This window comes from Rutidosis leptorrhynchoides, chromosome 3 (genome assembly GCF_046630445.1).
Source record: "Rutidosis leptorrhynchoides isolate AG116_Rl617_1_P2 chromosome 3, CSIRO_AGI_Rlap_v1, whole genome shotgun sequence".
Lineage (NCBI taxonomy): Eukaryota > Viridiplantae > Streptophyta > Magnoliopsida > Asterales > Asteraceae > Rutidosis > Rutidosis leptorrhynchoides.
The window spans coordinates 386,463,170-386,607,348 of record NC_092335.1 but is presented as its reverse complement, the minus strand read 5'-3'; the positions used below and the strand labels follow the sequence as shown (position 1 = coordinate 386,607,348).

The 144,179-nt window shown below is 34.7% G+C and overlaps 1 protein-coding gene across 1 annotated transcript; it reads left to right on the top strand.

Moving 5' to 3' along the window:
- Positions 1 to 76,154: 76,154 nt before the first annotated feature.
- Positions 76,155 to 135,532, top strand: LOC139901323 (phospholipid-transporting ATPase 3-like). Its single transcript, XM_071884051.1, has 29 exons — positions 76,155 to 76,220; positions 76,313 to 76,317; positions 76,380 to 76,506; positions 76,696 to 76,779; positions 122,352 to 122,495; positions 123,694 to 123,759; positions 124,172 to 124,233; positions 125,124 to 125,205; positions 125,281 to 125,391; positions 125,659 to 125,736; positions 126,044 to 126,140; positions 126,262 to 126,368; positions 126,507 to 126,572; positions 126,658 to 126,779; positions 126,870 to 127,035; positions 127,559 to 127,810; positions 127,903 to 128,007; positions 128,292 to 128,434; positions 128,596 to 128,697; positions 128,776 to 128,839; positions 128,925 to 129,137; positions 129,739 to 129,904; positions 132,225 to 132,304; positions 132,380 to 132,619; positions 132,697 to 132,918; positions 132,995 to 133,162; positions 133,516 to 133,869; positions 133,956 to 134,059; positions 135,005 to 135,532. The coding sequence occupies exons 1-29, from the start codon at positions 76,155 to 76,157 to the stop codon at positions 135,309 to 135,311; spliced, it is 3,903 nt and encodes a 1,300-aa protein (XP_071740152.1). The 3' UTR covers positions 135,312 to 135,532.
- The last annotated feature ends 8,647 nt before the right edge of the window (positions 135,533 to 144,179 follow it).

Here is a 144,179-nt window from a genome sequence, read left to right as displayed (position 1 = left end):
ATGGTCTAAGGGATTTAGGTGACTTGCGATAGGTGCCTAGACTTAGACTTGTGTGTGCTTAAATTGTTGCGGGACTTGTAGGATTACGGGTCGGAATCAGTTTGGTTAGTGCCTTGGCTATAGGTTGACTAACGTTTATATTAGTAATGCGGATATTATTAACATGTTGTTGTGCTGTGATAATAATTCTCGCGTGTGTTTGTACTGCGTAGAATTTTGGTTGTGTTTGTGTATATCATCGAGCGAGACGGTCGTTGTACTAACGAGTCGATGCGGCATGTGTGCGTAATAAGAACTTGCAAACCTTATTACGGGTGCAAATCGTGTCTAACAAGTGATGTACGATGAGTGTTTAGCAAGATGGGGCTGTGTCGTGCGTACGGTTTTACACGTTCGTGGACTAATCGTTTTGCATTCTTTAGAATGACGACGCGAAACGAGACCGAGGCGAATGACGTGGAGTTTAACGCTAGAACTGCGGCCACCGTTGCGGAGCAAATGGGTGCGTTGGAAGAAAGAATGGATAAGAAGTATTCCGAATTTCGGGGTAGTAGTGAAATGGAGCGTTATCTTAAGAGCTTCATGAGGACTAAACCCCCGACGGAAAACCGGATCCTTTGATAAGCACAACTTGGATTTCAGACGTCGAAGGGTGTTTCCGTACTATTGATTGCCCTCCCGAGAAAAAGACGAGACTCGCTACGAGTTTGTTGCGGGGTAGGGCAAGGGATTGGTTGGATGGTAAGATTGATCTTGTCGGTGGCGAGACGTTTATGGCTTTATCGTGGGACGACTTTAAGGAGGAATTCTTCGAGGAGTTCCGGACTTCGGCCGATTTGTGGGAATTGCGTAATGAGTTGCGAAATTTGCGACAAGGATCTATGGATTTGAGTACTCTCAAGACGACCTTTATGGCGAAGGCTCGTTTTTGTCCGGAGTATTTGGGGAATGATCGTTTGTTGATAGGAGATTTCTATCGGACCTTGAATGATGACTTGAAAAGTAAAATTAGCCGGGGTCAAGCGAAATCGTTTTCGGAATTATTCGACTTGGCTAGAGGTTTCGAGTCGTATTCGCGATCGAAAAAGGGTGAACCTTCAAGTGAGCGAAGGGTCGTTTCTTATGGTGCTCCGAGTAAGAGGGCTAAGGGTCCGAGTGTGAGCACGGGTGGTACGCGAGCGGGTATGTCGGATTCTAGTGCGGCTAGATGTTACAATTGTGGCGTGAGGGGTCACAAGTCTTGGGAATGTTCGGTACCAAAGGGTGATGGTATGGTGTGCTTCAATTGCCAAAAAAAAAAGGGACATCGTAAGTCGGAATGTCCCAAGTTAGCAGGGACGGGTGCGGCCAGGAGACGTTAAGGTACGTTTAATTTTGATAAATATGTCTTTTGACTATTTATTAAATGCCGTTTGAGTTTGAGTTGCGTGCCTTTGTTGTGCATGTTATGCTATGGGTGACGTTCCTAATGGAAGTACCCTATGTTGATGATTGATTGACGGGCGAAGGGCGTAAGACTTGGTGCAACCAAGCATTCCTTAGTATTTGGGAAATGTTTCTACCAAGCCACGGAAATGGTTTTGGTGTTTGGTTGTTAAGCGCGTGTTCGCTTTGATGTTGAAGTGACGAATCATGAGGTTCGTCGGTTGGTTGGAACCCTTGAGATCGAATGTTTTAAATCTCGACGTGTGTTGGTAATGGAGTCTTTATGACGCGACATTAGGTGCCTCTTTTATACCTACTAGCGTGGTGTTCGACTTCGATTGTGTTGCGGTACACTTTTCGTACAAAGTGTTTAAGGGTTGGTTAAAATCCTTCGTGTGCTCAAGGTTGGAGCAAGATGTGGTAATGGGTCGTGTGAGCCCAATTGTTGGTAAAGTCTACATGTGGTAGCATTGTGCGGTTGTACGAGTTGTGGATATGGAACGTGGTTCTAAGTGGGGGAGTTACACTCCCGCACGAGGAAGTTTTTAGTGTGAGATTTCGGATGATGCTCATAGTGGATCTGAAATTTGTGTAGGGACCTAGATTTGGTCGGTTTGCGGTAGAGTACAATTTCGGTTAAAATTGTACTTATGATTTTGGACTTAAATTATCACCGAGGTGGTAATGTGGTAAATCTCGTTGAGAGGTAATGGACGTGTTTGACGAGCAAGGTGAAATCCCTCGGTTAAGGGATGTGTGTGTCGGATTCTCTTCTAGAGAATTATTGTTTTGTGCCTATGTGCGATATAGGTGGTTCTTGCTCGGTTGTGATGGCGATATTCGCGCGTGCGGATATTTTGTGTGCGGGAATTCCTTAATGTGTGGAATGATTCTAAGTATGTGCATATACTTAATTTGTTTATATGTATTGTGGCAAGTATTATCCAATTGCGAGGATTCACTTTTCGTTGGCCACGGTTGAGGTGTGATAAGTAGTAAGTGTTATCCGCTAGGATTCGCTTTTCGTCGGCTACTTATTGGTGTATGAATGCGTTTTCCGTTAGTAATCGTTTTTGTTTGGCCATGTGTGAGAAGAGGTAAGTGTGATCCGTGAGGATGCGCTTTTTGTCGGCTCTTGTTGCGTAGTGGTAAGCGGTTAACGTTTGACTTATCGCTTTTCGTCGGCCACGTACGCGTAAGGATGTGGGGCAAGTGGTATCCAATCGTGAGGATTCACTTTTCGTCGGCTCCGTTGTATTTGCTTGTTGGCCATGTTATTGTTGTGCGGTTACTTTAGCGATGTACATGATAAGGGTACGCTAAAGGGGTTACTAACTTGATACGAGGTATGGAACGTTAGCTTACTTATGTCATGCGGTCGAGGCATGAGTTTGTCCCGGTTTGGGGACGAAGCGAGACTTAGTACTCAGTTTGGTAGAATTGGTGAATCACGGAGGATGATTCTAAACAGAAAGGTAACTTTGTGTAAGGTCGCCTAAAGGATTTGTATGAAATCTTCGAATTTGGGGGAAATGTTGTGGACATCGAGTTTGGACGTATGTCGAAGGACCATGGATTTTGGTACTTGCTAATTTAAGTGACAAGGATCACGAGGACGTGATCGATTCTAAGTGGGGGAGAGTTGTAAGACCCAAATATTTATTGTACATAATGTATTTATGGTGTACGATGCGTATACGAAGTGTACGAAGCAGGTACGTGTTGCTTGCTCGAACGTCGAAGAAAACTGGACGTTGTTTGAGGTACAAAGTGTGTACGTATCTTTTCAACCCCAAATAAAGTTTGAGTTGATGTTTCAAAGCCTTACCATTGGAAAGAATATCTTATTACGTTTCCAACGATATTTGATTCATCGAAAACGGAGCTACGGTCAAAAAGTTATGGCCAAAACAAGTTTATGAAATCTGACCTGCAGGGTGGAGCGGCGCCCCACCATTTGGCGCGGCGCGCCGATTGGGTCTGATGCGTTTTTTTCAGCATTTTAAGTGTCTAAATGAAGGGTATTATGGTACTTTCGCATATGGACGGATTGGGGCCATAAAAACTGATCAAATCTGATCCAAGTCTCCTTATTTCATTTTATTTTCCATTTAATTCTCCATTTCTCTCCAAAATCTAAAAACACTCAAGATTCAAGTGAAGATTTGAGGCTCGAGGCTTGTGATTCGATCTTAGGAGCAAGGAGAAAGGTTGCTCTCCTCGTTCTTGGCTACACGGGAGTACAAACGGTAAGTGTTAACTCTAAAATCCGTTTTTTGGTTGATTTCTCATATGATTTAGGGTTTAATTGGTGCTAGTAATCTTGTTAATTAGTTTAAAGAACCCTACTAGTCATGAACATGAAGGTTTAAACTAGTGATGGTGGAATTGGTTGTTTATCTTGAGATTAGGGTTTGTTAATGTGATTAGTTGATTAAAGAACCTAATTAGAGTGTTTAATTCATCTAATGAATTATGATTGAAAGGATTTGATGAAAGAACTCTTGAATTGGAAAGTTTGACTAGTTTAGGTCATAAAATGGGTTTTTGAGTAAACGACCCTATAAATGGCGTTTAATGGCTAAAAGAGTTAAGATTAGCTATTTCGGGAACGCGGGAAATGATTTCATGAGTTTTGGACTTGTGAGTATCGTTTTATGCATATTAGGGTGTAAAACACACTTTAGGACCAAATGGGCGGGTCATGTGTTTAAATGAGTGATCGAATGACCAAACCATGTTCAAATGATGTTGTTGAGGCATAATCACAAGTCATTTGTGATTATGAAGGTTTTCGAGCGAAAAATGGTCTTTGGTCAAAGTTGGTCAATAGGATGTTCTAGAAGAACATAAGTGTTGTTTGAGTCGGATAAGCATTTCGTGTAGCTTATTTGCATTGAAACTTTGCGTAGGTGATTTGCGTGAAGTCGGTGGAAGAAGTAAGATCGCGGATACGTTCTTCAAGTGTTCAAGGTGAGTGGAATATTTATACGCTTATGTATATAATTTGGTTGCTTGCGTGCGATGTGGTAAGTGACATCCGTTAGGACTCACTTTTCGGGGACCACAATTGGGCTGGAAAATATAGTGAGTGATATCCGCGTGGATAGCTCTTCGTTGACTATATTTGTTTGGCGTATGTGGCGAGTGATAAACGTTTGACCTATCGCTCTTTGTCGGCCACGTGTGCATGTGTGTGTTTGGTTATGTGACGAGTGATTAATGCTTGACCTATCGCTCTTCGTCGGTCACATGTGTGTGTTCGGACATGTAGCGAGTGATTAACGTTTGACCTATCACTCTTCGTCGGCTACATGTGTATGTTTAGATATGTGGTGAGTGATTAATGTTTGACCTATCGCTCTTCGTCGGCCACATATGTGTGTTGGGGTAAGTGGTGAGTGTTATCCGTTTCGGGATCCGCTCTTCGCTGGCCACTTATCGTGGGATGGTAAGCGGTTCCGCTTTTCGTCGGCCATCCTTGTGATTGAGGTAAGTGTTAACGTTTCGGTTGCACTTTTCGTCGGCCTCATGGTGCGTAGTGGTGAGTAGTTAACGATTTTGACCTACTACTCTTCGTCGGCCACTTACGCGTGCGATGGGTGGTGAGTAGTTAACGATTTTGACCTACTACTCTTCGTCGGCCACCATCGAGTCGAATGTCGACATTGGGTATATTGGGATGTGTAATTTTATTAGCATTGTACGTATTCGTTTTTGGCATGTATTATTGTTGAGATCTCTATGCTAATGATGTTGACTTGTTGTACGTACGATTAATCGTTTATTTGTTATTGCGGTTTGCTAATGTTATTGTGTTGTTGTGTAGGTGTATGCAAGTAATTGGATTATGTATGTATGCATATAAGTATTGCATTCACTAAGCATTAGCTTACCCTCTCGTTGTTTACATTTTTAGGTTCGAAGGCGGACGTGGCAAGGGTATGCTCGGGATTAGATGATTTTCCCATTTTGATGCTTGCTTGGATTCGACCTAGGATTGGGTAGTTTATCCCCAACATCATGCTCGTAGTTTGTTGGAACTTAAACTCATTGGGTCGAAGTTGTATTTTGTATTAAAAGGGGTATTTTGGGCATGTGTGGGCCCCGCGATGTAAAACTCGTTTTACTTAATTAATCATGTTAGTTTTACTTATATTAATGTGTTGTAAAAAAGCGTTTCGTCTGAAAGTGTCGGGAACGAGTCTATCTTTTCGCATTTAAAAAGCCCGGGGACAGGCCGTTTTGGCGCGGCGCGCCAGATAGGGGGCGCGGCGCGCGGGGTCACTGTACAGCAAATTTTTTTTTTTTTTTTTGTATTTTCACGGGGTTTGGTCGAGGGTTGGTTTGGGTTGTTACAAACCGAAAGAAGAAGAGGTTCCGGAGGAAGAAATATTGATACCTACAGTAAATCGATTACATAAAAGAAAATCCTCAACCAACGGACCAAAGTTAGTAATGGTCAATGGTGTTTCCGCCGAGGAAGCAAAGTATTGGGAAGATTACCAATTTTTCGATGAATCGGATCCCGATGAGGATTTAGATGATGTTATAGAAATTACCTCGACCCAATTTAATAAAGCAAAAGAAAATAAAAAGGGAAAAGGTATAAAAATAGAGAAACCTGATTCCAACCCTGATGAACTTTATATGTATCGGCAACGTCCGTATTTCCTAAAATGTAACAATAACCTGGGAATCTCTAAACCACCAGGTTTTTCTAAACCATTATGGAAAATGACGGTTCGTATTAGAGGAACACCATATATCCCTAGAAAATTAGGAAAACGAACCAAGTCCGAAGAAGATGAAACCAGTGATTCAGATTAGAGGGTTGTAATCATGTTGTGTATTATATGTATTGTAGTGTGCTTGTACTTTTATGTTCTATGTAAAAATTGCTTGTATTGTTTGTTAATTATCCTTTACGAATCTAATCCTTGTCTATTTTACAGTATAAAAACAAAATGAACGTTAAGGGTAGACAACCGAATATTTTAGAAGACCTACCAGAAGATATGATTGAGGAAATCTTGTCTAGAGTCGGTCAGAATTCATCAGCACATTTAGTTATGAAGAAATTAACTTGTCAAACATTTGAAAGACTTTCCAGAAATGCCTTAGTTTATAAAAGGCTTTCCTTTGATAGGTGGGGTATATCACATTGGGGAGACCGTAAGTTACACCGTGTTTTCTTTAAAGCGTTAAATGCGGGGAACTCAAATACAATTTTACGCTACGGGTTAAGAACCTATTTTGACTCAACATATCCCAACATAGGATTTCGTGAGTTAGAAAGAGCTTCTAACATGCAACATAAAGAAGCATGTTATACTTACGGGTTAGTGATATTCATTTCTTACCAAAGTGAGAAAAAGAACATCGGATTACAACTTTTAAATAAAACCTTCCCACAAGTGACGGATTCAGTAGTTGGGGTGAGAGACAAGGTTTTTAGATTAATACGGGGCTGTTGGACATTACGAAACCCTCGTCCTTTTGACGACATTACAACATGTTGCCTAGCCAATGGTCATAACGGTTCCTTTCCACAAGACCAAGGATGGGAAGCCTTCTTAGTAAAACCAGAATGCATGACTTGTTTCTGGACTTATGAATTACGTGTCTTTATTTCTTTTGCTGAACAACTTGCGTATTAACTAGAATTGCCTTTATAGCTACCGAGTAGCAAAGTTATTATGTGCTATATTTCATCCTATATGTATAATAGCGGTATTGTAAGTTTGTAAAATTTTGTATAAAGTTTGAACGCGAAATATTATTGTAATAAGTTTTTCATATAGAAGCGTAGTAGTTGAGTTGTATAGTAGCTAGTAAGTATGAACTTAACGGGTAAGTACTACCGGAATTAAAACTATAAAATGCTAATATGAAGAAAAAGCTTTTATAAATAAGTTCATATAATGCTACAAAATACTATTGACTACTCCTAAATTCTATATGATTAACTCAATTCTTTTGACTATTTTTGAAGGAAATGGCACCGACGACTCGTCAGAACTTGAACATGAGTGAGGAAGATTTCCGTGTTTTCCTTGCTGTGAACATAGCCGCAGTACAGGCTGTAATGCAAAATAACAATAACTCTGGATCTAGCAGTGGAACTAATTCCACAAGAAATCGTGTAGGATTCTCCTACAAAGAATTCACTGCCTTCAAACCTTTGGAATTTGATGGAACCGAAGGACCAATTGGATTGAAATGGTGGACCGAGAAAGTCAAATCGGTGTTTGCCATAAGTAAATGTACTGAAGAGGACAAAGTTAAGTACGCTACGCATACCTTCACATGTACTACGTTAACGTGGTGGAACACCTATCTTGAACAGGTAGGACAAAATGCTGCTTACGCACTACCATGGTCGGCATTCAAGCAATTGATGAACAAGCAGTACCGTCCTAGAAACGAAGTCAATAAGCTCAAGGTAGAACTTAGGGAGTTACGAACACAAGGGTTCGACATTACCACATATGAACGACGATTTACAGATTTGTGCCTATTGTGTTCGGGAGCGTTAGAAGATGAAGAAGAGAAGATCGACGCGTTTGTAAAAGGGTTACCAGTAAGGATTCAAGAAGATGTGAGTTCACACGAGCCTACTTCCATACAAAAGGCAAGTCGAATGGCTCATAAACTCATAAATCAGATTGAGGGAAGAATTAAAGAGCAGGTGGTCGAAGAAGCCAACACGAAACAACTCAAGAGAAAGTAGAAAGAAACCAGTGACAAGGGTCACCAATACAACAACAACAATCACAACCATAATCACAATAACAATCATAACAACCGCAACAACAATCGTAACAATAACTACAACAAACGTCCCAACAACAACAACAACTACAACAATCGTTTCAACAACAATAAAAATCCCAACAACAATCTCAACAATAACAATAGCAACAAAAACCAAAAATGCCAAAGGTGTGAAGAGTACCACCAGAATGAGTTCTGCACGACATTTTGCACCAAGTAATGCCGCCTTTGTTTGTTATGGATGTGGAAAACCGGGCCACATTATAAGTAATTGCCCGAATCAGGGGAATACTAATGGGCAGGGTTGCGGAAGTGTTTTCAATATTAATACGACAGAAGCGCAGGAAGACCTGGAGCTTGTTACTGGTACATTTCTTATTGACAATAAATCTGCTTATGTTTTATTTGATTCGGGTGCGGATAGAAGCTATATGAGTAGAGATTTTTGTGCTAAATTAAGTTACCCATTGACGCCTTTGGATAGTAAATTTTTACTCGAATTAGCTGTAGTGACCCGGAAAATTTCGACTAATTTTGAACCAAACTCTCGATACGATTTAATATCTTTGACACGATAAGCAAAGTCTGTTAGGTTGTGTCTCAAAAATTTTGAACTGTTTCATATATTCAATTGACCTTCGACTGCTCTAGACGATTCACAAATAATTAATTTTAAATAGATATGTGTGTATGTATATATAAATAATAATTTGAAATATAATTTGAAGTATTATATGTTATTGTTATTAAAAATTAATAAAATAAGAATAGGATATTATAATAATAATTATTTAAAATATATCTCTATATATAAATAAAGTATAGTAAAAATAAATATTAAATGATTGTAATACTTGTTTGATGTTCCGATAGATATTAAGCAAACTAAAATTCAAACTTATATGATTTTAAAATAAACGGTGATTCAAAAATGAGTTCTATAAATTTTAGGCATACTAAAAATGTATTTAGAACCTAGTTATTAAATTTTAACACTTTTTATATTTCACCTAGGACATATGCAATTAACATATCAAAATCTGCACAAAAGCTCTCCAACTGCTGCTGTCCAGGCCTTGGACTATAGGAAGCAAAAGAGGTGTTCTTAAGTTGATTTTGCAAGCTAAATTCAAGTGTAATTAAATCCTAACCAAAGGCTAGGTGTTGGTGCAAAAGTTTGGGGTATAATCACTTGAGGTTTCATTGTTTTGAAGCTCCATTCATCATCATCATCTTCACCATCTTCTTGCAACTAGGAAAACGACCCTCAACTAGCTTGAGGAGGTATTTATCTTCTCTACTTGCTATATTTGTAAGCATTTATCCAAGACTTGATATTACCATGGAATTTTACTTAATTGCTTAACATGTTAACATGAATCATAATGCTTCCGCTTGTTTTAACTCAATTTAATTTGTTTAATGATCAAGTTAACTATAAGAATATGTTATTTATGAAACTTGTTAAATTCCATCAATGGTATCTAGAGCCGAGGTCTATGGATTATGCTTCTTATATGATCTTTAAACCCACTAAATTTGCATTTTAAGTACATGCATGAAAATGGAATGAAAAAATTTTTGGGTTTGGGAGGGTTGTTAAAGTTGGCCGATTTCTAAGGGGTTCCAAAAGGGTTTGGAACTTGCAAATTGGTCATATTTGGTTGTATGTTGTTGTTCACAATCTAGCCAAGACCTTGTGTTTGAATGGATATTTGTTTGGTTGATTTATTATTTTGATATGGTTGTAATATTCATTCATTTTGGTTTGTAATATTAATTATTCAATTGGTTTGTAATATTATTCATTTAGTCATGTAATTTATTTTATATTTGGCATGTAAAATAGATTAGGATGTATTTTCATTTTTTAGAGAAAAATGTATTAGGATATATTTTGTAAAAATGAAGATACAAGAAGTTGACAATGAAGAACACAAGGAAGGATGCAAGATTAAGTGGGAGATTTGAAATCTCCTACTTTGTGTTATAACCCCTTTACCAGTGGCATTTGTTTTCGGCTAAACAAATGTCTACCAAATTGGCTTGATTGTGAACATATTGTTTTGCATGCTTGGTTGTTTATTGTATGATTGTGGATTGTATGTTTGTATGTGTGACGACTCCGTCAAAACACTTAACGGCTCCGTCACTTGGTCCCACAGCTTGATCGAAACTCTATATGAATTTAATAAAACAACCTTGCATTCTTTATTTAAAAATGATTTCCTATAAAGGAAATCTACTAAAATGTATAAGTTTAGAAAAACTATACAATAATACTTTAACCAAAAGTTGACCAAAATAAAGTCAACAAACAACCACTTTTTAATGTAACAAAATAGAATGCAAGTTAATGTTTAACAAAAGCTGCCATCATAAATATGCAGACTCTCTAAGCACAGCGGAAGCAATCAATCATGAACCTGAGAATAAAACATGCGAGTAACTGTCAACAAAAATGTTGAGTGAATTATAGGTTTAATATTGCAAACAATATTTAATTTAAACAATAAAAATTTATGTTTGAAAACATAAAACTCCTTTTAAACCACCAAATTATATGCTAGAAAACATATACTAAAACATTATTCCATTTTCCGTGAGCCACCTGGTAACCACTTAACCATTTATTTACCCTTGCCAAACACAATAAATAATATACACCGAACAAGTGTATCTACAACAAAATACGAAGTACTAAACATTCCGATTATAAATTGCTAGCGCGACTAGCTCGAAATGGGGTTGTCAAACCCGATAGATCTATCCATAGGATTCGCGTTCACCAGTAGAAACCAGTGATTACAGTTACCAGACTAGGGAATATTTTTGTTCAACTCACAATGAATAATTTAAATCAACTTCCACTTGTGTCCAAAATATAAAATAAATTGCATGTATTCTCATCCCAAAAGAGTTAAAATAGAAAAATGGGACTATAACTCACCTTAAATAGCAACTGAAGAAATCTCACAAACAAGCGAACAGCACGTAAAGTAAAGTGATCAAGAAAGATCACAACGCCGACCTATAAATAAAGCAGGTCGAAATAAATAACTAACTTAGGCCAAGTCTTAGTATGATAGCTATTGTACATGTTGCAAGTAGGCATAGAACATTACTCAGCAAGCATCGGTTTGATTGGAACAGCATAAGGACACACACTTTCTATTTTTAGAAAGTTTCTATTTTTAGCAGGTTTCCATTTTTGGAAAGTTTTCTATTTTAGGAAAGTTTCTATTTTTGGAAAGTTTCTATTTTTGGAAAGTTTCTATTTTTGGAAAGTTTCTATTTTTGGAAAGTTTCCAAATTTAGAAAGTTCTATTTTTAGAAAGTTTTGAAGTTAGGAAAGTTTCCTTATTTAGAAAGTCAACAGAAGTCAACTGAAAGTCAAAGTCAACCGAAAGTCAACTCAAAAGTCAACCTTAGTCAAACATAGTCAACATTAATTTTAAAAGTGTAAGTTATAATAATAACATAGGTTATAATGTTATTTAAAGTCAAAAGTGTATAATACTGTCTTAACATAAGTTTAATTAAATAAAATGAATTATTAAAGTTAATATAAGTTGAAATGTTATAATTAGTATAACATAAGTATTTAATTAATTAATTAAATATCAATCATAATATAAATATTATTAATTTATAATAAATTTTAAATCATATCATAAGTATTATTAATTAATAATGAATTATTAATCATATCATAAGTTTCTAATTAAAATTATTAAATCATAAGTATTTAATAATTAAATCATAATTAAATAATAATTAAGTCTTATAATAATTAAATAATTATTTAATCTTTATTATAAGTCTTATAATAATTTCTCATAATTAAATTTAATACTTATCATAAGTATTTTCCTTTAATAAAAAAAAGTATTACTAATCATAAGTTTAATTAAAATGTTAATTAAATTATAATTAATAATTAAATAATATAATAAATAATTATATTAAAAGTCTTAAAATAAAATAATTACTTCTTTAACATAAGTAATTTATTTAATAATGAAATCCATAAATTTTTATCATAAGTTAAATCATTAACCATAAGTATAAATTTAAAAGTTCGCCGGGTCGTATCTTGAGCCCCGGGTGTCAGTTTCGGGCAAGCCACATATGTAACTTCACCTACTCAAACCACCCGACACATTTATGAACTCAAGAACACTCCAAGAACAGTCCCTAAGTCGTGCATATCAGCCATGACTTCAATTGGGAAAATCATTTTACTCAAAACGGTAATTCGGGCACAACGGGTGAACCGTGGCTCGGATTTAGGTGACCCGAACATGAATATTCGTCCCACCATCAGTCCTAACCAAATGAGACACCCTAAAGACACCAAGGATGGTCACAAAGTCGGACCCAACCTTGTTCATGCCAAGAACACCTTTCAATCTTTAACAAAAACCAAATTAAGCGTATCTAGGGCTCCGGGAATCGAAACGACATGAATCCGGAGTCTAAAATTAATGTCTTGATGAGAGGAACTCATTTATGTACTTTATTTTAACATTCATATCAGTTATATAGTCAGAATATACGAATCAAACTGCTGTCCCAAAATTTACAAACCGAAAACATGAACAAACGAGTAATTCTACGCATTCCAACAACATTACAACAACCTATACATATCATACTAATCATATAACATATAAAATCAGTAATATAATTGAAAAATCAAATAGCTAGGGTTAGGGTTTATACCCTAATCGAGAAACAAAGTAGATGATCGCGTAGAGAACGGAGAGAGGAACACGATTATGCAAACGATTTAATGATCCAAGCTAGCTTTTTGATGAAGATGGTGGTTTATGGTGGTGATGGTGGCGGCACAAAGGAGAGGGGAGAGGAGAGGGTGAGAGCAAAAATTGGATTTTAGGTTTAGGTTTCTTAATTTGTGAAACAAAAATAAAACAAGAAAAATGGAAAAGCAAGGGAGTGCTCCCCCTCCCTAATTCAGCCGAATTCTTTAGTGGGGTGGGCCCCACTTGGTCCATCTCACTTAAATGTAATTTCCTGATGGCCCGAAAGCCCGAACGAAACCCGAAACGCGAAAACACGCTTACGCGATTAAAAATCCGGAAAGATAACAAACGCGCGACGAAAAATAAATATAAATACACCTATTAATAATATTACCTTAAAATATCATATTTAAAATATTTAGGATTTAAAAATCCAGAAAACTCGACCGTTGGTTTAAAAATCGAAAAGATTCGCCGGATAGAAATCCGCGACTCGTAGGAACGTATAATTTAAAATATGAATACAAATATTCATATAACACATAATAATTAATATATTATTACAAAAATAATAATATAGGTCATAGAAATGACGTGGCACGAATAACAATTAACGGTCGTTAAATAGTTAACGGTAAAAGATAACGGAAAAAGTAGGGTCGTTACAGTACCTTCCCGTTACGGAAATTTCGTCCCGAAATTTAAGCAGGTGCAGGGGTTTCCTCGGCATCTGGGAACAAATGCGGTTACTTCTGCTTCATCTGACCTTCACGCTCCCAAGTGAACTCGGGACCGCGTCCGGTGTTCCATCTAACTCGAACAATAGGAATTTTACTCTGCTTAAGAGTCTTTACCTCTCGGTCCATAATTTCAACAGGTTCTTCAATAAAATAAAGTTGCTTATCAACATGAAGTTCATCAAAAAGAATAGTTTCATTGGCCTCGGCCAAACACTTCTTTAAATTCGATACATGAAAAACGTCACGAATAGCACTGAGTTCTTGTGGCAATTTCAAACGATAAGCCACTGGTCCAACTCTCTCAATAATCCCAAAAGGTTCAACAAAATGAGGATTCAACTTTCCCCTTTTACCAAAACGTACCACACCCTTCCAAGGTGAAACTTTCAACATAACACGATCACCGACCTGAAATTCAATATCGTTTCTTCTTTTATTGGCATAGCTCTTTTGCCAACTTCTGGCGATTCTCAATCTTTCCTTAATCTGTGCAATCTTCTAGGTAGTCTCGTGAATGATCTCTGGTCATGTGAGTTGAGCATCCCCAACCTCATTCCAACAGACAGGAGACCTACACTTTCTACCATACAGAGCTTCAGATGGTGCGGCTTTAATACTTGCATGATAACAGCTGTTATAAGAAAACTCATCCAGCGACAAATATTTATCCCACCCATTTCCAAAATCAATAACACACGCTCTTAACATGTTTTCTATGTTTGAATGGTCCTTTCACTCTGACCATCCGTCTGTGGATGATAAGCGGTGCTCATATCCAATTTAGTTCCTAGAGCACCTTGTTAGGACTGCCTCAGTCCAACATAATCGATACGGGAACACCATGTCTCGAAATAATCTCCTTCAAATACAAACGAGTAAACTTCTTCATTGAATATGTTTCCTTAATTGGCAAGAAAAGAGTTGACTTAGCGAGTCGGTAACAATCACCCAAATGGTATCATAACCACCCACAACTCCCGGTAACTTCGTAATAAAGTCCATCTTAATACCTTCCCACTTCCACTCGGGAATTTCAGGTTGCACCAAAAGTCCAGACGGTTTCTGATGTTCAGCTTTAACCTTAGCGCAGGTCAAACACTTAGCCACATACGTAGCCACATCAGCTTTCACATTAGGCCACCAATACAGCTCCTTAAGATCATGATACATCTTTCCTGAACCAGGATGAATAGAGTACCTAGACTTATGAGTCTCATCTAAAACAAGTTTTCGTAGATCACCAAACTTCGGAACCCAAAGGCATCCCGCAAAATACCGAGTACCATCGGTTTGTACCTCTAACTGTTTACTCAAGCCTCGGACCTTCCCGTTACAAAATTTTCCTCCTTCAAGGCTTCTTATTGTGCCTCAAGGATCTGCCTAGCGAGGTTTGTTTGAATTGTCATATTCAAGGCCCTAAACCTGCGAGGTTCAGCCCTTTCTTTACGACTTAATGCATCAGCCACATCATTGGCCTTTCCCGGATGATATAAAAGTTCGCAATCATAATCATTTAACGTCTCAACCCATCTTCGTTGCCTCATATTTAACTGTTTCTGATCAAGAATATGTTGAAGACTTTTGTGATCAGTGTACAATGTACCTTTGACCCCATATAGATAATGTCTGCAAATCTTAAGCGCAAACACAATAGCTCTCAACTCTAAATCATGGGTTACGTAATTCTGATCGTGAATCTTCAACTGACGTGACGCGTACGCAATAACTTTCTTTTGTTGCATCAAAACACAACCAAAGTCTTGACACGAAGCATCACGATAGATAACAAAATCATCATTACCCTCAGGTAGTGATAATATCGGTGCAGAAGTTAACTTCTTCTTCAGAGTTTGGAAAGCAGACTCTTGTTCACTCTTCCACTCGTACTTCTTCCCCTTATGCGTTAAAGCAGTCAGAGGTTTCGCTACTCGTGAAAAATCTTGAATGAACCTTCTATATTAGCCTGCTAATCCTAGAAACTGGCGAATCTGAGTAGGAGTTTTCGGAATTTTCCACTTTTCAATTGCCTCAATCTTGGCGGGATCAACTAGTATTACTTGTTTACTAACAATATATCCAAGGAATTGAACTTCTCTTAATCAGAAATTACACTTAGAGAACTTAGCGTACAACTCTTCTTTTCTCAATAAATCGAGCACCAACTTCAAATATTCTTCGTGTTCTTCATCACTCTTAGAATAAATAAGGATGTCGTCGATAAAAACAATAACGAATATGTCCAGATAGGGTCTGCACACACGGTTCATGAGGTCCATAAACACAGCAGGTGCATTTGTCAATCCGAACGGCATAACAAGAAATTCAAAGTGACCATAACGGGTACAGAAAGCGGTTTTCGGAATATCAGTTTCTTTAGCGCGTAATTGGTGATAACCGGAACGAAGATGAATCTTAGAATAAACGGACGAACCTTGAAGTTGATCGAACAGATCATCAATTCTCGGAAGAGGGTAACGGTTTTTAACAGTAAGCTCGTTCAATTCACGATAATCAATACACAAACGAAATGAACCATCTTTCTTCTCAACGAACAAAACGGGAGCTCCCCAAGGGGACGAACTGGGCCGGATGAAATAAAGTTGCAATAATGAAGGAAGAAATAAATATGGAGTAGTCACATCGGTGGCATAGATATTTAAGGCAATTCTCTCAAAGGAGTTAACGAGGATCATGGACTCCAAAGTAAATTTTCATTATATTTCCGAAAGGAAGACGTATGGAAGGTGTGATAATTCAACAAGAGTGAACTTCCTTGTACAATGAGCGAGGAAGTCTAGGATTAATCCATATTCTTAAATTTATGTGCGGATGAAAAGAACGCGAATCATGGGTTATAAAGAATGGCCGACTCCAGGTGAGATGAATCTCCAAAAATAATTTCGTGCACCCTAAAGTATCGAATCCTGGGATTGATGTTTACGAGGGTGTTGCGGTTGACAGTGAAAATTGAGAGTAGAAACTCCTCAAACGGTCTAGAGTAATATATATCCATGATACCCATTATAACAACAGTTGGGGTAGAAACCCACCTAGCGCCTTTTCTACAATAAGGTGACCATCGAGTGTACCCCAGAAACTTGATTTATCGGTCTGCGTTTCGGCCATGTCCAACCATAAGAGGGAAAATTCTATGAGCGCAAAGACTTTTCAACAAATTTTATAAAACCGGCATCCAAACTGGTGTAAGAATTTCTATCAATGGACTTAATGGTAAATTTTCATCCTTAAACGGAGGATGAGAAGAAATGTGATCCAAACACTCTGTAGAGTAATGCGAAAATTCTAATATAATCAATCAAAGAAGTTTTGAAAAAGCTTTAAACGTCTAATGTAACCCCATAAATGGAACGAAGCTCTTAGTAAATTTAGAAGTATGTACAACGTGTACCATTTTACGTAAATCAATTTGAGTTAACTAGACAACTCAATAAGAGTGGTTTTAAAATAATTTTGAAGGTATAAATTAGTGTATACTAGCCAAAATATGTAAGGGTAAATTTGTCCATTTGAATTCATACGTACCTATATGATTTTATAAATAGTATACATGACAAAGTATTTCATTACTTCTATTCGCCCATAAATCTCGTGAGAACCGCCCAATTACACAAATGTGTAAAATTTTTAATGAAAAGCAGGGTATCCGCATCACAGAGGTTATGAGTTGAAGTAAGATCGTTAAAGCTCGGGTGATGGACTTGAATCGTCTCGCGACATCTCTTCAATAAATGCTACGAGGTCATGAAAACCAATGAGTTAAATAATGTCTTGACTTTTATCAGAACACAAGTCCTTGGGTCAAAACTATTCACGTGCGAAGCTGTCACTAACAAGCGAGTTATAAATGATAAAACATGGGGTAGGTAGTTCGGTTAAGATGAGTCTCTCGCATATCAACAAATAAGATAATGAGTATCTTCCTTACTCATGTAATAACGTTAGAATTTCCGAATGAGTGGTGTACAAATTTTCTTTGACTCGCTTTCTATTCCTCATGTCACAATATTGGGACTTCTTTATGAATTAACGTAATATAATCACGTTGGCCTGACGCCATTATATTTCACTAAGTCATAGTTCCATTCCAATAGCACTACATAAGGTCAGGACACGTGGTCAACCTCGAATTTCAACACAATTTCCCTAAAACAATTTCTTAACAATGTGCTAAGAATAGCACAAGAGACAAAGACATCGAAAGTAATGAATAGGAGTAACGATGACATAAAAATGTCTTCGAAGTACCAAGAATCTCTAAAAGTAAGAATGACGTTTTCCGTTTCAACAACCAAAGCACATAGGCACAATGGCACAAATGCACGTAATATAACAAAAATGTTATATACCTAAACATAATAGCTGACATTGAAATGCCGAGCATTTAGAAGTCAAGAATGACATCTCGCGTAATATAACTCAAACGTTATATACATAACCATAATAGATGACATAGAAATGCCAAGAATTCTAGAACACGTAATGTAACTTAAACGTTATATCAATAAACACTAATTATGACATAGAAATGTCGAGAATTCCAGAAGTCAAGAATGACACCCCCTCGGTTTCACTAACCGAGGTGTTCCTTTAAAAGATGAACTCACATGAGTCGGATAATACGTTTAAATCGGAATGGGAGTTCCTCCCGGATTCAGAACATAATAGAAATGTATGTATGATAACAATATACATACCAAAACGACACAAATAATCACATATAATAATATATAATAGGCCGGGCTGTAGACTAGACTCACTAATGCACCCTATTGACCCGGGTAACGACATCAATGCAGCCTAATTCCCTACAACCAGAGCTCTGATACCAACTGTGATAACATCACAGTTGAGGCAAAAACCCACCCAGTGCCTTTCCTGAGAACAGGGTGACCACTGAGCGTACCTCAGACACTGATTTTACAGCCTGCGTCTCCGCCAAACCGGCTAACCCTAGAAAGGGACCGCAAGGGGCAAGAGCCAATGCTTCGTCACAGGTAACACTGTGAGAACCCCCTCTACGATTAATCCGCTCAAAAACGGAATTAAACCAGCTCTGATACCAACTGTGACGACTCCGTCAAAACACTTAACGGCTCCGTCACTTGGTCCCACAGCTTGATCGAAACTCTATATGAATTTAATAAAACAACCTTGCATTCTTTATTTAAAAATGATTTCCTATAAAGGAAATCTACTAAAATGTATAAGTTTAGAAAAACTATACAATAATACTTTAACCAAAAGTTGACCAAAATAAAGTCAACAAACAACCACTTTTTAATGTAACAAAATAGAATGCAAGTTAATGTTTAACAAAAGCTGCCATCATAAATATGCAGACTCTCTAAGCACAGCGGAAGCAATCAATCATGAACCTGAGAATAAAACATGCGAGTAACTGTCAACAAAAATGTTGAGTGAATTATAGGTTTAATATTGCAAACAATATTTAATTTAAACAATAAAAATTTATGTTTGAAAACATAAAACTCCTTTTAAACCACCAAATTATATGCTAGAAAACATATACTAAAACATTATTCCATTTTCCGTGAGCCACCTGGTAACCACTTAACCATTTATTTACCCTTGCCAAACACAATAAATAATATACACCGAACAAGTGTATCTACAACAAAATACGAAGTACTAAACATTCCGATTATAAATTGCTAGCGCGACTAGCTCGAAATGGGGTTGTCAAACCCGATAGATCTATCCATAGGATTCGCGTTCACCAGTAGAAACCAGTGATTACAGTTACCAGACTAGGGAATATTTTTGTTCAACTCACAATGAATAATTTAAATCAACTTCCACTTGTGTCCAAAATATAAAATAAATTGCATGTATTCTCATCCCAAAAGAGTTAAAATAGAAAAATGGGACTATAACTCACCTTAAATAGCAACTGAAGAAATCTCACAAACAAGCGAACAGCACGTAAAGTAAAGTGATCAAGAAAGATCACAACGCCGACCTATAAATAAAGCAGGTCGAAATAAATAACTAACTTAGGCCAAGTCTTAGTATGATAGCTATTGTACATGTTGCAAGTAGGCATAGAACATTACTCAGCAAGCATCGGTTTGATTGGAACAGCATAAGGACACACACTTTCTATTTTTAGAAAGTTTCTATTTTTAGCAGGTTTCCATTTTTGGAAAGTTTTCTATTTTAGGAAAGTTTCTATTTTTGGAAAGTTTCTATTTTTGGAAAGTTTCTATTTTTGGAAAGTTTCTATTTTTGGAAAGTTTCCAAATTTAGAAAGTTCTATTTTTAGAAAGTTTTGAAGTTAGGAAAGTTTCCTTATTTAGAAAGTCAACAGAAGTCAACTGAAAGTCAAAGTCAACCGAAAGTCAACTCAAAAGTCAACCTTGGTCAAACATAGTCAACATTAATTTTAAAAGTGTAAGTTATAATAATAACATAGGTTATAATGTTATTTAAAGTCAAAAGTGTATAATACTGTCTTAACATAAGTTTAATTAAATAAAATGAATTATTAAAGTTAATATAAGTTGAAATGTTATAATTAGTATAACATAAGTATTTAATTAATTAATTAAATATCAATCATAATATAAATATTATTAATTTATAATAAATTTTAAATCATATCATAAGTATTATTAATTAATAATGAATTATTAATCATATCATAAGTTTCTAATTAAAATTATTAAATCATAAGTATTTAATAATTAAATCATAATTAAATAATAATTAAGTCTTATAATAATTAAATAATTATTTAATCTTTATTATAAGTCTTATAATAATTTCTCATAATTAAATTTAATACTTATCATAAGTATTTTCCTTTAATAAAAAAAAGTATTACTAATCATAAGTTTAATTAAAATGTTAATTAAATTATAATTAATAATTAAATAATATAATAAATAATTATATTAAAAGTCTTAAAATAAAATAATTACTTCTTTAACATAAGTAATTTATTTAATAATGAAATCCATAAATTTTTATCATAAGTTAAATCATTAACCATAAGTATAAATTTAAAAGTTCGCCGGGTCGTATCTTGAGCCCCGGGTGTCAGTTTCGGGCAAGCCACATATGTAACTTCACCTACTCAAACCACCCGACACATTTATGAACTCAAGAACACTCCAAGAACAGTCCCTAAGTCGTGCATATCAGCCATGACTTCAATTGGGAAAATCATTTTACTCAAAACGGTAATTCGGGCACAACGGGTGAACCGTGGCTCGGATTTAGGTGACCCGAACATGAATATTCGTCCCACCATCAGTCCTAACCAAATGAGACACCCTAAAGACACCAAGGATGGTCACAAAGTCGGACCCAACCTTGTTCATGCCAAGAACACCTTTCAATCTTTAACAAAAACCAAATTAAGCGTATCTAGGGCTCCGGGAATCGAAACGACATGAATCCGGAGTCTAAAATTAATGTCTTGATGAGAGGAACTCATTTATGTACTTTATTTTAACATTCATATCAGTTATATAGTCAGAATATACGAATCAAACTGCTGTCCCAAAATTTACAAACCGAAAACATGAACAAACGAGTAATTCTACGCATTCCAACAACATTACAACAACCTATACATATCATACTAATCATATAACATATAAAATCAGTAATATAATTGAAAAATCAAATAGCTAGGGTTAGGGTTTATACCCTAATCGAGAAACAAAGTAGATGATCGCGTAGAGAACGGAGAGAGGAACACGATTATGCAAACGATTTAATGATCCAAGCTAGCTTTTTGATGAAGATGGTGGTTTATGGTGGTGATGGTGGCGGCACAAAGGAGAGGGGAGAGGAGAGGGTGAGAGCAAAAATTGGATTTTAGGTTTAGGTTTCTTAATTTGTGAAACAAAAATAAAACAAGAAAAATGGAAAAGCAAGGGAGTGCTCCCCCTCCCTAATTCAGCCGAATTCTTTAGTGGGGTGGGCCCCACTTGGTCCATCTCACTTAAATGTAATTTCCTGATGGCCCGAAAGCCCGAACGAAACCCGAAACGCGAAAACACGCTTACGCGATTAAAAATCCGGAAAGATAACAAACGCGCGACGAAAAATAAATATAAATACACCTATTAATAATATGACCTTAAAATATCATATTTAAAATATTTAGGATTTAAAAATCCAGAAAACTCGACCGTTGGTTTAAAAATCGAAAAGATTCGCCGGATAGAAATCCGCGACTCGTAGGAACGTATAATTTAAAATATGAATACAAATATTCATATAACACATAATAATTAATATATTATTACAAAAATAATAATATAGGTCATAGAAATGACGTGGCACGAATAACAATTAACGGTCGTTAAATAGTTAACGGTAAAAGATAACGGAAAAAGTAGGGTCGTTACAGTATGCTACAAGTTAATCACACAATTTAACAACAAACAAAATGGAAATTTAATTGGTTAAATTAGACATTAGTAACGACATGCAAAACGACGATTTAATTCGTTAAATTAAAAGTGGCAAAAGGACATTAATAAATGGTTATTAAGAACACTAAAAGGATTATAATAAATGGTTATTGAATCACATATATAAAATGGTTTATATCAAGTAATTGGCTAAATTACAAGACATGAAAATGGTTTTTCATAAGTACCATACACTAAATGCATGTTGGTGTATGGTATAAAAGTTTTCTTAAACTAGAAATAATGGAAACTTAAAATTCCTTCAATTAACAAGGTAAACAAGTTAAACGCCATCCTTTTGTGCAACACTTAAAAATATTAGGGAACTCATAATGGGATAAAGGTCACCTAACCGTTATGAGCAAACTAATATGATTGAGGTAAATTTCGCACACTTGTGGGATAAAGGTCACCTAACCACTTGTATGTTAAATTTACACGTTTACACAAGTAGGACGACTTGATTTGGGAATCATGAACTTAGGGTCACCGAAGCATGAGAAACAAATAGGCGTTGATGGGATAAATATGCCATGCAAAAGGATTGCATGATCCCATAACTTAGAAGTTGCAAAAGGATTGCAATTGTCATATAATTACTACCTAGCTAAATCAAATAACGGAATAAAGGTCACCTAACCGAAATTTGGTTTACCGTTGGATTCTAAAATTTAATATATATCAATTGGATTTAAAGGGTATTGATTGTTAAATTAAAATTAATACTTAAACGACTTTATTAAATTTTGTAGATGGCCGCCAATAACAACAACATTCCAAACGCACCAATCAATTTTAACAACCTATCGTTGAGGTCAATCCTCGAAAAGGAAAAACTCAACCATACGAACTTCATGGATTGGTTTTGCAATCTAAGAATTGTCCTCAAACTAGAGGATAGGGCGTAAGTGTTGGAAGACCCCATTCTCGATCAACCAGATGAGGATGATACGAAAGGCATGGCTTATTGGGAGAAATATTGTACCGATTCGGTGCAAGTTTCTTGCCTCATGCTTGGGACTATGATACCAGAACTCCAAAAGGATTTTGAGCATCATAGTGCATATGACATGATCACACAATTGAAGGAGATGTTCCTTCAACAAGCTCGTGTCGAGCGCTTCGAAACGGTTCGAGCGCTTCATGCATGTCGGATGGACGACTCCCAATCCGTTTCATCTTATGTCCTTAAGATGAAAAGCCTAATTGATCGAGTGAACCGTCTAAACTGCAACGTGTCTAATGAATTAGCCACAGACCTTATCCTTAATTCTTTGTCAAAGAGGTTTGACACATTTGTAATGAATTACAACATGAATGGATGAGATAAGAGCATTGGCGAATTACATGCCATGCTTAAGATGGCCGAAGCAAGCATGGGTAAAAGGGCTTCACCCATGTTTATGATCAATGAAGGCAGGTCCAAAAACAATAACACTTCTAAGCCGAAGGAAGCTAAGAGGAAAGGACCCGCCTACCAAGGCAAGGGCAAGGGAAAGGGGAAGATGATTACCCCAACCAACAATAACAAGAAGCAAAAGGTTGCCGGTAAAGCTAACCCCAAGGAAGATCCGTGCTTTGGTTGCGGTGAAATGGGTCACTAGAAACGCAACTGCCCGGTCTACCTCAAGGAGTTGAAAGAAAAGAGGGATGCAGGGCAAACCTCAGGTAATGTATATATGGTATACGTTGAGCTAAGTATTACTTCTTCTAATACATGGGTATTAGACACAGGATGTGGAACTCATATTTGCAATTCTTTGCAGGGGTTCAAAAGAAGTAATCAAGATGCGGGAACAACAAGTCTCTTCATGGGAAATGGAGCAAGGGTGCAAGTGAAAGCTCAAGGAGACTTTGTTTTAAAACTTCCAAGTGGTTTGGAGCTTATTTTGAAAAATGTTTTGTATGCACCCGATTTATCACGAAACATTATTTCTGTATCTCGTTTAAAACAATATGGTTTTAATCTTAATTTCATTAATGATGATATCCATGTTTATTTAGATAATGTGTTCTATTTTAAGGCTTCGCCTTTGAATGGTATTTATGAATTGGTTCATCATGACACATCATTCAATAGCTCAATGTTCCATGCAAACACTAAGAAACTCAAAAGGGATTTGAGTGATTCTTACTTATGGCATTGTCGCCTTGGTCACATAAACAAGAATCGAATGCATACACTTCAAAAGAATGGACTTTTGAAATCAAATGAACTAGACTCATTTGATGTATGTGAATCTTGTATACAAGGCAAAATGACTAAAGCACCTTTCAAAGGGACCTATGAAAGGGCTAAGGACTTATTGGGATTAATACATTCGGATGTATGTGGACCCTTTAAGCCCGTGACTAGAAAAGGTGAAAGATACTTCGTCACTTTCATTGATGACTTCAGTCGTTTCGGATATGTCTACTTGTTAAGACACAATGACGAAACTTTTGAAGCATTCAAAGAGTATCAAAACGAAGTACAAAATCAACTCAACAAGACAATCAAGGTACTTCGTACCGATAGAGGAGGTGAATACCTAATCGATGCTTTCCAAGATCATCATAAACATTGTGGGATTATCTCGCAACTTACTCCTCCTGGAACACCCTAACTTAATAGAGTATCCGAAAGGAGGAACCGAACCCTAATGGATATGGTTCGATCTATGATAGCTAGGAGCTCGTTACCTCTATCATTTTGGGGTTATTGTCTATGCTTCGTGGCTTGTATTCTAAATATGGCCCCAACCAAGAAAGTGGAACGAACTCCTCATGAGATGTGGTTTGGAAAACCTCCATCTCTATCATACTTAAAGGTATGGGGATGTGAAGCTTATCCTAAGCATTACGTCCTTAATAAGTTGAATGCTTGATCCACGAAGTGTATCTTCATAGGATATCCCAAGGATGATATGGGATACTATTTCTATGATCCAACCGAGCAAAATGTATTTGTTGATCGAAAGGCTGAATTCCTTGAAACTAAGTTCCTAATGGAAGGAAATAGTGAAAGGAAGATAGATCTTGAAGAGGTTCAAGATCAAGTATATGATACACAATTGGTTGACACTAGCACTCAACATGAAAATGTTGAGAATGATCAAATGGATGATCAAAATACACAAGACGTTCGCAGATCTGGTAGGATTAGTAATCCTCCTGAGAGATATGGGTTTCTCATGGATGGCTGCTATGTGGTTGATTTGGATGAACCAACAAACTACCAAGATGCTTTATCAAGGATTGATAAGGATAAATGGCAGGAAGCCATGAACGCTGAGATGCAATCCATGTATGACAACCAAGTTTGGGAACTTGTTGAACAACCTACTGGCTCAAGGCTAGTTGATTGTAAATGGCTTTTCAAAATGAAAACCGACATACATGGAAACTTGGATACATATAAAGCTAGACTTGTAGCAAAAGGTTTCACTTAAACTCAAGGGGTTGACTATGATGAAACTTTTTCGCCAGTGGCAATGCTAAAGTCTATTAGGATATTACTTGCCATTGCTGCTCATTATGATTATGAAATATAGCAAATGGATGTCAAGACCGCTTTCCTAAATGGATATCTTGAGGAAGATGTCTATATGCTTCAGCCTGAAGGTTTTGTTGATCCGAAATATCCTAAAAAGGTATGCAAGTTAAAGAAGTCAATCTACGGATTGAAACAAGCGTCTACAATGTGGAATCATCGTTTTAATGAGGAGGCCAAGAATTTTGGCTTCATTAAAAATGGTGATGAAGCTTGTGTATACAAGAAAGCTAGTGGGAGCACTATCATGTTCCTTGTATTATATGTGGATGATATATTATTATTTGGGAACGATATTCCGGCAATGCAAGGTGTTAAAACTTGGCTAAGTAAATGCTTCTCCATTAAGGATCTTGGAGAAGCACAATACATTTTGGGGATTGGGATCTACAGGGATAGATCTAAGAAACTGATAGGTTTGAATCAAAGTGCATACATTGAAAAGATCTTGAAAAGGTTCAAGATGGAGAACTCTAAGAAAGGTTTGGTACCTATTCAAAAGGGAATACTTCTCAGTTCATCTCAGTGCCCCACCACGAAAGATGAACAGGAGAGAATGAAGAAAGTCCCATATGCATCTTCCATTGGGTCAATCATGTATGCAATGATATGCACGAGATTGGATGTGTCATGCGCTCTAAGCCTGACAAGTAGATACCAGAATAACCCAGGAAACAGTCATTGGATTGCTGTCAAAAGTATATTGAAATACCTTAGAAGGACTAAGGATATGTTTCTAATATATGGGTCTGGTGAGGAGGAACTCGCTGTAAAAGGTTACGTGGACGCGAGTTTCCAAACTGATCGAGATGATTCTCGATCACAATCCGGTTATGTCTTCACGTTAAATGGAGGTGCGGTCTCTTGGAAGAGTTCAAAATAGGATGTTGTTGCATTATCCACTACAGAGTCAGAGTACATTGCCGCCTCATTGGCAGCTCAGGAAGCTGCATGGATGAAGAAATTCATCGACGACTTAGGAGTAGTCCCTTCCATTCAGGACCCTCTTGAGATCTTTTGTGATAATGAGGGTGCGATTGCTCAAATCAAGGAACCTCGTGCTCACCAAAAGACCCGTCACATTGAGCGGAGATTCAACTACATAAGGGATATGAAGTTGAAAAGGGAAAGATATGTATTCGTAAAGTTCACACAGATCTTAACATAGCGGATCCTCTCACGAAGCTCTTACATGGAGCAAAACATACAGGACATGTTTGTGCATTAGGGCTTCGATATTCTAGTGATTGGTCATGTTCTGTTTTAAGTATTGTAACGAAACGAAATTGTTCAAACTCAATTATATAATTATGGTATTAATTTATTTTGAGTCATGTTCCTATTTTGCATATTTTATCCATGAATAAGAAATTATTCTAAATTCCGTAGTCGATCACATTTGTGGGAACAAGGGTGAGGTTTAGACTATTATGAACTTGGATTGGTATGCATTCACGGGATGAATGTGGGGCAAGGTTGCAATCAAGGTTCATAGATATTTGTGGGATACAAATATTGGAATACCCGCCCTCAAGATTCACTAAATGGAGCCTTTGTGGTTGATCACATGTAATCTTGAGTAAAGGCGAATATCATTGTATCCTCTGACCTGAGATACATATTGGGTTCGGATATTTACTAAGTATTGTGCCTTGATTCTTTCCTTCGCTATTCTGAAACATGGTAGTTCATAAGGAAGAACTCAGGTGTGATACAAAGTATATATCTAAGACGTATGTAGTCAAGATGGAATTTATCCCTCTTATTCGTTGAGAGTCAGATGTCTAAGGCCTGATAAAGTTAAATCTATAAGAGAGTGATCACTCTGTATCTCTTGGATTTAACATGACATCTAGGACAAAAGGATGTAATGAAATATTCACCTATTCATGTTCGAGTTGGGATCTCGAAAGGGATGATGTTATTGAATGGCACAAAGTCATAACATATTGGGGGTGATGGACGGTCGTTAGGTGGTATCCGTCGCTTGCTTTAATTTCTTATGTTTCTCGTGCAAGTGGGAGATTGAAGGTTTTTCGTATGCCCGAGAGACATATTTAATTAATGTGGCTAAAATGTTATGATCCAAGTCGGGTCATACCCAATAACAAGCTTACCAACACTTTAAATGTATTTAATCTTAGCGATTTAATCGTTAAATAAATACGCGACACTTGGATTTTAGAAAATCGGTTTTCTAAAATATTATCATTTGAGATAAATTATTTGGATAATTTACACAATGAGGATTTAATTATTTATAGGTATAAATAATTATAATGTGTTATATTTTATAAATGGTTTTATAAAATATGCAAGTAACAAAATAAATACATGGATTTATATAAATTGTTTTATAAACAATCCAGTTATATAAAAAAATAACCCATGATGGGTGGCAGAATTTTGTGTCTCCAAGGGAGCATCTCATGCTACTATTTTGTTGCTTTTGAGTGCACAACTCCTCATACATATGCTAGTCTCTAAAACCAAGCAATTGACTCAAGTGAGAGTGTAATACATATGCAATTAACATATCAAAATCTGCACAAAAACTCTCCAACTGCTGCTGTCCAGGCCGTGGACTGTAGGGAGCAAAAGAGGTGTTCTTGAGTTGATTTTACAAGCCAAATTCAAGTGTAATTAAATCCTAACCAAAGGCTAGGTGTTGGTGCAAAAGTTTGGGGTATAATCACTTGAGGTTTCATTGTTTTGAAGCTCCATTCATCATCATCATCATCTTTACCATCTTCTTGCAACTAGGAAAACGACCCTCAACTAGCTTGAGGAGGTATTTATCTTCTCTACTTGCTATATTTGTAAGCATTTATCCAAGACTTGATATTACCATGGAATTTAACTTAATTGCTTAACATTTTAACATGAATCATAATGCTTCTACTTGTTTTAACTCAATTTAATTTATTTAATGATCAAGTTAACTATAAGAATATGTTGTTTATGAAACTTGTTAAATTCCATCACAAAGAAACATACACCCACATACACGATCACCACAACCCACTTTGATCACTAACCCATACCACCACCGTAAACCACCACACCATCGTGAACAACCAACCACCACCTTTCTACATTTTTTTCTTTCTTTCTGTTGATCGTTATTAATCACAAAACCAAACCGCTGTAACTCTTTTCCTGTTTCTTATATATATTTTTTTTCTGTTTCGATTCAACTGCAAACATAAACCTCAAACCCACCTTATCATCATTAACTTGTACCTAGCACTACTACTATTATGTTTCGAAGCTTAACTCCCTTGCTAGTTCCTGCTTATGATCAAACCAAACCCAAACACCATCTCTCTCTATCTTTCACTCTCTCTCCCTCCCTTAATATTGGTAACCAAAGTCACCTTGCAACCACCATCGACACTCTAAGATCACATCATCAAAACAGACCCATAAACCACCATGAACACCAATTTATTTTTGTTCCCTGCTACTAATACTTTTCTGTTCAATATATCATCATCACCCCAAAAACTATCGACCTGCAACTATGAGTATTACATGATGATTGTGATATACTGTGAAAACAATGATGAAAGGATGGTGAAGATGATGATACGCTATTGATGACAAATCGAAACCCAAGCACAACACCACTTCAGTTTACTGCTACTGCTACATTTCTGTTACAGTCACATTGAGGATGATTATTGAACGTGAAAAGGGTAATGATAATGTTGGATGAAGAATGGTGAGCTGTACAGCACATAAGAGATCCTTTTTATTTTATATTACCGAATTATTACTTCCTATAAAATCCTGATCGACGAAACAGGCTTATCTAATTTAGTCTTGTTGGGCCGTGACCCTTGAGCCCCATATAACATGTAGTTGGGCCGTGTTATGTTCTTGGTCATGCTATTGGACTGAAATGAAGTTGCGTCAATAAGCCAACTAACTTGCTAGGTGGGCTTCAAATCCAACCGGACCTTAAACTAAGAATTGATTAGTGAGCTTGTGCATCGGGTCTTAGTTGGGCTCGTGATTATGCTTATTATCCAAAAACACTCATATTTGTTGTATGTAACGATGACAATTTGATAATTAGATTAGGATGACGAGGTGATGATGACAAAGATTGATGATGATAATTAAGATGAATAGATAAATTGTGTGAAGAAGAAGATATATGAAACAGAATAACGGGTTATATATTTTGGGGTGGTAATAATTTCAGAAATATACGAACAGAGGGATGGTTAAGGGTGTGAGCGAGAGGTCGCGGGTTCGAATCCCGTCTGAGGCGTTTATTTTTAGAAACACCTTGAGGTAGTTTCTTGTTCTTTTAAAAATCATTATTATTATTGTTATTTTTATGTTATTAATTACTGATTACTATTATTATTATTTGTTATTATTGTTAGTATTATTATTATTATTAGTGTTATTACTTATGATAAACTTTATTATTATTAGTCATTGTTATTATTACTAAAATTACAATTATTATCATTATTCGTAATATCACTAAATATTATTATTATTATTATTATTATTATTATTATTATTATTATTATTATTATTATTATTATTATTATTATTATTATTATTATCGTTATTATTGATTTTATAAGACTACTACTAATATAAGTATTACTATTATTAATATGATTAGGATTAGGATTATTATTATTGTTATTATAAAAACCATACAAATTATTATTATTTTTCACTAATATTAGTATTAATATCATTTTTTTGTAATTATTAGTTTTACTATTACTATTATTAACATAAGTATTGATTTTAATGAATATAGTTATTATTATTAGTATTATCAATCTTATTAACATTAAAATTATTATGAAAATAAAAGTTTTAAAGATATTATTAAGGTTATAAGTATGTACTAATCATATTAACAATTTTATATAAATATTCATAAATAACAAATTAAGTATTTTTAATATATTACAAATCAGATATATATATTAATATAACTATATAGATATTAATCATTTTGAATATATACACAAATTAAATATATAATATATAAATTAAGATATAATAAATAAAGTTGTTCGATTACGATTATGTGTGTTAATAAATATACAAATGATATAGGTTCGTGAATCCGAGGCCAACCCTGCATTGTTCAATATTGTTATATGTATTTTTACTACAAAATACATTATGGTGAGTTTCATTTGCTCCCTTTTTAATTGCTTTTGCAATAAATATTTTTGGGCTGAGAATACATGCGCTGCTTTTATAAATGCTTTACGAAATAGAGACAAGTGATCAAAAATGATAATTCTGCGGATTGATGTGCTAGGTAATTTAGTTACATGTTATAAGAGCAAGTGAGCGCGAATCCTAAAGATAGATCTATCGGGCTTAACACCCCCATCCTGTAGGCTGCACTAGACATAAGAGCTAGCGGGCAGATGTTTAGTACTTCGAGGATTATTTATACACTTGCGAGTGTACATATCCATCTTTGCAAATATGACTTATTATATTATTGTTAAGGTTGGTTACTGAGGCCTCAACATAAGCAGAACGGTTTTATACACTTGTGATGTGTGAGCGAGGGGGTACGAAATAGTATTATTTTTACTGCGAAATACTACAAAATATGATACAAATTACACAAGTTTTATTTATTTATTTATGGAATATACCTAAACCTTGCTACAACACTTATAGGCAGTGTACCTAATCGTAGAGTAGTGTAGTTTTTAGTAAGTCCGGTTCATTCCACAGGGAGCTAGTGATACGTACTATATTTTTAACAACTATATTTGTATAAAATATATATAATTATATATAGTAATATTATTATAAAAGGGGGTTTTTACCGTTTAATGACCGGTTTGTCAATTTTATATTTTAAGCGTAAAGATAAATGATGATAATTAAAGTGCGTAAAATAAATAACAATATTTAAAGTTGCGATAATTAAAATTGCGATAAGAAATAAAATGACAATAAATAAAAGTACGATGAGATACGAAATAAAATAATTATGCTTATTTAAACTTCCATAATCATGATGTTTGACGTTTTGATTTTAATTTATTACTCTGAGTTAATTGTCCTTTGTCCTGGTTTATTTGATACGTCTATCTGGTTTTTGTCCATAATAGTCCATCAGTCATAAATATAAAGTGCGAGTGTCCTCGACAAATTACCCTTATACCCGAAGTCAAATATTCCAACTAATTAAGGATTTAAACTGTGACGCAGTTATCACTTCTGTCAACAATTACACCAATTATCACTGTATGTAATCCACCCCTGTTTTGATTAGATATGAATATTAATTTACCCACTTGATCAGAATGAATAATCAATTACCCAACCCGAATAATTAATTAAATGATCGTAAAAGATGTCGTATAAACGTCACTAAATATGAAAGGACCCGTTCATATACATTATAAACGATTCACAATAGTTGATTACATTGCGAGGTATTTGACCGCTATATGATACATTTTACAAACATTGCATTCGTTTTTAAAAGACAAACTTTCTTTACATCGAAAATTGACAGGCATGCATACCATTTCATAATATCCACTATCCAACTATAAATTGATTTAACAATAATCTTTGATGAACTCAATAACTCGAATGCAACGTTCTTTGAAATATGCTATGAAAGACTCCAAGTAATATCTTTAAAATGAGCAAATGCACAGCGGAAGATTTCTTTAACACCTGAGAATAAACATGCTTTAAAGTGTCAACCAAAAGGTTGGTGAGTTCATTAGTTTATCATAATCATTTATTTCCATCATTTTAATAGACCACAAGAATTTCATTTCCAGTTCTCATAAATATACGTCCCATGCATAGAGACAAAAATAATCATTCATATGGTGAACACCTGGTAACCGACATTAACTAGATATATATAAGAATATCCCCTATCATTCTGGGATCCTCCTTCGGACATGATATAAATTTCGAAGTACTAAAGCATCCGGTACTTTGTATGGGGTTTGTTAGGCCCAATAGATCTATCTTTAGGATTCGCGTCAATTAGGGTGTCTGTTCCCTAATTCTTAGATTACCAGACTTAATAAAAAGGGGCATATTCGATTTCGATAATTCAACCATAGAATGTAGTTTCACGTACTTGTGTCTATTTCGTAAAACATTTATAAAAGTTGCGCATGTATTCTCAGCCCAAAAATATAAAGGGTAAAAAGGCAAATGAAACTCACCATACTGTAGTTCGTAGTAAAAATACATATAACGTCATTGAACAAGTGCAAGGTTGGCCTCGGATTCACGAACCTAAATTAATTATATATATTTATGTATTGGTCAATATTTGTCTAACAAATTAGGTCAAGTCATAGTGTACCACAATCCTAATGCTCGAGACTAATATGCAAAAGTCAACAAAAGTAAATTTGACTCAAAATAATTTCCAAAAATCTATACATGATTAATATATAGTTTAAATATCGTCGTTTTATATTTTTAAATATTTTTAAAAGATTTATTAGAGTAAATAATATAATTTATGTATTAATAAATAAAATTTTATATTAAATTTATATAATAAAATATACTTTTATATATATTAAGTAATAAAATTTATAGGGTTAATTTAATATCGTAAAGATAATATGATAGGTATTATTAAAGTAAGTTATTACACGTAGTAAAATATGTTTGTATCACATATTTATTTGATAAAATAATATCTATAATGATAGTAAGTAAAAGTTGTATTATTTTGTAATAATAATTATTATTATTATAAAAATATCAATATTTATAATTACTAAGATGACATTATAATAAAACGATAATTCTAATTTTGATAACTTTAATATTTACGATAATTTTTAATATTATCTTTAAAATAATAATTCTATTTAAAATAATAATAATAATGATATTTTATAGCAACAATGACATTTCTATTTAAATGATAATTTTTGTTAAAATGATAGTTTTAATACTAACGATACTTTTAATAATAATAGTAATGATAAAAATAATAAGAACGATAATTTTATCTAAATCAATATCTTATAATATTTTAATTTCATCATGATACTCTTACTCATTATTTCCTAATCGTTTCGTTTAATAGCTTTTAATCATCTTTTATATCGTGTTCATAATAATGATAATAATAGTAATCAAAATAATTAGGTGTTACAAATATTTGTTTTAATTATACTAATATTAATAATGATAGTTACTATAACATTATTAACGATAATACTAATAATTATCTTAATGATAATATAGTAATAATAATAATAATAATAACAATAACCATTTTTAAATAATGATATATATATATTAATAATGATAATAATAATAATAATAATAATACTAATAATAATAATAATAATAATAATAATAATAATAATAATAATAATAATAATAATAATAATAATTGGATAATAATAATAATACTAATTATAACTTTAACGATAATAACGATAGTAATAATAAAAAAAAAATAACAATTTTTAATGATAAATCCCTTTTATTGATAAAGATAATAATAATGATAATAATAAGATAAAACTAGAACGACGATAAAAACTACGATAATAATAATAATCATTTTTAATAAAAATATCGAAAATTCAATTGATTATAACTTCTAATCCGTTCATCGAAACCATTCGATATCTAAAGGAAAAGTTCTTAATTTTTCGCTAGCTTTCCAAGGACATGCATATCTTATACCTTATCTCAACCGCAAGTGTAACTAATTCAAGATTCAACCTAACCTGTCTAAGGGCAATATCAAAAGTACAAGCATGCATAATCCTAAATACTCGAGCACTAGTCAGGGATACACTATTAATATGTAAAAGTTAAATTATGAGTACTCACGTATCAATATTGAGATTCAATATTGCAGGAAAGGTACGTAGACGCAACGGAAATGATAAACACTATATTGACCTCACAAGCATACCCATGAACCATACTCAATCACCTCCATAGCTATAACCCATAATTTCCTTAATCCTATCCTACTCGAAAAACAATTTCGAAATCACTCGGACAGCACTCCGTCGTAATATTTTATGTATACTAATAATATCTTGAAATAATACGGAGTAAATATATATATGTAAATCGATTGAGAGAGTTTAGAGAAAAATATTTTCAAGTTTCTATGAAATAATGAAACCTATTGAATTCTATTTATAATAGATTTTTGAATTATTAAAGTGAATTATTAAAGTATGAATTATTAAAGTGAATTATTAAAGTATGAATTATTAAAGTGAATTATTAAAGTATGAATTATTAAAGTATGAATTATTAAAGTGAATTATTAAAGTATGAATTATTAAAGTGAATTATTAAAGTTAAAGTAAAGTAAAAATAAAGTAAAGATACAGTTTAAGTATAGTAAAAGTATAAAACTGTGTACGTATAATACGCGTATAAATATATATAATATTAATTTAAATCGTTATATATATTTAATAAAATAAAATATAAATATCGTTATCTTTATCATACTAGTTAAGTAATGAGTTGTTAAAAGTGGTTCTAGATATTTATAAAAGTTATATACGTTTTAATAATAAAGTTCTTTTTAAACTGAAAACGTTTTTGTACGTTTGAAACTAAATAGATCAATCGAGTCTTTATGAGATTCAATCTTCCACTATCCTTTGTCTAGTTCTCAATGATTGACAATTTGTTCTTATTTATAAATCATTTTACCATTTTCTGAATATTGTTAAAATGGAAAGATTTCTCAAATCAACGTGGGCCTTTCAACAGAGACTTGTAATCATAATTCAATATATCTAATAATTCAATCATTTGATCTTATCTTCTAATTCCATTGATAAACATTTTGAAACAGATACAATCATATAAAGTATTTAATCTAATATTTTATTTACGTTTCAAGTTATAATATATATACACATATACATATATAATCATATTCGTTTAATGGTTCGTGAATCGTTGGAACTTGGTCGAGGTTGAATGAATGTATGAACATAGTTTAAAATTCTTAAAATTTAACTTAACAAATATTGCTTATCGTGTCGGAAACATATAAAGATTAAAGTTTAAATTTGGTTGGAAATTTCCGGGTTGTCACAAAATAGAACATACATAATCATTTTAATAATTATTAGATTAACTAATTTGAAGATAGGTTCGACAGATTCTAATGAGTTGTCATTCGATTAAACAATACCCCCTATCAATTAATAGTCAATAGTCCAATGTCCACAAGTGTCGGTCTTTTGTCCAAACCTTAATTATGGTACAAAATCTAATAACCCCGTATTAATATTTAGCCCAACATCACGATTACTTCAGCTCAAATAAGCATAATAATAACTTAGTTACGACACATTAATTTAAAAGGGAAGAACATAGCTTACAGTGATTATTTATCGCGTAGCGTTACCCGGACAGAGTTCCGGCTTTAAAACCCGTAAAATATTTCTTACAATAACCCAACTAAACCATAACTTTATTATTAAAATTAACTTAAATTAAAATTATAATATAAATATATATTACATTGATGAAGGAAAAGAAAAATATGGTGTAAGTAATTCGTCCGAAAAACTGACTTTTTATAGAACTTGGCCCGCTACAGTAACTCATGCGATTGCATGAGATTTTAGTGCAAATCTCATGCACTCGCATGGGCTCATGCACTCGCATGAGTTTTATGCCTATTTCCTATGCGATCGCATGGCCGTCAGATCCAGCTCACATATTTTTTGTTTGCTAGTTTGTCGACGTTATTTAATATAATATATAATATATAAATAATTTATATAATTATTTAAATATTATATTATATTCTTGTGCATAGTTGACTTGTAATTTTAGCTCCGCTGCGTCGCGCGTTGATAGTTGGCTCAGGTCCCGGTTCAGGTTTTTCGAACGTCCTTTCGTATAATTTAATATCTTGTACTTTGCGTTTTGCGGCTCTTACTCTTGTAATTTTGAGACGTTTTCTCATCAATAAATTGAACCACTTGAATTATATCTTGTACATTTGAGCTTTTTGGTCATTTGCGTCTTCAAATCGTCATTTTCTTCTTTTGTCTTCGCACTTATTTATTTAAACGAATATTACATAAAAATAGAACAATTGCAACTAAAAGCTTTACATATTGGAAGGATATTGATACTAAATATATGTTCCTTTTTAGCATTATCAACTTGCGAGTGTACATATATTTATAAATGGAAATCTTGTGGTCTATTAATATATTGAAATGATTGATATGATAAACCTATGAACTCACCAACCTTTTGGTTGACACTTTTAAGCATGTTGATTCTCATGTACGAATTAAGTCTTCCGCTGTGCATTTGCTCATTTTAAAGATATTACATGGAGTCGTTCAAGACATATACAGGTCTGTACCTCGCAATGGAACCAGTTGTTGAAGACTTCGTCCAGGTGGATTAGAACGAGTCATTACAGTTGGTATCAGAGTGGTGGTCTTAGTGAACCAGGTCTTACGTTAGTGTGTCTAACTGATAGATGTTTAGATGCATTAGTGGATCTGGACTTCGACCGTGTCTACATGTCAAAAGTTTTGCTTATCATTTCGTGTCAAGAATTACCTGCTTATCATTCTTAGGGAATCATTTGCTTATCATCTTAAGTCTAGACACGTCTTACCGCATTTAGTGCATCGATAGTGTATAGACAAAATTCATATCTTAGCATATTTGTTACTATAGACCTTTCCTGACAGCTTCCGTAGATTCCTCCGTAACTTATGGGATTTTAGTATTATATATGCGTATGTAAATTATGTATTGCAGGGTACTAATCTACATCCTATAATCTATTTTTTATCGAAAATCCTTCATCTGATCGTACGAGATGAATCCCTCAATCAGTTCGAGTCCCTCAGATTTCGATAGCTATTCCGATAGCTATTCCGACATGGATGTTCATCTAAGCTCCGAAGGCAGTGTCATCAGAATGAATCAACCAATCATCCATTCCCAATTCATCTGATGAGTTCGTAGTCGACTTAATCAATGGAGACGCGAAGAAGGCGATCCTTTCCACCAACCAAATTACCCTCTTGACGATGAACCTGAAGCACTTACTGGAAAATCTGTTCGAGACACCATTTTCTCTCTCATTTCCATAGTATCTCATCACAATTATATTCTATCCACAATTCTAAACCTTATTCATCCACTCGTTTCGACCAACAATCATCCCGGAGTAATACAAGAAGTCAACGAACTTCGTGCTCGAGTAATATTTTTGGAAAATATGGTGCAGAACTTACCAGCTTCAGCAACATCACCGACATCAACAGGACCACCAGCAATAGCACCCATACCATCAACAACACACGCCTCAGCATCCCATTCTGTACCTCGAATATAATCATCATTCTACATATCGTTCTACATCATTTATCTTCGTTCGACATGGCGATTATGTAATCTCTAATGTTTTAGAGATTATATATTCTTGTTCTAACGGTAAATGAGTTAATATCATATTAACTCATTAAATCCATGATTACATTGGAAGAAAATATATATGTAAGTATATTTTCATAAAGATTGTAATTAAAAATTCTTTTGTACAAACTGTTAATGGTGAAAATATTTTAACGGGTAGGTAATACCCGAGGAATATTCAGATTTCACATTAATAAGTTACACTGTACATTCTTCGAAGCTGATTCAACGGTCATTTACTATCCTACTCACATCCACGGCTATATGAATCCATTCACCACAGAGTAACCATTTTCATTAAATTTTATATTTGGATTTTGACCTATCAGAATCCAACAAGTGGCATAATGAAGAAAAACATTGGACAATAAAATTTGTTAGAAACAAACAATTTAACTATAAGGAGAATTTTGTTAAGAATCCACGCTAACTGTTCCTAGCTAACTGGTTACATTTTATTTATCGCAATTTAATTATCGCAATTTACATTCTCGCAATTTACATTCTCGCAATTTTATTTATCGTCATTTAATTTCTGTTATTTATTTTACGTACTTTAAATGTCGGAACACGTATACAAGGTTTTGACATATCATATCGACGCATCTATATATATTATTTGGAATAACCATAGACACTCTATATGCAGTAATGATCGAGTTCTTTATACAGGGTTGAGGTTGATTCTACAATAATATATATAGTTTGAGTTGTGATCGAGTCTGAGACATGTACACGGGTCACAATAGGTATTAATTAATTCGAATATTATATATTAAATTATATATGAATTATTGGACTGTTAACTGTGGATTATCGACTGTGGACTAATGACATTGGACAATTAAAATGAATTAAAATATTGATTATAATATATGAAACTAAATAATTCTTCAAGTTTGCCACTTGATTTCATCTTAAACCTCATTTGTATCTTGACGATTACCATCTGCGTTCAAACCTTTCATGATTCTGGAAAACACCTCAATTGAGAGGATGAACTGAAATGTCCCGTTCTTATTGATTAAAAACGTTCCATATTAATTGATTTCGTTGCGAGGTTTTGACCTCTATATGAGACGTTTTTCAAAGTCTGCATTTATTTTTAAAACAAACCATAACCTTTATTTCATAAATAAAGGTTTAAAAAGCTTTACGTAGATTATCAAATAATGATAATCTAAAATATACTGTTTACACACGACCATTACATAATGGTTTACAATACAAATATGTTACATCGAAATCAGTTTCTTGAATGCAGTTTTTACACAATATCATACAAACATGGACTCCAAATCTTGTCCTTATTTTAGTATGCAACAGCGGAAGCTCTTAGTATTCACCTGAGAATAAACATGCTTTAAACGTCAACAAAAATGTTGGTGAGTTATAGGTTTAACCTATATATATCAAATCGTAACAATAGACCACAAGATTTCATATTTCAATACACATCCCATACATAGAGATAAAAATCATTCATATGGTGAACACCTGGTAACCGACATTAACAAGATGCATATATAAGAATATCCCCATCATTCCGAGACACCCTTCGGAGATGATATAAATTTCGAAGTACTAAAGCATCCGGTACTTTGGATGGGGTTTGTTAGGCCCAATAGATCTATCTTTAGGATTCGCGTCAATTAGGGTGTCTGTTCCCTAATTCTTAGATTACCGGACTTAATAAAAAGGGGCATATTCGATTTCAATAATTCAACCATAGAATGTAGTTTCACGTACTTGTGTCTATTTTTTAAATCATTTATAAAACCTGCATGTATTCTCATCCCAAAAATATTAGATTTTAAAAGTGGGACTATAACTCACTTTCACATATTTTTACTTCATCGAAAAGTAAGACTTGGCCACTGGTTGATTCACGAACCTATAACAATATATACATATATATCAACGTATGTTCAAAATATATTTACAACACTTTTAATATATTTTGATGTTTTAAGTTTATTAAGTCAGCTGTCCTCGTTAGTAACCTACAATAGTTGTCCACAGTTAGATGTACAGAAATAAATCGATAAATATTATCTTGAATCAATCCACGACCCAGTGTATACGTATCTCAGTATTGATCACAACTCAAACTATATATATTTTGGAATCAACCTCAACCCTGTATAGCTAACTCCAACATTCACATATAGAGTGTCTATGGTTGTTCCGAAATATATATAGATGTGTCGACATGATAGGTCGAAATATTGTATACGTGTCTATGGTATCTCAAGATTACATAATATACAATACAAGTTGATTGAGTTATGGTTGGAATAGATTTGTTACCAATTTTCACGTAGCTAAAATGAGAAAAATTATCCAATCTTGTTTTACCCATAACTTCTTTATTTTAAATCCGTTTTGAGTGAATCAAATTGCTATGGTTTTATATTGAACTCTATTTTATGAATCTAAATAGAAAAAGTATAGGTTTATAGTCAGAAAAATAAGTTACAAGTAGTTTTTGTAAAGGTAGTCATTTCAGTCGAAAGAACGACGTCTAGATGACCATTTTAGAAAACATACTTTCACTTTGAGTTTAACCATAATTTTTGGATATAGTTTCATGTTCATAATAAAAATCATTTTCCCAGAATAACAACTTTTAAGTCAAAGTTTATCATAGTTTTTAATTAACTAACCCAAAACAGCCCGCGGTGTTACTACAACGGCGTAAATCCGATTTTACGGTGTTTTTCGTGTTTCCAGGTTTTAAATCATTAAGTTAGCATATCATATAGATATAGAACATGTGTTTAGTTGATTTTAAAAGTCAAGTTATTGTTGGGATTTAACAAGTTCATAATAAACTTAAACCATTTTAAGAATTAAGAAAGCGGAAGCATGTTAATTATCAATTTTAGACTTGTTAAACTTTAACCAATTAAAGTTAAATCCCAATTAGGATCAAGTTGTGATATATACTTACAAACTACAAGCAAGTAAAGAGATTATACCTACTCCAAGCTTGCTAGTAAATGATGAAGATGATGATGATGAATGGAGCTCCAAAAGTGTGAAACCTCAAGTTGTTATACCCCAAACTTGTGCACCAACACCCTAGCTTTGGTTAGGATTTATTGAAACTTGAATTTAGCTTCCAAAAACCAAATTAAGAACCCTTTGAATCCCCTTAAACCCCACGGTTTTGGCAGCAGAAATGGGAGGAGAAAATGCAGTTTTTTTGATTACTTTTGATGTGTAAATGCATGTGTTTTTTGGTCTCCAAGAGAGCCTTGGTTAATATGCATTTAGAATGGAAGTAACATGGTAAAAGACAAGTCAAAAGAGCATGCTTACTCCATACTCCCATGCCACTTCCAATTCTTTTAAATAAAATGGTTTGTTTTATAAAATTAGATTTTATAAAACACATTTTATAAAACTTCCATTTATTATATACATTTTATTATATAAAACCAATTTATATATAAAAATGTAACATAAATAAATTAATTATTTAACCAATAAATAATTAAATCCATAATATATAAATTATTCCATAATTTATATAATACACATCAAATAATATTTAAGAAAACCATTTTTCTTAAAGTTCAAGTGTCGCGTATTTGATCAATGAACCAATCGTTAAAATCAAATACAAATAAGGTGTCGGTAAGTTTGTTATTGGGTATGACCCGACTTGGATCATAACACGTCAGCCACATTAATTTAATATGTCTCTCGGGCATACGAAATACCTTCAATCTCCCACTTGCACGAGAAACATAAGGAATTAATGCAAGTGATGGATACAGCCTAACACACCGTCCATCACCCCTAATATGTTATGACTTTGTCCCATTCAATAACATCATCCCTTTCGAGTTCCCATCTCGAATATGATTAGGTGAATCTTTCATTATTTCCTTTCGTCCTAGATGTCATGTTAAATCCAAGAGATACAGAGTGATCACTCTCTTATAGATTTAACTTTTCAGGCCTTAGACATCTGACTCTCAACGAATAAGAGGGACAAATTCCATCTTGACTACATACGTCCTAGATATACACTTTGTAATATACCTGAGTTCTTCCTTATGTACTACCATGTTTCAGAATAGCGAAGGAAAGAATCAAGGCACAGTACTTGGTGAATATCCGAACCCAATATGTATCTCAGGTCAGAGGATACAATGATATTCGCCTTTACTCAAGATTACATGTGATCAACCACAAAGGCTCTATACAGTAATTCTTGAGAGCGGGTCTTCCAATATTTGTTTCCCACAAATATCTATGAACCTTGGTTGCAACCTTGCCCCACATTCAACCTATGAATGTATACCAATCCGAGTTCATAATAGTCTAAACCTCACACTTGTTCCCACAAATGTGATCGACTACGGAATTTAGAATAATAGTTTATTCATGGATAAAATATGCAAAATTGGAACATGACTCATAATTAAATTAATACCATAATTATATTAATGAGTTTGAACTAATTCGTTCCATTACAATACATAAAGTAGATCAATTCCAATCACTAGAATATCGAAGCCCTAACGCACAAACATGTCCCTCATGTTTTGGCCCATGTAAAAGCTTCGTGAGTGGATCCGCAACATTATGATCTGTGTGAACTTTGTGAATACATATCTTTCCCTTTTCAACCTCATCCCTGATGTAGTTGAATCTCCGCTCAATGTGACGAGTCTTTTGATGAGCACGAGGTTCCTTGATTTGAGCAATCGCACCCTCGTTGTCACAAAAGATCTCAAGAGGGTCCTGAATGGAAGGGACCACTCCTAAGTCGTCGATGAATTTCTTCATCCATGCAGCTTCCTGAGCTGCCAGTGAGGCGGCAATGTACTCTGACTCTGTAGTGGATAACGCAACAACCTCCTGTTTCGAACTCTTCCAAGAGACCGCACCACCATTTAACATGAAGACATAACCGGATTGTGATCGAGAGTCATCTCGATCAGTTTGGAAACTCGCGTCCACGTAACCTTTTACGGCAAGTTCCTCCTCACCAGACCCATATATTAGAAACATATCCTTAGTTCTCCTAAGGTATTTCAATATACTTTTAACAGCAATCCAATGACTGTTTCCTGGGTTATTCTGGTATCTACTTGTCAAGCATAGAGCGCATGACACATCCGGTCTAGTACATATCATCGCATACATGATAGACCCAATAGCAGATGCGTATGGGACTTTCTTCATTCTCTCTTGTTCATCTTTCGTGGTAGGACACTGAGATGAATTGAGAATGGTTCCTCTTTGAATAGGTACCAAACCTTTCTTAGAGTTTTCCATCTTGAACCTTTTCAAGATTTTATCAACGTATGTACTTTGACTTAAACCTATCAATCTCTTGGATCTATTCCTATAGATCCCTATCCCCAATATATATTGTGCGTCTCCAAGATCCTTAATGGAGAAGCAACTCTTTAGCCAAGTTTTGACTCCTTGCATTGTGGTAATATCATTCCCAAATAATAATATATCATCCACATATAGCACAAGGAACATTATAGAGCTCCCACTAGCCTTCTTGTACACACAAGCTTCATCACCATTTTTAATGAAGCCAAATTTCTTTGCCTCTTCATTAAAGCGATGATTCCACATTCTAGATGCTTGTTTCAATCCGTAGATTGACTTCTTTAACTTGCATACCCTTTTAGGATATTTTGGATCAACAAAACCTTCAGGCTGAACCATATAGACATCTTCCATAAGATATCCATTTAGGAAAGCGGTTTTGACATCCATTTGCCATATTTCATAGTCATAGTGAGCAGCAATGGCAAATAATATCCTAATAGACTTTAGCATTGCCACTGGCGAGAAAGTTTCATCATAATCAACCCCTTGAGTTTGAGTGAAACCTTTTGCTACAAGTCTAGCTTTATATGTATCCAAGTTTCCATGTATGTCGGTTTTCTTCTTGAAAAGCCACTTGCAATCAACTAGCTTAGAGCTAGGAGGTTGCTCAACAAGTTCCCACACTTGGTTTTCATACATGGATTGCATCTCGGCGTTCATGGCTTCCTGCCATTTATCTTTATCAATCCTTGATAAAGCATCTTTGTAGTTTGTCGGTTCATCCAAATCAACCGTATAGCAACCTTCCACGAGAAACCCATATCTCTCGGGAGGATTACTAATCCTACTAGATCTTCGAACGTCTTGTGTACCTTGATCATCCACTTGATCATTTTCAACATCCTCATGTTGAGTACTAGTGCCAACCAATTGTGTATCATCGGCTTGATCTTGTACCTCTACAAGATCTATCTTCCTTTCACCATCACCTTCCATAAGGAATTTGGTTTCAAGGAATTCCGCTTTCCGAGCAACAATTACGGTTTGCTCAGATGGATCATAGAAGTAATATCCCATGTCATCTTTGGGATATCCTATGAAGATACACTTTGTGGATCGAGCAAGTAGCTTATTTGCTACATAACGCTTAGGATAAGCTTCACATCCCCATACTTTCAAGTATGAAAGAGAAGGAGGTTTTCCAAACCACATCTCATGAGGAGTTCGTTCCACCTTCTTGGTTGGGGCCATATTTAAAATACGAGCCGCGGAGCTTAGACAATAACCCCAAAATGATAGAGGCAGCGAGCTTCTTGCCATCATAGATCGAACCATATCCATTAGGGTTCGGTTCCTCCTTTCGGAAACTCCATTAAGTTGGGGTGTTCCGGGTGGAGTAAGTTGTGAGATAATCCCACAACTCCTAAGATGATCTTGGAAGGCATCGCTTAGGTATTCACCTCCTCTATCGGTACGTAGTACCTTAATTGTCTTATTGAGTTGATTTTGTACTTCGTTTTGATATTCTTTGAATGCTTCAAACGTTTCGTCCTTGTGTCTTAATAAGTAGACATATCCGAAACGACTAAAGTCATCAATGAAAGTAACAAAGTATCTTTCACCTTTCCTAGTCATGGGTTTAAAGGGTCCACATACATCCGAATGTATTAATCCCAATAAATCTTTAGCCCTTTCATAGGTCCCTTTGAAAGGTGCTTTAGTCATCTTGCCTTGTAAACAAGATTCACATACTTCAAACGAATCCATTTCATTTGATTTCAAAAGTCCATTCTTTTGAAGTGTATGTATTCGGTTCTTGTTTATGTGACCAAGGCGACAATGCCATAAGTAGGAATCACTCAAATCCCTTTTGAGTTTCTTGGTGTTTGTATGGTACATTGAGCTACTAGATGATGTGTCATCATGAACCAATTCATAAATTTCATTTGAAGGCGAAGCCTTGAAATAGAATACATTATCTTTAGAAACATGAATATCATCATCAATAAAATTAACAACGTAACCACATTGTTTTAAGCGAGAAATAGAAATAATGTTTCTACACAAATCCGGAGCATACAAAACATTTTCTAAAATAAGTTCCAATCCACTTGGAAGCTTCAAAATAAAATCTCCTTGAGCTTTAACATGCACCTTTGCACCATTGCCCATATAGAGACTTGATGTTCCCGCCTTATGATCACTTCTTTTGAACCCCTGCAAAGAATTGCAAATATGAGTTCCACATCCAGTGTCTAATACCCATGTATTAGAAGAAGTAATACTTAGCTCTATATATACCATATATATATTACCTGAGGTTTGCCCTGCATCCCTCTTGTCCTTCAACTCCTTAAGGTAGACCGGACAGTTTCGTTTCCAATGACCCATCTCACCGCAACCGAAACATGGGTCTTCCTTGGGGTTTGCCTTCTCGGCTACCTTTTGCTTCTTAGCCTTGTTGATGGTTAGGGTAACCATCTTCCCCTTCCCTTTGCCTTGATAGGCGGGTCCTTTTCTCTTATCCACCTTTGGCTTAGAGGTGTTACCTTTGGACCCACCTTGATCGATTGCTAACACGGGTAAAGCCCTTTTACCCATGCTAGTTTCCGCCGTTCTAAGCATACCGTGAAGCTCACCTATGCTCTTATCCATCCCATTCATATTGTAATTAATTACAAATTGATCAAACCTTTTTGAAAGGGAATTAAGGATAAGATCGGTGGCTAACTCATTTGATATGTTTAGGTTAAGACGGTTAGCACGATCAATAAGGCTCTTCATTTTGAGGACATAAGAGGAGACGGATTGGGTGTCATCCATACGACATGCATGTAGCGCTCGAACCGTTTCGAAGCGCTCGACACGTGCTTGTTGAAGGAACATCTCCTTCAATTGCGTAATCATGTCATATGCACTATGATGTTCGAAATCCTTTTGGAGTTCGGGTATCATAGTCCCAAGCATTAGACAAGCGACTTGCACCGAATCGGCACAATACTTGTCATAATAAGCCATGCCCTCTATATCTTCATCATCCGGTTGGTCGGGAATAGGGTCCTCCAACACATACGCTTTGTCCTCAAGTTTGAGGACAATCCTAAGATTACGGAACCAATCCATAAAGTTCGTATGGTTGAGTTTGTCTTTCTCGAGGAGAGACCTTAATGATAGGTTGTTTAGGTTAAGTGGTGCATTTTGCATGTTGTTGTTATTTGCGGCCATCTACAAAATTTAACAAAGTCCTTTTAAGTATCGATTTTAAATTTAATAAACAATACCCTTTTATTTTTAATTGTTTTATTAAATCTTAGAATCCAACGGTAAATCAAATTTCGGTTAGGTGACCTTTATCCCGTTATTTGATTTAGCTAGGTAGTCATTTATGTGACAATTGCAATCCTTTTGCAACTTCTAAGTTATGGGATCATGCAATCCTTTTGCATGGCATATTTATCCCATCAACGCCTATTTGTTCCTCATGCTTCGGTGACCCTAAGTTCATGATTCCTAAATCAAGTCGTCCTACCTGTGTAAACATGTAGACTTAACATACAAGTGGTTAGGTGACCTTTATCCCACATGTATGCGAAGTGTACCTTATTCATATTAGTTCACTCATGACGGTTAGGTGACCTTTATCCCATCAAGAGATTCCTAATATGTCTAAGTGTTTCCACAAAAGGATGGCGTTTAACTTGTTTACCTTGTTTTAGTTAAGGGATTTTAAGTTTTCATAAATTCTAGTTTAAGAAAACATTTGCCATACACCAACATGCATTTGGTGTATAGTTCATTATGAAAAGCCAATTTCATGTCTATAAACCATTTTATATGATCCTTATCATTTTCTTAATAACCGATTATTAATGTCCTTTTAGCCGTTTTTAATTTAACCATTTAAATTGTCGTTTTGCATGTCGTTAATTAATGTATAATTTAACCAATTAAATTTCCATTTTGCTTGTTGTTAACTTGTGTGATTAACTTGTAGCATACAAACATACAATCCACAATCATACAATAAACAACCATGCATGCAAAACAAATATGTTCACAATCAAGCCATTTTGGTAGACATTTGTTTAGCCGAAAACAAATGCCACCGGATAAGGGGTAATTACATAAAGTAGGAGATTTCAAATCTCCCACTTAACCTTGCATCCAAATGCTTCTTCATGTGTTCTTCAAGTCTTCATCATTCTTCATCATTTTACAAAATATATCCTAATACATTTTGTCTAAAAAATGAAATTACAACCTAATCTATTTTACATACCAAATATAAAATAAATTACATAACCAAATGAATTATTACATGCCAAATGAATAAATATTATTACAAACCAATTGAATAAATATCAATCAACCATGCATGCAACCAAACACAAGGTCAAGGCTTAGATTGTGAACATCATCAACATAAGTGATAGGTAATACAGAATCACAAGTGATTGGAAACACAGAATCACAAGTGATCTGCAACACAGAATCACAAGTGATTGGCAGTACAGAATCACAAGTGATTTGCAGTACAGAATCACAAGTGATTGGCAGTACAGAATGCAGAATCACAAGTGATTTTGGCCAAAATGACAACCACCCAAAACCGAAAATTTTACATTCTACTTCATGCATGTTCATAGAATGCAAAATTATAGTGGGTTTAATAACCATCTCGAAGCATATTTCAACAACTTCGGCTCTAGATACCATTGTTGGGATTTAACAAGTTCATAATAAACTTAAACCATTTTAAGAATTAAGAAAGCGGAAGCATGTTAATTATCAATTTTAGACTTGTTAAACTTTAACCAATTAAAGTTAAATCCCAATTAGGATCAAGTTGTGATATATACTTACAAACTACAAGCAAGTAAAGAGATTATACCTACTCCAAGCTTGCTAGTAAATGATGAAGATGATGATGATGATGAATGGAGCTCCAAAAGTGTGAAACCTCAAGTTGTTATACCCCAAACTTGTGCACCAACACCCTAGCTTTGGTTAGGATTTATTGACACTTGAATTTAGCTTCCAAAAACCAAATTAAGAACCCTTTGAATCCCCTTAAACCCCACGGTTTTGGCAGCAGAAATGGGAGGAGAAAATGCAGTTTTTTTGATTACTTTTGATGTGTAAATGCATGTGTTTTTTGGTCTCCAAGAGAGCCTTGGTTAATATGCATTTAGAATGGAAGTAACATGGTAAAAGACAAGTCAAAAGAGCATGCTTACTCCATACTCCCATGCCACTTCCAATTCTTTTAAATAAAATGGTTTGTTTTATAAAATTAGATTTTATAAAACACATTTTATAAAACTTCCATTTATTATATACATTTTATTATATAAAACCAATTTATATATAAAAATGTAACATAAATAAATTAATTATTTAACCAATAAATAATTAAATCCATAATATATAAATTATTCCATAATTTATATAATACACATCAAATAATATTTAAGAAAACCATTTTTCTTAAAGTTCAAGTGTCGCGTATTTGATCAATGAACCAATCGTTAAAATCAAATACAAATAAGGTGTCGGTAAGTTTGTTATTGGGTATGACCCGACTTGGATCATAACACGTCAGCCACATTAATTTAATATGTCTCTCGGGCATACAAAATACCTTCAGTTATAAGGATTAACTTTTATTTGCGAACAAGTTTAGAATTAACTAAACTATGTTCTAGTGATTACAAGTTTAAACCTTCGAATAAGATAGCTTTATATGTATGAATTGAATGATGTTATGAACATCATTACTACCTCAAGTTCCTTGGATAAACCTACTGGAAATGAGAAAAATAGATCTAGCTTCAAAGGATCCTTGGATGGCTTGAAAGTTCTTGAAGCAGAATCATGACACGAAAACAATTTCAAGTAAGATTTCCACTCGAAATAAGATTGTTATAGTTATAGAAATTGAATTAAAGTTTGAATATGGTTATTACCTTGTATTAGAAAGATAACCTACTGTAAGTAACAAAGGTTTCTTGATCTTGGATGATTACTTGGAATGGATTTAGAAAACTTGGAAGTAAACTTGCAATCTTGGAAGTATTCTTGATTTTATGAAACTAGAACTTTTAGAATTTATGAAGAACACTTAGAACTTGAAGATAGAACTTGAGAGAGATCAATTAGATGAAGAAAATTGAAGAATGAAAGTGTTTGTAGGTGTTTTTGGTCGTTGGTGTATGGATTAGATATAAAGGATATGTAATTTTGTTTTCATGTAAATAAGTCATGAATGATTACTCATATTTTTGTAATTTTATGAGATATTTCATGCTAGTTGCCAAATTATGGTTCCCACATGTGTTAGGTGACTCACATGGGCTGCTAAGAGCTGATCATTGGAGTGTATATACCAATAGTACATACATCTAAAAGCTGTGTATTGTACGAGTACGAATACTGGTGCATACGAGTAGAATTGTTGATGAAACTGAACGAGGATGTAATTGTAAGCATTTTTGTTAAGTAGAAGTATTTTGATAAGTGTCTTGAAGTCTTTCAAAAGTGTATGAATACATATTAAAACACTACATGTATATACATTTCAACTGAGTCGTTAAGTCATCGTTAGTCGTTACATGTAAATGTTGTTTTGAAACCTTTAGATTAACGATCTTATTGAATGTTGTTAACCCATTATTTATTATAACAAATGAGATGTTAAATTGTTATATTATCATGATATTATGATATATAATATATCTTAGTATGATATATATACAGTTAAATGTCGTTACAACGATAATCGTTACATATATGTCTCGTTTCGAAATCATTAAGTTAGTAGTCTTATTTTTACATATGTATTTCATTGTTAATACACTTAATAATATATTTACTTATCATTTAACATAATTAACCAAGTGTATCAATATCTTAATACGATTCATATGTACCTAGTAAGACGTTGTTATAACGATAATCGTTATATATATCGTTTTCGAGTTTCTTAAATTAATAGTCTCATTTTTATGTATATAACTCATTGTTAAAATACCTAATGAGATACATACTTATAATAAAATCATGTTAACTATATATATAACCATATATATGTCATCGTATAGTTTTTACAAGTTTTAACGTTCGTGAATCACCGGTCAACTTGGGTGGTCAATTGTCTATTTGAAACCTATTTCAATTAATCAAGTCTTAACAAGTTTGATTGCTTAACATGTTGGAAACACTTAATCATGTAAATAACAATTTCATTTAATATATATATAAACATTGAAAAGTTCGGGTCACTACAGTACCTACCCGTTAAATAAATTTCGTCCCGAAATTTTAAGCAGTTGGAGGTGTTGACGTATCTTCTGGAAATAAATGTGGGTATTTCTTCTCCATTTGATCTTCACGCTCCCAGGTGAACTCGGGTCCTCTACGAGCATTCCATCGAACCTTAACAATCGGTATCTTATTTTGTTTAAGTCTCTTAACCTCACGATCCATTATTTCGACGGGTTCTTCAATGAATTGAAGTTTTTCATTGATTTGGATTTCGTCCAACGGAATAGTGAGATCTTCTTTAGCAAAACATTTCTTCAAATTTGAGATGTGGAAAGTGTTATGTATAGCCGCGAGTTATTGAGGTAGCTCCAGTTGGTAAGCTACTGGTCCGACACGATCTATAATCTTGAATGGTCCAATGTACCTTGGATTTAGTTTCCCCCGTTTACCAAATCGAACAACGCCTTTCCAAGGTGAAACCGTAAGCATGACCATTTCTCCAATTTCAAACTCTATATCTTTTCTTTTACTGTCCGCGTAGCTCTTTTGTCGACTCTGGGCGGTTTTCAATCTTTGTTGAATTTGGATGATTTTCTCGATAGTTTCTTGTATTATCTCCGGACCCGTAATCTGTCTATCCCCCACTTCACTCCAACAAATCGAAGACCTGCACTTTCTACCATAAAGTGCTTCAAACGGCGCCATCTCAATGCTTGAATGGTAGTTGTTGTTGTAGGAAAATTCTGCTAACGGTAGATGTCGATCCCAACTGTTTTCGAAATCAATAACACAAGCTCGTAGCATGTCTTCAAGCATTTGTATCGTCCTTTCGCTCTGCCCATCAGTTTGTGGATGATAGGCAGTACTCATGTCTAGACAAGTTCCCAATACTTGCTGTAATGTCTGCCAAAATCTTGAAATAAATCTGCCATCCCTATCAGAGATAATAGAGATTGGTATTCCATGTCTGGAGACGACTTCCTTCAAATACAGTCGTGCTAACTTCTCCATCTTGTCATCTTTTCTTATTGGCAGGAAGTGTGCTGACTTGGTGAGACGATCAACTATTACCCAAATAGTATCAAAACCACTTGCAGTCCTTGGCAATTTAGTGATGAAATCCATGGTAATGTTTTCCCATTTCCATTCCGGGATTTCAGGTTGTTGTAGTAGACCTGATGGTTTCTGATGTTCAGCCTTGACCTTAGAACACGTCAAACATTCTCCTACATATTTAGCAATATCGGCTTTCATACCTGGCCACCAAAAATGTTTCTTGAGATCCTTGTACATCTTCCCCGTTCCAGGATGTATTGAGTATCTGGTTTTATGAGCTTCTCTAAGTACCATTTCTCTCATATCTCCAAATTTTGGTACCCAAATCCTTTCAGCCCTATACCGGGTTCCGTCTTCCCGAATATTAAGATGCTTCTCCAATCCTTTGGGTATTTCATCCTTTAAATTTCCCTCTTTTAAAACTCCTTGTTGCGCCTCCTTTATTTGAGTAGTAAGGTTATTGTGAATCATTATATTCATAGATTTAACTCGAATGGGTTCTCTGTCCTTCCTGCTCAAGGCGTCGGCTACCACATTTGCCTTCCCCGGGTGGTAACGAATCTCAAAGTCGTAATCATTCAACAATTCAATCCACCTACGCTGCCTCATATTCAGTTGTTTCTGATTAAATATGTGTTGAAGACTTTTGTGGTCGGTATATATAATACTTTTAACCCCATATAAGTAGTGCCTCCAAGTCTTTAATGCAAAAACAACCGCGCCTAATTCCAAATCATGCGTCGTATAATTTTGCTCGTGAATCTTCAATTTTCTAGACGCATAAGCAATCACCTTCGTCCGTTGCATTAATACACAACCGAGACCTTGCTTTGATGCGTCACAATAAATCACAAAATCATGATTCCCTTCAAGCAATGACAATATAGGCGCCGTAGTTAGCTTTTTCTTCAATAATTGAAACGCCTTTTCTTGTTCATCCTTCCATTCAAATTTCTTCCCTTTATGCGTTAATGCAGTCAAGGGTTTTGCTATTTTGGAGAAATCTTGGATGAATCTTCTGTAGTAACCAGCCAATCCTAAAAATTGACGTATATGCTTCGGAGTTTTTGGGGTTTCCCACTTTTCAACGGTTTCGATCTTTTCCGGGTCCACCTGGATACCTTCTTTGTTCACTATGTGACCGAGGAATTGAACTTCTTCCAACCAAAATGCACACTTTGAAAACTTAGCGTACAGTTTTTCTTTCCTCAATACTTCTAGCATTTTTCTCAAATATTCTTCGTGCTCTTGATCATTCTTTGAGTAAATAAGTATGTCATCGATGAAAACAATGACAAACTTGTCAAGATATGGCCCACACACTCGGTTCATAAGGTCCATGAACACAGCTGGTGCGTTAGTCAATCCAAACGGCATAACCATAAACTCGTAATGACCATAACGCGTCCTAAAAGCAGTTTTTGGAATATCATCCTCCTTTACTCGCATTTGATGATATCCAGAACGTAAATCGATCTTCGAATAAACAGACGAGCCTTGTAGTTGATCAAATAAGTCGTCAATTCTCGGCAGTGGATAACGGTTTTTGATGGTAAGTTTGTTCAACTCTCTGTAGTCAATACACAACCTAAATGTACCATCCTTCTTCTTGACAAACAAAATAGGAGCTCCCCATGGTGATGTGCTTGGTCGAATGAAACCACGTTCTAATAGTTCTTGCAGTTGGCTTTGCATTTCTTTCATCTCGCTGGGTGCGAGTCTATAAGGAGCACGAGCTATTGGTGCAGCTCCTGGTACAAGATCTATTTGAAATTCAACAGATCGATGTGGAGGTAGTCCCGGTAATTCTTTCAGAAATACATCGGGAAATTCTTTTGCGACGAAAACATCATTGATGCTCTTTTCTTCAGTTTGTACTTTCTCGACGTGTGCTAGAACAGCATAGCAACCGTTTCTTATTAGTTTTTGTGCCTTCAAATTACTAATAAGATGTAGCTTCGTGTTGCCCTTTTCTCCGTACACCATTAAGGGTTCTCCTTCTTCTCGTACAATGCGAATTGCATTTTTATAACATACGATCTCTGCTTTCACCTTCTTCAGCCAGTCCATGCCAACTATTACATCAAAACTCCCTAACTCTACTGGTATCAAATCAATCTTAAATATTTCGCTACCTAGTTTAATTTGTCGATTCCGGCATATATTATCTGCTGAAATTAATTTAGCGTTTGCTAATTCGAGTAAAAATTTACTATCCAACGGCGTCAATGGACAACTTAATTTAGCACAAAAATCTCTACTCATATAGCTTCTATCCGCACCCGAATCAAATAAAATGTAAGCAGATTTATTGTCAATAAGAAACGTACCCGTAACAAGCTCCGGGTCTTCCTGTGCCTCTGCCGCATTAATATTGAAAACTCTTCCGCGGCCTTGTCCATTCGTGTTCTCCTGGTTCAGGAAATTTCTAAAAATGTGGCCCGATTTTCCACATTTATAACAAACTACATTGGCATAACTTGCTCCGACACTACTTGCTCCGCCATTACTCGTTCTGACACCATTTGTTCCTTTCGTTCTGTTAACCCCTGGTCCGTAGACCTCACACTTCACCGCGCTATGACCATTTCTTTTACACTTGTTGCAAAATTTGGTGCAGAACCCCGAGTGATACTTTTCACACCTTTGGCATAGCTGCTTCTTATTGTTGTTGTTGTTGCGGTTGTTATTATTGTTGGGATGATTGTTGTAGTTGCTGTTGTTGTTGTTGTTGTTGTTGTTGGGCCGTTTGTTGTAGTTGCGATTGATGTTGCGATTGTTGGGATAATTGTTGCGATTATTATTGTAATTGCTGTTGTTGTTGTATTGGTGATTCTTATCACCGTTTTCCTCCCACTTTCTTTTGACTTGCTTCACATTGGCCTCTTCAGCCGTCTGTTCTTTAATTCTTTCCTCAATCTGGTTTACTAGTTTATGAGCCATTCTACATGCCTGTTGTATGGAGGCGGGCTCGTGTGAACTTATATCTTCTTGGATTCTTTCCGGTAATCCTTTCACAAACGCGTCGATCTTCTCTTCCTCATCTTCGAACGCTCCCGGACACAATAGGCACAATTCTGTGAATCGTCTTTCGTACGTGGTAATATCAAATCCTTGGGTTCGTAACCCTCTAAGTTCTGTCTTGAGCTTATTTACCTCGGTTCTGGGATGGTACTTCTCGTTCATCGAGTGCTTGAATGCTGACCACGGTAGTGCGTACGCATCATCTTGTCCCACTTGCTCTATATAGGTATTCCACCATGTTAACGCAGAACCTGTGAAGGTATGCGTAGCGTACTTCACTTTGTCCTCTTCAGTACACTTACTTATGGCAAACACCGATTTGACCTTCTCGGTCCACCGTTTCAATCCAATCGGTCCTTCGGTTCCATCAAATTCCAAAGGTTTGCAGGCAGTGAATTCTTTGTAGGTGCATCCTACACGATTTCCTGTACTGCTAGATCCAAGGTTATTGTTGGTATGTAGCGCAGCCTGTACTGCGGCTATGTTTGAAGTTAGAAAAGTACGGAATTCCTCTTCATTCATATTCAAGGTGTGTCGAGTAGTCGGTGCCATTTCCTTCAAAATAGTCAAATGGAACAAGTTAATCATACAGAATATAAAGAGTAGTTAATAGTATTTCATAGCATAATATGAACTCATTTATAAAAGCTTTTTCTTCATATTAGCGTTTTATAAGTTTAAATTCGGGTAGTACCTACCCGTTAAGTTCATACTTAGTAGCTAATATACAATTCAACAACTACAATTCTATATGAAAAACTGATTATAATAATATTTCGTGTTCAAACTTTTATACAATATTTTATAAACTTACAATACAGCTTATTTTACCTCTTCAGTACACTTACTTATGGCAAACATCGATTTGACCTTCTCGGTCCACCGTTTCAATCCAATCGGTCCTTCGGTTCCATCAAATTCCAAAGGTTTGCAGGTAGTGAATTCTTTGTAGGTGCATCCTACACGATTTCCTGTACTGCTAGATCCAAGGTTATTGTTGGTATGTAGCGCAGCCTGTACTGCGGCTATGTTTGAAGCTAGAAAAGTACGGAATTCCTCTTCATTCATATTCAAGGTGTGTCGAGTAGTCGGTGCCATTTCCTTCAAAATAGTCAAATGGAACAAGTTAATCATACAGAATATAAAGAGTAGTTAATAGTATTTCATAGCATAATATGAACTCATTTATAAAAGCTTTTTCTTCATATTAGCGTTTTATAAGTTTAAATTCGGGTAGTACCTACCCGTTAAGTTCATACTTAGTAGCTAATATACAATTCAACAACTACAATTCTATATGAAAAACTGATTATAATAATATTTCGTGTTCAAACTTTTATACAATATTTTATAAACTTACAATACAGCTTATTTTACATAAAGCATGAAATATAGCACACAATAACTTTGATACAAGATAGTTGTCAAGATAATTCTAGCTACTACACAAGTCGTTCAGCAAAGGTAATAAAGACACGTAATTCATACATCCAGAAACAAGTCATGCATTCTGGTTTTACTAGGACTACTTCCCATCCTTGGTCTTGTGGAACATAACTGTTATGGCCGTTGATAAGACAGCGTGTTGTAACGTCGTCAAAGGGACGAGGGTTACGTAATGACCAACAGTCTCGTAATAACCTAAAAACCTCATTTCTTACCCCAATTACCGACTCCGTTACTTGTGGGAACATTTTGTTTAATAGTTGTAGCCCGATGTTCTTGTTCTCACTTTGGTGAGAAGCGAACATTACTAACCCGTAAGCATAGCATGCTTCTTTATGTTGCATGTTAGCCGCTTTTTCTAAATCATGAAGTCCTATATTCGGATACATTGAGTCAAAATAATTTCTTAACTCGTTGCATAAAATAGCATTTGGGTTCCCCGCAATATATGCGTCAAAGTAAACACATCGTAACTTATGGGTTTCCCAATGTGATATCCCCCATCTTTCAGACGAAAGTCTCTTATAAACCAAGATATTCTTGGAACGTTCTTCGAATGTCTTACAAACTGATTTCGCCTTAAATAGTTGTGCCGAGGAATTCTAACCGACTCTAGACAAGATTTCATCAATCATGTCTCCGGGTAGGTCTCTTAAAATATTAGGTTGTCTATCCATTTTGTGTTTTTAAACTGTAAAATAGACAAGAGTTAGATTCATAAAAAAAAAATACTTATTAATACAAGCAATTTTTACATATACCATAAAGCATAAGCACACTATATTACATATATTACACCACACGAATACAACTATCTTATTCTGACTCGCTCGTTTCTTCTTCTTCGGTTTTGGTTCGTTTTGCCAAGTTTCTAGGGATATATGATGTTCCCCTAATACGAGCTATCGTTTTCCACAACGGTTTAGAAAAACCTGGTGGTTGAGAGGTTCCCGGGTCATTGTTACAACTTAAGGGCTTCGGGGGTTGACGATACATATAAAGTTCATCGGGGTTGGAATTAGATTTCTCTATTTTTATGCCCTTTCCCTTATTATTTTCTTTTGCCTTTTTAAATTCATTTGGGGTAATTTCTATAACATCATCGGAATTCTCGTCGGAATCCGATTCATCAGAGAATTGGTAATCCTCCCAATATTTTGCTTCCTTGGCGAAAACACCATTGACCATAATTAACCTTGGTCGGTTGGTTGAGGATTTTCTTTTACTTAACCGTTTTATTATTTCCCCCACCGGTTCTATTTCCTCCTCCGGTTCCTCCTCTTCCGGTTCTAATTCTTCTTCCGGTTCTGATTCTTCTTCCGATTCTTCTTCGGGAACTTGTGAATCAGTCCAATATTTATTCGACTCTTCGTTATTATTAGGTGAGTCAATGAGATTTGTGCTAGAGGTAGACATCTATCACACAATATCAAACATGTTAAGAGATTAATATATCACATAATATATACATGTTAATAATATATAGTTTCCAACAAAAATGTTAAGCAATCATTTTTAAAGAAAACACGGTCGAAGTCCAGACTCACTAATGCATCCTAACAAACTCGATAAGACACACTAATGCAAATTTTCTAGTTCTCTAAGACCAACGCTCGGATACCAACTAAAATGTCCCGTTCTTATTGATTAAAAATGTTCCATATTAATTGATTTCGTTGCGAGGTTTTGACCTCTATATGAGACGTTTTTCAAAGACTGCATTTATTTTTAAAACAAACCATAACCTTTATTTCATAAATAAAGGTTTAAAAAGCTTTACGTAGATTATCAAATAATGATAATCTAAAATATCCTGTTTACACACGACCATTACATAATGGTTTACAATACAAATATGTTACATCGAAATCAGTTTCTTGAATGCGGTTTTTACACAATATCATACAAACATAGACTCCAAATCTTGTCCTTATTTTAGTATGCAACAGCGGAAGCTCTTAGTATTCACCTGAGAATAAACATGCTTTAAACGTCAACAAAAATGTTGGTGAGTTATAGGTTTAACCTATATATATCAAATCGTAACAATAGACCACAAGATTTCATATTTCAATACACATCCCATACATAGAGATAAAAATCATTCATATGGTGAACACCTGGTAACCGACATTAAAAAGATGCATATATAAGAATATCCCCATCATTCCGGGACACCCTTCGGAGATGATATAAATTTCGAAGTACTAAAGCATCCGGTACTTTGGATGGGGTTTGTTAAGCCCAATAGATCTATCTTTAGGATTCGCGTCAATTAGGGTGTCTGTTCCCTAATTCTTAGATTACCAGACTTAATAAAAAGGGGTATATTCGATTTCAATAATTCAACCATAGAATGTAGTTTCACGTACTTGTGTCTATTTTGTAAATCATTTATAAAACCTGCATGTATTCTCATCCCAAAAATATTAGATTTTAAAAGTGGGACTATAACTCACTTTCACAGATTTTTACTTCGTTGGGAAGTAAGACTTGGCCACTGGTTGATTCACGAACCTATAACAATATATACATATATATCAAAGTATGTTCAAAATATATTTACAACACTTTTAATATATTTTGATGTTTTAAGTTTATTAAGTCAGCTGTCCTCGTTAGTAACCTACAACTAGTTGTCCACAGTTAGATGTACAGAAATAAATCGATAAATATTATCTTGAATCAATCCACGACCCAGTGTATACGTATCTCAGTATTGATCACAACTCAAACTATATATATTTTGGAATCAACCTCAACCCTGTATAGCTAACTCCAACATTCACATATAGAGTGTCTATGGTTGTTCCGAAATATATATAGATGTGTCGACATGATAGGTCGAAACATTGTATACGTGTCTATGGTATCTCAAGATTACATAATATATAATACAAATTGATTAAGTTATGGTTGGAATAGATTTGTTACCAATTTTCACGTAGCTAAAATGAGAAAAATTATTCAATCTTGTTTTACCCATAACTTCTTCATTTTAAATCCGTTTTGAGTGAATAAAATTGCTATGGTTTCATATTGAACTCTATTTTATGAATCTAAACAGAAAAAGTATAGGTTTATAGTCGGAAAAATAAGTTACAAGTCGTTTTTGTAAAGGTAGTCATTTCAGTCGAAAGAACGACTTCTAGATGACCATTTTAGAAAACATACTTCCACTTTGAGTTTAACCATAATTTTTGGATATAGTTTCATGTTCATAATAAAAATCATTTTCCCAGAATAACAATTTTTAAATCAAAGTTTATCATATTTTTTAATTAACTAACCCAAAACAGCCCGCGGTGTTACTACGACGGCGTAAATCCGATTTTACGGTGTTTTTCGTGTTTCCAGGTTTTAAATCATTAAGTTAGCATATCATATAGATATATAACATGTGTTTAGTTGATTTTAAAATTCAATTTAGAAGGATTAACTTTTATTTGTGAACAAGTTTAGAATTAACTAAACTATGTTCTAGTGATTACAAGTTTAAACCTTCGAATAAGATAGCTTTATATGTATGAATCGAATGATATTATGAGCATCATTACTACCTCAAGTTCCTTGGATAAACCTACTGGAAATGAGAAAAATAGATCTAGCTTCAAAGGATCCTTGGATGGCTTGAAAGTTCTTGAAGCAGAATCATGACACGAAAACAATTTCAAGTAAGATTTTCACTCGAAATAAGATTGTTATAGTTATAGAAATTGAATTAAAGTTTGAATATGATTATTACCTTGTATTAGAAATATAACCTACTGTAAGTAACAAAGGTTTCTTGATCTTGGATGATTACTTGGAATGGATTTAGAAAACTTGGAAGTAAACTTGCAATCTTGGAAGTATTCTTGATTTTATGAAACTAGAACTTTTGGAATTTATGAAGAACACTTAGAACTTGAAGATAGAACTTGAGAGAGATCAATAAGATGAAGAAAATTGAAGAATGAAAGTGTTTGTAGGTGTTTTTGGTCGTTGGTGTATGGATTAGATATAAAGGATATGTAATTTTGTTTTCAAGTAAATAAGTCATGAATGATTACTCATATTTTTGTAATTTTATGAGATATTTCATGCTAGTTTCCAAATGATGGTTACCACATGTGTTAGGTGACTCACATGGGCTGCTAAGAGCTGATCATTAGAGTGTATATACCAATAGTACATACATCTAAAAGCTGTGTATTGTACGAGTACGAATACGGGTGCATACGAGTAGAATTGTTGATGAAACTGAACGAGGATGTAATTGTAAGCATTTTTATTAAGTAGAAGTATTTTGATAAGTGTATTGAAGTCTTTCAAAAGTGTATGAATACATATTAAAACACTACATGTATATACATTTCAACTGAGTCGTTAAGTCATCGTTAGTCGTTACATGTAAATGTTGTTTTGAAACCTTTAGATTAACGATCTTGTTGAATGTTGTTAACCCATTGTTTATTATAACAAATGAGATGTTAAATTGTTATATTATCATGATATTATGATATATAATATATCTTAGTATGATATATATACAGTTAAATGTCGTTACAACGATAATCGTTACATATATGTCTCGTTTCGAAATCATTAAGTTAGTAGTCTTATTTTTACATATGTATTTCATTGTTAATACACTTAATAATATATTTAATTATCATTTAACATAATTAACCAAGTGTATCAATATCTTAATACGATTCATATGTACCTAGTAAGACGTTGTTATAACGGTAATCGTTATATATATCGTTTTCGAGTTTCTTAAATTAATAGTCTCATTTTTATGTATATAACTCATTGTTAAAATACCTAATGAGATACATATTTATAATAAAATCATGTTAACTATATATATAACCATATATATGTCATCGTATAGTTTTTACAAGTTTTAACGTTCGTGAATCACCGGTTAACTTGGGTGGTCAATTGTCTATATGAAACCTATTTCAATTAATCAAGTCTTAACAAGTTTGATTGCTTAACATGTTGGAAACACTTAATCATGTAAATAAAAATTTCATTTAATATATATATAAACATGGAAAAGTTCGGGTCACTACAGTACCTACCCGTTAAATAAATTTCGTCCCGAAATTTTAAGCAGTTGGAGGTGTTGACGTATCTTCTGGAAATAAATGCGGGTATTTCTTCTCCATTTGATCTTCACGCTCCGAGGTGAACTCGGGTCCTCTACGATCATTCCATAGAACCTTAACAATCGGTATCTTGTTTTGTTTAAGTCTCTTAACCTCACGATCCATTATTTCGATGGGTTCTTCAATGAATTGAAGTTTTTCATTGATTTGGATTTCGTCCAACGGAATAGTGAGATCTTTTTTAGCAAAACATTTCTTCAAATTTGAGACGTGGAAAGTGTTATGTACAGCCGCGAATTATTGAGGTAGCTCCAGTTGGTAAGCTACTGGTCCGACACGATCTATAATCTTGAATGGTCCAATGTATCTTGGATTTAGTTTCCCCCGTTTACCAAATCGAACAACGCCTTTCCAAGGTGAAACCGTAAGCATGACCATTTCTCTAATTTCAAACTCTATATCTTTTCTTTTACTGTCCGCGTAGCTCTTTTGTCGACTCTGGGCGGTTTTCAATCTTTGTTGAATTTGGATGATTTTCTCGGTAGTTTCTTGTATTATCTCCGGACCCGTAATCTGTCTATCCCCCACTTCACTCCAACAAATCGAAGACCTGCACTTTCTACCATAAAGTGCTTCAAACGGCGCCATCTCAATGCTTGAATGGTAGCTGTTGTTGTAGGAAAATTCTGCTAACGGTAGATGTCGATCCCAACTGTTTCCGAAATCAATAACACAAGCTCGTAGCATGTCTTCAAGCATTTGTATCGTCCTTTCGCTCTGCCCATCAGTTTGTGGAAGATAGGCAGTACTCATGTCTAGACGAGTTCCCAATGCTTGATGTAATGTCTGCCAGAATCTTGAAATAAATCTGCCATCCCTATCAGAGATAATAGAGATTGGTATTCCACGTCTGGAGATGACTTCCTTCAAATACAGTCGTGCTAACTTCTCCATCTTATCATCTTCTCTTATTGGCAGGAAGTGTGCTGACTTGGTGAGACGATCAACTATTACCCAAATAGTATCAAAACCACTTGCAGTCCTTGGCAATTTAGTGATGAAATCCATGGTAATGTTTTCCCATTTCCATTCCGAGATTTCAGGTTGTTGTAGTAGACCTGATGGTTTCTGATGTTCAGCCTTGACCTTAGAACACGTCAAACATTCTCCTATATATTTAGCAATATCGGCTTTCATACTTGGCCACCAAAAATGTTTCTTGAGATCCTTGTACATCTTCCCCGTTCCAGGATGTATTGAGTATCTGGTTTTATGAGCTTCTCTAAGTACCATTTCTCTCATATCTCCAAATTTTGGTACCCAAATCCTTTCAGCCCTATACCGGGTTCCGTCTTCCCGAATATTAAGATGCTTCTCCGATCCTTTGGATATTTCATCCTTTAAATTTCCCACTTTTAAAACTCCTTGTTGCGCCTCCTTTATTTGAGTAGTAAGGTTATTGTGAATCATTATATTCATAGATTTAACTCGAATGGGTTCTCTGTCCTTCCTGCTCAAGGCGTCGGCTACCACATTTGCCTTCCCCGGGTGGTAACGAATCTCAAAGTCGTAATCATTCAACAATTCAATCCACCTACGCTGCCTCATATTCAGTTGTTTCTAATTAAATATGTGTTGAAGACTTTTGTGGTCGGTATATATAATACTTTTGACCCCATATAAGTAGTGCCTCCAAGTCTTTAATGCAAAAACAACCGCGCCTAATTCCAAATCATGCGTCGTATAATTTTGCTCGTGAATCTTCAATTGTCTAGACGCATAAGCAATCACCTTCGTCCGTTGCATTAATACACAACCGAGACCTTGCTTTGATGCGTCACAATAAATCACAAAATCATGATTCCCTTCAGGCAATGACAATATAGGCGCCGTAGTTAGCTTTTTCTTCAATAATTGAAACGCCTTCTCTTGTTCATCCTTCCACTCAAATTTCTTCCCTTTATGTGTTAATGCAGTCAAGGGTTTTGCTATTTTGGAGAAATCTTGGATGAATCTTCTGTAGTAACCAGCCAATCCTAAAAATTGACGTATATGCTTCGGAGTTTTTGGGGTTTCCCACTTTTCAATGGTTTCGATCTTTGCCGGGTCCACCTGGATACCTTCTTTGTTCACTATGTGACCGAGGAATTGAACTTCTTCCAACCAAAATGCACACTTTTAAAACTTAGCGTACAGTTTTTCTTTCCTCAATACTTCTAGCATTTTTCTCAAATGTTCTTCGTGCTCTTGATCATTCTTTGAGTAAATAAGTATGTCATCGATGAAAACAATGACAAACTTGTCAAGATATGGCCCACACACTCGGTTCATAAGGTCCATGAACACAGCTGGTGCGTTAGTCAATCCAAACGGCATAACCATAAACTCGTAATGACCATAACGCGTCCTAAAAGCAGTTTTTGGAATATCATCCTCCTTTACTCGCATTTGATGATATCCAGAACGTAAATCGATCTTCGAATAAATCGACGAGCCTTGTAGTTGATCAAATAAGTCGTCAATTCTCGGCAGTGGATAACGGTTTTTGATGGTAAGTTTGTTCAACTCTCTGTAGTCAATACACAACCTAAATGTACCATCCTTCTTCTTGACAAACAAAACAGGAGCTCCCCATGGTGATGTGCTTGGTCGAATGAAACCACGTTCTAATAGTTCTTGCAGTTGGCTTTGCAGTTCTTTCATCTCGCTGAGTGCGAGTCTATAAGGAGCACGAGCTATTGGTGCAGCTCCTGGTACAAGATCTATTTGAAATTCAACAGATCGATGTGGAGGTAGTCCCGGTAATTCTTTCGGAAATACATCGGGAAATTCTTTTGCGACGGGAACATCATTGATGCTATTTTCTTCAGTTTGTACTTTCTCGACGTGTGCTAGAACAGCATAGCAACCTTTTCTTATTAGTTTTTGTGCCTTCAAATTACTAATAAGATGTAGCTTCGTGTTTCCCTTTTCTCCGTACACCATTAAGGGTTCTCCTTCTTCTCGTACAATGCGAATTGCATTTTTATAACATACGATCTCTGCTTTCACCTTCTTCAGCCAGTCCATGCCAACTATTACATCAAAACTCCCTAACTCTACTGGTATCAAATCAATCTTAAATATTTCGCTACCCAGTTTAATTTCTCGATTCCGGCATATATTATCTGCTGAAATTAATTTAGCGTTTGCTAATTCGAGTAAAAATTTACTATCCAACGGCGTCAATGGACAACTTAATTTAGCACAAAAATCTCTACTCATATAGCTTCTATATGCACCCGAATCAAATAAAACGTAAGCAGATTTATTGTCAATAAAAAACGTACCCGTAACAAGCTCCGGGTCTTCCTGTGCCTCTGCTGCATTAATATTGAAAACTCTTATGCGGCCTTGTCCATTCGTGTTCTCCTGGTTCGGGCAATTTCTAATAATGTGGCCCGATTTTCCACATTTATAACAAACTACATTGGCATAACTTGCTCCGACACTACTTGCTCCGCCATTACTCGTTCCGACACCATTTGTTCCTTTCGTTCTGTTAACCCCTGGTCCGTAGACCTCACACTTCACCGCACTATGACCATTTCTTTTACACTTGTTACAAAATTTGGTGCAGAACCCCAAGTGATACTTTTCACACCTTTGGCATAGCTGCTTCTGATTGTTGTTGTTGTTGCGGTTGTTATTGTTGTTGGGATGATTGTTGTAGTTGCTGTTATTATTGTTGTTGTTGTTGTTGGGCCGTTTGTTGTAGTTGCGATTGATGTTGCGATTGTTGGGATAATTGTTGCGATTATTATTGTAATTGCTGTTGTTGTTGTATTGGTGATTCTTATCACCATTTTCCTCCCACTTTCTTTTGACTTGCTTCACATTGGCCTCTTCAGCCGTCTGTTCTTTAATTCTTTCCTCAATCTGGTTCACTAGTTTATGAGCCATTCTACATGCCTGTTGTATGGAGGCGGGCTCGTGTGAACTTATATCTTCTTGGATTCTTTCCGGTAATCCTTTCACAAACGCGTCGATCTTCTCTTCCTCATCTTCGAATGCTCCCGGACATAATAGGCACAATTCTGTGAATCGTCTTTCGTACGTGGTAATATCAAATCCTTGGGTTCGTAACCCTCTAAGTTCTTTCTTGAGCTTATTGACCTCGGTTCTGGGACGGTACTTCTCGTTCATCAAGTGCTTGAATGCTGACCACGGTAGTGCGTACGCATCATCTTGTCCCACTTGCTCTAGATAGGTATTCCACCATGTTAACGCAGAACCTGTGAAGGTATGCGTAGCGTACTTCACTTTGTCCTCTTCAGTACACTTACTTATGGCAAACACCGATTCGACCTTCTCAGTCCACCGTTTCAATCCGATCAGTCCTTCGGTTCCATCAAATTCCAAAGGTTTGCAGGCAGTGAATTCTTTGTAGGTGCATCCTACACGATTTCCTGTACTGCTAGATCCAAGGTTATTGTTGGTATGTAGCGCAGCGTGTACTGCGGCTATGTTTGAAGCTAGAAAAGTACGGAATTCCTCTTCATTCATATTCAAGGTGTGTCGAGTAGTCGGTGCCATTTCCTTCAAAATAGTCAAATGGAACAAGTTAATAATACAGAATACTAAGAGTAGTTAATAGTATTTCGTAGCATAATATGAACTCATTTATAAAAGCTTTTTCTTCATATTAGCGTTTTATAAGTTTAAATTCGGGTAGTACCTACCCGTTAAGTTCATACTTAGTAGCTAATATACAATTCAACTACTACAATTCTATATGAAAAACTGATTATAATAATATTTCGCGTTCAAACTTTTATACAATATTTTACAAACTTACAATACCGCTTATTTTACATAAAGCATGAAATATAGCACACAATAACTTTGATACAAGATAGTTGTCAAGATAATTCTAGCTAGTACACAAGTCGTTCAGCAAAGGCAATAAAGACACATAATTCATACGTCCAGAAACAAGTCATGCATTCTGGTTTTACTAGGACTACTTCCCATCCTTGGTCTTGTGGAACATAACCGTTATGGCCGTTGATAAGACAGCGTGTTGTAACGTCGTCAAAGGGACAAGGGTTACGTAATGACCAACAGTCTCGTAATAACCTAAAAACCTCATTTCTTACCCCAATTACCGACTCCGTTACTTGTGGGAACGTTTTGTTTAATAGTTGTAGCCCGATGTTCTTGTTCTCACTTTGGTGAGAAGCGAACATTACTAACCCGTAAGCATAGCATGCTTCTTTATGTTGCATGTTAGCCGCTTTTTCTAAATCATGAAGTCCTATATTCGGATACATTGAGTCAAAATAATTTCTTAACCCGTTGCATAAAATAGCATTTGGGTTCCCGCAATATATGCGTCAAAGTAAACACATCGTTACTTATGGGTTTCCCAATGTGATATCCCCCATCTTTCAAACGAAAGTCTCTTATAAACCAAGATATTCTTGGAACGTTCTTCGAATGTCTTACAAACTAATTTCGCCTTAAATAGTTGTGCCGAGGAATTCTGACCGACTCTAGACAAGATTTTATCAATCATGTCTCCGGGTAGGTCTCTTAAAATATTGGGTTGTCTATCCATTTTGTGTTTTTAAACTTTAAAATAGACAAGAGTTAGATTCATAAAAAAAATACTTATTAATACAAGCAATTTTTACATATATCATAAAGCATAAGCACACTATATTACATATATTACACCACACGAATACAACTATGTTATTCTGACTCGCTCGTTTCTTCTTCTTCGGTTTTGGTTCGTTTTGCCAAGTTTCTAGGGATATATGATGTTCCCCTAATACGAGCTGTCGTTTTCCACAACGGTTTAGAAAAACCTGGTGGTTTAGAGGTTCCCGGGTCATTGTTACAACTTAAGGGCTTCGGGGGTTGACGATACATATAAAGTTCATTGGGGTTGGAATTAGATTTCTCTATTTTTATGCCCTTTCCCTTATTATTTTATTTTGCCTTTTTAAATTCAGTTGGGGTAATTTCTATAACATCATCGGAATTCTCGTCGGAATCCGATTCATCGGAGAATTGGTAATCCTCCCAATATTTTGCTTCCTTGGCGGAAACACCATTGACCATAATTAACCTTGGTCGGTTGGTTGAGGATTTTCTTTTACTTAACTGTTTTATTATTTCTCCCACCGGTTCTATTTCCTTCTCCGGTTCCTCCTCTTTCGGTTCTAATTCTTCTTCCGGTTCTGATTCTTCTTCCGGTTCTTCTTCGGGAACTTGTGAATCAGTCCAATATATATTCGACTCTTCGTTATTATTAGGTGAGTCAATAGAATTTGTGCTAGAGGTAGACATCTATCACACAATATCAAACATGTTAAGAGATTAATATATCACATAATATATACATGTTAATAATATATAGTTTCCAACAAAAATGTTAAGCAATCATTTTTAAAGAAAATACGGTCGAAGTCCAGACTCACTAATGTATCCTAACAAACTCGATAAGACACACTAATGCAAATTTTCTGGTTCTCTAAGACCGATGCTCGGATACCAACTGAAATGTCCCATTCTTATTGATTAAAAATGTTCCATATTAATTGATTTCGTTGCGAGGTTTTGACCTCTATATGAGACGTTTTTCAAAGACTGCATTTATTTTTAAAATAAACCATAACCTTTATTTCATAAATAAAGGTTTAAAAAGCTTTACGTAGATTATCAAATAATGATAATCTAAAATATCATGTTTACACATGACCATTACATAATGGTTTACAATACAAATATGTTACATCGAAATCAGTTTCTTGAATGCAGTTTTTACACAATATCATACAAACATGGACTCCAAATCTTGTCCTTATTTTAGTATGCAACAGCGGAAGCTCTTAGTATTCACCTGAGAATAAACATGCTTTAAACGTCAACAAAAATGTTGGTGAGTTATAGGTTTAACCTATATATATCAAATCGTAACAATAGACCACAAGATTTCATATTTCAATACACATCCCATACATAGAGATAAAAATCATTCATATGGTGAACACCTGGTAACCGACATTAACAAGATGCATATATAAGAATATCCCCATCATTCCGGGACACCCTTCGGAGATGATATAAATTTCGAAGTACTAAAGCATCCGGTACTTTGGATGGGGTTTGTTAGGCCCAATAGATCTATCTTTAGGATTCGCGTCAATTAGGGTGTCTGTTCCCTAATTCTTAGATTACCAGACTTAATAAAAAGGGGCATATTCGATTTCAATAATTCAACCATAGAATGTAGTTTCACGTACTTGTGTCTATTTTGTAAATCATTTATAAAACCTGCATGTATTCTCATCCCAAAAATATTAGATTTTAAAAGTGGGACTATAACTCACTTTCACATATTTTTACTTCGTCGGGAAGTAAGACTTGGCCACTGGTTGATTCACGAACCTATAACAATATATACATATATATATCAAAGTATGTTCAAAATATATTTACAACACTTTTAATATATTTTGATGTTTTAAGTTTATTAAGTCAGCTGTCCTCGTTAGTAACCTACAACTAGTTGTCCACAGTTAGATGTACAGAAATAAATCGATAAATATTATCTTGAATCAATCCACGACCCAGTGTATACGTATCTCAGTATTGATCACAACTCAAACTATATATATTTTGGAATCAACCTCAACCCTGTATAGCTAACTCCAACATTCACATATAAAGTGTCTATGGTTGTTCCGAAATATATATAGATGTGTCGACATGATAGGTCGAAACATTGTATACGTGTCTATGGTATCTCAAGATTACATAATATACAATACAAGTTGATTAAGTTATGGTTGGAATAGATTTGTTACCAATTTTCACGTAGCTAAAATGAGAAAAATTATCCAATCTTGTTTTACCCATAACTTCTTCATTTTAAATCCGTTTTGAGTGAATCAAATTGCTATGGTTTCATATTGAACTCTATTTTATGAATCTAAACAGAAAAAGTATAGGTTTATAGTCGGAAAAATAAGTTACAAGTCATTTTTGTAAAGGTAGTCATTTCAGTCAAAAGAACGACGTCTAGATGACCATTTTAGAAAACATACTTCCACTTTGAGTTTAACCATAATTTTTGGATATAGTTTCATGTTCATAATAAAAATCATTTTCCCAGAATAACAACTTTTAAATCAAAGTTTATCATAGTTTTTAATTAACTAACCCAAAACAGCCCGCGGTGTTACTACAACGGCGTAAATCCGATTTTACGGTGTTTTTCGTGTTTCCAGGTTTTAAATCATTAAGTTATCATATCATATAGATATATAACAAGTGTTTAGTTTATTTTAAAAGTCAAGTTAGAAGGATTAACTTTTATTTGCGAACAAGTTTAGAATTAACTAAACTATGTTCTAGTGATTACAAGTTTAAACCTTCGAATAAGATAGCTTTATATGTATGAATCGAATGATGTTATGAACATCATTACTACCTCAAGTTCCTTGGATAAACCTACTGGAAATAAGAAAAATAGATCTAGCTTCAAAGGATCCTTGAATGGCTTGAAAGTTCTTGAAGCAGAATCATGACACGAAAACAATTTCAAGTAAGATTTCCACTCGAAATAAGATTGTTATAGTTATAGAAATTGAATTAAAGTTTGAATATGATTATTACCTTGTATTAGAAAGATAACCTACTGTAAGTAACAGATGTTTCTTGATCTTGGATGATTACTTGGAATGGATTTAGAAAACTTGGAAGTAAACTTTCAATCTTGGAAGTATTCTTGATTTTATGAAACTAGAACTTTTGGAATTTATGAAGAACACTTAGAACTTGAAGATAGAACTTGAGAGAGATCAATTAGATGAAGAAAATTGAAGAATGAAAGTGTTTGTAGGTGTTTTTGGTCGTTGGTATATGGATTAGATATAAAGGATATGTAATTTTGTTTTCATGTAAATAAGTCATGAATGATTACTCATATTTTTGTAATTTTATGAGATATTTCATGCTAGTTGCCAAATGATGGTTCCCACATGTGTTAGGTGACTCACATGGGCTGCTAATAGCTGATCATTGGAGTGTATATACCAATAGTACATACATCTAAAAGCTATGTATTGTACGAGTACGAATACGGGTGCATACGAGTAGAATTGTTGATGAAACTGAACGAGGATGTAATTGTAAGCATTTTTGTTAAGTAGAAGTATTTTTATAAGTGTCTTGAAGTCTTTCAAAAGTGTATGAATACATATTAAAACACTACAAGTATATACATTTCAACTGAGTCGTTAAGTCATCGTTAGTCGTTACATGTAAATGTTGTTTTGAAACCTTTAGATTAACGATCTTGTTGAATGTTGTTAACCCATTGTTTATTATAACAAATGAGATGTTAAATTGTTATATTATAATGATAGTATGATATATAATATATCTTAGTATGATATATATACAGTTAAATGTCGTTACAACGATAATCGTTACATATATGTCTCGTTTCGAAATCATTAAGTTAGTAGTCTTATTTTTACATATGTATTTCATTGTCAATACACTTAATAATATATTTACTTATCATTTAACATAATTAACCAAGTGTATAAATATCTTAATACGATTCATATGTACCTAGTAAGACGTTGTTATAACGATAATCGTTATATATATCGTTTTCGAGTTTCTTAAATTAATAGTCTCATTTTTATGTATATAACTCATTGTTAAAATACCTAATGAGATACATACTTATAATAAAATCATGTTAACTATATATATAACCATATATATGTCATCGTATAGTTTTTACAAGTTTTAACGTTCGTGAATCACCGGTCAACTTGGGTGGTCAATTGTCTATATGTAACCTATTTCAATTAATCATGTCTTAACAAGTTTGATTGCTTAACATGTTGGAAACACTTAATCATGTAAATAACAATTTCATTTAATATATATATAAACATGGAAAAGTTCGGGTCACTACATGAACCAACTGCACTTCATCTACGAGAAGAAAGATTTATGCATATAGTTATGCACCTGAAAAGCTCTCGGAAACTGAGTAAACATTTAACACGTAGCTGTGCTAATTCCTTTAGTGTTATTATTACTGAAAATAACCTTGCAACTCCTGTTCGAGATAGCCAGTTTTGTCACAGCTCCAGCAAGACAACTTCGACTTTTCATTCGAATCAACCTTATTATAACTTTGATATATACGTTTGCCATTGTTATTGTTACCAGGAAACCTGTTATATTCTACAATATTACCAACAGACGTACCAACAACCTCGTTACTCCTCGGCTTATATCTCTCCAACAAATCACAATATTTATCTATTGAAGTCTTATCATGTACTCATCGACATCTTGTAGCGATAGTTGCCATACCAAATACCGGGAAGCATTAATCATTAATTCTCGAATTTCGCAGTGTTCCTACGTCAACAGTTATATATCTATATATTGTATATCTTCTGGACCGATAAATTTCAATTCGAAATCTCTGAATTCCTGAAAAGCACTCTAGCTTACGAATCAGATCTCTGAGTTCTGAAAATGCTAATGAAGCAGCAAAAGTTGTAGATGGTCTTAATGGCCAAAAGTTTGATGATAAAGAATGGATTGTTGGAAACACTTAATAGAAAATTGATACTGGAAAACGAATTGAGCAAACCATGAAGGAGACTGTGGACAAATCACAATGAGTAAACATGTACTTAACGAATCCAGACGATTCAGTACCTGACGAAATCTTTAGCGAATGTCTTGCTTCCTACTTATTTCAATTCTTTACAGAAAAATTTTCTGCATCATCCTTTAATTTCAGGTACTTTAGAAATCCTAAGATATCATCATATCTCCCGTTATAAATATCTTCGATAATTCTGAAGATACCTTCATAATTATTCTCGTCTGAAATCAATTATCTCCTAGTGCTATCTGTGTTACATCATAAAGGAAACTGTTTTAGTTTCTAAATTTCTGAAACCTTCGAGTTTAAATTATAAATGAGTTCCTAGAGAAGTGTTAGGAATTTAAGCATGAGTTAGTATAATATAATGACGTCAGGCCAACATGGTTATATTACAGTAAGTCATGCTGAATTTCTAATGGAACGTGATGATTCACAGACAATAACCTCATCATGTGCCATGTTACACGACTCTTTCATTCTACTTAATTTCTAAGCATAACACATAAATATTCCCATGATATTTCTATTATTCCGTAATTCCAACAGTTTGCTAATAAATCGTGCTATTACATTTTCTTTCTGATCAGAAGATTTCTATAAATCCCTTGAGTTCCGAAAATCAACCATGACTACGTCAAAAGTTAAGACGAAACTTTTCACTCTATTGTGATAGCTTCACTCGTACGCTTCACATGATCGAATCGTTTTATCTATATTAATCAATAATGATAAAACTCTATTTATCAACTCATATTCGTCATGAAAACATTTTTATTGTTAGCGATGACGACCACACTCAAATTTCGGGACGAAATTTCTTTAACGGGTAGGTACTGTAGTGACCCAGAAAATTTCGACTAATTTTGAACCAAACTCTCGATATGATTTAATATCTTTGACACGATAAGCAAAGTCTGTTAGGTTGTGTCTCAAAAATTTTGAACTGTTTCATATATTCAATTGACCTTCGACTGCTCTCGACGATTCACGAACAATTAATTTTAAATAGATATGTGTGTATGTATATATAAATAATAATTCGAAATATAATTTGAAGTATTATATGTTATTGTTATTAAAAATTAATAAAATAAGAATAGGATATTATAATAATAATTATTTAAAATATATCTCTATATATAAATAAAGTATAGTAAAAATAAATATTAAATGATTGTAATACTTGTTTGATGTTCCGATTGATATTAAGCAAACAAAAATTCAAATTTATATGATTTTAAAATAAACGGTGATTCAAAAATGAGTTCTATAAATTTTAGGCATACTAAAAATGTATTTAGAACCTAGTTATTAAATTTTAACACTTTTTATATTTCACCTAGGACTGGGAGTGGACAGTGATGTAATTTTTATTTAATAGTTAATAACCGAATTTTATACCATAATGACCAAAATAAATAAATATATTTAATCTAAAAATATGAGATTTTTCTATGGACTTTTTATCCACCACTAATTATCAACGGAGCTCAATTTAGTACTCCGTGAAGACTGTCGATATATATTAACAAACTGAGACTCTTGTTGGAACACGTTTCTTTTTAATTATAATTATTAGTATTATATTATTAATATTATTATTGTCTTCATCTGTGGTTGATTTAATCAATTACACAAGGCACTGTGTTTTCAGTTTCCAATTGCTTTCACCACTATATGAATCTAAAAATATTACTGTGTTTGTTATTTTATTATTTGGATTCCACTTTGCACGTTTCATTCTATCTATTATTAGTGCTATCTAAATATTATAGTATATATATACATATGCACTTGGGATATGAAAAACACATATCTATCACTCTATTTTCTGTTTGTTAAATCCCTACACCACCATTGATAATCACCACCATCGAACCGCCAAGTAACCATCGGTTGCTGTGATTTCTGTTTCCATTCGATCACTAAACCAACAACACCACTCGATTCAAAACCCACCAAAACTCTATAGTGATTAGCTATTGTGTGGTGATCGGCTAGCACCCTAAACCACCATTGATCACCACTTGTTACTTGTTGCTTTCGGTTGTAACCCACTCAAACAACCTCATCATCCTTAGCTCTTATGCTTCTATTTAATCGAACACCAAAGAAACATACACCCACATACACGATCACCACAACCCACTTTGATCACTAACCCATACCACCACCGTAAACCACCACACCATCGTGAACAACCAACCACCACCTTTCTACATTTTTTTCTTTCTTTCTGTTGATCGTTATTAATCACAAAACCAAACCGCTGTAACTCTTTTCCTGTTTCTTCTATATATATTTTTCTGTTTCGATTCAACTGCAAACATAAACCTCAAACCCACCTTATCATCATTAACTTGTACCTAGCACTACTACTATTATGTTTCGAAGTTTAACTCCCTTGCTAGTTCCTGCTTATGATCAAACCAAACCCAAACACCATCTCTCTCTATCTTTCACTCTCTCTCCCTCTCTTAATATTGGTAACCAAAGTCACCTTGCAACCACCATCGACACTCTAAGATCACATCATCAAAACAGACCCATAAACCACCATGAACACCAATTTATTTTTGTTCCCTGCTACTAATACTTTTCTATTTAATATATCATCATCACCCCAAAAACTATCGACCTGCAACTATGAGTATTACATGATGATTGTGATATACTGTGAAAACAATGATGAAAGGATGGTGAAGATGATGATACGCTATTGATGACAAATCGAAACCCAAGCACAACACCACTTCAGTTTACTACTACTGCTACGTTTCTGTTACAGTCACATTGAGGATGATTATGGAACGTGAAAAGGGTAATGATAATGTTGGATGAAAAATGGTGAGCTGTACATCACATAAGAGATCCTTTTTATTTTATATTACCGAATTATTACTTCCTATAAAATCCTGATCGACGAAACAGGCTTATCTAATTTAGTCTTGTTGGGCCGTGACCCTTGAGCCCCATATAACATGCAGTTGGGCCATGTTATGTTCTTGGTCATGCTATTGGACTGAAATGAAGTTGGGTCAATAAGCCAACTAACTTGCTAGGTGGGCTTCAAATCCAACCGGACCTTAAACTAAGAATTGATTAGTGAGCTTGTGCATCGGGTCCTAGTTGGGCTCGTGATTATGCTTATAGGCCGAAAACACTCATATTTGTTGTATGTAACGATGATAATTTGATAATTAGATTAGGATGACGAGGTGATGATGACAAAGATTGATGATGATAATTAAGATTAATAGATAAATTGTGTGAAGAAGAAGATATATGAAACATAATAACGGGTTATATATTTTGGGGTGGTAATGATTTCAGAAATACATGAACAGAGGGATGGTTAAGGGTGTTAGGGTGTGAGCGGGAGGTCGCGGGTTCGAGCCCGTCTGAGGCGTTTATTTTTAGAAAAACCTTGAGGTAGTTTCTTGTTCTTTTAAAAATCATTATTATTATTGTTATTTTTATGTTATTAATATTACTGATTACTATTATTATTATTTGTTATTATTGTTAGTATTATTATTATTATTAGTGTTATTACTTATGATAAACTTTATTATTATTAATCATTGTTATTTATCAATATAACTAATAGACAAAACACTGTTTCACTATTCATCAATAGTACCAGGGGTATTTTTGTCATTTCACTTTTTTTTGGGTTTAATTGTCTTTTCCTTTCTCTTCTATATTCTTCTGGATTCACATCCACCTTTTCCACCTTTCTAGGAGGTTCCAACGGCTCCACCGCCGCCGCCTACACCATCTCCACCGTCGTTACCATCGCCACCTACGCCACCGTCTTCACCTCCGATATTCTCTTTTCAACACCATCCACCATTACCTCTGCAGTATATATCAACGAATACTGTCGGCCTCCACCTTAAGCCGCCCAAAAAAACATGAGGGACGCAGTTGCAACCACCTCGCAACCAACGCCGGCCACTAAGGATCTGGAAATAAAACGAAGTATGGTGATGATTGTGGCGGGTCTTAGTGGTGATGGAGGCGGTCTATTGATGGTTTTTAACGACGGCGGAAACGGACAGGAAAAGTAAGGATAGCTGGCGGTGGTTGAATAATGGAGAAAGAATTTAGACTACATAAAGAAGTTTGGTTTTATATTGAAGTTTTGGTTGTGGCTGCTGTATTTTTGAAGAGATGGGTTTCTAGATCTAGAAATTTTCTCAAGTATGAAAATGACTTTAATTAAAATTATTTTAAATTTTGGTTTTATAGTGGAGGTGAGTAGGTTTTTTTTACTCCGTATTCCAGTATTGGCAAATGAGCCTTGGGATTGTTGTAGGCCTATTGCATTTTGGATAAGGCCACCATTGCTTCTTGTTGTACTTCTTGGCCCATCAATTATTAAATTACTTAGCCTAAGTCATGAAAGTTTAATTGGTGTTGCTGGAACAATCACACTTAAAGAAGTAAATTCATTTAACAAATAATAACATTGTCTTTATAATTTTATTTCACTCTCATTTAGTGTGGTTGAATGACATTTTTGGTATAGTTTCCCATGTATTTGTAAAACAAAATCTTTAAGTTATTGTATACGTATAATATCTTTAATTGTATCATAAAATTAGATCTGAAAACTTATGAATATTATGCAGGATAATTTCATTGGTGCACAGGTATTGGAGTACATATCAGATTATGGAAAATTTCTTTGGTTACGTATTGCTCTTAACTTGAAGGTATCAGCTACTAAATCATATGTAGCTAAGCCAAAAGAGTTAAAACTATGTATAGAGTTTAAGCTATCTATACATGTAATTATAAATAATCTCGACGATGGATGTTTAAAAGGCAAATTATCAACAATTCACAAACCCGACGCAACGCGAGGGTCGTACAACTAGTATATACTAATAGACAAAACACTATTTCACTATTCATCAATAGTAACCAGGGGTATTTTCGTTATTTCACCCTTTTTTATTGTCCCCAACGATAAAATAAGCAACTTTCGTAAAAGAACCAACCCTTCAATGTTACTATTCATCAGTGTTGTAAAAGTCGGCCGACTTGGCCGACGCGTCGGCCGATGCGTCATTTTTTTAAGTTCTCCGTCCCGTTTTTTCTGAAAACGACTCAAAAGACGGTTAAAGTTAAAAGTTCGGTCAAAGTCTATCAAAGACGGTCAAAGTTGGTCAAAAATGGTCAAAATCAGTCAAAATTTCGTCAAGATGTGATATGTTTTAAAATTAGGGTTTGTTTTCATTTTTAGGCCGTTTTTTTCTCTGTGTCCTTACTGATTATGTACTCGGTAACATTAATTGAGCTTAAAGTTTGATTTTATTTAAATTCAAGTTCTTATTTAAGAAATTTATAATACATAATCAACTATTTTATACATATATGAATATATATTTAAGAAATTATTAATAAAGTCAACGTTGGTCAACAACCGATGCGTCCCTGACGCGTCCCCGACTCGGCCGACGCGTCCTTTTTAGGTCTCGACTGATGCGTCCCCGACTCGCGACTTTTACAACCTTGCTATTCATCAATAGTAACCAGGGGTATTTTCGTCATTTCACATTTTTTTGTCCCCAACGATAAAATAAGCAACTTTCGTAAAAGAACCAACCCTTCAATGTTACCAAAAGATGTCGAAAAAAATTCTATTTTACAAAAAAATCAAGTAACTTTTTTTTTCTTTTTTTTTCTCTTCTCTCTTTTCTTCCTCAACGATAAAAGAGACAACTTTCATAAAATTAACAACCCTTCAATGCTACCAAAAGATGTCGAAAAACATTTTTTTTTTTTACAAAATAGATCAACCAACTTAAAAAAAACGAACGCTAAAAGAAGCAACTTTCACAAAAGGAACAACCCTTCAATGTTAGATGTCGAAAAAAATTCTTTTTTACAAAATAGATCAAGACTTTTTTTAACGCGCATTCAAAACGAAGCCCCCAGCGCGAAGCGAGGGCTCCACAACTAGTTATTACTAAAATTACAATTATTATCATTATTAGTAATATCACTAAATATAAGTATTACTATTATTAATATGATTAGGATTAGGATTATTATTATTGTTATTATAAAAACCATGCAAATTATTATTATTTTTCACTAATATTAGTATTAATATCATTTTTTTTGTAATTATTAGTTTTACTATTACTATTATTAACATAAGTATTGATTTTAACGAATATAGTTATTATTATTAGTATTATCAATCTTATTAACATTAAAATTATTATGAAAATAAAAGTTTTAAAGATATTATTAAGGTTATAAGTATGTACTAATCATATTAAAAATTTTATATAAATATTCATAAATAACAAATTAAGTATTTTTAATATATTACAAATCAGATATATATATATATTAATATAACTATATAGATATTAATCATTTTGAATATATACACAAATTAAATATATAATATATAAATTAAGATATAATAAATAAAGTTGTTCGATTACGATTATGTGTGTTAATAAATATACAAATGATATAGGTTCGTGAATCCAAGGCCAACCCTGCATTGTTCAATATTGTTATATGTATTTTTACTACAAAATACATTATGGTGAGTTTCATTTGCTCCCTTTTTAATTGCTTTTGCAATATATATTTTTGGGCTGAGAATACATGCGCTGCTTTTATAAATGCTTTACGAAATAGAGACAAGTGATCAAAAATGATAATTCTGCGGATTGATGTGCTAGGTAATTTAGTTACATGTTATAAGAGCATGTGAGCGCGAATCCTAAAGATAGATCTATCGGGCTTAACACCCCCATCCTGTAGGCTGCACTAGACATAATAGCTAGTGGGCGGATGTTTAGTACTTCGAGGATTATTTATACACTTGCGAGTGTACATATCCATCTTTGCAAATATGACTTATTATATTATTGTTAAGGTTGGTTACTGAGGCCTCAAGATAAGCAGAACGGTTTTATACACTTGCGAGTGTACATATATGTAACATCCCGCGTTTTTGCGTTAAATTTATTTTAACACCGTCTTTTTTTTTTAAATAATATCCTTCGTTATTTAAATTTGTATCGTTCGTTAACTAACGTTCATAATATCCTCGTTATTTAATTATAACGTCACCCGTTTACTCGAACGTCTTTAAAAATATTCGTTTCGTTAATTCCCGCACCCGCTTTGAAACTCGAGGGACCAAAGTTGCAAAGGGGCCTAACTAGTGACTAGGTCAACTAGTCAAACCCCATCTCATCCATTCATTATCACCACCCACCTTCATCCTTCCCTTTCTCTCTACTTCTCATTTTTGAACACAAACCCCAACTTCATAAAATCATCATCTAAATTCGGGATTGGAAGCAAACTTCAAAACAAATTACATTTTCGTGATCCTCTCTCCATCCTCTACATTTTGATACAAATTTCATCAAGTTTGGGTAACTTTCTAAAAACTCTAGATTTCTATAAATTCGTGTTTTTGACTTGAAATTGTGTTAGTTAGTGTCTATGGCTCGTGTCTAGCATGAATATATGTTTTGTTTGCTCGATTTGTTGATTTGAGTAACTAGTTTGAACTTTTGAAGTGGGTTAGCTTAATCTTTGATTTTGGATGATTAAAAGTTGTTTAATTGTTAAAGTTCATGTTTTAATTGTGTTACTAGTATCATTAGCTACATTTTGATGTGTAGGTTGATTAAGAAAACTTCAAAAACCCGATTAAGGATTTTGTGATGTTTGACTAGGGTTTGATAGTTCTTGACATGAACTTTTGATGCTTGAATGCCATGAAATGTTAATTGTTAGTGTTTAGTAGTAATGTATGCTTCATTACCTTCAAAACGGCATATCATATGTGTGAATTGGATTCCCGAAACTTAAAATGCGATTGATGAACTTGAAACTTTGAAAATGGACTTTTATTGATCACTTAATGAGATTTCGGCTATTGTAAATGAAGTTTGTGATTGATGAATTGTGTTTAGTTGTATTCCTTGTAAAAATACCTTTCCGATGATATAAGACACATGTTTTGGGTGTTTGCGGGTCAAGAATTGGGTTGGAAAGAGTTTTGGTTCGCGCATACTTTGAAAAACAGAAAAGGGTCTGCCCAGATGGTGGCGCGGCGCGCCCCATCCCCGCGCGGCGCGCGAACTGGCCTGGCCAGATTCTGCTCATTATGTCCCTTTTCACGTGAAAAGTTTGACTAGCTATCGACCTCCGATTCACATGAAACTTGTTCTAATATACTTGTATATGAATAACTAGCATAGAAAAATAGTCCGGGACCCGACCCGAACGTGTTGACTTTTTTCGTTGACTTTGACCAAGTTTGACTTTTAGTCAAACTTAACCAAACTTATATGCAATCGTTCTAACATGCTTTTATACGTGATTCTTGTATGAAACTTGACAAATTGATTCACATGCTATATTTAATCGAGTTGTAACGAGCCATAGGACTAATTGAACACATTTCACCCGACCTTGTATCGTAACCGGTTAATTGATACAACTTACTTGTTTAGGTCAAGGCTAAGCAACTTTCATGCACACATTTACTTTGTGAAGTACTTTTATACTCATGCACTCGAGGTGAGATCATAGTCCCACCTTTGCAAATACTTTTATACTTTAAATCGTGGGCTGAGAAACATATACTTTATATACATTTTATACGGTTTATACTTTCATACTTTGAACACAAATACGAATACAAGAGCAAAGAAACATACGAGTTAGAACAAAAATCCTCAAGTTCAATTACCATTAGTTACACTTGTAGGGTGTGAGCGAGAATTTATGTTGTGTGGCCATACGGGTTTGACGAACCCTCGTCTGACGGATGAAACGTATTTTCGGTGTATAGTGTAGGTTCTAACACTATTATGCAGAGGTAAGATTCAGTTAAGTTTTGGTAATTGGGTGCTCGTGATACAACAACATCTTTTGCGATGTATACGCTTGATATTCACTTTATACAAAATCTTATGGTTTACAAATAACATCTTTTGAGATGTATACTTTTTAATACAAACACATCTTTAGAGATGTATACGCTTGATACTAAACCTTGTGATTCAAAAACATACTTTTACAAATACATTTATGATCTCACCAACGTTTTTCGTTGACAGTTTTCTACATGTTTTCTCAAGTTCATACTTGGCTACTTGATACATGCTTCCGCACTCTTTGATTACTTGATTGGAGTCAACCATGCATGCATACGCTAGGGATAGCACTTTTGGATTCAAACTTTTGTTTACATACTTACGCTATTTATAGCAACTGTGTTTTTAAACTAATTATGTCGCAAGTTATTTCATTTATACTTTATGACTTTTGTAAACTTAGACTTGTTGTCGAACGGTTTTGTAAACTAAACTTGCAAGTCTTGTACCTTTCAAATGAATGCGACATAATTTTGGTCAAACGAGTCTCATATAGGGACTACGACCACGCAACGGGACCTAAGTTAACGGCGCCGTCAATAACGGTTTTGGTCGGGTCGTTACAATATATTTATAAATGGAAATCTTGTGGTCTATTAATATATTGAAATGATTGATATGATAAACCTATGAACTTACCAACCTTTTGATTGACACTTTTAAGCATGTTTATTCTCAGGTACGAATTAAGTCTTCCGTTGTGCATTTGCTCATTTTAAAAATATTATATGGAGTCGTTCAAGACATATAGAGGTCTGTACCTCGCAATGGAACCAGTTGTTGAAGACTTCATCCAGGTGAATTAGGATGGGTCATTACATTAGCAAACAGTAAATTAATTTCAGCAGATAATATATGTCGGGATAAAGAAATTAAACTGGGGGATGAAACGTTTAAAATTGATTTAATACCAGTCGAGTTAGGGAGTTTTGATGTAATAATTGGCATGGACTGGTTGAAAAAGAGCAGAGGTCGTTTGTTATAAAAATGCGATTCGCATTATGCGTGAAAAAGGAAAACCTTTAATGGTGTACGGAGAAAAGAACAATGTGAAATTAAATCTTATTAGTAGTTTGATGGCGCAAAAACTAATAAGAAAAGGTTGTTACATCATTCTAGCACACATCAAGGAAGTTAAACCTGAAGAAAAGAACATCAGTGATGTTCCCGTCGCAAAAGAATTTCCCGATGTATTTCCGAAAGAATTACCGGGATTACCCCCACATCGATCCGTTGAATTTCAAATACACCTTGTGCCAGGAGCTGCACCAATAGCTCGTGCTCCATACATACTCGTACCCAGCGAAATGAAAGAATTACAAAGTCAGTTACAGGAACTTTTAGAGCGTGGTTTCATTCGACCAAGCACATCACCGTGGGGAGCTCCTGTTTTGTTTGTCAAGAAGAAGGATGGTACATTTAGGTTGTGTATCGACTACTGAGAGTTGAACAAACTTACCATCAAGAACCGCTACCCACTACCCAGAATCGATGACTTATTTGATCAACTACAAGGCACGTCGGTTTATTCGAAGATTGATTTACGTTCTGGGTATCATCAAATGCGGGTGAAGGAGGACGATATTCCAAAGACTGCTTTTAGGACGCGTTACGGTCATTACGAGTTTATGGTTATGCCGTTTGGGTTGACTAACGCACCAGCTGTGTTCATGGACCTCATGAACCGAGTGTGTGGACCATACCTTGACAAGTTTGTCATGGTTTTCATCGATGACATACTTATTTACTCCAAGAATGACCAAGAGCACGAAGAACATTTGAGAAAAGTGCTAGAGTTGTTAAGGAAAGAAAAACTGTACGCTAAGTTTTCAAAGTGTACATTCTGGTTAGAAGAAGTTCAATTCCTCGGTCATATAAGAAGGTATTCAGGTGGATCCAGCAAAGATTGAAACCACTGAAAAGTGGGAAACCCTGAAAACTCCGAAACACATACGCCAGTTTTTAGGACTAGCTGGTTACTACAGAAGGTTCATCCAAGACTTTTCCAGAATAGCAAAACCCTTGACTGCATTAACGCATAAAGGGAAGAAATTTGAATGGAATGATGAACAAGAGAAAGCGTTTCAGTTATTGAAGAAAAAGCTAACTACGGCACCTATATTGTCATTGCCTGAAGGGAATGATGATTTTGTGATTTATTGTGATGCATCAAAGCAAGGTCTCGGTTGTGTATTAATGCAACGAACGAAGGTGATTGCTTATGCGTCTAGACAATTGAAGATTCACGAACAAAATTATACGACGCATGATTTGGAATTAGGCGCGGTTGTTTTTGCATTAAAGACTTAGAGGCACTACTTATATGGGGTCAAAAGTATTATATATACCGACCATAAAAGTCTTCAACACATATTCAATCAGAAACAACTGAACATGAGGCAGCGCAAATGGATTGAATTGTTAAATGATTACGACTTTGAGATTCGTTACTACCCGAGGAAAGCAAATGTGGTAGCTGATGCCTTGAGCAGAAAGGACAGAGAACCCATTCGAGTAAAAGTTATGAATATAATGATTCACACTAACCTTACTACTCAAATAAAGGAGGTGCAACAAGGAGTTTTAAAAGAGGGAAACTTAAAGGATGAAATACCCAAAGGATCGGAGAAGCATCTTAATATTCGGGAAGATAGAACCCGGTATAGGGCTGAAAGAATTTGGGTACCAAAATTTGGAGATATGAGAGAAATGGTACTTAGAGAAGCTCATAAAACCAGATACTCAATACATCCTGGAATGGGAAAGATGTACAAGGATCTTAAGAAACATTTTTGGTGGCCGGGTATGAAAGCCGATGTTGCTAAATACGTAGGAGAATGTTTGACGTGTTCTAAGGTCAAAGCTGAGCATCAGAAACCATCAGGTCTACTTCAACAACTCGAAATCCCGGAATGGAAATGGGAAAACATTACCATGGATTTCATCACTAAATTGCCAAGGACTGCAAGTGGTTTTGATACTATTTGGGTAATAGTTGATCGTCTCACCAAATCAGCACACTTCCTGCCAATAAGAGAAGATGACAAGATGGAAAAGTTAGCACGACTGTATTTGAAGGAAGTCATCTCCAGACATGGAATACCAATCTCTATTATCTCTGATAGGGATGGTAGATTTATTTCAAGATTCTGGCAGACATTACAGCAAGCATTAGGAACTCGTCTAGATATGAGTACTGTCTATCATCCACAAACTGATGGGCAGAGTGAAAGGACGATACAAACGCTTGAAGACATGCTACGAGCATATGTTATTGATTTCAGAAACAGTTGGGATCGACACCTTCCGTTAGCAGAATTTTCCTACAACAATAGATACCATTCAAGCATTGAGATGGCGCCGTTTGAAGCACTTTATGGTAGAAAGTGCAGGTCTCCGATTTGTTAGAGTGAAGGGGGGGATAGACAGATTACGGGCCCGAAGATAATACAAGAAACTACTGAGAAGATCATCCAAATTCAACAACGGTTGAAAACCGCCCAAAGTCGACAAAAGAGCTACGCTGACATTAAAAGAAAAGATATAGAATTTGAAATTGAAGAGATGGTCATGCTTAAAGTTGCACCTTGGAAAGGTGTTGTTCGATTTGGTAAACGAGAGAAATTAAATCCAAGGTATATTGGACCATTCAAGATTATTGATCGTGTCGGACCAGTAGCTTACCGACTTGAGTTACCTCAACAACTCGTGGCTGTACATAACACTTACCACGTCTCGAATTTGAAGAAATGTTTTGCTAAAGAAGATCTCACTATTCCGTTAGACAAAATCCAAATCAACGAAAAACTTCAATTCATCGAAGAACCCGTCGAAATAATGGATCGTGAGGTTAAAAGACTTAAGCAAAACAAGATACCAATTGTTAAGGTTCGATGGAATGCTCGTAGAGGACCCGAGTTCACCTGGGAACGAGAAGATCAAATAAAGAAGAAATACCCGCACTTATTTCCAGAAGATACGTCAACACCTCCTACTGCTTAAAATTTCGAGACGAAATTTATTTAACGGGTAGGTACTGTAGTGACCCAAACTTTTCCATGTTTATATATATTAAATGAAATTGATATTTACATGATTAAGTGTTTCCAACATGTTAAGCAATCAAAATTGTTAAGACTTGATTAATTGAAATAGGTTTCATATAGACAATTGACCACCCAAGTTGACCGGTGATTCACGAACGTTAAAACTTGTAAAAACTATATGATGTCATATATATGGATATATATATATATATAGTTAACATGATATTATGATAATTAAACATATCATTAAGTATATTAACAATGAACTACATATGTAAAAACAAGACTACTAACTTAAGGATTTCGAAACGAGGCATATATGTAACGATTATCGTTGTAACAACATTTAAATGTATACATATCATATTAAGATATTTTAATACATCATAATATAATGATAATGTAATAATTTAACATCTCTTTAGATATAATAAACAATGGGTTAACAACATTTAACAATATCGTTAACCTAAAGGTTTCAAAACAACACTTACATGTAACGACTAACGATGACTTAACGACTCAGTTAAAATGTATATACATGTAGTGTTTTAATATGTATTCATACACTTTTGAAAGACTTCAAGACACTTATCAAAGTACTTCTACTTAACAAAAATGCTTACAATTACATCCTCATTCGTTTTCATCAACAATTTTACTCGTATACACCCGTATTCGTACTCATACAATACACAGCTTCTATATGTATGTACTATTGGTATATACACTCCAATGATCAGCTCTTAGCAGCCTATGTGAGTTACATAACCATGTGGGAACCATCATTTGGCAACTAGCATGAATGATTACACAAAATTACAAACTAATGGAGCCTATATGGTGACACCATACTTCACGTGAATGAACACACACACAAACACTTTCATTTTGCAACTTACATGCATCAAACTACTCTCTCTCAAGTGTTCTTCCATTGTTCTAAGTGTTCTTCATCATCTTCATCAAAATATAGCTCAATCTAGTTTATAAATCCATACATAAACCAAGTTATAAAACAACTACTCAAGAACACACCAACAACACTTCCAAGTTTGCTAACTTACTTCCAATCTTGTAAATCCACTTTGAGTGATCATCCAACCTCAAGAAATCTTTCTTATTTATAGTAATATATCTTTATAATATAAGGTAATACTCATATTCAAACTTTTATTCAATTTCTATAACTTTAACAATCTTATTTCGAGTGGAAATCTTACTTGAACTTGTTTTCGTGTCATGATTTTGCTTCAAGAACTTTCAAGCCATCCAAGGATCCTTTGAAGCTAGATCTATTTTTCTCATTTCCAGTAGATTTATAAACAAAACATGAGGTAGTAATGATGTTCATAACATCATTCAATTCATATATATAAAACTACCTTATTCGAAGGTTTAAACTTGTAATCACTATAACATAGTTTAGTTAATTCTAAACTTGTTCGCAAACAAAAGTTAATCCTTCTGACTTGACTTTTAAAATCTAGTACATGTACTATATCTATATGATATGCTAACTTAATGATTTAAAACCTGAAAACACGAAAAACATCGTAAAACCGGATATACGCCGTCGTAGTAGCACCACGGGCTGTTTTGGGTTAGTTAAATAAAAACTATGATAAACTTTGATTTAAAATTTGTTCTTCTGAGAAAATGATTTTTCTTATGAATATAAAACTATATCCAAAAATCATGGTTAAACTCAAAGTGGAAGTATGTTTTCCAAAATGGTCATCTAGACATCGTTCTTTCGACTGAAATGACTACCTTTACAAAAATAACTTGTAACCTGTATTTTCGACTATAAACTTATACTTTTTCTGTTTAGATTCATAAACTTAAGTTCAATATGAAACCATAGCAACTTGAATCACTCAAAAGGGATTTAAAACGAAGAAGTTATGAGTAAAACAAGATTGGATAATTTTGCTTGTTGTAGCTACGTGAAAATTGGTAACAAATCTATATTAATCATATCCTAGCTAACTCATCTTGTATTATACATATATTCTAATATATTATGTAATCTCGGGATACCATAGACACGAATACAATGTTTTGACATATCATATCGACCCATCTATATATATATTTTGGAACAACCATAGACACTCTATATGCAGTAATGTTGGAGTTAGCTATACAGGGTTGAGGTTGATTCCAAAATATTATATATACCTTGAGTTGTGATCTAGCCTGAGACTTGTATACACGAGGTCGTGGATTGATTCGAGATGATATATATTGCTTTATTTCTGTACATCTAACTGTGGACAACTAGTTGTAGGTTACTAGCGAGGACAGCTGACTTAATAAACTTAAAACTGCAAAACGTATTAAAAATGTTGTAAATATATTTTGAACATACTTTGTGAAATGTCCCGTTCTTATTGATTAAAAACGTTCCATATTAATTGATTTCGTTGCGAGGTTTTGACCTCTATATGAGACATTTTTCAAAGACTGCATTCATTTTTAAAACAAACCATAACCTTTATTTCATAAATAAAGGTTTAAAAAGCTTTACGTAGATTATCAAATAATGATGATCTAAAATATCCTGTTTACACACGACCATTACATAATGGTTTACAATACAAATATGTTACAACAAAATAAGTTTCTTGAATGCAGTTTTTACACAATATCATACAAGCATGGACTCCAAATCTCGTCCTTATTTAAGTATGCAACAGCGAAAGCTCTTAATAATCACCTGAGAATAAACATGCTTAAAACGTCAACAAAAAATGTTGGTGAGTTATAGGTTTAACCTATATATATCAAATCATAATAATAGACCACAAGATTTCATATTTCAATACACATCCCATACATAGAGATAAAAATCATTCATATGGTGAACACCTGGTAACTGACATTAACAAGATGCATATATAAGAATATCCCCATCATTCCGGGACACCCTTCGGATATGATATAAATTTCGAAGTACTAAAGCATCCGGTACTTTGGATGGGGTTTGTTAGGCCCAATAGATCTATCTTTAGGATTCGCGTCAATTAGGGTGTCTGTTCCCTAATTCTTAGATTACCAGACTTAATAAAAAGGGGCATATTCGATTTCGATAATTCAACCATAGAATGTAGTTTCACGTACTTGTGTCTATTTTGTAAATCATTTATAAAACCTGCATGTATTCTCATCCCAAAAATATTAGATTTTAAAAGTGGGACTATAACTCACTTTCACAGATTTTTACTTCGTCGGGAAGTAAGACTTGGCCACTGGTTGATTCACGAACCTATAACAATATATACATATATATCAAAGTATGTTCAAAATATATTTGCAACACTTTTAATATATTTTGATGTTTTAAGTTTATTAAGTCAGCTGTCCTCGTTAGTAACCTACAACTAGTTGTCCACAGTTAGATGTACATAAATAAATCGATAAATATTATCTTGAATCAATCCACGACCCAGTGTATACGTATCTCAGTATTGATCACAACTCAAACTATATATATTTTGGAATCAACCTCAACCCTGTATAGCTAACTCCAACATTCACATATAGAGTGTCTATGGTTGTTCCGAAATATATATAGATGTGTCGACATGATAGGTCGAAACATTGTATACGTGTCTATGGTATCTCAAGATTACATAATATACAATACAAGTTGATTAAGTTATGGTTGGAATATATTTGTTACCAATTTTCACGTAGCTAAAATGAGAAAATTTATCCAATCTTGTTTTACCCATAACTTCTTCATTTTAAATCCGTTTTGAGTGAATCAAATTGCTATGGTTTCATATTGAACTCTATTTTATGAATCTAAATAGAAAAATTATAGGTTTATAGTCGGAAAAATAAGTTACAAGTCGTTTTTGTAAAGGTAGTCATTTCAGTGGAAAGAACGACGTCTAGATGACCATTTTAGAAAACATACTTCCACTTTGAGTTTAACCATAATTTTTGGATACAGTTTCATGTTCATAATAAAAATCATTTTCCCAGAATAACAACTTTTAAATCAAAATTTATCATAGTTTTTAATTAACTAACCCAAAACAGCCCGCGGTGTTACTACGACGGCGTAAATTCGGTTTTACGATGTTTTTCTTGTTTCCAGGTTTTAAATCATTAAGTTAGCATATCATATAGATATAGAACATGTGTTTAGTTGATTTTAAAAGTCAAGTTAGAAGGATTAACTTTTGTTTGCGAACAAGTTTAGAATTAACTAAACTATGTTCTAGTGATTACAAGTTTAAACCTTCGAATAAGATAGCTTTATATGTATGAATTGAATGATGTTATGAACATCATTACTACCTTAAGTTTCTTGGATAAACCTACTGGAAAAGAGAAAAATGGATCTAGCTTCAACGGATCCTTGAATGGCTCGAAGTTCTTGAAGCAGAATCATGACACGAAAACAAGTTCAAGTAAGATCATCACTTGAAATAAGATTGTTATAGTTATAGAAATTGAACCAAAGTTTGAATATGATTATTACCTTGTATTAGAATGATAACCTACTGTAAGAAATAAAGATTTCTTGAGGTTGGATGATCACCTTACAAGATTGGAAGTGAGCTAGCAAACTTGAAAGTATTCTTGATTTTATGTAACTAGAACTTGTAGAATATATGAAGAACACTTAGAACTTGAAGATAGAACTTGAGAGAGATCAATTAGATGAAGAAAATTGAAGAATGAAAGTGTTTGTAGGTATTTTTGGTCGTTGGTGTATGGATTAGATATAAATGATATGTAATTTTGTTTTCATGTAAATAAGTCATGAATGATTACTCATATTTTTGTAATTTTATGAGATATTTCATGCTAGTTGCCAAATGATGGTTCCCACATGTGTTAGGTGACTCACATGGGCTGCTAAGAGCTGATCATTGGAGTGTATATACCAATAGTACATACATCTAAAAGCTGTGTATTGTACGAGTACGAATACGAGTGCATACGAGTAGAATTGTTGATGAAACTGAACGAGGATGTAATTGTAAGCATTTTTGTTAAGTAGAAGTATTTTGATAAGTGTATTGAAGTCTTTAAAAAGTGTATAAATACATATTAAAACACTACATGTATATACATTTTAACTGAGTCGTTAAGTCATCGTTAGTCGTTACATGTAAGTGTTGTTTTGAAACCTTTAGGTTAACGATCTTGTTAAATGTTGTTAACCCAACGTTTATAATATCAAATGAGATTTTAAATTATTATATTATCATGATATTATCATGTATGAATATCTCTTAATATGATATATATACATTAAATGTCTTTACAACGATAATCGTTACATATATGTCTCGTTTAAAAATCATTAAGTTAGTAGTCTTGTTTTTACATATGTAGTTCATTGTTAATATACTTAATGATATGTTTACTTATCATAGTATCATGTTAACTATATATATATCCATATATATGTCATCATATAGTTTTTACAAGTTTTAACGTTCGTGAATCACCGGTCAACTTGGGTGGTCAATTGTCTATATGAAACATATTTCAATTAATCAAGTCTTAACAAGTTTGATTGCTTAACATGTTGGAAACATTTAATCATGTAAATATAAATCTCAATTAATATATATAAACATGGAAAAGTTCGGGTCACTACAGTACCTACCCGTTAAATAAATTTCGTCCTGAAATTTTAAGCTGTTTAAGGTGTTGACGAATCTTCTGGAAATAGATGCGGGTATTTCTTCTTCATCTGATCTTCACGCTCCCAGGTGAACTCGGGTCCTCTACGAGCATTCCATCGAACCTTAACAATTGGTATCTTGTTTTGCTTAAGTCTTTTAACCTCACGGTCCATTATTTCGACGGGTTCTTCGATGAATTGAAGTTTTTCGTTGATTTGGATTTCATCTAACGGAATAGTGAGATCTTCTTTAGCAAAACATTTCTTCAAAATCGAGACGTGGAAAGTGTTATGTACAGCCGCGAGTTGTTGAGGTAACTCAAGTCGGTAAGCTACTGGTCCGACACGATCAATAATCTTGAATGGTCCAATATACCTTGGATTTAATTTCCCTCGTTTACCAAATCGAACAACGCCTTTCCAAGGTGCAACTTTAAGCATGACCATCTCTCCAATTTCAAATCCTATATCTTTTCTTTTAATGTCAGCGTAGCTCTTTTGTCGACTTTGGGCGGTTTTCAACCGTTGTTGAATTTGGATGATCTTCTCGGTAGTTTCTTGTATAATCTCCGGACCCGTAATCTGTCTATCCCCCACTTCACTCCAACAAATCGGAGACCTGCACTTTCTACCATAAAGTGCTTCAAACGGCGCCATCTCAATGCTTGAATGGTAGCTGTTGTTGTAGGAAAATTCTGCTAACGGTAGATGTCGATCCCAACTGTTTCCGAAATCAATAACACATGCTCGTAGCATGTCTTCAAGCGTTTGTATCGTCCTTTCGCTCTGCCCATCAGTTTGTGGATGATAGGCAGTACTCATGTCTAGATGAGTTCCTAATGCTTGCTGTAATGTCAGCCAGAATCTTGAAATAAATCTACCATCCCTATCAGAGATAATAGAGATTGGTATTCCATGTCTGGAGACGACTTCCTTCAAATACAGTCGTGCTAACTTCTCCATCTTGTCATCTTCTCTTATTGGCAGGAAGTGTGCTGATTTGGTGAGACGATCAACTATTACCCAAATAGTATCAAAACCACTTGCAGTCCTTGGCAATTTAGTGATGAAATCCATGGTAATGTTTTCCCATTTCCATTCCGGGATTTCGGGTTGTTGAAGTAGACCTGATGGTTTCTGATGCTCAGCTTTGACCTTAGAACACGTCAAACATTCTCCTACGTATTTAGCAACATCGGCTTTCATACCCGGCCACCAAAAATGTTTCTTGAGATCCTTGTACATCTTCCCCGTTCCAGGATGTATTGAGTATCTGGTTTTATGAGCTTCTCTAAGTACCATTTCTCTCATATCTCCAAATTTTGGTACCCAAATCCTTTCAGCCCTATACCGGGTTCCATCTTCCCGAATATTAAGATGCTTCTCCGATCCTTTGGGTATTTCATCCTTTAAATTTCCCTCTTTTAAAACTCCTTGTTGCGCCTCCTTTATTTGAGTAGTAAGGTTATTATGAATCATTATATTCATAGATTTTACTCGAATGGGTTCTCTGTCCTTCCTGCTCAAGGCATCAGCTACCACATTTGCCTTCCCCGGGTGGTAACGAATCTCAAAGTCGTAATCATTCAACAATTCAATCCACCTACGCTGCCTCATATTCAGTTGTTTCTGATTAAATATGTGTTGAAGACTTTTGTGGTCGGTATATATAATACTTTTGACCCCATATAAGTAGTGCCTCCAAGTCTTTAATGCAAAAACAACCGCGCCTAATTCCAAATCATGCGTCGTATAATTTTGCTCGTGAATCTTCAATTGTCTAGACGCATAAGCAATCACCTTCATTCGTTACATTAATACACAACTGATACCTTGCTTTGATGCGTCACAATAAATCACAAAATCATCATTCCCTTCAGGCAATGACAATATAGGTGCCGTAGTTAGCTTTTTCTTCAATAACTGAAACGCTTTCTCTTGTTCATCCTTCCATTCAAATTTCTTCCCTTTATGCGTTAATGCAGTCAAGGGTTTTGCTATTCTGGAAAAGTCTTGGATGAACCTTCTGTAGTAACCAGCTAGTCCTAAAAACTGGCGTATGTGTTTCGGAGTTTTCGGGGTTTCCCACTTTTCAACAGTTTCTATCTTTGCCGGATCCACCTTAATACCTTCTTTGTTCACTATGTGACCGAGAAATTAAACTTCTTCCAACCAAAATGCACACTTTGAAAACTTAGCATACAATTCTTCCTTCCTCAATACTTCTAACACTTTTCTCAAATGTTCACCGTGTTCTTGGTCATTCTTTGAGTAAATAAGTATGTCATCAATGAAAACAATGACAAACTTGTCAAGGTATGGTCCACACACTCGGTTCATAAGGTCCATGAACACAGCTGGTGCATTAGTTAAACCAAACGGCATGACCATAAACTCGTAATGACCGTAACGTGTTCTGAAAGCAGTCTTTGGAATATCATCTTCCTTCACCCGCATTTGATGATACCCGAAACGTAAGTCAATCTTTGAATAAACAGACGAGCCTTGTAGTTGATCAAATAAGTCGTCGATTCTCGGTAGTGGGTAGCGGTTCTTGATGGTAAGTTTGTTCAACTCTCGGTAGTCGATACACAACCTGAATGTACCATCTTTCTTCTTGACAAACAAAACAGGAGCTCCCCACGGTGATGTGCTTGGTCGAATGAAACCACGCTCTAAAAGTTCTTGTAATTGGCTTTGCAGTTCTTTCATCTCGCTAGGTGCAAGTCTGTAAGGAGCACGAGCTATTGGTGCAGATCCTGGTACAAGATCTATTTGAAATTCAACGGATCGATGTGGGGGTAATCCCGGTAATTCTTTCGGAAATACATCGGGAAATTCTTTTGCAATGGGAACATCATTGATGCTCTTTTCTTCAGTCTGTACTTTCTCGACGTGTGCTAGAACAGCATAGCAACCTTTTCTTATTAGTTTTTGTGCCTTCAAATTACTAATAAGATGTAGCTTCGTGTTGCCCTTTTCTCCGTACACCATTAAGGGTTTTCCTTTTTCCCGTATAATGCGAATTGCATTTTTGTAACAAACGATTTCTGCTTTCACTTCTTTCAACCAGTCCATACCGATTATCACATCAAAACTCCCTAACTCTACTGGTATCAAATCAATCTTAAATGTTTCGCTAACCAGTTTAATTTCTCGATTCCGACATATATTATCTGCTGAAATTAATTTATCATTTGCTAATTCGAGTAAAAATTTACTATCCAAAGGCGTCAATGGACAACTTAATTTAGCACAAAAATCTCTACTCATATAGCTTCTATCCGCACCCGAATCAAATAAAACCTAAGCAGATTTATTGTCAATAAGAAGCGTACCCGTAACAAGCTCCGGGTCTTCCTGTGCCTCTGCTGCATTAATATTGAAAACTCTTCCGCGGCCTTGTCCATTCGTGTTCTCCTGGTTCCGGCAATTTCTAATAATGTGGCCCGGTTTTCCACATTTATAACAAACTACATTGGCATAACTTGCTCCGACACTACTTGCTCCGCCATTACTCGTTTCGACACCATTTGTTCCTTTCGTTCTATTAACCCCGGGTCCGTAGACCTCACACTTCGCCGCGCTATGACCATTTCTTTTACACTTGTTGCAAAATTTGGTGCAGAACCCCGAGTGATACTTTTCACACCTTTGGCATAGCTGCTTCTGATTGTTGTTGTTGTTGCGGTTATTATTGTTGTTGGGATGATTGTTGTAGTTGCTGTTTTTGTTGTTGTTGTTGGGCCGTTTGTTGTAGTTGCGATTGATGTTGCGATTGTTGGGATAATTATTGCGATTATTGTTGTAATTGCTGTTGTTGTTGTATTGGTGATTCTTATCACCGTTTTCCTCCCACTTTCTTTTGACTTGCTTCACATTGGCCTCTTCAGCAGTCTGTTCTTTAATTCTTTCTTCAATCTGGTTCACTAGTTTGTGAGCCATTCTACATGCCTGTTGTATGGAGGCGGGCTCATGTGAACTTATATCTTCTTGGTTTCTTTCCGGTAATCCTTTTACAAACGCGTCGATCTTCTCTTCATCATCTTCGAATGCTCCCGGACACAATAGGCACAATTCTGTGAATCGTCTTTCGTACGTGGTAATATCAAATCCTTGGGTTCGTAACCCTCTAAGTTCTGTCTTGAGCTTATTGACCTCGGTTCTGGGACGGTATTTCTCGTTCATCAAGTGCTTGAATGCTGACCACGGTAGTGCGTACGCATCGTCTTGTCCCACTTGCTCTAGATAGGTATTCCACCATGTTAACGCAGAACCTGTGAAGGTATGTGTAGCGTACTTCACTTTGTCCTCTTCAGTACACTTACTTATGGCAAACACCGATTCGACCTTCTCGGTCCACCGTTTCAATCCGATCGGTCCTTCGGTTCCATCGAATTCCAAAGGTTTGCAGGCAGTGAATTCTTTGTAGGTGCATCCTACACGATTTCCTGTACTGCTAGATCCAAGGTTATTGTTGGTATGTAGCGCAGCCTGTACTGCGGCTATGTTTGAAGCTAGAAAAGTACGGAATTCCTCTTCATTCATATTCACGGTGTGTCGAGTAGTCGGTGCCATTTCCTTCAAAATAGTCAAATGGAACAAGTTAATCATACAGAATATTAAGAGTAGTTAATAGTATTTCGTAGCATAATATGAACTCATTTATAAAAGCTTTTTCTTCATATTAGCATTTTATAAGTTTAAATTCGGGTAGTACCTACCCGTTAAGTTCATACTTAGTAGCTAATATACAATTCAACTACTACAATTCTATATGAAAAACTGATTATAATAATATTTCGCGTTCAAACTTTTACACAATATTTTACAAACTTACAATACCGCTTATTTTACATATAGCATGAAATATAGCACACAATAAATTTGATACAAGATGGTTGTGAAGATAATTCTAGCTAGTACACAAGTCGTTCAGCAAAGGCAATAAAGACACGTAATTCATACGTCCAGAAACAAGTCATGCATTCTGGTTTTACTAGGATTACTTCCCATCCTTGGTCTTGTGGAACATAACCGTTATGGCCGTTGATAAGACAGCGTGTTGTAACGTCGTCAAAGGGACGAGGGTTACGTAATGTCCAACAGTCCCGTAACAATCTAAAAACCTCATTTCTTACCCCAATTACCGACTCCGTCACTTGTGGGAACGTTTTGTTTAATAGTTGTAGCCCGATGTTCTTGTTCTCACTTTGGTGAGAAGCGAACATTACTAATCCGTAAGCATAACATGCTTCTTTATGTTGCATGTTAGCCGCTTTTTCTAAATCACGAAGTCCAATATTCGGATATATTGAGTCAAAATAATTTCTTAACCCATTGCGTAAAATAGCATTTGGGTTCCCCGCAATATATGCGTCAAAGTAAACACATCGTAACTTATGGATTTCCCAATGTGATATCCCCCATCTTTCGAACGAAAGCCTTTTATAAACCAAGGCATTCTTGGAACGTTCTTCGAATGTCTTACAAACTGATCTCGCCTTAAATAGTTGTGCCGAAGAATTCTGATCGACTCTAGACAAGATTTCATCAATCATGTCTCCGGGTAGGTCTCTTAAAATATTTGGTTGTCTATCCATTTTGTGTTTTTATACTGTAAAATAGACAAGAGTTAGATTCATAAAAAAAAAATACTTATTAATACAAGCAATTTTTACATATATCATAAAGCATAAGCACACTATATTACATATATTACACCACACGAATACAACTATCTTATTCCGACTCGCTTGTTTCTTCTTCTTCGGTTTTGGTTCGTTTTGCCAAGTTTCTAGGGATATATGATGTTCCCCTAATACGAGCCGTCATTATCCACATTGGTTTAGAAAAACCTGGTGGTTTAGAGGTTCACGGGTCATTATTACAACTTAAGGACTTCGGGGGTTGACGATACATATAGAGTTCATCGGGGTTGGAATTAGATTTCTCTATTTTTATGCCCTTTCCCTTATTATTTTCTTTTGCCTTTTTAAATTCAGTTGGGGTAATTTCTATAACATCATCAGAATTCTCGTTGGAATCCGATTCATCGGAGAATTGGTAATCCTCCCAATATTTTGCTTAATTGGCGGAAACACCATTGACCATAATTAACCTTGGTCGGTTGGTTGAGGATTTTCTTTTACTTAACCGTTTTATTATTTCCCCCACCGGTTCTATTTCTTCATCCGGTTCCGATTCTTCTTCCGGTTCCGATTCTTCTTCCGGTTCCGACTCTTCTTCCGGTTCCTCTTCGGGAACTTGTGAATCAGTCCACGAATCATTCCAATTTACATTTGACTCTTCATTATTATTAGGTGAGTCAATGGGACTTGTTCTAGAGGTAGACATCTATCACATAATATCAAACGCGTTAAGAGATTAATATATCACATAATATTCACATGTTAAAAATATATAGTTTCCAAAAAAATTTGTTAAGCAATCATTTTTCAAGTAAACACGGTCGAAGTCCAGACTCACTAATGCATCCTAACAAACTCGATAAGACACACTAATGCAAAATTCTGGTTCTCTAAGACCAACGCTCGGATACCAACTGAAATGTCCCTTTCTTATTGATTAAAAACGTTCCATATTAATTGATTTCGTTGCGAGGTTTTGACCTCTATATGAGACATTTTTCAAAGACTGCATTCATTTTTAAAACAAACCATAACCTTTATTTCATAAATAAAGGTTTAAAAAGCTTTACGTAGATTATCAAATAATGATAATCTAAAATATCCTGTTTACACACGACCATTACATAATGGTTTACAATACAAATATGTTACAACAAAATAAGTTTCTTGAATGCAGTTTTTACACAATATCATACAAGCATGGACTCCAAATCTCGTCCTTATTTAAGTATGCGACAGCGGAAGCTCTTAATAATCACCTGAGAATAAACATGCTTAAAACGTCAACAAAAAATGTCGGTGAGTTATAGGTTTAACCTATATATATCAAATCATAATAATAGACCACAAGATTTCATATTTCAATACACATCCCATACATAGAGATAAAAATCATTCATATGGTGAACACCTGGTAACCGACATTAACAAGATGCATATATAAGAATATCCCCATCATTCCGGGACACCCTTCGGATATGATATAAATTTCGAAGTACTAAAGCATCTGGTACTTTGGATGGGGTTTGTTAGGCCCAATAGATCTATCTTTAGGATTCGCGTCAATTAGGGTGTCTGTTCCCTAATTCTTAGATTACCAGACTTAATAAAAAGGGGCATATTCGATTTCGATAATTCAACCATAGAATGTAGTTTCACGTACTTGTGTCTATTTTGTAAATCATTTATAAAACCTGCATGTATTCTCATCCCAAAAATATTAGATTTTAAAAGTGGGACTATAACTCACTTTCACAGATTTTTACTTCGTCGGGAAGTAAGACTTGGCCACTGGTTGATTCACGAACCTATAACAATATATACATATATATCAAAGTATGTTCAAAATATATTTACAACACTTTTAATATATTTTGATGTTTTAAGTTTATTAAGTCAGCTGTCCTCGTTAGTAACCTACAACTAGTTGTCCACAGTTAGATGTACAGAAATAAATCGATAAATATTATCTTGAATCAATCCACGACCCAGTGTATACTTATCTCAGTATTGATCACAACTCAAACTATATATATTTTGGAATCAACCTCAACCCTGTATAGCTAACTCCAACATTCACATATAGAGTGTCTATGGTTGTTCCGAAATATATATAGATGTGTCGACATGATAGGTCGAAACATTGTATACGTGTCTATGGTATCTCAAGATTACATAATATACAATACAAGTTGATTAAGTTATGGTTGGAATAGATTTGTTACCAATTTTCACGTAGCTAAAATGAGAAAATTTATCCAATCTTGTTTTACCCATAACTTCTTCATTTTAAATCCGTTTTGAGTGAATCAAATTGCTATGGTTTCATATTGAACTCTATTTTATGAATCTAAATAGAAAAATTATATGTTTATAGTCGGAAAAATAAGTTACAAGTCGTTTTTGTAAAGGTAGTCATTTCAGTCGAAAGAACGACGTCTAGATGACCATTTTAGAAAACATACTTCCACTTTGAGTTTAACCATAATTTTTGGATATAGTTTCATGTTCATAATAAAAATCATTTTCCCAGAATAACAACTTTTAAATCAAAATTTATCATAGTTTTTAATTAACTAACCCAAAACAGCCCGCGGTGTTACTACGACGGCGTAAATCCGATTTTACGATGTTTTTCGTGTTTTCAGGTTTTAAATCATTAAGTTAGCATATCATATAGATATAGAACATGTGATTAGTTGATTTTAAAAGTCAAGTTAGAAGGATTAACTTTTGTTTGCGAACAAGTTTAGAATTAACTAAACTATGTTCTAGTGATTACAAGTTTAAACCTTCGAATAAGATAGCTTTATATGTATGAATCGAATGATGTTATGAACATCATTACTACCTTAAGTTTCTTGGATAAACCTACTGGAAAAGAGAAAAATGGATCTAGCTTCAACGGATCCTTGGATGGCTCGAAGTTCTTGAAGCAGAATCATGACACGAAAACAAGTTCAAGTAAGATCATCACTTGAAATAAGATTGTTATAGTTATAGAAATTGAACCAAAGTTTGAATATGATTATTACCTTGTATTAGAATGATAACCTACTGTAAGAAACAAATATTTCTTGAGGTTGGATGATCACCTTACAAGATTGGAAGTGAGCTAGCAAACTTGAAAGTATTCTTGATTTTATGTAACTAGAACTTGTAGAATATATGAAGAACACTTAGAACTTGAAGATAGAACTAGAGAGAGATCAATTAGATGAAGAAAATTGAAGAATTAAAGTGTTTGTAGGTGTTTTTGGTCGTCGGTGTATGGATTAGATATAAAGGATATGTAATTTTGTTTTCATGTAAATAAGTCATGAATGATTACTCATATTTTTGTAATTTTATGAGATATTTCATGCTAGTTGCCAAATGATGGTTCCCACATGTGTTAGGTGACTCACATGGGCTGCTAAGAGATGATCATTAGAGTGTATATACCAATAGTACATACATCTAAAAGCTGTGTATTGTACGAGTACGAATACGGGTGCATACGAGTAGAATTGTTGATGAAACTGAACGAGGATGTAATTGTAAGCATTTTTGTTAAGTAGAAGTATTTTGATAAGTGTATTGAAGTCTTTCAAAAGTGTATAAATACATATTAAAACACTACATGTATATACATTTTAACTGAGTCGTTAAGTCATCGTTAGTCATTACATGTAAGTGTTGTTTTGAAACCTTTAGGTTAACGATCTTGGTAAATGTTGTTAACCCAATATTTATAATATCAAATGAGATTTTAAATTATTATATTATCATGATATTATCATGTATGAATATCTCTTAATATGATATATATACATTAAATGTCTTTACAACGATAATCGTTACATATATGTCTCGTTTAAAAATCATTAAGTTAGTAGTCTTGTTTTTACATATGTAGTTCATTGTTAATATACTTAATGATATGTTTACTTATCATAGTATCATGTTAACTATATATATATCCATATATATGTCATCATATAGTTTTTACAAGTTTTAACGTTCGTGAATCACCGGTCAACTTGGGTGGTCAATTGTCTATATGAAACATATTTCAATTAATCAAGTCTTAACAAGTTTGATTGCTTAACATATTGAAAACATTTAATCATGTAAATATCAATCTCAATTAATATATATAAACATGGAAAAGTTCGGGTCACTACACTTTGATGTATATGTACATATTTGTTATAGGTTCGTGAATCAACCAGTGGCCAAGTTTTACTTCCCGACGAAGTAAAAATCTGTGAAAGTGAGTTATAGTCCCACTTTTAAAATCTAATATTTTGGGATGAGAATACATGCAATTTTCTAAATGTTTTACGAAATAGACACAAGTAAATGAAACTACATTATATGGGTGAATGATCGAAGCCGAATATGCCCCTTTTTAGCTTGGTAGCTTACGAATTTGGGAACAGACCCCCAAATTGACGCGAATCCTAAAGATAGATCTATCGGGCCCAACAAGCCCCATTCTGGAATCTGGAATGCTTTAGTACTTCAAAATTATCATGTCCGATGGGTGTCCCAGAATGATGAGGATATTCTATATGCATCTTGTTAATGTCGGTTACCAGGTGTTCACCATATGAATGATTTTTATCTCTATGTATGGGATGTATATTGAAATATGAAATCTTGTGGTCTTTTATTACGATTTGATAAATATATAGGTTAAACCTATAACTCACCAACATTTTTGTTGACGTTTAAAGCATGTTTATTCTCAGGTTATTATTAAGAGCTTCCGCTGTTGCATGCTAAAATATGAACAAGATTTTGTGTCAGCATGTTTGTATAATATTGTTTAAAATTGCATTCGAGATTTACTTTGTTGTAACATATTAATATTGTAAACCAATATGTATTGGTAGTGTGTAAGTGTGATATTTTTAGATTATCATTTCTGGATAATCTAGGTGGAGTCCTTTTAACCTTGTCGATAAAATAAAGGTTATGGTTTGTTTTAAAAACGAATGCAGTCTTTGAAAAACATCTCATATAGAGGTCAAAACCTAGCAACGAAATCAATTAATATGGAACGTTTATAATCAATATGAACGGGACATTTCATGTTTCATCTCTTTGCCGTCCACGATGTCAGGCAGAAGTTTGTGGTGTTTGGTGGTTCTCGGCAGTCCACCACCCGGTTGGTGGTGCCTATTTAAGATGAACGATGCTTAACGGTGGTTTTCTGGTATTTTCAGTGATGTCCGGTGTTGGCGACGTTTTCCACCCAGGTGGTGGAGGCCGCCGCTGATGAGTGTTTGTTGATGGATAGGTGTCGTGGCTTTTATGGCAGTTTACGGTGGTCATCCATCTTGTTGGTGGTGACTACCGGAAGGCAGATGTAGATTGCGTGCGGTGGAGGTGGTTGGGGGACGGTGGGGGATAAGGTATCTTAGTGGTTTTGGGTGATTTCCAGCCGTGGTTTCAAGCGTTGGTCTTTTCCTTTCTGGGAATATTTTTGGGTCTGGACCAGGCGACGATCTCTCTGATGGAGATCTGGTTCCAGAATCGGAGTTGGATACGGTTTTTTGCGGATTGAGCTTTTTTCAGACGGTTGGGTTGTTTTTCTTGTTGCGGTGGCGGTTAGCGCTTCTCTCGAGTTATTGCCGTAGTTGTTTGTTTTATGGTATGTTTTGTTTGATGTGACGGTGATCGGTGTCAGGGGCGGTAATATTCAGGGGCAGAGGGGGGCAGCCGCCCCAGTGGATTTGCAATTTTTAGTGTAAAAATTTTAGATTTTTCGATTTTGCCCCCTGTGAATTTTTTATTTTGCCCATAACTCTCCATAATTTGCCCCAAAAGCCTCCATATTTTGTCCCAAAATCTTTAAATTTTGCCAAAAAAAAACACCAAGTTTTGCTAAAAAACGTTCAAATTTTGCTCAAAAATCTCCATATTTTGTTAAAAAAAAATTGTTACGCTTTAAAAAAAAAATTTCACCCCCGGTGTAAAAATTTCCTACTTCCACCACTGATCGATGTTATCCCGGTCGTCGTCTATAGTTATTTACTTCTTTTTAGTACATTTGTTTTTAGGTTATTTTCTATTGGCGAGTTTAGTCGATTTTCCCCCTAACAAAGTGTGTTTTTTTTCACCATGTTGATGTGATAGTACTAACAAAGTTTGTTTAGGGGCCGCTGTTATGTTGCTGGTAGTCTTGGTTGCTAGTCTTGGTTGCTGATAGTCCCGCTGTTATGTTATATGGTATTCGTTTTTTAGTCAAAGAAAAAAAAAGTTGTTTGTTATAATTTAGGAGTATTATAAGTACCTTTAGTGGCCTGATAATTGACAATATATTACTAATAAAGAGAAGAGGGGGTATATATTATATATATGAAATTGATATATGATATTGGTGCATCTCTTACACTTCCATTTGATGCATATTTATAGTGCATAAGATATACTGTACAATACCCATATTTTCAATATATAAATAGTAAAGAGATAAAGCTAACACAAATTGTCAGCCACTTGCTTGACTTTTTAATTTCATAACACTCCCCCTTGGATGGCAATTTGTTTTCATTAGAGATCAACTAGTACTGCCTCGTTAAAAACCTTGGCCAAAGAAAAACTCAGTGGGATAAAAACTTTAGCTAAGGGAAAAAGAGTGCAACATAGAGTTAACTCCCCCTCAAATAGACATCGCTGAGCTGTTACATCTTTTGAACATGCCTCATTCCAATATTGTTAACATATTTTCTGAAAATAGCAGTGGTAAGTGCTTTTGTGAAAAGATCAGCCGAGTTGTTGCTAGATTGAACATATCTCATATCGATCTGGTTGTCCTTAATGAGATTTTGAGTATATGAGAAGAATCTAGGAGGTATGTGTTTTGTTCGGTCACTTTTGATATACCCTTCTTTCATCTGTGCTATGCAAGCTGCATTATCTTCATAGATAGTTGTTGGACTTTTATTGCGTTCTAGTCCACAAGAATCAGTAATGAGTTGTGTCATTGATCTCAACCAAAAACATTCCCGAGTAGCTTCATGTAATGCAATCACTTCGGCATGATTTGATGATGTTGCAACAAGTGTTTGTTTTTGAGAACGCCATGATATTGTGGTACCTCCATTTAAGAATACATATCCAGTTTGAGATTTAACTTTATGTGAATCAGATAAATAACCTGCATCTGCATAACCAACCAAATCTTGTTTTGAATCGTTAGAATAAAATAATTCTAAATCAGTAGTTCCTCGAAGGTATCGAAATATGTGTTTGATCCCATTCCAGTGTCTTTTGGTAGGAGCTGAGCTGAACCTTGCCAACAAATTAACTGCAAAAGAAATATCAGGTCTTGTACAATTTGTAAGATACATAAGAGCTCCAATTGCACTAAGATATGGTACTTCTGGTCCCAGGATATCTTCATGATCTTCACAGGGACGAAATGGATCAGTGTCAATATTCAGTGATCTAACAACCATAGGAGTACTTAATGGTTTTGCCTTGTCCATATTGAAACGTTTTAAAATCTTTTCCGTATAAGTTGTTTGATGTACAAGTAAACCATTAGGAAACCAAGGTAATACTTGGTTTTTCTGAGATCTTTCATTTTAAATTCTTTCTTTAAAGTTGAATGGCTTCATGGATCTCTTTATTTGTACCTATGATATTTAGATCATCGACATAAACAGCTATGATCACATATCCGGATGTTGTTTTCTTAATGAATACACATGTGCAAATAATATTATTGGTATACCCTTTGCTTATCAAGTAATCACTTAATCGTTTATACCACATGCGACCCGATTGTTTCAACCCATATAAAGACCTTTGTAACTTGATTGAGTACATTTCTATATATATATATATATATATATATATATATATATATATATATATATATATATATATATATATATATATATATATAATCACTATCAAGTGATCCATATAGATAAGCAGTCACAACATTCATGAGATGCATTTCTAAATTTTTAGAAACTGCCAGGCTGATTAAGTATCTAAAAGTAATTGCATCCATAACAGGAGAATAAATTTTCTCATAATCAATTCCTGGTCTTTGAGAAAAACCTTGAGCTACAAGTCTAGCTTTATACCTTGTAACTTCATTTTTCTCATTTCTTTTTCGCACAAAAACTCATCTATATCCCACAGGTTTTACATCTTTAGGTGTGAGAATGATAGATCCGAAAACTTTTCTTTTATTGAGCAATTCAAATTCAGCTCGTATTGCTCCTTTCCAATGATCCCAATCATGTCTATTTTGACAATCCATGACAGATTTTGGTTCCGGATCATCATCATCATCATTCATGATGTCATATGCAACATTATATGAAAATATCTCATCAAGATTTTTCATTTCATTTCGGTTCCATAATATTTTTGAATGTGCATAATTGATTGAAAATTTCGTATTGACATCATCAATCTCCTCTGCAGAAGGAGTATTGATTTGTGGTTCTTCTTGAACACTTTCTTTTACCTCATTATCAGCTGATTTTCTTTTTCGAGGATTTTTATCTTTGGAACCAATTGGTCTCCCACGTTTCTGGCGTGGCAAAGACTCAAGAGTGACATTATTGTCAGCTTTTGGAATTTCAATTCGAGTTGGAGCATTTGCTGCTGGTATATATGATTTAGTCACTCTTTTTATATCTGTAAATGCATCAGGCAATTTATTTGCAAGTTCTTGCATATGTATTATTTTTTGAACTTCAGTCTCGCATTCTTTTGTGCGAGGATCAAGATACATTAATTTAGGTTCACACCATGAAACATCATTTTCTTTATTTTTTATTTCTCCCCCTAATCTAGGGAACAATGTTTCATTAAAGTGACAATCAGCAAAACGTGCTGTAAAAACATCACCCGTCATGGGTTCAATATATCTTATGATTGAAGATGTTTCATATCCAACATATATTCCCATCCTTCTTTAAGGACCCATTTTAGTGCGTTGTGGTGGTGTGACAGGAACATAAACCGCACAACCAAATGTTCTAAGGTGTGAAATATTTGGCTGATGGCCAAAAGCAAGTTGCAAGGGAGAATATGTATGACTTGCACTTGGTCTAATGCGAATTAACGATGCAGCATGTAAAATTGCATGACCTCATATAGATTCTGGGAGTTTTGTTCTCATTATCAATGGTCTAGCTATTAACTGCAATCGCTTGATTAGTGATTCGGCTAAATCATTTTTTGTATGCACATGAGCAACAGGATGTTCAACAACAATCCCAATAGACATGCAAAAATCATTAAATGCTTGAGATGTAAACTCACCAGCATTATCCAGTCTCACCCTTTTAATAGTATAATCAGGAAAATGTGCTCTCAATTTAATAATTTGAGCACGAAATTTTGCAAATGCAACATTTTGACTTGATAATAGACAAACATGAGACCATCTACTAGATGCTTCTATTAGGACCATGAAATATCTAAATGGTCCACATGGTAGATGAATTGGTCCACATATATCACCTTGAATTCTTTCAAGAAACATTGGTGATTCTTTTTCAACCTTAAGAGGTGATGGTCTTATTATCAATTTTCCAAGCGAGCATGATGTACATGGGATAAGTGCATCATGAGGGATCTTTTGATCCATCAATGAATGTCCATGTGTATTTTGAATTATTCTTTTCATCATTGTTGATCCTGGGTGGCCTAATCTTTCATGCCACAGATTGATCATTACAGGATCACATGTCTTTTCATTAACTACCATGTGTGCTTCTGATACATTTATATATGTATAATGTAAACCAGAACTAAGTCTTGGTAGTTTTTCAATCACATGATTCTTGTCAGTGATACTTAAGTATTTATCATTCTCTGTAGTCGCTGACTGATAATCATATCCATTTTGGTATATGTCAGAGAAGCTTAACAAATTTATTTTTGACATGGGAGAAAATAAGGCATTTTTTATCAGAAAATTTGTACCATTTGGTAACATGAATTTTGCCTTTTCCATTCCTTTTATTAAATCCGCAGGACCTGATATACTATGTACCGTTCCTTCTGTTGCTTTAAAATCAGTGAAATATTTTTTAGATTTGAGTATAGTGTGTGTGGTACCACTGTCTGCAATACAAAGATCCCCACCATTTGACTGATTTTGCACTCCAGTAGTGTACATCATGAACTTCAAAATGTGAGAAACAAATAATGAGTACATAATTCATCAATATATTACATTAAAATATGTTACAAACGATAGCACATAATAAGGAAACATGTAGTAAACTAGATATGGTGTAGATTGAAAATCTGCAACCATTTATTTGACAGGGACATATAATAGGATATATATATATATATATATATATATATATATATATATATATATATATATATATATATATATATATATATATTAGAAATTTATTCATTAAAGTAGTCACAAGTTGGCTCAGTGATTTTTGTATCAAGGTTATCCACAAGGTTTGCCTCTTTTCCTTTTCTTTTTAGGGATTCCTGATATTGATTAACAGAATATTGATTTGTTCGACAGTTTTTAGACCAATGGTCAATTTTACCACATCGATAACAAGAATCTTCAATATTCTTTGAAGAGCTTCCTTCAACACTATGATTTGTGGGATTGTATGGTGGTTGAATTTTATAATTTTGTGGATTATTATTTCTTTGTCCACGACTAGGACCACCGTAACTATTACGACCACGACCATTACCATAAGGATGATTTCGAACATAGTTATGATTTTTATTATTGTTATGGTAATTTCCATGATGATGGTTTTGGCCGATATGACCACGACCTCGCCCACGTCCTCGTCCAGGTGCATTTCTTTTTTTATTATTATTGTTGTTAATAGCATTAGCTTCAGGGAATGCTAGCGCACCCGTAGGACGAGATTCTTGATTCTTTATCAGTAATTCTTTATTCACTTCTGCAACTAGGAGATAAGTTTGAAGTTTGGAAAAAGTTTTGTAATTCTGCAATCTCAAATTTTCTTGTATAGTTATATTCGCAGAATGCATTGTGGAGAAAGTTTTCTCCATCATATCAGCATCACTTATTTCTTGACCACAGAATTGAAGCTTTGAACGGATCTTGAACATGGCCGAGCTGTATTCACTTACCTTTTTAAAATCTTGGAACCTTAGATTTCTCCATTCTTCCCTCGCAGCTGGGAGTAATATTTCCTTTTGATTATCGAATCTACTCTTGATACTTTCCCATAAAACATGTGGATCTTTGATTGTGAGATACATATGTTTTAAGGTGATATCAATATGTTTGCGAATAAAAGCAATTGATTTTAATTTATCTTGATCAGAACAAGTATTGTTTTCTTTTAAAGTTTCTAGAATACCCAATGATCCAAGATTTATTTCTACATCCATGACTCATGATGTGTAGTTTGTTCCCGATACGTCTAGGGCATCAAACTCAAGCTTTGATAAGTTTGACATTTTCTATTTTCAGAAAGATGAACAACATAAATCATAATCATAATCAATTTCTAATAACATGAAATTAGAATCATTTTAAATTCATAAGTAGTAAACAAAATGGTATGATTACAAATAATAAAATCACAAGGGCAGGATAGAATATAGGTTCACCCGGTGGTATATTAGCAACAATGATGATAGTTAATATGACCAATACAATAGGAAAAATCATCCTTGTGTGAATCATCTTTACAAAAACTTTTTAAGAGTGGTAATCTGAGAAAATGAAGATTGATTTGTGAACATGTGAAAACGGAGATGTTTATTTTATATTTGAAAAATATAGTCGTTGTAACGTCATCAGTTGACGTTAACAACCGTTATGTATATATGACCGTTGTAACGTCGTTAGTTGACGTTAACGACTGTTATGTACTCGTTATATTAATAATAATTTTAATAAAAGAATTTTATTAGTATAAATATGATTACTATAAAATACATTTAGTATAAATACGTTTAGTATAAATACGAAGATTAAGAGAATAAACATATTATGCATAAATAATAAATTTAAGAATAAACATTAGTATGCATGAAATAAATAATGATTAATTGAATATAAATGTTAGATGACATAAATATAAATGTTAGTGAAGTTAATAAGAGTTAGATTACAGAAATATAATTCAGACGGTATAACCGACCATATATAACTTAAATAACATAAATATAAATGTTAGTGAAGTTAATAAAAGTTAGATTACAGAAATATAATTCAGGCGGTATAACCGACCATATATAACTTAAATAACATAAATATAAATGTTAGTTATGATGATAATAATATTTACCTTACTAATAAATAATAGAAGATATCGTTAAAGAATTTTTTTACCTTGATTAGTGACTTGTGATTGCTTAGATAAAACCTTGATTATACGGAGCACTTCGTGCTGATAACGTGTTATAATTTAGGAGTATTATAAGTACCTTTAGTGGCCTGATAATTGACAATATATTACTAATAAAGAGAAGAGTGTAGTGACCCGAACTTTTCCATGTTTATATATATTAATTGAGATTTATATTTACATGATTAAATGTTTCCAACATGTTAAGCAATCAAACTTGTTAAGACTTGATTAATTGAAATATGTTTCATATAGACAATTGACCACCCAAGTTGGCCGGCGATTCACGAACGTTAAAACTTGTAAAAACGACATGACGATATATATATGGATATACATATGGTTAACATGAGATTATGATAAGTAAGTATCTCCATAAGTATATTAACAATGAGTTATATACATATAAACAAGACTACTAACTTAAGGATTTCGAAACGAGACATATATGTAACGATTATCGTTATAACGACAGTTAAATGTATATATATCATATTAAGATATATTAATATATCATAATATCATGATAATATAATAATTTAACATCTCATTAGATATAATAAACAATGGGTTAACAACATTAATTGAGATCGTTAACTTAAAGGTTTCAAAACAACACTTACATGTAACGACTAACGATGACTTAACGACTCAGTTAAAATGTATATACATGTAGTGTATTTAGATGTATTAAAATACTTTTGGAAGACTTCAAAACATATATCAAAACACTCATACTTAACGAAAATGGTTACAGTTACTTTCCCATTCTTTTCTTTCATCAAGAATTCTAGTCGTATTTTTACCCGTATTATACACAGCTTCAAAACGTACTTACTATGGGTATATACCAATAGGAACTAGCATGGGATTCCACTCTTGATTATGTCATGTATGACTAATCAATTTTAACTTCTACCATGAGCTAGTCAACTAACTAGAACTCCTTTTAACCCCACTCACCACTCACCAATTAACACTCATCATTCACTCCATTTCACTTCCAAATCTCTTTCTAATTCTCTCTCAACACACCCACACTATTATGAACGTATTTTTCCAGTAGTTAATCATCATCTTCATCAAAAATCACTTCAAGAATCAAGCTATAATCATCATAGGAAGAACACTTCAAGAATACTTCAAAAATCCCTTCAAGTTTACTAATTTACTTCCAAGCTTTCTAATCCATTCCAAGTAATCATCTAAGATCAAGAAACCTTTGTTATATACAGTAGGTTATCTTTCTTATTCAAGGTAATATTCATATTCAAACTTTGATTCAATTTCTATAACTATAAACTATCTTAATTCGAGCAAAAATCTTACTTGAACTTGTTTTTGTGTCATGATCCTACTTCAAGAACTTTCAAGCCATCCAAGATCCTTTGAAGCTAGATCATTTCTTGTCACTTCCAGTAGGTTTACCTACTAAACTTGAGGTAGTAATGATGTTCATAACATCATTCGATTCATATATATAAAACTATCTTATTCGAAGGTTTAAACTCGTAATCACTAGAACATAGTTTAGTTAATTCTAAACTTGTTCGCAAACAAAAGTTAATCCTTCTAACTTGACTTTTAAAATTAACTAAACACATGTTCTATATCTATATGATATGCTAACTTAATGATTTAAAACCTGGAAACACGAAAAACACCGTAAAACCGGATTTACGCCGTCGTAGTAACACCGCGGGCTGTTTTGGGTTAGTTAATTAAAAACTATGATAAACTTTGATTTAAAACTTGTTATTCTGAGAAAATGATTTTTATTATGAACATGAAACTATATCCAAAAATTATGGTTAAACTCAAAGTGGAAGTATGTTTTCTAAAATGGTCATCTAGACGTCGTTCTTTCGACTGAAATGACTACCTTTACAAAAACGACTTGTAACTTATTTTTCCGACTATAAACCTATACTTTTTCTGTGTAGATTCATAAAATACAGTTCAATATGAAACCATAGCAATTTGATTCATTCAAAACGGATTTAAAATGAAGAAGTTATGGGTAAAACAAGATTGGATAATTTTTATCATTTTAGCTACGTGAAAATTGGTAACAAATCTATTCCAACCATAACTTAATCAACTTGTATTGTATATTATGTAATCTTGAGATACCATAGACACGTATACAATGTTTCGACCTATCATGTCGACACATCTATATATATTTCGGAACAACCATAGACACTCTATATGTGAATGTTGGAGTTAGCTATACAGGGTTGAGGTTGATTCCAAAATATATATAGTTTGAGTTGTGATCAATACTGAGATACGTATACACTGGGTCGTGGATTGATTCAAGATAATATTTATCGATTTATTTCTGTACATCTAACTGTGGACAACTAGTTGTAGGTTACTAACGAGGACAGCTGACTTAATAAACTTAAAACATCAAAATATATTAAAAGTGTTGTAAATATATTTTGAACATACTTTGATATATATGTATATATTGTTATAGGTTCGTGAATCAACCAGTGGCCAAGTCTTACTTCCCGACGAAGTAAAAATCTGTGAAAGTGAGTTATAGTCCCACTTTTAAAATCTAATATTTTTGGGATGAGAATACATGCAGGTTTTATAAATGATTTACAAAATAGACACAAGTACGTGAAACTACATTCTATGGTTGAATTATCGAAATCGAATATGCCCCTTTTTATTAAGTCTGGTAATCTAAGAATTAGGGAACAGACACCCTAATTGACGCGAATCCTAAAGATAGATCTATTGGGCCTAACAAACCCCATCCAAAGTACCGGATGCTTTAGTACTTCGAAATTTATATCATATCCGAAGGGTGTCCTGGAATGATGGGGATATTCTTATATATGCATCTTGTTATTGTCGGTTACCAGGTGTTCACCATATGAATGATTTTTATCTCTATGTATGGGATGTGTATTGAAATATGAAATCTTGTGGTCTATTGTTACGATTTGATATATATAGGTTAAACCTATAACTCACCAACATTTTTGTTGACGTTTTAAGCATGTTTATTCTCAGGTGATTATTAAGAGCTTCCGCTGTCGCATACTTAAATAAGGACAAGATTTGGAGTCCATGCTTGTATGATATTGTGTAAAAACTGCATTCAAGAAACTTATTTTGTTGTAACATATTTGTATTGTAAACCATTATGTAATGGTCGTGTGTAAACAGGATATTTTAGATTATCATTATTTGATAATCTACGTAAAGCTTTTTAAACCTTTATTGATGAAATAAAGGTTATGGTTTGTTTTAAAATGAATGCAGTCTTTGAAAAACGTCTCATATAGAGGTCAAAACCTCGCAACGAAATCAATTAATATGGAACGTTTTTAATCAATAAGAACGGGACATTTCAGTTGGTATCAGAGCGTTGGTCTTAGAGAACCAGAAAATTTGCATTAGTGTGTCTTATCGAGTTTGTTAGGATGCATTAGTGAGTCTGGACTTCGACCGTGTTTACTTGAAAAATGATTGCTTAACAAATTTTGTTGGAAACTATATATTTTTAACATGTGAATATTATGTGATATATTAATCTCTTAACGCGTTTGATATTATGTGATAGATGTCTACCTCTAGAACAAGTCCCATTGACTCACCTAATAATAATGAAGAGTCAAATGTAAATTGGAATGATTCATGGACTGATTCACAAGTTCCCGAAGAGGAACCGGAAGAAGAGTCGGAACCGGAAGAAGAATCAGAACCAGAAGAGGAGGAACCGGATGAAGAAATAGAACCGGTGGGGGAAATAATAAAACGGTTAAGTAAAAGAAAATCCTCAACCAACCGACCAAAGTTAATTATGGTCAATGGTGTTTCCGCCAAGGAAGCAAAATATTGGGAGGATTACCAATTCTCCGATGAATCGGATTCCGACGAGAATTTCGATGATGTTATAGAAATTACCCCAACTGAATTTAAAAAGGCAAAAGAAAATAATAAGGGAAAGGGCATAAAAATAGAGAAATCTAATTCCAACCCCGATGAACTTTATATGTATCGTCAACCCCCGAAGTCCTTAAGTTGTAACAATGACCCGGGAACCTCTAAACCACCAGGTTTTTCTAAACCAATGTGGAAAATAACGGCTCGTATTAGGGGAACATCATATATCCCTAGAAACTTGGGAAAACGAACCAAAACCAAAGAAGAAGAAACAAGCGAGTCGGAATAAGATAGTTGTATTCGTGTGGTGTAATATATGTAATATAGTGTGCTTATGCTTTATGATATATGTAAAAATTGCTTGTATTAATAAGTATTTTTTTATGAATCTAACTCTTGTTTATTTTACAGTATAAAAACACAAAATGGATAGACAACCCAATATTTTAAGAGACCTACCCGGAGACATGATTGATGAAATCTTGTCTAGAGTCGGTCAGAATTCTTCGGCACAACTATTTAAGGCGAGATCAGCTTGTAAGACATTCGAAGAACGTTCCAAGAATGCCTTGGTTTATAAAAGGCTTTCGTTCGGAAGATGGGGGATATCACATTGGGAAATCCATAAGTTACGATGTGTTTACTTTGACGCATATATTGCGGGGAACCCAAATGCTATTTTACGCAATGGGTTAAGAAATTATTTTGACTCAGTATATCCAAATATAGGACTTCGTGATTTAGAAAAAGCCGCTAACATGCAACATAAAGAAGCATGTTATGCTTACGGGTTAGTAATGTTCGCTTCTCACCAAAGTGAGAACAAGAACATCGGGCTACAACTATTAAACAAAACATTCCCTCAAGTGACGGAGTCGGTAATTGGGGTAAGAAATGAGGTTTTTAGGTTATTACGAGACTGTTGGTCATTACGTAACCCTCATCCCTTTGATGACGTTACAACACGCTGTCTTATCAACGGCCATAACGGTTATGTTGCACAAGACCAAGGATGGGAAGTAGTCCTAGTAAAACCAGAATGCATGACTTGTTTCTGGACGTATGAATTACGTGTCTTTATTGCCTTTGCCGAACGACTTGTGTACTAGCTAGAATTGTCTTCACAACTATCTTGTATCAAAGTTATTGTGTGCTATATTTCATGCTTTATGTAAAATAAGCGGTATTGTAAGTTTGTAAAATATTGTATAAAAGTTTGAACGCGAAATATTATTACAATCAGTTTTTCATATAGAATTGTAGTAGTTGAATTGTATATTAGCTACTAAGTATGAACTTAACGGGTAGGTACTACCCGAATTTAAACTTATAAAACGCTAATATGAAGAAAAAGCTTTTATAAATGAGTTCATATTATGCTACGAAATACTATTAACTACTCTTAATATTCTGTATGATTAACTTGTTCCATTTAACTATTTTGAAGGAAATGGCACCGACTACTCGACACACTGTGAATATGAATGAAGAGGAATTCCGTACTTTTCTAGCTTCAAACATAGCTGCAGTACAGGCTGCGCTATATACCAACAATAACCTTGGATCTGGTAGTACAGGAAATCGTGTAGGATGCACCTACAAAGAATTCACTGCCTGTAAACCTTTGGAATTTGATGGAACCGAAGGACCGATCGGATTGAAACGGTGGACCGAGAAGGTCGAATCGGTGTTTGCCATAAGTAAGTGTACTGAAGAGGACAAAGTGAAGTACGCTACGCATACCTTTACAGGTTCTGCGTTAACATGGTGGAATACCTATCTAGAGCAAGTGGGACAAGATGATGCGTACGCACTACCGTGGTCAGCATTCAAGCACTTGATGAACGAGAAGTACCGTCCCAGAACCGAGGTCAATAAGCTCAAGACAGAACTTAGAGGGTTACGAACCCAAGGATTTGATATTACCACGTATGAAAGACGATTCACAGAATTGTGCCTATTGTGTCCGGGAGCATTCGAAGATGAGGAAGAGAAGATCGACGCGTTTGTGAAAGGATTACCAGAAAGAATCCAAGAAGATATAAGTTCACACGAGCCCGCCTCCATACAACAGGCATGTAGAATGGCTCACAAACTAGTGAACCAGATTGAAGAAAGAATTAAAGAACAGACTGCTGAAGAGGCCAATGTGAAGCAAGTCAAAAGAAAGTGGGAGGAAAACGGTGATAAGAATCACCAATACAATAACAACAGCAATTATAACAATAATCGCAACAACTATCCTAACAATCGCAACATCAATCGCAACTACAACAAACGGCCCAACAACAACAACAACAACAACAGCAACCACAACAATCATCTTAACAACAATAATAACCGCAACAACAACAACAATCAGAAGCAGCTATGCCAAAGGTGTGAAAAGAATCACTCGGGGTTCTGCACCAAATTTTGCAACAAGTGTAAAAGAAATGGTCATAGCGCGGCGAAGTGTGAGGTCTACGGACCAGGGGTTAATAGAACGAAAGGAACAAATGGTGTCGGAACGAGTAATGGTGGAGCAAGTAGTGTCGGAGCAAGTTATGCCAATGTAGTTTGTTATAAATGTGGAAAACCGGGCCACATTATTAGAAATTGCCCGAACCAGGAGAACACGAATGGACAAGGCCGTGGAAGAGTTTTCAATATTAATGCGGCAGAGGCACAGGAAGACCCGGAGCTTGTTACGGGTACGTTTCTTATTGACAATAAATCTGCTTACGTTTTATTTGATTCGGGTGCGGATAGAAGCTATATGAGTAGAGATTTTTGTGCTAAATTAAGTTGTCCATTGACGCCTTTGGATAGTAAATTTTTACTCGAATTAGCAAATGGTAAATTAATTTCAGCAGATAATATATGTCGGAATCGAGAAATTAAACTGGTTAGCGAAACATTTAAGATTGATTTGATACCAGTAGAGTTAGGGAGTTTTGATGTGATAATCGGTATGGACTGGTTGAAAGAAGTGAAAGCGGAGATCGTTTGTTACAAAAATGCAATTCGCATTATACGAGAAAAAGGAAAACCCTTAATGGTGTACGGAGAAAAGGGCAACACGAAGCTACATCTTATTAGTAATTTGAAGGCACAAAAACTAATAAGAAAAGGTTGCTATGCTGTTCTAGCACACGTCGAGAAAGTACAAACTGAAGAAAAGAGCATCAATGATGTTCCCATTGCAAAAGAATTTCCCGATGTATTTCCGAAAGAATTACCGGGATTACCCCCACATCGATCCGTTGAATTTCAAATAGATCTTGTACCAGGAGCTGCACCAATAGCTCGTGCTCCTTACAGACTTGCACCCAGCGAGATGAAAGAACTGCAAAGCCAATTACAAGAACTTTTAGAGCGTGGTTTCATTCGACCAAGCACATCACCGTGGGGAGCTCCTGTTTTGTTTGTCAAGAAGAAAGATGGTACATTCAGGTTGTGTATCGACTACCGAGAGTTGAACAAACTTACCATCAAGAACCGCTACCCACTACCGAGAATCGACGACTTATTTGATCAACTACAAGGCTCGTCTGTTTATTCAAAGATTGACTTACGTTCCGGGTATCATCAAATGCGGGTGAAAGAAGATGATATTCCAAAGACTGCTTTCAGAACACGTTACGGTCATTACGAGTTTATGGTCATGCCGTTTGGTTTAACTAATGCACCAGCTGTGTTCATGGACCTTATGAACCGAGTGTGTGGCCCATACCTTGACAAGTTTGTCATCGTTTTCATTGATGACATACTTATTTACTCAAAGAATGACCAAGAACACGGTGAACATTTGAGAAAGGTGTTAGAAGTATTGAGGAAGGAAGAATTGTACGCTAAGTTTTCAAAGTGTGCATTTTGGTTGGAAGAAGTTCAATTCCTCGGTCACATAGTGAACAAAGAAGGTATTAAGGTGGATCCAGCAAAGATAGAAACTGTTGAAAAGTGGGAAACCCCGAAAACTCCGAAACACATACGCCAGTTTTTAGGACTAGCTGGTTACTACAGAAGGTTCATCCAAGACTTTTCCAGAATAGCAAAACCCTTGACTGCATTAACGCATAAAGGGAAGAAATTTGAATGGAATGATGAACAAGAGAAAGCGTTTCAGTTATTGAAGAAAAAGCTAACTACGGCACCTATATTGTCATTGCCTGAAGGGAATGATGATTTTGTGATTTATTGTGATGCATCAAAGCAAGGTCTCGGTTGTGTATTAATGCAACGAACGAAGGTGATTGCTTATGCGTCTAGACAATTGAAGATTCACGAACAAAATTATACGACGCATGATTTGGAATTAGGCGCGGTTGTTTTTGCATTAAAGACTTGGAGGCATTACTTATATGGGGTCAAAAGTATTATATATACCGACCACAAAAGTCTTCAACACATATTTAATCAGAAACAACTGAATATGAGGCAGCGTAGGTGGATTGAATTATTGAATGATTACGACTTTGAGATTCGTTACCACCCGGGGAAGGCAAATGTGGTAGCCGATGCCTTGAGCAGGAAGGACAGAGAACCCATTCGAGTAAAATCTATGAATATAATGATTCATAATAACCTTACTACTCAAATAAAGGAGGCGCAACAAGGAGTTTTAAAAGAGGGAAATTTAAAGGATGAAATACCCAAAGGATCGGAGAAGCATCTTAATATTCGGGAAGACGGAACCCGGTATAGGGCTGAAAGGATTTGGGTACCAAAATTTGGAGATATGAGAGAAATGGTACTTAGAGAAGCTCATAAAACCAGATACTCAATACATCCTGGAACGGGGAAGATGTACAAGGATCTCAAGAAACATTTTTGGTGGCCGGGTATGAAAGCCGATGTTGCTAAATATGTAGGAGAATGTTTGACGTGTTCTAAGGTCAAAGCTGAGCATCAGAAACCATCAGGTCTACTTCAACAACCCGAAATCCCAGAATGGAAATGGGAAAACATTACCATGGATTTCATCACTAAATTGCCAAGGACTGCAAGTGGTTTTGATACTATTTGGGTAATAGTTGATCGTCTCACCAAATCAGCACACTTCCTTCCAATAAGAGAAGATGACAAGATGGAGAAGTTAGCACGACTGTATTTGAAGGAAGTCGTCTCCAGACATGGAATACCAATCTCTGTTATCTCTGATAGGGATGGCAGATTTATTTCAAGATTCTGGCAGACATTACAGCAAGCATTAGGAACTCGTCTAGACATGAGTACTGCCTATCATCCACAAACTGATGGGCAGAGCGAAAGGACGATACAAACGCTTGAAGACATGCTACGAGCATGTGTTATTGATTTCGGAAACAGTTGGGATCGACATCTACCATTAGCAGAATTTTCCTACAACAACAGCTACCATTCAAGCATTGAGATGGCGCCGTTTGAAGCACTTTATGGTAGAAAGTGCAGGTCTCCGATTTGTTGGAGTGAAGTGGGGGATAGACAGATTACGGGTCCGGAGATTATACAAGAAACTACCGAGAAGATCATCCAAATTCAACAACGGTTGAAAACCGCCCAAAGTCGACAAAAGAGCTACGCTGACATTAAAAGAAAAGATATAGAATTTGGAATTGGAGAGATGGTCATGCTTAAAGTTGCACCTTGGAAAGGCGTTGTTCGATTTGGTAAACGAGGGAAATTAAATCCAAGGTATATTGGACCATTCAAGATTATTGATCGTGTCGGACCAGTAGCTTACCGACTAGAGTTACCTCAACAACTCGCGGCTGTACATAACACTTTCCACGTCTCGAATTTAAAGAAATGTTTTGCTAAAGAAGATCTCACTATTCCATTAGATGAAATCCAAATCAACGAAAAACTTCAATTCATCGAAGAACCCGTCGAAATAATGGATCGTGAGGTTAAAAGGCTTAAGCAAAACAAGATACCAATTGTTAAGGTTCGATGGAATGCTCGTAGAGGACCCGAGTTCACCTGGGAGCGTGAAGATCAGATGAAGAAGAAATACCCGCATCTATTTCCAGAAGATTCGTCAACACCTTCAACAGCTTAAAATTTCGGGACGAAATTTATTTAACGGGTAGGTACTATAGTGACCCGAACTTTTCCATGTTTATATATATTAATTGAGATTTATATTTACATGATTAAATGTTTCCAACATGTTAAGCAATCAAACTTGTTAAGACTTGATTAATTGAAATATGTTTCATATAGACAATTGACCACCCAAGTTGGCCGGCGATTCACGAACGTTAAAACTTGTAAAAACGACATGACGATATATATATGGATATACATATGGTTAACATGAGATTATGATAAGTAAGTATCTCCATAAGTATATTAACAATGAGTTATATACATATAAACAAGACTACTAACTTAAGGATTTCGAAACGAGACATATATGTAACGATTATCGTTGTAACGACAGTTAAATGTATATATATCATATTAAGATATATTAATATATCATAATATCATGATAATATAATAATTTAACATCTCATTAGATATAATAAACAATGGGTTAACAACATTAATTGAGATCGTTAACTTAAAGGTTTCAAAACAACACTTACATGTAACGACTAACGATGACTTAACGACTCAGTTAAAATGTATATACATGTAGTGTATTTAGATGTATTAAAATACTTTTGGAAGACTTCAAAACATATATCAAAACACTCATACTTAACGAAAATGGTTACAGTTACTTTCCCATTCTTTTCTTTCATCAAGAATTCTAGTCGTATTTTTACCCGTATTATACACAGCTTCAAAACGTACTTACTATGGGTATATACCAATAGGAACTAGCATGGGATTCCACTCTTGATTATGTCATGTATGACTAATCAATTTTAACTTCTACCATGAGCTAGTCAACTAACTAGAACTCCTTTTAACCCCACTCACCACTCACCAATTAACACTCATCATTCACTCCATTTCACTTCCAAATCTCTTTCTAATTCTCTCTCAACACACCCACACTATTATGAACGTATTTTTCCAGTAGTTAATCATCATCTTCATCAAAAATCACTTCAAGAATCAAGCTATAATCATCATAGGAAGAACACTTCAAGAATACTTCAAAAATCCCTTCAAGTTTACTAATTTACTTCCAAGCTTTCTAATCCATTCCAAGTAATCATCTAAGATCAAGAAACCTTTGTTATATACAGTAGGTTATCTTTCTTATTCAAGGTAATATTCATATTCAAACTTTGATTCAATTTCTATAACTATAAACTATCTTAATTCGAGCAAAAATCTTACTTGAACTTGTTTTTGTGTCATGATCCTACTTCAAGAACTTTCAAGCCATCCAAGATCCTTTGAAGCTAGATCATTTCTTGTCACTTCCAGTAGGTTTACCTACTAAACTTGAGGTAGTAATGATGTTCATAACATCATTCGATTCATATATATAAAACTATCTTATTCGAAGGTTTAAACTCGTAATCACTAGAACATAGTTTAGTTAATTCTAAACTTGTTCGCAAACAAAAGTTAATCCTTCTAACTTGACTTTTAAAATTAACTAAACACATGTTCTATATCTATATGATATGCTAACTTAATGATTTAAAACCTGGAAACACGAAAAACACCGTAAAACCGGATTTACGCCGTCGTAGTAACACCGCGGGCTGTTTTGGGTTAGTTAATTAAAAACTATGATAAACTTTGATTTAAAACTTGTTATTCTGAGAAAATGATTTTTATTATGAACATGAAACTATATCCAAAAATTATGGTTAAACTCAAAGTGGAAGTATGTTTTCTAAAATGGTCATCTAGACGTCGTTCTTTCGACTGAAATGACTACCTTTACAAAAACGACTTGTAACTTATTTTTCCGACTATAAACCTATACTTTTTCTGTGTAGATTCATAAAATACAGTTCAATATGAAACCATAGCAATTTGATTCATTCAAAACGGATTTAAAATGAAGAAGTTATGGGTAAAACAAGATTGGATAATTTTTATCATTTTAGCTACGTGAAAATTGGTAACAAATCTATTCCAACCATAACTTAATCAACTTGTATTGTATATTATGTAATCTTGAGATACCATAGACACGTATACAATGTTTCGACCTATCATGTCGACACATCTATATATATTTCGGAACAACCATAGACACTCTATATGTGAATGTTGGAGTTAGCTATACAGGGTTGAGGTTGATTCCAAAATATATATAGTTTGAGTTGTGATCAATACTGAGATACGTATACACTGGGTCGTGGATTGATTCAAGATAATATTTATCGATTTATTTCTGTACATCTAACTGTGGACAACTAGTTGTAGGTTACTAACGAGGACAGCTGACTTAATAAACTTAAAACATCAAAATATATTAAAAGTGTTGTAAATATATTTTGAACATACTTTGATATATATGTATATATTGTTATAGGTTCGTGAATCAACCAGTGGCCAAGTCTTACTTCCCGACGAAGTAAAAATCTGTGAAAGTGAGTTATAGTCCCACTTTTAAAATCTAATATTTTTGGGATGAGAATACATGCAGGTTTTATAAATGATTTACAAAATAGACACAAGTACGTGAAACTACATTCTATGGTTGAATTATCGAAATCGAATATGCCCCTTTTTATTAAGTCTGGTAATCTAAGAATTAGGGAACAGACACCCTAATTGACGCGAATCCTAAAGATAGATCTATTGGGCCTAACAAACCCCATCCAAAGTACCGGATGCTTTAGTACTTCGAAATTTATATCATATCCGAAGGGTGTCCCGGAATGATGGGGATATTCTTATATATGCATCTTGTTATTGTCGGTTACCAGGTGTTCACCATATGAATGATTTTTATCTCTATGTATGGGATGTGTATTGAAATATGAAATCTTGTGGTCTATTGTTACGATTTGATATATATAGGTTAAACCTATAACTCACCAACATTTTTGTTGACGTTTTAAGCATGTTTATTCTCAGGTGATTATTAAGAGCTTCCGCTGTCGCATACTTAAATAAGGACAAGATTTGGAGTCCATGCTTGTATGATATTGTGTAAAAACTGCATTCAAGAAACTTATTTTGTTGTAACATATTTGTATTGTAAACCATTATGTAATGGTCGTGTGTAAACAGGATATTTTAGATTATCATTATTTGATAATCTACGTAAAGCTTTTTAAACCTTTATTGATGAAATAAAGGTTATGGTTTGTTTTAAAATGAATGCAGTCTTTGAAAAACGTCTCATATAGAGGTCAAAACCTCGCAACGAAATCAATTAATATGGAACGTTTTTAATCAATAAGAACGGGACATTTCAAAGAGGGAGTATATATTATATATATGAAATTGATATATGATATTGGTGCATCTCTTACACTTCCATTTGATGCATATGCATATTTATAGTGCATAAGATATACTGTACAATACCCATATTTTCAATATGTAAATAGTAAAGAGAAAGCTAACACAGTCGGCCACTACTTTTTAATTTCATAACACTGTTAACGTTATTAAAACTAAAAAATAATTAAAATTAAAATACTCGTAATACATACGCGCGGCTCGTAGTTAAGTTTTTCCGTTACGAAGCCTCGAAAACAATGACGACGTAAAAAGGGGGCAAATTCATAACTCACCGTCAAAAATCATTCCGTTTCTACAACAATTCAACTACATTTCTTCAATAATCCTTAAAATCGTAGCCATTCATCGTAATTGTTCGTGATTAATACACAATATTATTCAAAATTCTGTTTCTCAGCAAGGTTTTCGGTTGATTAAACGCCGGTTACGATCGGAAAAAGTGATGTCGGAACGGAAAACGACATCTAGGTCAAGAGTTTCCGGCCGAGTTGTCGCCGGTGGCTCACATACGGCTGTCGATAGTATATCATCATCAGGTTCCGTACAATTAGGTCGCATTCAACCACAATCGCCAAGTCATCGCACCGTTTTCTGTAACGATCGTGAATCAAACTATCTCGCTAAATACCTGGTGTGTTTATATTATAAATTCACAGATATATACAACAAAATATGAATCTACTGATTTGTTTTGTTATGTTAAAATTGGCGGTTAAATTATGAATCAAACTATCTAAGCTAAATACCTGGTATGTTTACATCATATGTATACATATATCGTGTGTATGTAATATATATACACACATTTATGTGAAATTACTGTTTTATCACTTCTGTTATGATAGGCGTTTAAAATGTGATTGCATATAGAAGAAGTGTGTACCTTATTAGCTGTTGAATTTTATTTATTTTCAATTAGGATATCACATTTTCTTACATGAAGTTAAGCAATTGTATTATGAAAACTAGTATGTAATTTTAACTGTATTTATGCTATTTATTGTCATTGCAGTCCTTGGAATATTATGTGTCTTGGAATTATTACAGATCATATATACTAATTAAGCAATTGTTGTTGTTGTTGTTGTTGTATATACTAATTAAAGTTAAATGTGACTTATTTACCTGTAATTCACTGTTTATTTTCTTATTATCCTGTTTTTCAGATTTACTAAATACAAAGTTTAACTCATTAATATGCGCCGCCAATGAAATACTATATATTTGTGTCGTACTAACTGGCATTTCGTGGTGTTTAATCTCAATTCTAGTGGAATTTCATCTATAGAACACTAGAGTATATTACAGGCTTGTTAAGATCAATAGCTTCTGAGGTAGAATTTGGTGACAAGAGGTGATTAGTACATTGATTACAACTTAGCATCCACATCCGATCCACTAATGATCCACATCCATATTCATATATGTTATCTATCACTTATGGGTGGATCGGGTGGATATCTAGTGGAGTAGGTAGTATGTGACATCCTGCTTAGAGTTACCATGTCTAAATGGGGTTTTTGATACTGCAAAGGATGTTTACCGCGATAAGATTATTTTGAAATGTGTTTAATAAGGTTTAATCTCAATTTATAAGATCTATGTGCCCAAAAGTGCCGATTAATCTGAAGTCTCAGTCTGTAGTCATATTGATTTTTGGAAGCTCATTGTTTCTCTCCAATGTACTTGGTAATTTTGTAAGCTGTACCGCTAATGGTTATATCATTTGGCATGATCAGGGAAATGGAGTATCCACTACAAAGTACAACCTTTTTACTTTTTTGCCTAAGGGGCTGTACGAACAGGTAAATTATATTAAGCATTCAACAAAGAAATTTGAAGCAGTCATAGAACACCATAAACTGTTCTCAGAGCTCTTAAAATTTGTCATACCTATGTTCACATTATCCACATCATTTGTATTTTGTGTCACGAAAATGAAAGTAATTTGGTTTATAATAGTTCATTATATGACTAAATTACTATTCCTTAATGTACAAATACACATGTAAACAATACAATGGTCTGTTCCATGCTTGGTTCTTTTAAGGTTCCACTGTGTTTCAATCTCATTTCACTCAGGTCTTCAAAACATAAAATTAACTTCGGCTACCTTTTACATTTTTCCTTTGTGTTATTCCAACATCACTACAGTTAACTGATTATCTGAACCTTTATCCTACATATTGACTTGGTATCTTTCTTTACGACTGACAGTTCAGGCGGGTGGCTAACCTATACTTTCTTACTATCTCATGCTTATCATTTACACCTGTCAGGTATGTTTTCTCAAAAAGAACCCCGTTATAGGAGAATGTACATTACGTTGTTGATGTGGTTACCCATCTTTACATGCTTAATTCTACTTTTCTGGAACATTGGTACAACTGAATATTTTTATTTTGGGTCAAATAGTTGCCGATCTATGTTGTCCTTTATTACTGAGAAATAATTAATGTGACTAGTTAAAAAAACGTGAATTCTTTGCTCATCGATTGATTTTTTTTATGTTCTGAAATCATAGCTCAACATTCAACATTAGTGATTATAATTTTGATTATGATTCTTACACCCGTATGCCACCAATATATCTAGGATTTGGTTGAATGTATAGCTAGACTCTCATAAAATGTTAGCTACCAGCAAAGAAATCAGTTATATTAACTGTTTCTTTATGACAATGCTTACAAATTCTTGAAGAATAGAGTAATACTGTCTGGAATAATTACCCAAAATAAAATCACCAAAAGTTTTCTATCTACTGTGACGATCACAAGAATAATGCTGTATAGACCTCTCACTGATAAACTCTATGAGCATGTGTTTTTTTGTTTTCATTTATACATATAAAAACATTAATGTTTCCCTTATAATTCTTATCACAAGTTTGCTACTTCGGTGGTATTTCTTGTCATCATCATTATTTTCGTATCGATACTTCACATATTGACTTGAACTCCAGGGCAATCATATTAGGCCTCCATCTCTAGGATTTAATTTTGAATTTTAGTTAAATGAGGGTAAACAACTTTATAATCTAATAAGAAGGACCTACGAGTTTGGAATTTATTTATGTGTAATGGATCATTGATAAATGTTAATTTTAAAATCCCTTATATTTGATTCTAATGATGTTATCAGCCCCTAACATGGTTAATTTCCTGTACAGTCCTGTTAGCCCAATTACAAATGTAATTCCTCTCAGTATTGTGCTTTTTGTCTCTCTTGTGAAGGAGGCATTTGAAGATTGGGTGAGGTTTATTTTCAACATTTTTATGTCTTTTCTTTTAGTTTCTATCTTCCTCACCAATTGACTATGATAACAGAAGCGGCTTCAAAATGATAAGACAATAAATAATTCTCCAGTTGACTTGCTTCAAGATCAAAAGTGGAAATCTGTACCCTGGAAGACACTGCAGGTTGGGGATATTGTTAGAGTAAGTACGCTGCAAATCCTTTTGACCTTTGACTGTTTATCTCAGGCCACTAGATTAAATTCTATGGTAGTTACTAGTTAATGGTTGAAAAGCCATGTTTTATATGCGTTTAATAACAAGATAGAATATGATTCACTTCTATATCCTGATAAGATCTTACTCCATTTACAAATCATTAAATGATATGACTTACTAGATGCTTATTGACACTGCTGTTATTTATAGTGTCACAGTCACTATTAGATCATAATGCTCATCTGGTTGCAGGTGAAGCAAGATGGGTTCTTTCCAGCGGATTTAGTATTTCTTGCAACTACAAATCCTGATGGTGTTTGCTATACTGAGGTATGTTCACTTTTTCATGTTTTGCTTTTGGATTCACAGAGGAAACCTCCCTAGTGACAACCTTGGGTCCCCACTAGCGAGTAAAACCCTGGGTGACGAGCCCCCGAGTGATGAAACCCGTAACCGGGTGAATTGCACACATTTGCATCCCCTCTAGTCAAGAGCTCAATGTATTTTGCATCTTTTTTCTGTGCACCTTTCACGTCTGTACCAGTATCTGCTTTCATGATTCTTTAGCAAAATAAATCAGTTATGTTATATGAATCGTATCGTTTATACAATTTCTTGTTCTGATTCACGATGATAGACTGCAAACCTGGATGGTGAAACAAATCTTAAAATCAGGAAAGCTTTGGAGAAAACGTGGGACTACGTAAACCCTGAGAGAGCCTCAGAGTTTAAAGGTTAAATCTTAAAGTTTATGAATAATTATTTATAGAATAGTATTCAAGGATAAAATCCCTTTATTACTTAAAGTTGTTTAGTGCGTTGAATTTACTATTGGTGATGATGGACCATTTGTAGGCGAAATGCAGTGTGAACAACCAAATAATTCACTCTATACCTTCACTGGGAACTTGGTACTACAAAACCAAACTTTACCCCTTGGCCCAAATCAGATTCTGTTGCGAGTAAGAACTATCAAATCATATATAATTTATATTTATATTATTGTCTAATTATACCTAACATTGATTGATGTATTTTATTTTATTTATTTATGTTTAAAAGAGGAACTAATCACTAACACTGCTGTTCATGAATTTCAGGGATGCAGTCTTCGTAATACAGAGTATGTCGTTGGGGCTGTAGTATTTACTGGACATGAGACTAAGGTTCTTAATGTTTTCTTCTATTTTTAATATTATTAATATAATATGTTTTTCATTCCGTCAAATGTGTATTATCATTGAAATACAGGTAATGATGAACGCCATGAATGTACCTTCGAAAAGGAGTACACTTGAGAAAAAACTTGACAAAGTAATTGCTACACTTTTTGGTGTTCTTCTTGCCATGTGTCTCATTGGGGCTATAGGAAGGTGATATAATATCATGCTCATAGTTATATTTCTTAAATGACTTTTTCATCCTTCTGTTACAATAATCCAATTTCTAAAATTATTTTGCAGTGCTACATTTGTAAATGTGAGGTATTACTACCTACAGCTTGGGGTTGATGAAGAATCTCAACAATTTAATCCCAGAAACAGGCTTTTGGTCTTTATTTTAAGCATTTTTACCCTGATCACTCTGTATTCACCGATTATTCCTATATCTCTTTATGTTTCTATTGAGGTAGGTTTATGAATGTCACTTGATACATACTCCCTCCTTTCCAAATTAGTGTCCACTAGAAAACTGGCACGCAATTTTACAAAAGTACAAATTTCCACAATTTAATAGTCAAAACTGAGATTCTACTTTTGGAAGTGGATATTATATTGTGGGATATCTAGTGCTGCATAACTTGATATCACTTGGCAAGTACTTGGTTTTTGCAACTTGGGGAGTACTAAGTCAAACTTGGTAAAAACTTGGTCAAACTCTGTATTACTCGGAAAATCAGTCAAAACTCGGCAAAAACTCGGTCAAAACTCAGAAAATTGGTCAAAATTCATTTAAAATCGGTCAAAGTCAAACTTGGTCAACATCCGAGTACTCCCTAAAAGGTCTCGACCGACTGAGTACTTCCCGAGTAGTGATTTTTGCTAACTTGGTGATATCCCAAAATGGTAATGTGGACACTTATTTGGGACAGAGGGTGTAAATTTTTCACAGTCTTACATTTTTTTCAGTGACTTGTTTCTTGTTTTGTCAGATGATCAAGTTTATTCAGTCAACTCAGTTCATCAATAATGACTTGCGTATGTACCATCCGCAAACCAATACCCCTGCATTGGCACGAACATCCAATCTAAATGAAGAACTTGGTCAAGTAGAGTACATATTTTCTGATAAAACTGGAACTCTAACGAGAAACCTAATGGAGTTTTTCAAGTGTTCAATTGGTGGAGAAACATACGGTACCGGTGTTACTGAGATAGAAGTGGGATTAGCAAACATGGAAGAGGTACAAAAACCATTAGCCAAAACAATAATTTAATTTGATGTGACATAATATGATGCATAAACTATATAAGTTACGTTGTAATAACTTCACAGGTACAGAAACCGTCCACCAAAACACGCGATATAGGTTTCAATTTTGACGATGCTAGGCTTATGTTGGGTGCCTGGAGGAATGAACCAAATCCTGATATGTGCAAGGTAATTACTTTCATAACAATGTTGAGCATGAACAGTAATAAGCTAGGCTTAATATAGTGTGAACAGTAGCCATCGATTCTTCTGTAATTATAAACTTGATGGAAAACTTTTTTCTCGTAATCTATTCACTATCCCAGAAGACGATATACATTTCGATATTTTGTGTACAGTACAGCACTACATTTTGATACAGATTTGGTGTAATTCATGGGACTTTACGATATTACAATTCAAAGACTGCTTGTTGTTTTCACTTAGTAAGACCACTTTCGTTGCTTGTTTAGGAATTTTTCAGATGCCTAGCTATATGTCATACTGTACTCCCTGAAGGTGAAGAGACCCCTGACAAACTTCGATATCAAGCTGCATCCCCCGATGAGGCTGCATTAGTCACTGCCGCAAAGAACTTTGGCTTCTTTTTCTATAGGTATTTTTTACTCCAATAGTACACTTAATATTACATTTTTTTATATAGCAAATTCTTACAAGCACCAAGTACAATTTGATTGACAGTACATGTAAGTATGGAGTATAGTTATATAGTTATATTATCCCATGTTATCATATAATTCACTTCAACTATTTCAGGCGTACGCCTACAATGGTATATGTGCGTGAAGCACATGTTGAAAAAATGGGGAAGGTTCAAGATGTTCCTTATGAAATCCTCAACGTCCTTGAGTTTAACAGGTATAACATTGTTTTACTTTTTACCTTCTTATCTAATGCTCTGAAGTTAGTTAATCCTAGTTGTTTTGGTTTTAATAGTACTAGAAAGCGCCAGTCGGTTGTATGTCGGTATAAAGATGGAAGGCTTCTATTATACTGCAAGGTAAAATATAGTAAGCCTCCATTATATCTTAAACTTCTTATCTATAATGTAAACTGATATTAGTCCGATCATCTGTTAATAACAGGGGGCTGATTCTGTAGTTTATGAGAGATTGAGGGATGGAAATGATGAAATAAAAAAACTTACAAGGGTACATATGGAACAATACGGAGAAGCTGGATTGAGAACTTTATGCTTGGCGTATAGAGATTTAAGTCCCGAAATGTATGAAGGTTGGAATGAGAAATTCATCCAGGCAAAATCTTGCTTACGAGATCGTGAGAAGAAATTAGAAGAGGTAAGTAGACTTGATAATATTTATAACATATAGCTTTTTTTAATAATATATAGGTTTTTATGATATTTTCTGTAATTATAATGTATTTTTAATTTATCTTTAAGAGATACTATGTAAGTCGGTGTTTTCCCAGCTAATTTTTAAATGGACTTGAGGATTCAATTTACACTAGAACTAGAATAAGGTCAAGGCCAGACAAAAAGTCAACTTTTGACCGACGTTAACCCAACTTGGACCCGACTTGGACATGACTATCTAGCGTTGACTGACTAATTAAACATTTTTGGGCAAAACGGGGCCGGGTAGTCACCTAACCGCCATAGGTCAACAGGGTCTAGCTGTCTAGTGGGTGAAAGTCACCCAAAGTCTGTTTTTAGGAGACAACCTTCTATATCGTTTTATTTCAAGATTTGGATCATCACTAAATATAAGTGTTAACTCATTTTGCAGTCATAATTAAATCATTTATTTTTCATAACGAAGAAGTGGTAATGGGTGAGCAGACTAGCCTGTTTTGACCAATTACCCAATCATCCCTGCTGCTCATTTTACCACTTTTTAATCTTATTAGTGTTTGAAAAACACGCGTAACTGAAAACAGGTAGCAGAACTGATAGAAACGGATCTTAATTTGATTGGATGTACTGCTATAGAAGACAAGCTTCAAGAAGGGGTGCCAGCCTGTATAGAAACTCTTTCTAATGCTGGATTAAAGATTTGGGTGCTTACAGGGGACAAAATCGAAACAGCAATAAATATAGCTTATGGTATGTCATGATTTTTTTTTTTAATTTTTTTTTTCGAAAGGCAACATTTAATAGCACGAGAAACAAAGGTACAACACGAGAATAGTACCCATTACAAAGCTTTGGGTACTATTAAGAACTCGAGAATAAATAATTGGGTTGCAAAGAAAGCAACTCAAAGGAACTACACAAATGATCCTAATCTATACAATATTGAAGTGGATTGGATAGCCATTGTATCCATTCAATCTTTATGTGCTTGCAACGCGAGGAGATCCAATCGAAAGAAAGCAATTGAATTTCCATTAAGCCACCCGGACCATTCCAACACGTATTTGTGAAAACTTTCCGATTTCGATTCTTCCATATTAAATAGCCACATGTCCACTCTAGAGCTTGCCAAATTTGTGATCCTACGAACGAAAGTGACCGATTGCTTTTTCCTCGGAAGGCCTCGTTAATGCTAAGATTTACCATCGAACCCATACCCCACCATTTATATACCCTCTCCCAAATATCCATCGAATGCCAACAAAATATCATTGAGTGCTCAATTGTTTCCACATCTCGTCACACAAAGGGCATCTAACTGTATCCAAGTCAATCCCTCTTTTATCAAGTTCGGTACGGACCGGGATACGGCGTTTCAATACCCTCCATATGAAGATTTCCACTTTTGAAGGAACTAAATTATTTTTTAGTGTAGCATCTCTCGAACCGTTGAGGGGAAGAAGCTTCTCGTCAATCAACGAAGTGAGTTTCTTTGTTGTGAATACTCCATTATTCGCTAGTCGCCATGCCCAAGTGTCTCTGATTTGATCCTTTTTTTGAAACACATCAAGTAATGCCTTTAACATCTCGAATTCGCCACGTGTTCTACCATTGATATCCCCAAGCCAATTCCATGTTGCCTCCCATCCATGTTCTGTCCAATTCAGCCTATCCCGTACGCAAACCTCCTGAAACTGCTCGAGTCTAAACAGCCGCACAAACTTGTCTTTTAAGGGAACCTCACAAAGCCAAGGTTCTGACCAAAACTGAGTGCTCGATCCGTCACCCACCTGCTTGTAAAATGAGTGCTCGAATTGTATTCCTGTCTTTTCAATATCTGTACCTGCACGTAAGATGTTAAGCCAAACACCACTCTTCCCTTTTGACCCGTGAAGGCCCAAGGGAAGAAGTAGCCCGTTAGCACCATGAATACTTTTAATAGTTATAACCCAAAGTGAGTTGGGCTCCAATTTAGCCCTCCAAAGCCATTTACCCAGCAAAGCAAGGTTTTTTGCCCGTAAGGATCTAATGTTCAGACCGACTTCACCATAGGGTAAAAATGAGTCTTCCCATTTGACCCATGAGATTTTCGAATTTTCACCCGACCCGCCGAAGTTTTTCCGAATGCACTCGAGGAATTTTATTACACTCAAAGGCGCACGAAAGAGAGAGAAGTAGTATAGCGGTAGACTATTGAGGCCCGATTTAATTAGCGTTAATCTTCCACCAAAATAAATCGTTTTTGCCTTCTAATTTGCAAGTCGTGAATTAAATTTCTCGATTACCGGCTTCCAATTTTCCACACGATTCATATTCCGGCCTATTGGTAAACCAAGATAGGTAAATGGGAGCTCACCAACTCTACATCCAACTCGGTGTGCCATAAGCTCTGTTTCGGATGATGAAACACCGAGTCCAAAGATTAGGCTTTTGTTGAAGTTTATTTTTAAATCCTATACCTTCTCAAAGCAATTTAATAACTTCATCAAGTTACAAAAGTTTTGCCTATTCCATTCACCGAGAAAAATGGTGTCATCCGCATATTGGAGATGCGAGATTACCACTTTATCCGAACCAATTTCTACACCTTTATGAAGACTAACACTAATCGCCTTATTCGTAAGCAAGTTCAAACCTTCCGCCGCAATGATAAAAAGAAACGGCGACAAGGGATCTCCTTGTCTAACCCCGCGTTCAATGTTGAATTCGCTAGTCGGAGATCCATTAACAAGAATAGAGATAGAGGCCGATTTAAGACAAGCGTGAATCCACTTTCTCCACCTTTCACCGAAACCCATCCGCCTCATAATTTCAAGTAAGAAATCCCAACTTAGGCTATCGAAGGCTTTCTCGAAATCTACTTTGAAAACAAGACTTTTTTTCTTGCACCTATTGAGATAGTCAATGGCCTCATTTGCTATAAGTGCACCGTCAAGGATATACCTACCCTTTATGAACGCGTTTTGCACCTATTGAGGTCATGATTTATACATGTTTAGAGGTTATGATGTCATAATTAGATACATACACCTTATATGCCTTACTCTTACGTATTTTCAAATTGTCCCAGCGTGCAAGTTGATCAACAATGAGATGAAACAGTTTATTATCAGCTCCGAAACTGATGATGTCAGAGAGGTTGAAAACAGTGTAAGCAATCCATTTGCTAATACCTGAATTTTTAAAAAAATTTTAGTTCAAACTCAATTTAAACATTTCGTATAGGGTGACCAAGTGGAGATTGCTCAGTTTTTAAAAGAAAAGGTTCAAAACGAACTGCAAAGCTACCAAAAAGAAGCACAAAGGATTCTTAGTGGACCATCTAGCCAAAAGTTAGCCCTTCTTATAGATGGAAAGTGTTTGATGTATGCGTTAGACCCAAGTTTGAGATCAACGTTGCTTAATTTGAGCTTGAATTGTAGCTCAGTTGTCTGTTGTCGTGTTTCTCCTTTACAAAAGGCACAAGTAATATATTATATACTTAGTCTTCTGGTTTTTTGATTTAAGTTAAGCCTTTTGTTTATCATAAAAAATTTGTGCAGGTGACAAGATTGGTGAGAAAAGGGGCAGATAAGATAACACTGAGTATCGGTGACGGTGCAAATGATGTCGGCATGATTCAAGCAGCAAACATTGGTGTCGGGATAAGTGGTCTTGAAGGGATGCAGGCAGTGATGGCCAGTGATTTTGCTATCGCGCAATTCCGTTTTCTTACGGATCTCCTTCTTGTACATGGACGATGGTCTTATCTTAGATTATGCAAGGTTATTGATGTTTGTGGCCTATAAACAAACTATTTTTCATTCTATGTTTGTTTCTTAATTTTTTTTCTTCGTGTAGGTCGTTTCTTATTTCTTTTACAAGAATCTTACATTCACGTTGACTCAATTTTGGTATACTTTCCAAACGGGGTTCTCCGGTCAAAGATTCTATGATGATTGGTGTCAGTCTCTGTACAATGTCATATTCACTGCTCTGCCTGTTGTGATCGTTGGATTACTTGACAAGGTATCATTATATTCCCGTTCATGGTTGTTGCAATACTGAAAAATGGGTGATAGGGTTAGATAAAAACATTCTAGCTAAAAACGAAATGAAACATAATGAAAGTAATCAAATGTGTATTTTTACTGATGATTATGTATGTATTCATATTTGACTTGCGAATTATCCATAAAAACTTAAAAGTTTGGACCCAAAGTGTTTTGGGTCCTATTTTAATCCACCTAGTACATAGAAAACTCTTGAAACCTTAATATGAAACTATAGAAGATTAATTTGGTAGCAATATATTAGTTTGACCCAAATGGTTAAAGTGTATATTTGGACCGAGGGAGTCTAATTCTGTATATCATTTGCAGGATGTTAGTGTAGAGCTTTCAAAGAAATATCCTCAATTGTACAAAGAGGGAGTAAATAATGTGTTCTTCAATTGGAAAGTTGTTGCTACTTTGGCTTTCTTTTCGGTTTATCAATCGATAATCGTATACAACTTTGCGGTCATTTCGAGCACGTCAGGTTTAACCACATCCGGATTAATGTTGGGCCAATGGGATGTTAGCACGTTAGCTTTCACATGTCTCGTGATTACTGTCAATTTTCGTCTTCTTATGATGTGTAGTACAGTTACAAGGTGGCATAGTATAAGCATCGGAGGAAGCGTTCTATTATGGTTCATCTTCATCTTTATATACGCTATCGTGTTTGTAGACAAGGTAAATTTTTATTCTTTTTCATTAAATATCTGGATGTTATGTAATTACAGTATATTTGCCTAAATTTGTCTGTGTTTGATTTTCAGGGAACCTATTTCACCATATATGTGCTAATGAGCACCATCTACTTCTATATGATGCTCATTCTTGTTCCAATGGCTGCACTTTTAGCCGACTTCATTTACCAAGGGTGATCATTAATTCTCTATATCTGAACATCTCGAAGACATTCTATATCTTAGTGTTGGCCACAACGAGTGGGTCGGTTAGAATGGGTAAATGGTCAAGATTGGTAATTTTTACAATTGGGTCAAACGGTTCAGGTTAGGCTGATCAAGCGACACTTCTTTATCCATTTTTTCCTAAGTTTTATCAACAAACAATGTCTTTAACTATAAAGTTCAGGCCATAGCGTTAACTATCTAACAATAGAACAACCTTAGTGACCTTTGATGCGTACAACCCGTTTAACATGCCTCATTTACAGCTATCTTTATAGCAAGGTTGTAAAAGTTGTGAGTCGGGGACGAGTCAGTAAGAACCTTGGAGGGACAAGTCGGTGGGACGACTAGGGCATTGACCAACACTGACTTGTAGTAATAAACAAGTTTTCCCTAGCCAAAATTACCACCATGACTACCTAAGACGACCAAATTTTTGGTATCAATTAGTATAGTAGTATATATTGTAATATATATATATATATATATATATATATATATATATATATATATATATATATATATATATATATATATATATATATATATATATATATTCTTATTGTACATAGATATATCAAACATGAAATATAAATATTTCAAACATGGATATATGGCAAAAAATCTAATTTAAAAAATATAAATTTTTGGCCTAACTTTGGCTTTGACCGACTCAGCCGACTCAGACCAACTTTTACCTGACATTTTAGCATCGACCAACTTTTAAGGTGGAACACCAAACCAGCGTGTCGGCCGACTTTTACAACAGTGTTAGCGTATGTTACCCAGTCGATTGGTCATCATCAATAAAGTTAAACCCGAACTGACATTTTTTTCATAACAATGTCTAAAAATTGCCATATATTTGTAAGCGTTCTGACATGTGAATGCTTAACTCGTACGTTTAACTTCAGGTTTCAGAGATGGTTATTCCCTTACGATTATCAGATAGTTCAGGAAATACACAGGAAGGAATCAGATCCTGTTGGTGCCGGGTTACTTGATATAGCTAACCAATTGAGTCCAGAAGATGAAAGAAGTTATGCATTTGCTATGCTCCCTAAAGAAAAGTCAAGGCACACTGGTTTTGCCTTTGACTCGCCTGGGTACGAGTCATTTTTCGCTTCGCAACAAGGAGTGGCTGCACCCCAAATGTCTTGGGATGTCGTTCGAAGAGCTAGTATGAAACCCAAGGATAAGAATCCTCTACATACTGAATAGTACTAGGACGCTTAAACACGAAAAACTGATTTTAACCATTTACGAATAGATTGGGATACATTGAAAGACAATCAATGGCATTTTTGGGTAGTTTTATAACGTTCACGGAGTATATAGTGATAGTATACTATACTAAGGTGTCATTCACTCTAGAATATATATATTATTATCTTTAATATTCAAAGAGATTAGGTTAGAATCATTACTTAAGGGTTCATTATTAAGTCAACAATGGATATCAAGAAATGGCATTTTTGGGTAGTTTTATAACGTTCACGGAGTATATAGTGATAGTATACTATACTAAGGTGTCATTCACTCTAGAATATATATATTATTATCTTTAATATTCAAAGAGATTAGGTTAGAATCATTACTTAAGGGTTCATTATTAAGTCAACAATGGATATCAAGAAATGAGAAAGAGAAAAGTCAAAGAGATGAACACTAAGGATCACAGGATATATGTGATATTTTTTGCAAATTGATTTTTAGGGTATAATAATTCGTATGTGAATGTGAATAAAATTCTAATGTTTGTTCCATACCTTGCGTTTGTATTATTAGTGACTTCCTACTTAACGAAACTCTAGTTTGTCGGGGTTTAACATGTCATTGCAACCAACTTTCTCTCTCCTCTTTTTTCTCTCTGGGCGACTCTGAGCATACGATATTGTTCTATCGCCAATCCCTTGAATCTTTACGAAATCTTTATGTTTTATATTGATTTCCTTCAACTTATCCATGAATCATTCACAGAATAAACCTCCTGATCCATCTCCTCGTACTAATTTTATTAATATTAAAAATAATGAACATGGTCGTCATGACATTGTTTTTAATACTTCGATTCCTACTCCCTCACGTTACTATCGTGATCAGAAGAGTGATAATCCTGTATTAACGTGTGCTGGGAATGATTTTATTGCATCTTTGGAGAAAACAACTGATGCCGTCAATGAATATTGTCATAACCCGTCCTTAACCATAAGAACGAGTTAGATAACGTATGATTTCATTGCGAGGTATTGACCTCTATATGCGACATTTTAAAAGAACAACTGCATTTATTTTACATTACAAACCATAACTCTTATTTTAATACAAGCTTTAGACAATAAAAAGATGATTATCGTTTAGCGATAATCTTAGACTTACAAACTTTACATGTGATGATAACAATACGATTTCTAGCATATTTTACATTACAATTCCTCGGATATGCAGTTTTGTTTTTGACACAAATATGCATACACAAGATCTTGCTTAAATTCAACATGTTGCAGCGGAAGCTTCTAATTATCACCTGAGAATGAACATGCTTAAAACGTCAACATAAAGTTGGTGAGATATAGGTTTAATGCCGGCAGCAATATATATATATAGACCACAAGATTTCATATAAAAACATTTTAATAAAAATATTCTAAGTGGTTGAGCACTTGGTAACCATACTTAACATTTAATCACGTCGCATATTCCCTTTATTATGAAATCTTACTACACCGTACCAAGTGTAGTCACGAAACGAAGTACTGTGCAACCGTTGAATACTGGTCGTCCAGTCCGGTTGGGGTTGTCAGGCCCGATAGATCTATCAACAGGATTCGCGTTTACAATACCGCTGTAAATAGTAGTTACCAAGCTACAGGGAAGTATGCCAGTGGTACAACTCAACGTAGAATATATTTTTCAGTTACTTGTGTCCATATCGTAAAACATAAAATACATGAATTCTCATCCCGAAATACTTAGAGTTTAAAAGTGGGACTATATACTCACTTTGCGTTGAAGATATATATATTTTGACTTGGTCTCCGGTTGATATCACGAACCTATCCATATATAATTTATCAATATATTTTCATTTTAAACAATATAAGACATTAAACAATCGTCAATATATTTTCATTTTAAACAATCGTCACATATATATACTTATAATACTTTTAATGTCTTCTTAGTCCGTAGTTAGCAATTCAATTTTAATGGTTCATATTTAGGTGTTTAATAAATAAATAAAACCCCCATCGAAATAAATAAAACCCCCATCGTATTCGTATTGGTCGGGATTAATCTTGACCCACGGTACCGTGTTGTCAAATGACGTGTTGCGTACATAAAGTACCGGTGTTGTCAAATGACGTGTTGCGTACGTACATGAGGTCTTATGATTAATCTTCTCGTGTTGTTTACGGGTGATCCTGAAATATATAAAATTAAATTATGAGTACATATATATAAAATATCATGTTATTTTAGAAAGATGTGATTTATTTAATTTTTCTCCAATTATTTTCGTGGCTAAACTAGTTTTGGATATCCGATCTTGTTTTGGTCATAGTTTCTTCGTTACAACTCCGTTTTCGTTGGTTCAACTTGCCACTTCCTTGGATCGAGTCCTTCTTTAAGAATATGAACTGCAAATACCTTAGTTTGTATTCGAAATCACAGGTCATAGGTCAAATTTTGGTGAAACTTATGAAGTTAATCATTTTTCCTTATGCAAACAACATTAAATGATTATTTTTCTAAAAATACTTATACTTTGAGTTAAATCATGAAATTTTTATGTGTTATCATATTCATAGTAAATATCATTTTTCCAGAAAATAAACCTCCAATTCAAGGTTCAAAATAGTTTTTAATTATCCAACCCAAAACAGCCCCCGGTTGCACTCCGACGTCGTAAATTCAGTTTTTAAGGTGTTCTTTGAAAAACCAAGTTATACCTTGTTAAGTTAGCATATCCTTATGATATATTACAAGTCTTGAAGTATTTTAAAAGTTAAGTTAGAAGTATCTATTTAGTTTGCAAACAAGTTTGAAATCATTCAAACTATGTTCTTGTTGTTAAAATTGTATACCATAAAATAAGATAACTATATATATATGAATCGAATAAGGTTATGAACAAAGTTACTACCTCAAGTTACTTGGACAAGATTGCTGTAAAAGAGGAGTAAAAACCTAGAACCAAAAGAGTGGTGGAGTTGGATGAAAGATTGGAAGCAACTTAAGACATAAACTTGAAATGAAAGTTGTATTTTTGTAGTGTTTTTGTTTGATCTTGTTATGGTGGTGTTTAAGGTGATTCTTGAGAGGATTTTTGCTGGAGTTCTTAGAGAGACATGAGGCTAGTAAGTGTGTGTGTTTAGCTAGAGAAATGATGATAGAAGTTGAACCAAAATGAGGTGAGAATACCCCCATTAAAAACGTGAATGGGGGGGGAATATGGACAAATTTCCAAGCTTGTAATCTTGTGTAATTAGTCATACAATCATACAAAGTAATTACCTTATACATAAGGCATGAACAAGGGCTGGTTGGTGGTGATTTGATGTGTATATACCAATAGTAAATACGTATAGAAGCTAGGTATGATACGGGTACATATACTCTAGATATACGTATAGAATTCTTGTGAAAACGGAACGAGGATTCAAATATAGCTATCTTTTGTGAATATACTTATATTGTTTTATGTATTTAAATCCTTAAAAAGTGATTAAATACATTACTTATACGATATATGTATAAACATTATAGGTCATAAGTATTTATGTCAAATAACGTTACGTATGGTTATCGTTTTGAAAACTTAAGTTAGTAGTTTCAAAACATACTTATAACTTATTGTTATTAATACAAAATGAGGTATTAAAACATCCTTAGATCATGTTAAATATGTATATATACATATATATACACAAACGTATAATTATCATATGTTATATAGTTCGTGATATCATCGGTCAAACTAGACGGTCAAACGTTGTGTAAAACTCTTTTCAAAAACATAAATCTCAACAATTTGGATTGCTTATCATGTTGGTAAGGTTTAATTTATGTAAATATTAATCTTATAAGTATAAATTGATCGAAAAAGTCCGGGTCATTACAGTACCTACCCGTTAAATAAATTTCGTCCCGAAATTTTAAAATTGTACCTATTTTGCGTCATCGGGAAAACAAGTGTGGATATTTTCGTTTCATCTGATCCTCCCGTTCCCACGTAAACTCGGGACCTCTTCAAGCATTCCAACGAACCTTAACGATCGGTATGTTGCTCTGCTTGAGCCGTTTAACTTCACGATCCATGATTTCGATTGGTTCTTCGATGAATTGTAGTTTCTCGTCGACATGGATTTCTTCAAGAGGAATGGTGAGATCTTCCTTTGCAAGACACTTCTTAAGGTTTGAGACGTGAAATGTATTATGTACTCCAGTGAGTTGTTGTGGTAACTCGAGTCGATAAGCTACCGGTCCAATGCGTTCGATAATCTTGAACGGGCCTACGTACCTTGGGTTCAGTTTACCCCTTTTGCCGAAACGTATTACACCTTTCCATGGTGACACCTTTAACATAACCATGTCACCGATCTGAAACTCTAATGATTTCCTTCGAACATCGGCGTAGCTCTTTTGGCGACTACGGGCTGTTTTCAATCTCTCCTTGATTTGTACTATCTTCTCAGTCGTTTCGTGTATGATCTCGGGACCAGTTAATTGTCGATCTCCTACTTCATTCCAACAAATAGGAGATCTACACTTCCTTCCGTACAATGCTTCGAATGGCGCAGCTTTAATGCTCGCATGATAACTATTATTATACGAGAATTCTGCTAATGGTAGATATTTATCCCATCCGTTTCCAAAATCGATCACACATGCCCTGAGCATGTCTTCAAGAGTCTGAATTGTTCTTTCACTCTGCCCGTCGATTTGCGGATGATATGCGGTGCTCATATCCAAACGAGTTCCTAGGGCCTCCTGTAGTGATTTCCAGAACTTTGATGTAAATCTACTATCACGATCGGATATAATGGAAATAGGTATTCCATGCCTTGAAACAATTTCCTTTATGTATAATCGTAATAGTTTCTCCATTCTATCCGTTTCCTTTATAGGCAAGAAATGTGCAGATTTGGTGAGACGATCAACTATTACCCAAATGGTGTCATAACCCCAGGCAGTCTTAGGTAATTTTGTGATGAAATCCATGGTAATACCATCCCATTTCCATTCTGGGATTTCTGGTTGTTGAAGTAATCCTGACGGCTTCTGGTGTTCTGCTTTGACTTTGGAACAAGTTAAACATTCCCCAACATATGTTGCAACGTCTGTCTTCAAATTAGGCCACCAATAATGCGTCTTAAGATCTTGATACATCTTTCCAACTCCAGGATGTATCGAGTACCTTGTCTTATGTGCCTCATTCAATATTAACTTCCTTAATCCACCCAACTTTGGTACCCAAATACGGTTTGCAAAATATCGAATTCCATCTTCCAGTATAACGAGTTGCTTCTCATACTTCTTCATTATTTCATTTCCTATATTTTCTTTAGTAAGTGCTTCTCGTTGAGCCTCTTTGATTTGTGAGTTGAGATTCATGCGAATTTTTATGTTCATCGCTCGAACTCGAATTGGTTCTCGTTCCTTTCTGGTTAAAGCATCGGCCACCACGTTCGCCTTCCCGGGATGATAACGAATTTCACAATCATAGTCGTTTATCAGCTCGACCCACCTACGTTGCCTCATGTTCAACTGTTTCTGATCAAAAATATGTTGAAGACTTTTATGATCAGTAAACACAGTGCATCTAACCCCATATAAGTAGTGTCTCCATATCTTCAACGCAAACACGACTGCTCCCAGTTCTAGATCATGCGTCGTATAATTCCGCTCGTGAATCTTCAATTGTCGAGATGCGTATGCAATAAATTTCTTTCGTTGCATAAGAACACAACCAAAACCTTGTCGCGAAGCGTCACAATATATTTCAAAATCATCGTTCCCTTCAGGTAACGATAAAATAGGCGCCGTAGTTAACTTCTTCTTTAGTAATTGAAATGCGTTCTCCTGCTCTGAGGTCCATTCGTATTTCTTCCCTTTTTGCGTTAACGCTGTCAACGGCTTAGCTATTCGAGAAAAATCTTGAATAAACCTTCTATAATAACCGGCTAAACCCAAAAATTGGCGTATCTGCATTGGTGTTTTAGGAGTCTCCCATTTTTCAATGGCCTCAATTTTAGCTGGATCAACCTGAATTCCTTTGCTACTAACAACGTGACCAAGAAATTGCACTTCTTTCAACCAGAAAGCACACTTAGAAAATTTAGCGTATAGCTGTTCTTTTCTCAACAACTCTAATATTAACCTTAAATGCTGCTCATGCTCTTGCTCACTCTTGGAATAGATAAGAATGTCATCAATGAAAACAATAACAAACTTATCTAAATATGGACTACAAACTCGATTCATGAGGTCCATGAATACAGCTGGCGCATTCGTCAATCCAAACGGCATGACCAAAAATTCGTAATGACCGTAACGTGTCCGAAAAGCAGTTTTCGGTATATCTTCTTCTTTGACGCGTAATTGATGATAGCCCGATCTTAGGTCAATTTTCGAGTACACACATGATCCTTGCAGTTGATCAAATAAGTCGTCAATTCTCGGTAATGGATACCGATTTTTGATAGTTAACTTATTTAATTCACGATAATCTATATACATCCTAAAAGATCCATCTTTCTTTTTAACAAATAGAATCGGAGCTCCCCACGGTGAAGTACTTGGTCGTATGAATCCACGATCCAGTAATTCTTTTAACTGACTCTGAAGTTCTTTTAACTCGGACGGTGCAAGTCTATATGGAGCACGGGCAACTGGTGCAGCTCCTGGTACTAAATCTATTTGAAATTCTACAGATCTAAATGGAGGTAATCCCGGCAACTCTTCCGGAAAAACTTCAGGAAAATCTCTTGCCACAGGCACGTCGTTGATGCACTTCTCTTTTTATTTCTTTTCGACTTTATTAACATGTGCTAGAATAGCATAACATCCCTTTTCTAAACACTTCTTGGCTTTCAAACAGCTAATGAGTTTTAGCTTTGAGTTACCCTTCTCTCCATAAATCATCACCGGCATTTTATCCTTACAAGGAATGCGAATTGCCTTCTTGGCACACACAACTTCAGCTCCTACTTTGGACATCCAGTCCATGCCGACTATTACATCAAAACTTCCTAATTCTACGGGTATCAAGTCAATTTTAAACGTTTCTCCGGCTAAATTTATTTTACAATCACGACAAATTTTATCGCCTTTAATTAGTTTACCATTAGCTAACTCAATCATGTACTTAGCATCTAGAGGTAATGATGAACAATTCAATTTAGTGTAAAAATTTCTACACACGTAACTTCTATCGGCACCAGTATCAAATATAATAGATGCTGATAAGTTATTAATGGCAAACGTACCCGTAACAAGCTCCGGGTCTTCACATGCCTCTCTAGCATTAATAATAAATGCTCTTCCACGTGCAGGTCCGATATTCTTCTCAGGATTCGGGCACTGGCTCTTATAGTGACCTTGTTTTCCACACCTATAACAAGTAATGGTAGCCAAATCAGTTCTATTTGCATTGGTGGCAGGAGTCTTGGTACCATTTGTATTTGTAACGAGAGCCCTACAATCTTCAGCAAGATGACCCTTTCGATTACATTTATTGCATACCACATTACAGTAGCCAGAGTGATGTTTGTGGCATCAGTTACATAAAGGATTTTGTCCTTTGTAACCAAAGCTTAAACCACTACCCGCACCTTGCGTGATTTCTTGTTTCTTAAAAGATTGTTGTTGGTTACCTCGACCATAATTTCCATTCCACTTTCTTTTGTTACCTGATACCTTCACATCAGTATTGGATACTTTCTTATCCATGATGACCTGATCCATTAGCTCGTTTGCCATGGTTATAGCTTCATGAATTGTCTTAGGTTTCGATGCTGTAACATTTGCCTTGACCTTTTTGGGCAAACCATCTTTGTACATTTCAATCTTCCGTTCTTCGGTTGGAACCAATTCAGGACATAGCAAAACTAATTTCATGAATCGCTGATTGTAGTTGATGATTTCAGTACCAACAACCTTCAGGCTTCGTAATTCATCTTCCAACTTCCTAACCTCGTTCCTTGGACAATACTCGTTGATTAACATTATTTTGAATTCTTCCCATGGGGTATCATAAGCTACATCTCCTCCTACAGCCTTCACATAATTTTTCCACCACATGAGTGCACTATCTTGTAAAGTGCACGATGCATACTTGGTCATGTCCTTTTCAACACAACCACTGATTTTAAACACAGTCTCCATCTTTTCTATCCACCGGGTTAAACCGATCGGTCCTTCTGTTCCACTGAATGATGAGGGCTTGAAAGCTTGAAAAGTTTTGTAGGTGCATCCTACACGAGGATTTGGGTTAACTGCAGCAGCTCTTGCAGCCTCGACCCATAACATTCTGTCGTTCACTCGCTGATTGATGAATTCCTCGACTTCTTGTTCCGTCATTCGATTCAATCGCGCCATATTCTTCTATAAGAATGAAAAGAAAATAATTATTCACATGGAATATTATAGATGTAGTGTATATTTACAGTACATTATAGCTTATTAATAATATGAACCAGGTATTATTATAAAAGCCTTTTCTTCTTATTAGCGTTTTATAATTATATCTAGGGTAGTACCTACCCGTTAATGTCCATACTTAATAGCTTAGTACAGAACCAATTACTACCATCTAAATAATACTTAACCATGGAAAATTATTGCATTTCATACTTCACTATTTTACATATGCTTATCTTACATCGAACATTAAGCAAACCACACTAATAATATTATACAAAACATTATATGATCCCATGGTTTAATACGGCAGCGCATCGTTTGGTCTATTTTCTAGGACGTTTAGGTTCAAAGAATCGCTTAACGCTTATCCTGGCTGTCTGCCTATATTTTGGCGGTGAGGCTGAAGAACTGGATGCCGGGATAGAACGAATAGGAATAGCG

What these genes read in the sequence shown, in the direction of transcription:
- LOC139901323 (XM_071884051.1), top strand. Translation starts at nt 76,155, where the DNA reads ATGGAGAAAGAATTTAGACTACATAAAGAAGTTTGGTTTTATATTGAA. An exon ending in TTACTGGACATGAGACTAAG is followed by an intron (nt 126,573 to 126,657) that starts GTTCTTAATGTT and finishes ATTGAAATACAG; the next exon opens with GTAATGATGAACGCCATGAA. An exon ending in CTATCGTGTTTGTAGACAAG is followed by an intron (nt 133,870 to 133,955) that starts GTAAATTTTTAT and finishes TTTGATTTTCAG; the next exon opens with GGAACCTATTTCACCATATA.